The sequence below is a fragment of the Theropithecus gelada genome, chromosome 9 (genome assembly GCF_003255815.1).
Source record: "Theropithecus gelada isolate Dixy chromosome 9, Tgel_1.0, whole genome shotgun sequence".
NCBI lineage: Eukaryota > Metazoa > Chordata > Mammalia > Primates > Cercopithecidae > Theropithecus > Theropithecus gelada.
The window spans coordinates 58,789,063-58,932,350 of record NC_037677.1 but is presented as its reverse complement, the minus strand read 5'-3'; the positions used below and the strand labels follow the sequence as shown (position 1 = coordinate 58,932,350).

At 45.5% G+C, this 143,288-nt stretch overlaps 2 protein-coding genes and 1 pseudogene across 11 annotated transcripts; 1 reads left to right on the top strand and 2 right to left on the bottom strand.

Annotated features, from left to right (window-relative positions):
* Nucleotides 1-31,284: 31,284 nt before the first annotated feature.
* Nucleotides 31,285-31,884, bottom strand: LOC112631049 (annotated as a pseudogene).
* Nucleotides 31,885-36,819: 4,935 nt separating this feature from the next.
* Nucleotides 36,820-51,685, bottom strand: DUSP13 (dual specificity phosphatase 13). 9 transcript variants are annotated; one of them, XM_025397429.1, is made up of 8 exons: nt 51,476-51,662; nt 50,459-50,676; nt 47,762-47,964; nt 45,996-46,199; nt 44,260-44,354; nt 40,080-40,253; nt 37,957-38,177; nt 36,820-37,266 (listed from the first exon to the last, which is right to left on the bottom strand). In XM_025397429.1, the coding sequence occupies exons 1-8, from the start codon at nt 51,622-51,624 to the stop codon at nt 37,064-37,066; spliced, it is 1,467 nt and encodes a 488-aa protein (XP_025253214.1). In that variant the 5' UTR covers nt 51,625-51,662; the 3' UTR covers nt 36,820-37,063. The 9 variants fall into 9 exon arrangements, with proteins under 9 accessions (XP_025253214.1, XP_025253216.1, XP_025253219.1 ...); XM_025397431.1 differs by having other exon boundaries at nt 47,762-47,969; nt 51,476-51,661; XM_025397434.1 differs by lacking the exon at nt 47,762-47,964 and having other exon boundaries at nt 50,459-50,750; nt 51,476-51,685.
* Nucleotides 51,686-54,117: 2,432 nt separating this feature from the next.
* Nucleotides 54,118-125,678, top strand: SAMD8 (sterile alpha motif domain containing 8). Of its 2 annotated transcripts, XM_025397438.1 has the most exons (6): nt 54,118-54,218; nt 93,293-93,885; nt 107,541-107,636; nt 111,834-111,951; nt 119,625-119,775; nt 119,949-125,678. In XM_025397438.1, exons 2-6 carry the CDS (start codon nt 93,308-93,310, stop codon nt 120,251-120,253), a joined length of 1,248 nt encoding a protein of 415 aa, XP_025253223.1. In that variant the 5' UTR covers nt 54,118-54,218; nt 93,293-93,307; the 3' UTR covers nt 120,254-125,678. The 2 variants fall into 2 exon arrangements, with proteins under 2 accessions (XP_025253223.1, XP_025253224.1); XM_025397439.1 differs by having other exon boundaries at nt 54,137-54,274; nt 119,625-125,608.
* Nucleotides 125,679-143,288: the final 17,610 nt, after the last annotated feature.

Sequence of the window (143,288 nt, the reverse complement as noted above, 5' to 3'; positions counted from 1 at the left end):
TGAAATACTTGTTTCAAAAATAATATAGTTAGAAAATATAAATAATACAATATTGGGGCAGGGTATTGATGTAGGTGTGAATGAGATGGGCTGGCTATGAGTGATGGTGATTGGGGCTGGATGATGGTTATAAAGCAGTTGCTGTTTCTCTTTTTTCCTTTTTTAAAATAGAGATGAGGTCTCGCTATGTTGGCCAGACTGGTCTCGAACTCCTGAGCTCAAGTGATCCTCCCACCTTAGCTTCCCGAAGTGCTGGGATTATAGGAGTGAGCCATCACACCTGGCCAGTTACTGTTTCTCTTCAGGTGTGTTTGAAATTCTCCATGATAGAAATTTAAAAGGAAAGCGTTGACACCACTGATTTGGGGAATTCGATTTTCCCAAGTCCATAGCAGATGACTTAAAGGACCACTAGCTAGCCGTGTGTGTCTGTAGGGATTGTGGGAAGCCAGGATTTGTGACTTCCTCCAACAACTTCCTGCTTCCTGGTGGGGTGTGGAGAGGGCAATGGGCAGCAGAAGGGACCCTCCTGTGGAGTCTCTCAAAGTGTGGTCTGAAGACCACCTCTGTCAGAGTCACCTGGCACTGACCAAAAATACAGATTCCCGGGCTGCACCCTGGACCAGGAGTTGGGGCACAGGCATCTGTATTTTAGTGAGCTCCCAAGTGAGTCTGACACTTAGTAAAGTTTGATAATAATTGTCTGAGATGTGGCTAGAGAGCCAGGGCGCTGCAGAGTCAAGGGAAAGGTAGTGAGGGCGCTTATTCAAAATGCCCCCCGCTGTCCCAGTGGGATGGGAGACCTGGTCTTTAGCCCAGAATGCAGCTGCAGGCTGGGAGGAGAGAGGACTTTGGGACTCCTGAGTGTTGCTTCTCTGTGTAGCCTTGGTGTCTGGCACGTAGGAGGTGCTCAGGAGATATGGGTTGGATGAGGAAGTGGCTTAGTGAATGAATGGAATGAGTGACTGAGGGGTGAAGGAATGATTAAGGGCTGTGAGGCCTGTGCTAGGGGCTCAGCAAGAGCTGCTAAGGCAGGCCTGAGCCTCCAGGCTGATTCGGAGGAGGGTGAAGGTGAGGGGACTGCAGGCGCAGGGCGGGCTGCCCTCCTGCCACGGGTGGTCGTTCAGGCCCAAACTATTCTGGGGCCTGTCTTCTGTGTTTCCAGTCAGGAAGGGAGAAATTATTTCAAGGAGTGGCCAGAAATCTTTCTCACAGAAACGAGCCCAGACCCCTCAGTCCCCTAAGAGCATAAGTAGTTATAGCTCTCCTTGCTTCAGGCCCACAGTGTCTAAAGATCTGAAGCTCAGCCCATCCATGGCACCCACTCTTCTTGTTCGAAGTGAGTAGAAGCTGGGCACCATACACCTAAGGGTGGTGATTTAGGCCATCTTGAACTCTGCCTGCGGTTAATGGAAGCTTCAGAAGAGGTGATTTTCAGGAGACACTGGGGTCAATTCCATTCTGAAACCTCCGTCTGCCTCCTTTGATCACTGAAGCTGACCTCACCCTTGATGAGGCTGTTCTTCCTTCATTACACTGTGGAGGGAACCATACCCGTCTCCATCGCTGTGCTGAAAGCCTCGGCTGGATTTCCAGACAGAAGAGGAAGTGGTGCGGTCTACCCTGAAGAGCTTGGCACGCAGAGTGAGCCCTGGGATCTATTATCCTCCAGCATGCAGATTTGATGGGGAAAGAGAACAAAGTGTGGAACCGTCCAGAAACCACAGACCTGTAATCTTTCCAAATCCTGAAGGCGGCCTGTGTGCACCCTCTCTGCATGGCTCCCAACTCTAATTCTCAGAGAGGCCAAGAGCATCTGTTTCCCAGATCACAGCCAACATGGAAGGGAAGACAAATCTGTTCTGTTTGGTTTCCATAGATTCGACCCAGAGATTAACTGCCAAGGTCTCAATGACACACACAATATCAATCACAGGCTAAATGTCATAATGAGAGCTGGGCAGGCTGTCAAGACAGGCCTCCAGGTTCCTGTTACAGCTTCATATTTAAGGATTTGGTCCCAGGAAATCAAATGCTATCTCTGAGACGACTTGGCCTACATGCAACGGCAGCCTGTCTCCTCCTTAAAAGGTGACAAACTCAGGCTCCTTCAGCGAGGGACCAGGCAGATAACATAGAGGAAGGAAGTGGGTTGGGTGTTAAGAAGTAAATTAAACAAACAAAAACCTGACTGTTGGCTTCAGGCAAGAGACGTTAGGGAGTGGTGGGGAGTGTGGCACACCAGGGAGCATATACCTCCATTAAGGGGGCAGCAGCTTGCCATCCCACGTGGGAATGCAAGCCCAGATTTTCTGATATTTTTATGATTCACATAGATTGTTGTGAGAAATCTATTGATTTTTAAATGTAAGCCCCTGTAGTCAATACTATCCTTGTCCCGTTGCAAGGAAAGCATCTACTACAGGTGCCTACAGGTGCCTCCTCAGCTCAAGTCACTGCAGCAGAAGTGGACAGTTCTTTATACACAAAAGCCTTCCTACCTCAGGTGCCTATTTTCCTCTTGAGGGCATTTTCTAGTCCTTGTGCTGGTCAGGCCTGCAGTGTGCGGAAACATCCCCCAGAAGTTATCGCCAATTAGGGGCAGGAGTTGCCCAGTTCCTCAACCTCCCCACTTCCTCAACCCTGAGTGGGCCACTTTTGAAATATGTCCTGCACAGTCTCCCGGAGGCTGGCCCGTGTGTTGGAGCTCTCCAGTTGCCCACAGTGGGACTCTGCTCGTTCACACATCCTTTACTGGTTCTCCTCCCTCCTGGGTGCTCTGCATGCCACACTGTACTCCCAGGAGCACCTCTCAAATAAACAGCATGCACCCAAACTCTCATCTCAGGGTCTGCTTTTAAAGGAAACTAAACCAAGGTACAGCTAATTTAAAAACATTTAAAGGTGAAAGATACAGTATACATATATCAAAACATCACATTGTATCCCATAAATACATACAATTATTATTTGTCAACTAAAAATAAAAATGTAAGGAGAAAAGAAAAAATAAAGATACCATGATAACAGAAGATGCAAAAGGCCGAGCAGTACTTGACCACTAAGGCCTAGAGTGCCATTTCCTTTCGTGAAAGTGACCTTGCCTTTGAAGAGCTATCAGCACAGGGACTCCTCATTAACTCAGACTCTATTTCAGACCTTTTTTTTTTTTTTTTTTTTTTGAGATAGGGTCTCACTTTGTCACCCAGGCTGGAGTGCAGTGGCACAACTCACTGCAACCTCGAACTCCTGGGCTCCTGGGCTCAATATTCTCTTGCCTCAGCCTCCCAAGTAGCTGAGACCACAGGTTGCACCACCACACCTGGCTAATTATTTTAAAAAGTTTTTTGTAGCCGGGCATGGTGGCTCATGCCTGTAATCCCAGCACTTTGGGAGGCCAAGGTGGGTGGATCACAAAGTCAAGAGATTGAGACTATCCTGGCCAACATGGTGAAACCCCATCTCTACTAAAAATACAAAATTTAGCTGGGTGTGGTGGCGCACACCTGTAGTCCCAGTGACTTGGGAGGCTGAGGCAGGAGAATTGCTTAAACCTGGGAGGCAGAGGTTGCAGTGAGCCAAGATGGCGCCACTGCACTCCAGCCTAGTGACAGAGCGAGACTCCCTCTCAAAAACAAACAACAACAACAAAAAAAGTCTTTTGTAGAGACAGGGTCTTACCATGTTGCCCAAACGGGTCTGGAACTCCTAGGCTCAAGTGATCCTCCTGCCTCAGCCTCATGAAGTGCTGCAATTACAAGCATGAGCCATTGCACCTGGCTTATTTCAGAATTTTCTATTGCAAGCCTTGCATTTGATTCAAGGTTTCCTTTGCCCAAGTACGAAAGGCCTTAATCTGAATTTGAAACTGTAATTTGACACCATTATTTTACTTTATGCATAAAAAAACCCAAACGAGCAAAAAACTTTTTATAGTTTTTTTTTTTTTTTTTAAACTAGAAAAAAATACATCAAAATGTCAATACTATGGGTGACTTTTTCTTCTGTTTCCTAATTTGGGATTCTTTTAATAAATAGTGATATTTTATAATAAATAACCACGTGTATATTTTTAAAGTGTGCTGGCCAAACAGAACAGTCTTGGCAGGAAGCTGCTTGTGACTTCTATTTTGCGATTTCCACCCCATCTCACTTGCTCCTGGGACCTGGCACTGTCACTGGCCCTGACAATCACTAGAGACCCTCAGATCTGCATGTTCCATCCTCCTTGAGCTCCGGTGCCCTCTTTGACAAAAATGGAGCTAAAGCTAGAGGGGCAAAGACACTTTTAAAACAAACCAAAAAAAACCCCAAAAAAACCCTCAAGCTGAACTCTTTTACTTGCTAAGGTGGCAGATGGGAGAAGCGGCCTGGAGAGATGCATAATTCATTTCAGTGGGAAAATTAAAATCTCTAAGTAGAACCCTTGAGGCTGCAGAGATTGGCTAGGGAGCCATGCCTAGGAATGAGAGCATGTGTCAGGAAAGAAGGCTTATCTTTTTTCTTTTTTTTTTTTTTGAGACAGAGTCTCGCTCTGTCGCCCAGGCTGGAGCTCGTGGGTTCAAGCAATTCTCCTGCCTCAGCCTCTGGGGTAGCTAGGATTACAGGTGCCTGCCGCCACATCCAGCTAATTTTTGTATTTTTAGTAAAGATGAAGTTTCACCATGTTGGCCAGGCTGGTCTTGAACTTCTGACTTCAAATGATCCACCCACGTTGGTCTCCCAAATTGCTGGGATTACAGGCATGAGCCACCATGCCCGGCCATCTTAACATTTTAAAGTGCCACATACAGGCTTCTTGCTTAACAAAAAGCACAATTTAAGAATTTTTTTATTTTTCCATAGAGACAAGGCCTCACTCAGTTGCCCAGGCTGTGGTGCAGTGGTTCAATCATGGCTCACTGCAGCCTCAATCTCCCAGGTTCAAGGGATCCTCCCACCTCAGCCTCTTGAGGGGCTAGGACTGCAGGCATGTGCCACCACACCCAGCTAATTTACTATTATTATTATTTATTTTATTTTATTTTATTATTTTTTGTAGCAACTGTCTTGCAATGGTGCCCAGGCCTGTCCCCAACTTCTGGCTTCAAGCGATCCTCCCATTTTGGCCTCATGAAGCACTGGGATTACAGGCATAAAGTAAAATAATTACAAAGTGAGCCACTTTGGCCTATTTGAGGATCCCTTTGATGGGAAAAAGATGAGTTCTGCAGCATGGCCCAGAAAGAGGTGCAGTGAAACAAAGAGAACTAAATTGTTCTGCACAATAAAGCAAGAGACTTTGTGTTTTCCAGAACATTCTAGAAGGAGTATGAGGGGTCCCTGCGGCAGGGCTGAGGAAAGGAGCAGTTGGGGCCAGAGACCACCAAGTGAGGAGTTTCTGGGGGAGGAACAGCGACGAGATTACTGAGAATGGGGGTTCCCAACCTTCAATGTGGCAGTGCCCCATAGCCGTGGCAGCCCTCTCACTGGGACCCTAACCCTTCAACAGAATTGTTATACACAACAGGCATGTTCTCGGTGACTCCAAGAAATCAAAGGGAAAGAGGCTGGCGCCGGCGGAGAGAAAAAGCAAAAGTTTGTGAAGCAGCAAATACAGAACCATCCCCTTCTTGTACAAAAATAAATTTCCCCAAAATATTAACACTGGCTACATGCTCGTTTTAGGGTGACGAAATTATATGTGATTTTTGTTTTCTTTTTTTAAAGTAACCATCTTTTCTAAATTTTCTGTGCTAGACATGTTTTACTTGAGCATATGGAGGGAAAAAAACAAAATTCCATGAAAGTTCTATTTTAGAAGTGTTCTGCACGTAGTAGACGCTCGCCCCAAATCCCCAGGCCAAGGCAGGAAGGTGACCCTCGGGACAAGGTCTGATCCTGCTCCTCACATCTCTCCAGTGGCACCGAGTGCCTCCTGTCAAGTGGGAAGCCCCTGAAGGCAGCTCTGTGTCCTCCCCAAGGCTGCCCATGGCAGAGCCAGGCCTCCGTGGTGTCAGAAGGTCATCCTAGCCCCCCATGCCTCCTGAGAAAGCAGGAGGAATCTAGGTTTTGTGGATCTTGAAGCTTATTCAATTTCTTTCTTCTTCTTTTTTTTTTTTTTGAGACAGAGTCTTACTCTGTCACTCAGGCTGGAGTGCAGTGGTGCAATCTCAGCTCACTGCAACCTCTGCCTCCTGGGTTCAAGCAATTCTCCTGCCTCAGCCTCTCTCAAGTAGATGCGACTACAGGCGTATGCCACCATACCTGGCTAATTTTTGTATTTTTAGTAGAGATGGGGTTTCATCATGTTGGCCAGGTTGGTCTCGGACTCCTGACCTCAAGCAATCTGCCTGCCTTGGCCTCCCAAAGTGCTGTGATTACAGGCATGAGCCACTGCACCCGGCCTCAATTTCTTTAAGTAAAAGAAAACCAAATAGGTATAGGGCCTTGGAAGAGGCTGGTACAAGCACACGGTTCTGAAGCTTGGGGTAAATCCACCTCAGAGCAGGGGGGACCTTCCTTCCCCTCTGACTTCAGATGAAGACGGCAGCCCCCTTCCCCACCCCATCCCTTACAGTGTCAGAGCCAGCATCATTGACTCTGCTTAGCTTGGTCTTAGTCTAACTCAGCGGACATTGGGGTGCTCTGGCGGGTCATGAGAAGGAATGGGGAGTGGCATCGTTCTCTAGGCCTGGCCCTGACTCCAAAACTTTACTGTGTATGTCCCTGTGTAGGGTCGGGCTGGGCCAGGCCAGCATGGGAGGGGATTGGAAAGGGGTGTGCTGAGCCAGGCCAGGGAGGTCTCTGCCTTCTAGAGGTTTTTAGCTGAGTAGAACAATTTATAGTGTAAACATTTAAAAAATTCTCCTCTCCCAAGAGTTCAAGACTAGCCTGGGCAAAATTGTGAGACCCTGTCTCTATAAGAAAATATTTTATTTTATTTTTATTTTATTTTGAAACAGAGTCTCACTCTGTCTCCCAGGCTGGAGTACAATGGTGGAATCTAGGCTCACTGCAATCCCTGCCTCCCGGGTTCAAGCAATTCTCCTGCCTCTGCCTCCAGAGTAGCTGGGATTACAGGCGCTCGCTGGCATGCCCAGCTAATTTTTGTATCTTTAGTAGAGACGGGGTTTCACCATGTTGGCTAGGCTGGTCTTGAACTGCTGACCTCAAATGATCCACCCCCGTCAGCTTCCCAAAGTGCTGGCATTATAGGCATGAGCCACTGTGCCCAGCCTTCTACAAGAAAATTTTAAAAAATTATATACATATAACAGAAAAGTTACCACCTTAGCATTTTAAAATACAGTAAAGGCTGGGTGCAGTGGCTCAGGCCTGTAATCCCAGTGCTTTAGGAGGCCGAGGCAGGAGGATTGCTTGATTCCAGCAGTTCAAGACCAGCCTGGACAACATGATGAGACCCCCCTTTCTACAAAAGATTAAAAAAAAAAATAGCTGACCATGGAGGTGCATGCACCTGTGGTCCCAGCTACTTGGGACACTGAGGCAGGAGGACCGCTTTAGCCCAGGAGTTTGAGGCTGCAGTGAGCTATGATCATGCCACTGCACTCCAGCCTGGATGACAGAGTGAGAACCTTCTAAATATGAAAAATCCTCCTCTCCCTTCAAAGGCATTCTGTATCTGTGCCTGTGTGTACATCCATTGCATTTTCATGTTTCTAAAGCATGGAGCTCATGGGGAAAGCTGGTCTGTGTTTAAGTGCCTGTGTACCATGTTTCTTCCACACACCACCCAAGTTGGGCTTGGATATGCTTGGAAAGAAGGGAGAGAGTAAAAACGTTATTGTGGTTGGGTGAATTACTCTATTAGGAGAGTAATACCTACTGCTGGGGTACGTGGGGAGGGGTAGAATTTGGCAGCAGTGTCCATATGTAAATATGTACATATTTTTAACTTGGTACAAGTCAGTGCTTGTCTTTATGCATTTTAGATCTACAAAAATGATCCCAACTAGGGAATAAAATAAGTGGATTTTTTTTTTTTTAATGAAAATTTGGATGTAAAAACCCAGGAATTTTTGTGGCCTATAATTTAATTCCTAATGTATCAGACATATTCCAAGTTTAACAGATTTTTTTTTTCTTTTGGATTCTGGCAAGTATGTTAACAGGAGGCAATTATGTGAATTAATATAAAATCCTTTTATTAAAAATACAGAAGAGCCTTCATTTTAAAAGTAATTTAATGTTCCTTCTCTGATGGTGTTGATGTCATGAACTTGTTTGATTAACTCTTCAAATGGTTTCAAAGCGCTTGGGGTGGTAATTTATGAACTTCTAATTGATTTCCCCAATCTTGGTTTGGCAGAGGCGGGCCTCCCGGAAACCCCGAGGAGGCTGGAGGCCACTCTCAGCTTCCTTCTCAGACAAGGGAGCCGGCCAGGATGGACTTTCCCGAGCGGCCAGGGGAGAGGGAGCTCTGGCACTGGAGACCTAGACCATGACGTCTGACCAGGCCCATTGTGGTTCCTGAATCCTAAGCAGCTGGGCCTTCGCTCCCTCTGAAGATGTGTGGAAACACCACAGGCGGTTTCCCAGGAACCATTTCCCACTGGGCCTCACCTCAGAACAAGCCTTCCTTGTTCGGGGAAGGGCAAGACTCGGGAGGTGCAGCCCTCACCATGGTCCTGCCGCTCCACCACTTCCTGTCCAGGCCACTTATTCGTCACTAGTCCTGTCTCAGATGCTACACAGGAGACGCTTTGGGCCTTGGGAAGGCGAGGGGCTAAGGCTGCCACCTCTTAAATCTGCCACCCACAGAAGCTTGCAGAGAAATCAAGGCCTTGGCTGGACCCAGGGAAATGATCATGTTGCTTTTATTGTGTGAGCAGTGATTATCTACTCTCAAAACCTTCTCGATAGTGGCCAGGCGCGGTGGTTCACACCCCTAATCCCAGCACTGTGGGAGGCTGAGGCAGGCAGATTATTGGAGGTGAGGAGTTCGAGACCGGTCTGGCCAACATGGTGAAACCCTGTCTCTACTAAAAATACAAAAAAAAAAAAAATTGAGCTGGGCGTGGTGGTGTATGTCTGTAATCCCAGCTAGTAGGGAGGCTGAGGTATGAGAATCACTTGAACCCAAGAGGCGGAGGTTGCTGTGAGCCAAGATCACACCACTGCACTCCAGCCTGGGTGACAGAATGAGACCTTGTCTAAAAAAAAAAAAAAAAAGTAAGAAACCTTCTAGACAGGGAATAACTGCCTCCACTTTACAGATGAAAATGAGGGTCAGGGAGGTTAAGAAACAACACACTAAGCTAGTAAGGGGTACAAATGGGATTCAACCCAACAGCCCCACATCCCAACCTACCGCAACAGATACTTCACTATATTCTTGGTCACAAAGTATAAGCTCCTGAGGGCATGCCTGGGCCTCTCAATTCTCTATGCTTCCCTCCCCAGAGTGGAGCCCAGAGTCATGTAAATTTGCAGCAAGTGGCTCTCACGGGCCTTGGAATCTCACTACCTGGGCTTCGGCTTCCTCATCTGTCAAATGGGGATAACATTCACCTCACTGGTTGCTGAATTAAATGAGATCATCTAAGCCCTTGGCACATCCGCATGGGCTCAAAGAGGGTTTCAGGGAGCAGGGACAAGGAGGCAGCCAGGAGGGTGGGTGGGGAATTGCCAGCTGTACTGGGAGTTGTGTTCCCAGCAGAGAATAGGAAAGAGTGGGTGAAGGAGTTTGGCCGGGGCGGAGGTCTTGGTAGGGAGGCTGTGGCGGAGGAGATGGGCTCGTGTGAGCCTGAGCATTGTCCTGTGGATGACAGGGTCCATCGCCTCCTGCGTGACATGCAAGAGAGTAGGAGAAAGGACTCTCCCCAGCTAGTCAGTCTCTGGTCACTGTGTCAGGCTGCTAGGAGATCTGACCCCCTCATTACTGTGGAAGGGGTGGGCCCAGAAACGTGAATGGTCACGAGAAGAGGAAACATTATCTGCTCTGAAATCAGGCCGAACAGGACAAACAGCTGACTCCTGGCCTGGGAACCTGGAGTGGCTGTTTCCAAGCCGGGCCTCCCCGGGAGAGGGGCCCTGGTTGGAGTTTAGGGGTTGAGAGGAGTAGGAGAGTGAGATGCCACCAGGCCTCTACCCCCACTGAGGGGCACCAGGGCAAAGGGGCTGCACCCCCAGACTCTGAGGCACACTGGGTTCTGGCCTCTGCCCCTGTCTAGGCTGCATGACCTTGGGCAGAACACTTAGTATTTGTGTCTTTGTGTCCAATCTGAAATGGTGCTGTGCTGTCCACCCCTCATAGAGCTGTTGCAATTATGAGGAATAAATGATTCCTGCATGTCAGGAAAGCTCTTGGAACAGTGCCAGACACATAGCACAGGAAACACTGCCAGTCCTCGAGGCCACAGTGTCTGGGGAAGGCTTGGTGAAGGCTGCTCATCCTCGCCCTGGGGGACTCAACTGGGCCTCCCTGGGGCTGCTGGAAAATGCTCACAGCCCAGCCCCTGGCCTCAGGGCCTCCCCTAAGCTCCTCATCTACTGTGGGGTTGACAACAGCCATGGGAGTGCCACCTGCAGACAGGAACAGGTTCCCACCCAACCCAGGTGTCAGCCATGACTGAAATGTCCCCAGTAAGGGCTCCAGCTTGTCTGATGCAGAGGACCATTGCCTCTCTCCTCACCCTCAGCACAGATCTGCTTTTGCCCACGAAGATCCTTCAGAGCCAAGTGAGCTCCTGATACCGGAGGGGGGCCGGGAAGTGCTGGATAGAGAAAGGCAGGTCCCTGGCTAGGGCTCCACCCCTACAGACCTAGGTGAGGTCAGGCACTCCTGCCTTCGCATCCAAATGTTGTATTTTCCAAGACCACCCTGGCCCGCCACGCCCCCATCCTGTGCCTATAAAAACCTGAGACACACAAGCGGCTGGACGTCCTGAGGAACACATGGGCAGAAGAAGACACAAGCAGCTGGTTGTCAAGAGCACGCCGGCAGAAGATCATGCCTACAGGCACTGGCAGGCCTGCGGGCCATGACCAGTGAACGATGCGGAGTTTGGCCAGAGCGGTCGGAGGAGAAGAGTCGGCTGCCGAGTGGCCCAACTCCAGGAAAGAACCATCTCCCTTCTGGCTCCCCCATCTGCCGAGAGCTACTTCTACTCAACAAAGCCTTGCACTCTTTCCCCAAGCCTGCCTGTGATCCGATGCTTCCCATACGCCAAGGCAAGAAACCCCGGGATACAGAAATCCCTCTGTCCTTGTGATAAGGAAGGAGGTCTAATTGAGCTGGTTAACACCAGCCGCCTATAGACAGCAAACTTAAAGAGCACCCTGTAACACACGCCCACTGGGGCTTCAGCTGTAAACATTCACCCCTAGACACTGCCATGGGGTCACAGCCCCACAGCCTACCCGTCTATATGATCCTCTAGAGGTCTGAGCAGCTGGGTACTGAACAGGCAAGCCACACCCCCATTGCATGCCCTGTGAGACAAAGGAACCTTTCCCACTTCACTCCCACTGACTCTCCTCAGACCCACCCCATGCCCACCCCAGCCTCCGTGCCCAACGCTCCTTCCTTGTTAAGAACTCAGCTCAGAAGCCCTTCAAGTGTTGTTTGTTAATGTCAGAGTCCTTGGATTTGTGGGTGGGACCAAACGATTTTCTCATGACGAGAACAAGGAGGGACCACAGGCTAAAGGTGGCGGCAGTGGAAAAAACATCCAGTGCCAGGGACCCTCAGGTGCTGGTGGCTGTGAGTGTGGCAACCTCTCCAGACATCCTCCTCGTGCCCCCTCCTCCTGCTCGCTGGAGCATTTTCCACTTTCCCGAACAATCAGAGCCCCCGGGCCCAACTGTTCTTGGGTTCCGGGCCCATGAAGGGACCCCTGGGGTCAAAGCACAAGGGCACCAGGGTCTAACGGGAGAGCCCTGGTCTGAGACGCAGGCCCGTCCTGCTTCCTGCCCACACATGTCTGAGATGCAGGCCCGTCCCACTTCCTGCCCACACAGGTCTGAGACGCAGGACCATCCCGCCTCCTGCCCACATGTGGTGCCACCTACACTCTTGGACTAGTGGCTCTGATCCTTCATGACCCAGCCCCACCCCCCATCTCTACCACGACAGCATCATCCCCAACCCCATCCCCTCACCAGGACTGAGAAATGCTTCCAAACCCGTCACTCTGACCAAATGATGCTTTTGCGTTACCTGGGACACAGGGAGAATTCTCATCCCTGGAGCTTTAAGTACTTTCTTGTCTTTGATGCTGCCCTACACAGGATCCGAGTCACTCCAGGGCCTCGCTCTCTCTTGCCCCTGAGATTTCTCCCCTTTACTGGCTAAATGGACAAACGTAGAACCTCGTTGGAATAAATATGATACAATGCATCCAATGCTTCACAAGGGCTCAATGAGCTTTAATCCACCCCATTATCCTTTAGAAATGGTCATTGAACTGGAAGTTCAGATTTGGAGAAAGGGAAATGGAGAAAATTCCATGGCGTCTCTAGTAAAAGGACAGTAAGAAACCTTTCACACTAGAAGGAGGTCAGCTGTTGCCCACAGCACCAGGAACAGCGTGGAAAAGGGGCTTCTAATCCCCACACCCAGGCCCCCAAAGAACACGTGGGTGAACCCAAGGGGTACCGGCCTCCCCACCCAAGAGCCTTACCTGGGTGCTCAGGGGCCTGGCCAGGTCAGGAGGTTCTGATCCATGGGGCATGTGGCAGCTGCACACCCAGCCACCCCGACTGGCAACAGAGGGCCTATTTTTAGGGTCAGATCTGCTGACGCTGACCTTGCGTGCCGTCCAGTCTAAGAGGAGACCTATGACATCTGCTTGCAAAATGATTTGCCAGTGCGACCTGAAACCCTTGACTTAGGAAGCACTGTACCTGAAGCTCACATGCTTGTCCCTGGTCCAGCCACAGAGGCAGGACATGTGGCCGCCAGGGCAGGGACAGACAGGAATTTTCCAACTTTGTTTTCCTGGAATGGATGAGGCCAGGTGTCTACAGGCCCTGCCCTGAGCCCTGTCCCAGAACAGCTAGAACAGGGGAGGTTTGCCCACTGGCACAGATCCCATGGGAGGGCCAGGGCACCCAGCATGGGAAGAGCTCTCTATTCCAGTCTTTTCTGAGAATTTGTGGAACCATCTCTGGGAGGCCAATGGAATGGATGCCACATCACACAGGGTGATCAATGAAACTCTGAGAAAGACTCTAAGCTTGGGCAGAGTTTGTGCTGTATGGCTTCCAGTGAGACCCCAGCAAGCACCCAACCATGCTGGACTTCAGTGGGGATAATAATTGTAATGCCCTCCTCTTACGTTGCTATGAGGACTGAATGAGATAAAGAATTTAGTGGTATTAGAATATTTAACAGTCTGCAGTGAGCCAAGATTGTGCCCTCCAGTCTGGGTGACAAAGCAAGACCCTCTCTCTCTCTCTCTCTCTCTCTCTATATATATATATATACACACACACACACACACACATATATATATATAAAATGTTAACAGTCATTCCCAGGTCTCTCTTCTTGGCCCTTTCTTCTGTCAACCTCCCTCCTCAACGGCTCCAGCATTCTTTGGGATTCCTGAATGGGATCCCTCCCACCAAGCCCTATCAATGTAGCCCCCCTTTTTAATACTTAGGGGCAAAATCCTGCCCAGTCTCCTCTAATTTTCTAGTAAAATCTTCCCAGGGCTTGCTACAGTTCCTTATAATAAATAACGTGGTACTCCATTCATACCCATCCTTGTCACCCTCTCTGGGGCATGCTTTAGTATGTGAAGGACTGAGAGAAGTAGGGAAGGAGGCACCAGGCTCCCACATCTCTCATTTAACACGATCTTCTTGCACTGAGGTCATTATATTGTCCTCTGCAACTTTATTCAGCAAACCAAATATCTTCCTCACAATTTGCTACATTAGCTACTGTCAGTTTTATTTATAGCGATTATTTCTACTAGTACTATTCATTGCTAAGTGACTTAGCTTTTATTGATTTCTTGGTGTGAGGAAAATTCCCAAGGCAAATACACAGAATCTGAGTGTACAATGAAGTCAGAATGTCAGAGTCCAAATGTCCCTGCTGTCAAGTGATGGAGTCAAAACAGCAAGGTCGAAAGGCCCTTCTGCACTTACCCCAAAAACTAAGGGAGTCAGAGATGCTGGAATTGCCAAGGTAGAGAAGAAAGATTTCTTCTTAGCTGAAAGCCTGGGGGGCAGCCCCAGCCCCAGCCCCAGTCAAGGGCTGAGGAAGCAAGAGGGAGCTCTGAAGATGTAGGTTCAGCAGGGGGCAAAAATAAAATATCTAAAGACATCTGAGCTAGCTAGATGACTGAGAGAGCGAAAGACTATTTCACACCATCTAGGAAACCTTCAATGACTTAATTTACATGAAGTCAAGAGGAGAATTTGGTGGGTTGTTGGATTATCACCTCCAGCAGAGTAGACCCTAAATGTGGTTAACCAGAAGACTGATGGCCCATCCTCTAATCCTTCACACACTAAAATAGGCCAAAAGAGGGTGACAAGGATAGAGAAGGGTTAAAAAAATAATTCATCATTTATTATGGGGAACTGAAGGAAGCCCTGGGAAGGTTTTCTCAGAAAAGAGTGGTGGTGGTGGTAGAGGACACCTGATCAGTCTTTGAGGAGCTAAGGGGAAACACCAACATTCTCTTCACAACCCCAAGGGCAGAACCTGGACCTTGGCAGATACCCCAAGAGCTGCCTGATGAAGCAAACACACCATGCCATCGAGATGGGAGCGAGCCAGGTAAGCATCAGCTGGACTGAGAGATGTGTCCAGTTGTTCCCAGCTCCAACGAGATTTCCCAGGATTCTGTGAAAAAGTAAGCTCCACTCATGCAGGTCAAGTATAATCCTGTAGAAACAACTGTTACTGGTTGGGTGCAGTGGCTCACACCTGTAATCCCAGCACTTTGGGAGTCCGAGGCGGGCAGATCACTTGAGGTCAAGAGTTTGAAACCAGTAGCCGACAGGGGATACTAACATATGAAGTTTGCCATCCTGAACCCAAACTTTTCTGGGTTCAGAAGATCCAGAGGCTCTTAGTGCCCTGTGGATACCTGAATATGTATGGAGGCCGAGTCCAGCTGGATGGAGCCCAGAGGAGAGGCCTCCCTGCCCACCCAGAAGCCAGATCCAATGGCTGTAAGTCTGCCGCTCTCCCAGAGGGCTCTCTCTTCCTTCATATTAAAAAAAACAAAGCAAAGCAAGAGAAACTGAGGCCCATGTTCTGCAGGAAGTCCAAAGCCCTCTCCAACATCTCAGAGGACTGTTTTCCCCCAGGAAAGGAATAGTAGGATGGCTCTCATTTCTCCATAGTCAGTTCTGCTGTGGCCCCTCCACCCTCACTGGCACCCTCTGGCCTCTCACTCCTGCAACCTCATTCCGAGCTTGACACCACTGTCTTCTATTATTCCTCCATCACTCGCCCAGGGGATTGTGTGGGGCAGAGGGATTGCAGCACAGAGCAGGAGACAACTCCACATTCAAGGTTCAACCTCCCCATTCTTTGTAAATTATTGGCTGGGCCGCATCTCCAAGGACTTCCTGTGTACTGCAGTGTTCAGGAAGCTCCTCTCTGTACATGCGATTGTCACAGCCTTCCTTTTTCTTCATTTGTCATCTCTCACCTCCTCTCAAGAGCCGAGTGCCTCAACAGGTTCGAGAGTCCTCCTATTGCCATGCAGAGCAGCTCAGCTCCCTCTTGGTCTCAACCTCCCAGGCAGACTAAGCCTAGGGTGCCTCCATTCTTATCCAACAAGCTGACCCAGGCATTGTCCTGGAGAAGTCCCCTATTCAAGAGGGGAGTTTTTTTTTAGTTTTTTGAGACAGAGTCTTTGTCACTCAGGCTGAAGTGCAGTGGCGCAATCTCGGCTCACTGCAGTCTTGACCTATTGGGTTCAAGCCATCCTCCTCCCACCTTGGCCTCCCAAGTAGCTGGGATTACCAGCACGTGCCACCATGCCCGGCTAATTTTTTATATTTTTAATAGAGATGGGGTTTCACCATGTTGGCCAGGCTGGTCTCGAGCTCCTGACCTCAAGTGATCCACCCACCTTGGCCTCCCAAAGTGCTGGGGTTACAGGTGTGAGCCACCGCGCCAGGCCAAGAGGGGAATTTTTTTAACTCTTCTAAACAGTACCATCATTAGACCCTAGAAATAAGAACCCCTGTCCTTGTGTTTTTTTAGAAGACCCACAGGTTACAAACACAAACACACTGAGATACTGCTACACACCTATTAGAGTGGCTAAAAACAAACAAACAAACAAACAGGAAACTGGCAATACCCCAGTGCTGGTAATAATTTCAGGGCAGGGCATGGTGGCTCACACCTGTAATCCCAAGGTCTTTGGGAGGTTGAGGTGAGAGGATCACTTAAGGCCAGGAGTTTGAGACCAGCCTGGGCAATATAGCAAACCCTGTCCCTACCAAAACAAAACAAAACAAACAAACAAACAAAAATTCTGGATGTGCTGGAACTGTTCTGTAATCTTGCTCATGAAGGTATATACAGAACTATATGCATTTGTCAATAAACCTGCTTACCAAGAAGAGTAGATTTTGTTGTATACACATTTAAAATAAGAATATGTGGCTGAGCGTGGTGGCTTATGCCTGTAATCACAGCACTTTGAGAGGCTGAGGCAGGTGGGTCACCTGAGGTCAGGAGTTCGAGACCAGCTTGGCCAACATGGTGAAACCTCATCTCTACTAAAAAATACAAAAATTATCTGGGCATGGTTGCACGTGCCTATAATTCCAGCTATTTGAGAGGCTGAGGCAAGATAATTGCTTGAACCCGGGAGGCAGAGGTTGCGGTGAGCCAAGATTGCGCCATTGCACTCCAGCCTGGGAGACAGAGAGAGACTCCGTCTCAAAAAAAAAAAAAAAAAAAAAAAAAGAAGAAGAAGAATATGTAGGTGCTTTGTTCTCTTGGGATCTGGCTTTCAGCACTGGCAAAGCGTGACTGTAACTCTACCCACTTTTGTAACTAAAACCATCCACAGGCCACAGAGAATGCTTTTCCCTTTGTCTTGCTCTGTGTCCTCAAAACCAAAGGTAACTAAACCTGAATTGCATGAAGGTTGCTGGGCCGTGCTGCCACTGACCTTGGAGGTGGACACTGCTTTGGAGTACTAGGAGGATTTGAGCTGTGGAACGGCTTCCCGGTGAAGAAAGGGAGCTTATTCTACTTGTCAAGTACATCTACTCAGATAGTATAAAGGAGCTGGTAGTGCTAAGCGTCATAATGTCTCTTTCACTTCACAGTTCTGGGGGCGCTCCAGAATTAGCATGGTATTCTGACAGTTGCAATAGCTGAGAAATATTTTGGTATATTACACAGTTCATAGTGTTTTTGTTGTTGTTCGTTTGTTGTTGTTGTTTTTTTTTTTTTTGGTGAGACAGAGTTTGGCTCCTGTCACCCAGGCTGGAGTGCAATGGCACAATCTTGGCTCACTGCAACCTCTGCCTCCTGGGTTCAAATGATTCTCCTGCCTCAACCTCCCAAATAGCTGGGATTACAGGCACCCACCACCATGTCCAGCTAATTTGTGAGATGGGGTTTCACCATGTTGGCCAAGCTGGTCTCGAACTTCTGACCTCAAGTGATCCACCTGCCTTGGCCTCCCAAAGTGCTGGGATTACAGGCGTGAGCCACTGCACCCGGCCCCTCAGTGTTCTTTAAAGCATATATACATAGGTCTAGATGTAATGAGTGTTAACACATAATGACAATTCTTTACATTGGCTACTAGACTTGTAAATAGTTTCATTTTTATAATATTTTATTTATTTATTTATATTTGTTGAGATAGGGTCTCATTTTATCACCCAGGCTGGAGTGCAATGGTGTGATCATAACTCACTGCAGCCTCGACCTCCCTGGTTCAATCAATCCCTCCACCTCAGCCTCCCAAGTAGCTGGGGCCACATCTGTGCACCACCACGCCCAGCTAAGGCTGGCCTTGAACTCTTGGCCTCAAGCAGCCCTCCCACCTTGGCCTCCCAAAGTGCTGGCATTACAGGCATGAGTCACCACACCCAGCCTATAACAAAATGTTGTGAAATTTAACAAAATTTTCCAAAAAATGAGTTAAGATTTTCAGGTTCATTTAGATCATTTTATCTTAAAACTTCGATAGTCAATGATTATATTTCTTTTTATTTTTAATAGAAACATTGAATATCCTAGAAAGAAAAGAACTCTTCAAAATTATATGAAAATCATTTTCGGTTTTTATTGTTTTTATTTAATTTGTTTTTTTTTTGTTGCTGTTGTTGTTGTTGTTTTTCTTGAGACAGAGTCTTGTTCTATTACTCAGGCTGGAGTGCAGTGGCGCAATCTTAGCTCACTGCAACCGCCGTCACTTGGGCTTAAGCAATTCTCCCACCTCAGCCTTCCGAGTAGCTAGGACTACATCTGTGCAGCACCATGCCAGGCTAATTTTTGTTTGCATCTTTATGTAGAGACGGGGTTTCACCATATTGCCCAGGCTGGTCTCAAACTCCTAAGCCCAAGCAATCCACCCAACTGCTGGGATTACAGGCATGAGCCACCATGCCCAGCCTAATTTGGTTCTGATAAAGAATATGTTCATTCTTTTTTTCACTTTGAATTCAATGAGTCATTTTATTTTTGATCCTTCAGAGCAGCACTGTCCAATAGAAATATAATGCAAGCCGTGTATACAATTTTAAATTTTTTAGTAGGCACATTCAAAAGCGTAAAAAGAGCCAGGCATAGTGGCACATGCCTGTAATCCCAGCTACTTGTGAGGCTGAGGTGGAAGGATCACTAGAACCCAGAGTTCGAGTCCAGCCTGGGCAACATAGTGAGACTCTATCTCCAAAAAAAGAAAAAAAAAAAAAAAAGAAAGAAAGAGAAAGAAAGAAAGAAAGAAAGAAAGAAAGAAAGAAAGAAAGAAAGAAAGAAAGAAAAGAAAACCTAAATTAAACAGGTGAAATTAATTTTAATAATACAAATTAAACAGGTGAAATTATTTTAACAATACATTTTACAAGGCTGAGCATGGTGGCTTACGCTTGTAATCCCAGCACTTTGGGAAGCCGAGGTGGGCAGATCACCTGAGATCAGGAGTTTGAGACCAGCCATGACTAACATGGAGAAATCCCATCTCTATTAAAAATAAAAAATTAGCCAGGCATGGTGACGCATGCCTATAATCTCTGCTATGCGGGAGGCTGAGGCAGGAGAATCACCTGAACCAGGGAGGCAGAGGTTGCAGTGAGCCGAGATCATGCCATTGCTCTCCAGCCTGGGCAAACTCCATCTCAAAAACAAACAAATAAATAAATAATACATTTTGCAAAATCTGTCCCAAATATTATTTCAACATGTAATCAATATGAAAAACTAGATATTTGACATCATTTTTTATTTCACACTGTGTCTTTGAAATCTGTAAGTATTTTATACTTACAGCACATTTCAGTTTGGACCAGCCATCTTTCAAGAGCTTAGCAGCCCCGCAGTGCTGGTGGCCCCCATGCTGGACAGCCCAGGTCTAGATCATTGAGAATGGGACAAGTCAGTGTGGTGATGGGACTATGGGACTATGGAGTGGGGACTTCCATTTGTCCTCCGCCCAGGCCTGACCTACCTTCTTCCCACCAGGAGGACCAATTTCCTCAGGTGTTTACAAACCTTCCCTCCTGCCCGCCTGGGTTGACCACAGTTCCTAAAGTCTAGGTGTGGGTGCCTTTGGAGGTTTCAGTGGCTCTCAAAGGAGTTTGCCGACAGCTGGCCTGGCCACATTTGCTGTGAAGCTGTCACTTTTGACTCTGATGACTGAGCTATGTGAGGACATTGTGTTTGGCGAGAAAGCCTAAGGGCCAAGGATATTTCTCTGAAATCGATACCTCTGTTTCTCTCCCTGGCTGTCAAAACACTGGGAAAGCTGCTGTCAGTCTTCTACTGGGGGGCTCTGAAGCACTTAGGCCCCACAGCAGGGGCTATGGGTAGGGGTCCTCACCAAATTCTGCCTTTCCCAAGGGATGAATGCTTTACTCAAGCCTGTCAGTGATATCAGCAAATCGGTCAACTGTGTCTCTATTAGCACCTCTGTCTGCATGCCAAAACTTGTTTATTTTACAGATAGATGGCTGTTTCCTCTTCACGGCCTGTTAGTGCATCAAAGTGACACTGATGAGGATTGACAGGGTGATTGCTTGTGTGGGGGAGGCAGGAGAGCAGAGGAGTGAAGGACGTGCACTTTCAAACGTAAGGATTTGGGTTCAAATCCTGCCTCTCCCACTTACCTCTGAGCTTTTGCAAATTCCTTAACTTCTCCAAGCTCATCTCTCTTTACGCTGGGCATAACAGGAACAGTAACAGGATCCACCTCTACCGTTATGGTGCAGATTGAATAAGAAAATGCATATAAAGCTCTTGGCTTGTCCTAAGCAACCAATGTGTGCCAGTCACTCCTGTGCTTTTTCTTCCTTTCCCTCAACTCTGGTTCATTCTCTTAGCTCTGATTGGACTAAGAAATCCCTAAAGAGGATTAAATTGACAAACGAATGGGGGCTGAAATCTCCCCGTGGATTCAGCAGTTGACCCAGGTGAGGCCCTACTCTGTGTCCAGGCCCTATTCTAGAAGCAGCCAGCAGGCCAGGGAGGCAGGAAATCGGGACCCGTCCAGGGTGAACTCACAGTTCGGTGAGGAAATGGACTCCTGAGCACAGGCTGGTGGCTCAGTGGATGTGGGCTGTGCTAGGGGTGCACACGGGGAAGGGCTGTCCCATAGAGCCGGGAGATTCCATAAAGACTGCTCGGAAGTGGCCAGTTTGGCACTGGATGGGAGTGTCCTGTGATAATGTGCTGGTCATCCATGAACCCAGTGGGCACTCAACAAGTCAAATACTTGTTGCACAGGAGTGATAGTATTCCAAACTGCCATGGGCCTTTTGTTCAGAGATAGACATTAGCCAATCCGTGATTCTTTGGTTTTTTGTTCGTTTGTTTTTAGAGACAGGGTCTCGCTCTGTTGCCCGGGATAAAGTGCAGTGCTGTGATCAGAGCTCATGGCAGCCCTGAACTCCTGGGCTCAAACAATCCTCCTGCCTTAGCCTCCCCAGGAGCTAGGACTACTGATGTGCACCCCATGCCTGGCTAAGTGGGGTTTTTTTGTTTTGTTTTGTTTTTCGTTTTTTGTTTTTTAATTTTTTGTAGAGACAGGGTCTCACTTTGTGGCCCAGGCTAGTCTTGAACTCCCGGCCTCAAGCAATCATCCCTCTCAGCTTCCCAAAATTATAGGTGTAATTTTCATTACACGTCCTGAGATTACAGGTGCGAGCCACCACACCCAGCCAACCCATGATAGTTTCGTCATGACAGGTACCTTGAGCCAACCCCAGTTAAATTTCAGGGGCTTTATCTTGAAGAGAAAAAAGATGATAATGTATAGGCTGGACTGAGTTCAGTTTTAGGAAGGGGTTGATTTTGATAAATTGTGCAGAGAATCCTGTACTGGTCGGGAACCAGCAAGGAACAGAATTCACCAGGGTTTCTTTAAAACAATAAAATATTAATGAAGGGACTACATATGGAGTGTGAACAGGGTTAAGGGAATAAACAAGGAATGCTGCAGCACCCAGGAAGTAGCAACAGTGGAAAGCCATGGGATACAGATGTGGCTGTGCCCCAGCTTCAATCCAGCAGATAAAGACAACATTCTCGGGGACAGCAGAGCAACAAGGTGGAAGGAAGCTGGGTCCCTGCATGACCTTGTGGAGCCAAGTCACCTTACCAGTCTAGACTGCCCACCTACCTCTGTACAGTGACATGAGGGAGAAATAAGCAGCTGTCTGTGTAAGCCACTGTATTCTGGAGTCTCTGTTACAACAACTGGCCGGTGCCCTTATGCGTTGAAAGGCCAATGCAGCTGGAATAGGGTGAGACAGCGTATGAGTGTTAGCAGATGAGAGCCAAGATCCCATAGGGCCCTGTAGGCCAAGGTAAAGAGTTTGGAATTTATTCTAGGGAGCGATGCTTACACGCTCTGATTTGCATTTGAAAAAGAACATTCTGGTTTGTGGAGAATGGAATACAGCGAACAAAAGTAGAGGCTGGGACACTAGTGAGGAGGTTATTCTAGATGTCCAGGCAAGAGTTGCTAGTTGCCTTGGTCAAGGGTGGTAGCAGCAGAGGTTGTGAGACGTAAATCAGATTCTGGATATGTTTTGATGGTGGATTATAAAGGATTGTCTGATGATTTTGACTTTGAGGGGTTTGTATGTTCAAGAATAAATGAAATAATACACAGTGCTTAACACAGGCCCTAGCACATAACCATTGTTGTTTTAAGAAAGACTTTCTAATCCCGCTGCTGTAGCTTTTCCCACAAGACGCTGGTGGGTTGGGTTAGCAAAGCAACTCACTACTTCGGGGTCTGGACACAAGGTCTGGGACTGTCCCTGAGGCCAGTTTCAGGAGGGAAGGACGTCTTCGGGCATGACCCAGGAACCTGAGAGACCCTCATGGCTGCAGTTGGGCTTGAAACCAGTCAAAAACTCACTCCCTCTACCCATTCCTGTACAGCAAATAGTGACCCATTGCCTATCACGAGCTGAAAAGTACACTAGAATCTGAGTGAAAAGTACCAACAAGAGATGCTGTGCACTGCCCTCATGTTGCTGCTATTCTTTCCACTGGGATATGCAAAGAATGTGAGGTGTCTATTTTTCTTTGGCTCTTCTACCTTTCCCCACATGACCGGCCCCACCCTGCTGGGAACTGATGACATTTAAATTGCTAAATGATAATGCCACCGTCCCTTCGCAGTTAAAAGCTCAAGGGGGGCCGGGCGCGGTGGCTCAAGCTTGTAATCCCAGCACTTTGGGAGGCCGAGACGGGTGGATCACGAGGTCGGGAGATCGAGACCATCCTGGCTAACACGGTGAAACCCCGTCTCTACTAAAAAAATACAAAAAACTAGCCGGGCGAGGTGGCGGGCTCCTGTAGTCCCAGCTACTCCGGAGGCTGAGGCAGGAGAATGGCGTAAACCCGGGAGGCGGAGCTTGCAGTGAGCTGAGATCCGGCCACAGCACTCCAGCCTGGGCGACAGAGCCAGACTCCGTCTCAAAAAAAAAAAAAAAAAAAAAAAAAAAAAAAGCTCAAGGGGGCCGAGTGCTGTGACTCATGTCTGTAACCTCAACACTTTGGGAAGCCAAGGTGGGAGGATCACTTGAGGCCAGGAGTTCAAGACCAATCTGGGCAACATCTCTACAAAAACAAAAAACAAACAAACAAACAAAAAACAAATATAAAAAGCCAGGCCGGGCGCAGTGGCTCACGCCTGTAATCCCAGCACTTTGGGAGGCTGAGATGGGAAGATCACGAGGTCAGGAGATCGAGACCATCCTGGCTAACACGGTGAAACCCCATCTCTACTAAAAATACAAAAAAAATTAGCCAGGCTTGGTGGCGGGCGCCTATAGTCCCAGCTACTCGGGAGGCTGAGGCAGGAGAATGGCGTGAACCCGGGAGGCGGAGCTTGCAGTGAGAAGAGATCGCGCCACTGCACTCCAACCTGGGTGACAGATCGAAACTCCGCCTCAAAAAACAAAACAAAACAAAAAAAACCAGCCAGTTCTAGTGGTGCATGCCTGTAGTCCCAGCTACTCAGAAGACTGAGGTGGGTGGATCACTTGAGCCCAGAAGGTTGAAGTTGCAGTGAGCAGTGAACGCATCACTGCACTCCAGCCTAGGTAGCAATGAGACCCTGTCTTAACAACAGCAACAAACAAACAACACCTCAAGCACTTCAAATTCCCTTCTCCTGCCCAAGATGTATTATGGATGACATCAAGGTTTATTGCAAGAAGCAAGGTGGTAAGAAGGCCTTGATGCTGTGGGCACCTTGAGTCTGACTGTCGCACACCTATGTTGGTGCAAAATGATCTTCTAGAAGCCTGAGTAAAGAGCAAAGTCCCCCTCTTTCAGTGTCTTCCTTGTTCTATATGGCACCCCCACCTACATTTGGGACACTGTCTTAGAGAAGGGAGGTCACCCTTCATAGACCTCTGTCGCTGCCCCTCCTTACCTCCTATCTTCTTCAAGCATCCTCTTTCTTTTCCTTTCTTACCAGAATATCTTCTCCTCTTGGCCTCCTCCTACTGGATGTGGTCTTCCTTTCCCATTTTTCTGAGACAATAATGACAAAATGAGTTCCAGGTAGGGTTGAAAGATTTACAAATAAATGGGTTTTTGTTTTTTGTTTTTCTTTTTTTTTTTTTTTTTTTTTTTTGAGACAGAGTCTCGCGCTGTGTCACCCAGGCTGGAGTGCAGTGGCGCGATCTCGGCTCACTGCAAGCTCCGCCTCTCAGGTTCACGCCATTCTCCTGCCTCAGCCTCCGAGTAGCTGGGACTACAGGCGCCCGCCACCACGCCCGGCTAGTTTTTTGTATTTTTAGTAGAGACGGGGTTTCACCATGTTAGCCAGGATGGTCTCGATCTCCTGACCTCGTGATCCACCCGCCTCGGCCTCCCAAAGTGCTGGGATTACAGGCTTGAGCCACCGCGCCCGGCCATGTTTTTTGTTTTTCGAGATAGGGTCTTGCTCTGTCACCCAGGCTGGAATGCAGTGACATGATTGTGGGCGGCAAGTCACCCAGGTGCCGAGGCAAAAGATCGAGGGCACAAGCTGTTCCAGTATAATAAAATATATAAAATAAAAATAGTTATACTAGATGTCCATAATAGATATGATTATATATGAATACATTAATCATTAGTTTGTAGCAATTACTCTTTATTCCAATATTATAATAATCCTTGCTCTACAATTGTAACCTAGGAAGGGCCAGGCCATACAGGGATAGGAGCTGAGGGGACATAGTGAGAAGTGACCAGAAGACAAGTGTGAGCCTTCTGTCACGCCTGGACAGGGCCACTAGAGGGCTCCTTGGTCTAGTGGTAATGCCAGCATCTGGGAGGATGCCTGTTGCCAAGCAGACGGTGGTCTAGCGGTAGCGTCAGTGTCAAGGAAAAACACCCGCTACTTAGCGGACCGGGAAAGGGAGTCTCCCTCTCCCTGGGGGAGTTTAGAGAAGACTCTACTCCACCTCTTGTGGAAGGCCTGACATCAGGCCCGCCAGCAGTTATCCGGAGGCCTGACCATCTCCCTGTGATGCTGTGCTTCAGTGGTCATGCTCCTAGTCCACCTTCATGTTCCATCCTATACACCTGGCTCTCCCTTTTAGATAACAGTAGCAAATTAGTGAAAGTACTAAAAGTCTCTGATAGGCAGAAATAATGGTGTAAGCTGTCTCTCTCTCTCTCCTCTCTTTCTCTCTGCCTCGGCTGCCAGGCAGGGAGGGGCCCTCTGTCCAGTGGACACGTGGCCCACGTGACCTTACCTATCATTGGAGATGCCCTGCCCCTTTGTCTTGTGTCCAGTGAATGTCAGCGCAGCCTGGCGTTCAGAGCCACTACCGGTCTCTGCGTCTTGGTGGTAGTGGTCCCCCGGGCCCAGCTGTCTTTTCTTTTATCTCTTTGTCTTGTGTCTTTATTTCTACAATCTCTTGTCTCTGCACACGGGGAGAAAAACCCACCAACCCTGTGGGGCTGGACCCTACACATGATCACAGCTGATTGCAGCCTCGACCTCTCAGGCTCAAGCAATCCTCCCACCTCAGCCTCCTGAGTAGCTGGGACTACAGGCATGTGCCACCACACCTGGCTACTTTTTTCCTTTATTTTTTGTAAAGATGGGGGTCTTACTTTGTTGCCCAGGCTGGTCTTGAACTCCTAGTCTCAAGTGATCCTCCCGCCTCGGTCTCCCAAATTGCATGAGCCACTGCACTGGCCTACAAATACATTTTTAATGTAAGTTGTCCCATGCTTCTTTGGGACATATTTATGTTAAAAAATTATCTGTTGCTTATCTGAAACTCGAATTTAACTGGGTGTCCTGTATTTTATCTGGCAACCCTACTTCTAGAGAACTTAATTGTCAGGGAGAGGAATGAAAAGCACAGCCATTCAGTATTTTCAAAATATTATGCTTGATACAGGGCTTACCGCCTTTTGGCCTCTTGGCTGGACAGACTTAGACAGGCTTCAGAAAGAAGATTTCCCTCTACCTTCCCCCCTAGCATGGGCTATTCTCAGTTCCTTAGAGGAGCCCATTATGTCTGTTGTGTGTGAGGAGGGTGGGGTTGGGGGGGAGGATGGAGGAATCAACTCTGGCTTTCTGCCCTTCCTCCCCCAATCACACCAGGCAGAGTTCCCTGGGTTGTGGGTAGCCCCATCCTGTAGGCAAAGCAATTGCTTACCTAGGATTTTATAAGGACATTTTTATTGAGCTATAATTGAAAAAAAATTCCAAGACACTCCAGATTTTTCTCATAAGCCTGCTTCAGGCATGCATGCATGTGTGTGTGTGTGTGTGCGCATGTATGAACATGCATATACTTTGGCCAGACCACACCAGAGTCTTTGTTGAAAAAGTGAGGAGGTTTCATGGAAGGCATTTTACTTTTCTCTCCTTTTCTCTAAATTAAGGATCAGAATAAAGATCAGTAGGGATTCTGGAGAGCCTGCAAGAATCTTTTCATTAAGCAAATACTGTAGTAGTTGGAGAATCTGAGTGTTACGTAGGAGGGCTGCGCTTGTCATGACAGCCTAATATCCTAATGGAAGTTGACAACCATAGTTAGGAAATCTATAATAGAATGCAGAGCCTGTTATCTCTGTGAAACTGCTTGGCAAAAGTTTGTAAATCATATACATATATTTAAAAGAAGGTGAAGTAAAGCCAGATGAGGGTCTTTTAGAAACTGGCTGACTGCAATGGCCCTGTTATGTCCTCCTGCCTCACCCATGCACCTCCCCGCTACTGCTGTTCTGAGAAGCTGCAGGAAAAGACAACCTCTCTTGGGGTCTGTGTGACGAGCCCTCCCACCACCCACTCAGGAATTGGAGATACAGGTCTTCCTTCTGTGCCCTTGGTTGTCTCAGCAGAGGGAGAGATGCTCAAGCTTGTACTGAGCGCCTACTATGTGCCAGGCACTGAGCTGCTTCATTATTTCCACCCTCCCAGCAGGGCTGTGCAAGGCTGTTAATCCTGCTCACTTTGACATTTGAGGAACCTGAGGCTCAGAGGAGTTCAATATCTCCTCAGGCTCACACAGCTGGTCACATGATGGTCGCAGCTCCTGGTCGCAGCTCCTAGTCTCAGGAGAAGTCGCAGTGAAAACCCAAGTCCACCCGCGTCCAAGGCCTGGTTCCTACCTTTCAGTTCCTGCCCCAGGCAGTGGTGCAGCTTGGTGGTGGCGGTGTGCAGGCGGCGGGGTGTATTACGATCTCCTTGCTGAAGACATGTCTCTGCTTTTCAAGAGGGACAACGCTGGATGGAGAGTGAGTGAGATCGGGCCACATACCTCTGTGTGGTGACCATTTCTGGGACAGACCTGGATCCATTGACCTGCCGTCCTCCCAAAGGTGCTCCCTGTCTTCAGGTGGTGCCCATGGTCTGATCAAGTTTCAATAAGTGAATGATGAAGTTCTTTCAGATGCCACAAGGTGGACCCCTACTCAGGTGACCTCAAAGATTCATGAGTAACACACTTAAGAGCAAGGACTCTGCTGGGCAATGGGAGTGCCTCCCGGCATGGCCCGTGGCTCCCTGGCCGGCTCTGCATGGGTTCTCAAGTGCAGACTGCTCTGCCTCCCAGCACTCTAGTTACGGGGACTCGGCTCTCCTCTGCTTTGCCTCTGAGGTTCCTGTGGCTGCAGCTGCCTGCCTCTGGTTCTTGGTGACTTCTTTCTGCTGCCTTCCTGGCTCCTGCTTCCTGATCTCTCTCTGCAGGCCCCTCCCCACCCAACCTGCCATCTCTGACTCCATCTCCCATTCAAACTCTCCCAGAGAGTGCCTCATTGGGTGGGCAATCCCCCATCCTGTCAATGGCAGCTTTTACGTGAAAGGGCTTCACAGGTCTCTGGCTACCTGTGGGTCAGGAGACAGAATGGTTAAGAATAGGTTTGGGGTAAGTAACGGAGACTTGAAAAATGGTGGCTTAAACCAGATAATCATTTCTCTCTCGTTTGGAGGGCAGAGGCGGACCAGGATGAGCAGGGAGCCCCGCACTCACATTCATACTCCAGACAGCACCATGGAGGTTTTTTTTGTTTGTTTTTGTTTTTTGAGACGGAGTCTCCCTCTGTCGCCCAGGCTGGAGTACAGTGGCACCATCTCAGTTTACTGCAACCTCCCCCTCCAGGGTTCAAACAATTCTTCTGCCTCAGACTCCCTAGTAGCTGGGACTACAGGCACCCACTACCATGGCCAGCTAATTTTTGTGCTTTTAGTGAAGACAGGGTTTCATCATGTTGGCCAGGCTGGTCTTGAACTCCTGACCTCAGGTGATCTACCCGCCTCGGCCTAGACTTTCCCTTTTAAAGAGACTTTTCAGAAGTTCCGCACAAGAATTCCACTTACATCTCATCGGCCAGAATGTAGTCACTTGGTCACACCTGCAAGGAGACTGGGAGATGTTCTACTTTAGCTGGGTTCACGGCCACCCAGCTAACACTCAAGGCTCTTTGCCAAAGTAAAGGGGAGAATGAATATTGGGAGGCAAGTAGAAGTCGTTACCCAGCTCCAGACAAAGATTCTTGGCTTGACCAACTTCAGTCAGGCTCCCTAACCTTCTCCTAGGCCCATCTGTGCACTTCCTGGTAAAATCAAGTTTTAGCAACAACCCCGCTAAGTCCGTTTATCAGGAACTCCTCCCTGCCCCTGCTCCCCTGCATATCTGATCATATCTCCTCATCCACCCTTCTTCAGGTGATATCCAGCCATCCTGGCCTGTTTTCAGCAAAAATCCTGTTAGGCTGGTTTAGCCAATAGCCTCTTAGTCCTGATATTTCTTCTTGGTAATTTTCCTTCCACTAATTCTACCCCTCTCATTGTCTATAAATTCCCGCTTGCCCATGCTGTATTCAGAGTTGAGTCCAATCTCGTCTTCCCGCTGCAAAATCCCACTGCCGTGGTCCCCACACCCATCTCGCTGGTCCTGAAGTCTTCCTTTCTGTGCTTTAAAAAGCATCACTAATTTTTTTTTTTTCTTTTAACAGGGCCCATCCTGATGCAGCCATCTCTGGCTGGGACAACAGATCCACCCTGTAAAGAGTTTGTGAGGCCAGGAATCCCTCAGAAAGGGGTGCTGGCACGGTGGGTGCCTTGCACAGGCTGGACAGAGTGCTCATTCATATTCATGTGGCATGGCTGAGAAGGAACCGGAAGAGCCCCTTCATCCCACTCCCAAGCTTCCCCCTTAGCACTGCTGCCTGCAAGTTCATCACTCAAGTGAAGCGATGCCTTCTCCAGCACTCCTTTTAGAGTGTGCCCCTGATCCTGGGCCCCCCCTCACAATCACTATCGAAGTCAGGATGGTCCTAGCAATCACTATCACTAAGCTGCAGCCCACAAGCCTAGTCTGATGGGGTCCTAATCATGGGTCCCAGGAGCCCCATCACAGGCTCAGAGAGTCCAGGAGGCAAAGCCCGAACACCTGCACAGGTGTGAAAGGGGAAGGGTTCTGAGGAGGGAGCGGGAGGGTGGGGGTGGGGGAAGAATGGGCTGATGGAAGGCTCTGAAGTAGCAGCCGGAGTGCAGAAAATCTCAGAGGAGGGGAAATGCTAGCAGCTCCCAAGGAGAGAGACCAGGCTGACCTGACATCATAGGCTCAGGAAGCACAGATGAGGAGATAAATGCAGACACCTGGGGGAATGAGCTGAGAAAAGCAGAGTGATCTGAGGCAAAGGAGAATAATGGTGGCGGTTCCTCCTGCTTGGTAGGGAGGGCAGTACCTGGGGAGGACATCATGGGGTGGGCCAGTTCCCCTTGAGTTTTCCGCAACCAAGTTTCCCCTAAGGCCTCCCTGGCTACAGAGTCCACACTGCAGCTGGCCTCCCCACCCCGGGGCAGAAAGCAGAGGAGTCAGCCGTCAAGGCCTGGCTCTGAGCTAGAGGCCAGCAGAACCCCCAGGAGGCCTTGCCGAGGGCAGGAAGGAGGTCTCCGGACTCTCAGCAGAAGTTTATTGTCCTGGGAGGAAGGTAGGGTAGCTGGAGCTTAGGAAAGAGCTGGGGGTATGGATGAGGAGCAAGGAAAGTTTTTATTTCTGGTAGCCTCTCCACCCTCCCCATCTCAAGGCCTTTGCCACCAATATCCCCCTTGGGCCCCTAACATCTTTCCTGGTCTCCAGTGGGGCTCTATTGCCATCTTCATTCCTCTGGAGACACAGGGCCTCTCATCTGCATGCACTCAGCACGGGAAGATGCATGTGGTCACCCTGTCCCTTCATCACACACATGCTCCTCTGGAGGCTAATGAAGTGGCTACAAGCCAGGGCTACTGGTCAGACCTGGCTCTGCCCCTGTGCTGGTTACCCACTGATGTATAACAAACTACCCCCAAAACTTAGTGACTCCAAACAAGAGCATTCTCTGATACCTCATTTTCGGTCAGTAATTCAGGAGGGTTCAGTAAACAATTTTGCTGTTCCGTGTGGCATTGACAGAGGTCACTCTGTGGTATTTCACTGGCAGATGTGCTGGTCTGGAGTGACCAAGAAAGGGTCACTCAAATGTCTAATGTCTGGGCTCAGTGAGGCTGTCAACCAGTTGGCCTACCCATGACCACTCCAGCATGGCAGAGTGGGGCACAGGCCGGCTTCTCACAGGGTGGCTCAGGATTCCCAGAGAGCATATTGCAAGTGACCCAGGCAGAAGATGCAAAGTGTATTATGACAGCCTCAGAAGCCCCAGAATGCCACTTCCGCTGAATACACCCGGCCAGCAAGTCACTAAGGCCGATCTAGAATGGAGGCTCAGGAAGTGTTTAAGAACACAGGTTCACTGACCGAGTTGGTCATATGATTCTACCCTGCTAGCTAAGTGACCCGAGAAGTTTACTTAAGCTCTTTAAGCCTCAGTTTTCTTATCTGTAGAAAGGGAATAACAACAATATCTACCTCTTAGGGTTTATGAGAGTTTAATTATATATACATATATATAATTTCTAAATTAATACAAATGTAAAAATTATAAATACATATACATTACACGTGTGTATGTGTATGTACATATTTTGGGGTTTTGGTATTTAGTTTTTATTTCATAATCATAAACTTAACTCAACTCTGCAATCCAGCTAGGCATGGAAGGGAACAAGGAAAACACGTAACCCAAAGGGAACTGCAGCGAGAGCGCAAAGACGATAGGATACTGTGAGCAAATGGAGTAGTGGGTGCTCTCCTGAGCTACGGAAAGAATGGTCCAGTAGTGAAGATAAAGCACCAGTCAAACTTATTAGAGCTGTCCACAGTCAGCACTGCTGATCCTCTTGCTGGTCCTGCCATTCCTGGACCCTCCATGGCCTCCACAATATTCATGCCTTCTTTCATCTTGCCAAGGGCCACACACTCGCCATCCAACCACTCAGTCTTGGCAGTGCAGATGAAAAACTGGGAACCGTTTATGTTGGGTCCAGCATTTGCCATGGACAAGATGCCAGGACCTGTCTGCTTTAGGATGAAGTTCTCGTCATCAAATTTCTCCCCGTAGATGGACTCGCCACCAGTGCCATTATGGCGTATGAAGTCACCACTCTGACACATAAACCCTGCAATAATTCTGTGAAAGCAGGAACCCTTGCAACCAAATCCTTTCTTTCCAGTGCTCAGAGCACAAAAGTTTTCTGCTGTCTTTGGAAATTTGTCTGCAAACAACTCGAAGGAGACACAGCCTAAGGGCTCGCAGCGATGTCGAAGAACACGGTGGGGTTGACCGTGGCTGATGGTACAGGGCTCCCGGCAGTGGCGGTGGCATCTGCAAAGCCTGTTTTTGTGTAGAAAGCTCATGATCACCAATATCTGCAGTTTCCTCTTCTTTTTAGGCACCACCCTAGACTATTTCCCGGCTTCCCCTGCATTTAGGTGTGGCCATGTGACTGGTTCTGGCCCATGGAACTTGAGGGGGAGTGGTAGACCTGGCCTCCATTCCTCCATGCTCACTCTCCTAGCCCTCCATCAACCTGTGTTGTGAATAAAAAATAAAGCATGGCCTGGCCAGGCGCAGTGGCTCATGCCTGTCATCCCAGCACTTTGGGAAGCCAAAGCAGGAGGATCACTTGAGCCCAGGAGTTTGGCACCAGTGTGGTAACATAGGGAGGCCCTGTCTCTACAAAAAATCAGCCGCTCATGGTGGCATGTGCCTGTGGTCCCAACTACTCAGGAGGCTGAGGTGGGAGGACCCCTGAGCCCAGAAAGTTGAGGCTGCAGTGAGCTGTGATCGTACCACTACACCCCAGTCTGGGCAACAGAGTGATACGCTATCTCAAAAATAAAAATATTAATCAATAAATAAAAGTATTGTTGAATTTAAGTCAATGAGGTTTTGGGGCTGTCCGAGCCATTGGCCTAGGCTGACTGACTAAGGCACGGGTAGATAATAAAGTTCTCAATCACTGCTAGCTGCTGTTCAGGCCTAATCTCCCTGTTCCTGTGTTCTCACCCATAAAATGGTATTCACACGACCCACCCTACAGGATCGTGAAGAGTGAAAGAAATGATGGAGAGTATGACTCACTGGCTTAGCTTCTCTTCAACACGGTCATTTTATCTAAATACTACCAACTGAGTCATCATTACCTTTCTTCTTAAGCAAGATTATTTGTAATATAGCCTCTTTAAAGTTTTACTTTTATTTATTTATTTTTTGGAGACCGAGTCTCGCTCTGTCACCCAGGCTGAAATACAGTGGCACAATCTTGGCTCACTGCAGCCTCTGCCTCCCAGGTTCAAGCAATTCTTGTGTCTCAGCCTCCCAAGTAGCTGGAACTACAGATATGCGCCACCACGCCCCGCTAATTTTTGTATTTTTAGTAGAGAGAGGGTTTCACCATGTTGGCCAGGCTGGTCTCCAACTCTTGACCTCAAGTGATCCATCTGCCTCAGCCTCCCAAAGTGCTGGGATTACAGGCGTGAGCCACCGCGCCCAGCCCAGAATACTTCCTAAACTCCATTTGACTTGATGGTTTCCAAACCTAAATATAGAGTAGGATGTTCCTAATTTAGAAGTTAGTAGATTTATTTATTTTTAATTTTTAAGGTAATGAAGTATTTTTTAAAATATAAAAAATCATGTAATAAACACCTATATTCCCATAACTCCATAAATATGGTCAAATCTTAACATTTTGCTGTATTTGATATGTGATTTTTTTTTCCTTTCTTTTTTGGAGACAGGGTCCCACTCTGTCACCCAGGCTGGATGCAGTGGTGCAATCACAGCTTGGCTCACTGTAGCCTATACCTCCTGGGCTCTGATTCGTGTGTTTTCAAAAGACATAAAACATTATGGATGAAATCTGGAAAAAAAATTGTTTCTAATGAACTTGGCACAGTGCTGGCATATGCAAAACAGTTGGTAATTGTCAGCTAATTTTTTTATTTTTGAAATAATTTTAGATTTACAGCAGACTTACAAAGATAGCAAGAGACATTTCTTGTATGTCCACTCAGCTTTCTCTGATATTAGCTTCTTACATAACCTTGCTACATTTATCAAAGAAAATAACATTCCTATAACACTATTAACTAAACCACAAACTTTATTCAGATTTCACCAGTTTTTCCACTTACGTCCTTTTTCTGTTCCAGGATCCAATCCAAGGCCAGGTGCGGTGGCTCACTCCTGTAATCTCAGCACTTTGGGAGGCTGAGGCAGGCAGTTCATTTGAGGTCAGGAATTAGAGACCAGCCTGACCAACATGGTGAAACCCTGTCTCTACTAAAAAATAATAATAATAAATAAATAAATAATATGCCGGGCACAGTGGTTCACACCTGTAATCCCAGCACTTTGGGAGGCCAAGGTGGGCGGATCACCTGAGGTCAGGAGTTCAAGACCAGCCCAGCCTACATGGTGAAACCCTGTTCCTATTAAAAATACAAAAAATAGCTGGGCGCAGTGGCTCAAGCCTGTAATCCCAGCACTTCGGGAGACTGAGATGGGCGGATCACGAGGTCAGGAGATCGAGACCATCCTGGCTAACACAGTGAAACCCTGTCTCTACTAAAAAATACAAAAAGCTAGCCATGCGAGGTGGCGGGCGGCTGTAATCCCAGCTACTCGGGAGGCTGAGGCAGAAGAATGGCGTAAACCTGGGAGGCAGAGCTTGCAGTGAGCTGAGATCCGGCCGCTGCACTCCAGCCTGGGCGACAGAGTGAGACTCTGTCTCAAAAAAAAAAAGAAAAAAAATACAAAAAACAGCCAGGCGTGATGGCAGGCACCTGTAATCCCAGATACTCAGAGGCTGAGGCAAGAGAATCACTTGAAGCTGGGAGGTGGAAGTTGCAGTGAGCTGAGATTGTGCCACTGCACTCCAGTCTGGGTGACAGAGTGAGACTCCGTCTCAAAACAAAAGCAAACAAACAAACAAAAAAAAAAACCCCAGGATCCAATCCAGGACACCATCTTGCCTTTAAGTCAGCTAATTTTTACTCATTCATCCATTCATTCAATGCACTGAGAATGCTGCCAGCTTTCAGTCCAAGACTGGCGCGCCAGTACTATGTGCTGTGATGATGATTGATCACAGCTATCATTTATCTATGTATTTTATTATTTTTATAAATGAGATGAGGTCTTGCCATGTTGCCCAAGCTGGTCTCGAACTCTTGGGCTCAGGTGATCCTCCTGCCTTGGCCTCCCAAAGTGCGGGATTACAGGCATGAAGCACTGCACCTGGCCACAGCTGCCATTTCTGGGAACTCACCACATATTGTGCAAAGCACTTTCTATATGCCCCACTTAATCCTTACAGCAATCCTATGTGGTGGCTGTCATTAATCCTATGTTATGGATAGGGAAACTGAGGTATGGAGAGATTAACTGAGATAATCCATCTGACAAAGGGAAGAAGTAGGATTTGAACCCAAAGTGTCTGGCTCTAAAGTCATGCTCCTCACAATACATCACTTCTTTCACAAGGCTGCTCTATACAAGAGGGAGATATGTTATTACAGCCTTCCTTGGGTTAGAGTGGCAGGCAGGAAGTTATCCCAGAGGAGGTGCCAGCCTAGAGCTCGGCCTTGATTTCCTCAGTACTTGGGGAATATTTGGCTTTCCCTCCACCTGCCTCCTCATGGCTTCTTTCAATCTCCCCCTGCAGCCCCAGATTCTGCACCCAATCCACAGAGCCCCAAGAAGGTGACTTGCTGGAACCCAAGCCCCAGGCCCAGAGTCTGGCTCTGTCGCAGCCGCAGTGCATCCACCCCAGCCAGCAGGGGCAGGCTGCCCGTACTCAGATGAGGATGACTGGCTTCTGGAGCCACTATCTTGGGTCCCACTGATGGTGCATGAGTAAGAAACAGCAACAAGCACTGAGTTGTCAGGTGGAGGAGGGACCCAAGGGAGTTGGGAGTGGGGAGGTGGGGCTACTGAACTGGGATGGGCTTTGTCTGCTCTAGAGAATCATAGACTCCATCAACCCCAGGATGAATTGAGAACAGTCTTCCATTCCTAGGGTGGGGAGCCCAGGAGTGTTTGCACCTGCCTGGTGGGGGCTGGGCCCTGTGACTAAGCTGGACACAGCAGCACCAGTCCTCCTGCCGTCCTCCACCTAAGACATATGTCTGCCCTCTGGAAAAGACCCAGAGAGCACCTGAGGCAGCCAACAGCAACGTGGGATTGGGACCAAGTGTTGCAGAGAACTGGGAGAGCAGAAACACTGCAGGAGAGAGGAGGCAGAGGATGGAACCCTGAGAAAACTTGATATTGAAGGGCCAGCCAAAGAAGGCAAGGGGCCAGGTGCAGTGGCTCACACCTGTAATCCCAGCACTTTGGAAGACTGAGGCAGGAAAAATCACTTGAGTCCAGGAGTTCAAGAGCAGCCTGGACAACATAGTGAGACCTCATCTCTACAAAGAAATTTAAAAATTAACTGGGTGTGGTGGCTCACGCCTGTGGTCCCAGCTACTTGGGAGGCTGAGATGAAAGGATTGCTCGAGCTAGGGTGCAGGATTCAAGAGTGCAGTGAGCTGACTGTGCCACTGCACTCCAGCCTGGGCCACAGAGTGAGATCCTATCTCAAAACAACCAGAAACCCCAAATACACACACACAGAAACAGAGGAGACAAGACCTCACTAAGAGCAGCCAGAGAGGTAGAGGAAAGCTGCCTATTTAATCCTTATAAATACCCTGGGTTTTTATGATGTATTTACATGTGAGGAAGCTGGGAGGGGGGGCCTTTCTTTATTGTTTTATTTTATGTTGTGCTAAGATAAGAACCAAGAAACTCAGAGCTGTTTTGTTCCATCATATAACTGTCCTTTGCCTAGTATTTCTGGTATGTCTCCTTCCCAATCCCATCATCCTCTTGTTTAATGCTTTAATTTGTTAGGTATCTAATTTTAAGCAGTCCATTTTTGAAAGCAGAGTGTCAGTGAAAAGACTGACTGGTTTCAAGAGATGCTACTTGTGAATTTTGATATTCAGCCTTGGGTAGGATGGGCATGGAGAGAATGGTGATGCATTGAACTTGGGTCTTTATCAGACAACCTAACTCCTGGGTGAGGGTATGAGGAGGACAAGATGAGGATGAGGTCATCTAATCCTTACACTTGTACCCCCACTCCTTCCTCCTGCACCCAAGGCAGATATCACAAATTATTCCCACCTGTCCTACTCCCCAAGGCTGCCATCCCACTGAATCAGAGTTGGCGAGCCATCTGGAACCTTGTGACCATCCCAAGAGTAAGCCACGGCCCCACAGACCACCAAAAGATCGCCTGTCTTTATGATGATGAATATTTTATTATAGAGATGGACTGAACTCACTTTTGCATAAAGAATCTCTGGATTGGGTCAGGGAAATTCACCTGCTAAGAGGTCACCACCCAGCTATCCCTGCCTCTGCCTCAGCCCCCACTTGCTGTTTACATCTCAGGGTCACTAGGAACTGCAGAGCCTGCTGTCCCCAGGGCCAGGCTGGTGGGGTCAGGCCAAGGGTCAGGGATCCTGGCCGCCTGCCAGATCAGAGCCGCCCTGTCTCCCGCCCCAGTCGGTTGTCCAGAACCTGGAGCTGCCGGAGGAAGCCTGAGTTAGGGCAGATATTGCGGTGGGCCTGCACCGTCTGGATGGCCTCTACCAGTGTCATGTTCTCGTAGATCATGAGGAAGGCCAGGACAAGCGTGGCAGAGCGGCTTATCCCCATGGCACAGTGTACCAGCACGCGGCCTGTGGGGAGAACCAAGCTAACATCAGCTACCTGCCCTTGAACCACCCACCCCTTTGGGAAGAAGAGACACCCATGGCCATCCTCTACAGCATCCTGCAATACTGACACTGTCTACTCTGTCAAATGGGGCAACTGAAGCCCAGAGAGAGAAGGCTGGCTCAAAGTCACATAGCAAGTTAGAGGCGGAGTTTAGGTTAGCAGCTGGGATTTCCTTCTTCAGGTCCAGGTGCTTCCTCAGGCATTCTTTGCAACTCTGGGCCAGGGGAAGGGGGTTTATTGAATTCCTCAGGTCCCTGGGTTTGCATCAGATTATAGGGAGTGTCCACCTACCTCCCCTGAGTTCTGCCATCTAGCCTGCCCCTGCAGCTCTATGCCAAGGACTCATTGTAGAGGAGCCTGCTCAAGAGCTTCGCTGGGTTCTATACCTTCTGTCCAGTGCCTGGCCTCTTATGGAGGGATGTGGTGATGCTGATGACTACACTGGATCTTAGTTATGTCCGTGATTGCTAGCCTCGAGGGTGTCCCTGAAGGCGACACTCACTGAATGGTAGTAGCTATTTGCCCCATGGAGTGGGAGGGTTGCTGAAAGGGGTTGTCTCTCTGGACTCCCACCCACCAGGGCTACTGGAAAAATGGAGAGTCCTAAAGCGCACCCTCTACCCTCCACCATGCCAGACCCAGAAATGCACCTTGGGGAATACTGAGGGCAGCTCGGATGTATCGAGCAACAGGCAGAAAGTAGACACTGAGGTCAAAGAAGGGGTTGTCATCTGCCTCGATGCCATAGTACTCCAGGGACATTCCACGGTAGAACTTGGCACCTGTGTCCACCTGGAACTTGCCCGCAGCGGCATTCACAACGTGGGTGATTCCCAGCTGGGTCAGCTTGCTCTTGTCCCGGGCTGCGTACCTGGAGGGGAGGGCACAAGGGGTTAGGAGGGTGGCGGTAGATCTCACTGTGGCAGCTCTGGCTGGGTTGAAGTCTGCAAACACCCCCGCCCACCACCCACCAAGGGAAGAGACAAGAGGCTGCAAATCGGCCCAGGGTGAAGGGGCTCCTCCAGTTGGAGTTTAAGACTCCTTTTCATGCTGGGTGCGGTGGCTCATTCCTATAAATCCAGCACTTTGGGAGACTGAGGTGGGCGGATCACTTGAGGTCAGGAGTTTGAGACCAGCCTGGCCAACATGGTGACACCCCAACTCTACTAAAAACACAAAAATTAGCCAGGCGTGGTGGTGGGCGCCTGTAGTCCCAGCTGCTCAGAAGGCTGAGTCAGGAGAATCACTTAAACCCAGGAGGCGGAGATTGTAGTGAGCCAAGATTGCGCCACTGCACTCCAGCCTGAGCAACAGAGCTAGACTCCATCTCAAAAAAAAAAAAAGACTCCTTTTCAGGAAGGCACTGTGGCTCATGCCTATAATCCCAACACTTTGGGAGACCAAGGCAAGAGGATTCATCGAGTTCAGGAGTTCGAGACCAGCCTGGGCAACGTGGCAAAACCTTATCTCTACAAACAATACAAAAATATAGCCAGGCATGGTGGCATATGCCAGTAGTCCCAGCTACTTGGGAGGCTGAGGTGGGAGAATCACCTGAGCCTGGGAGGTTGAGGCTGCAGTGAGTGAAGATTGCACTACTATACTCCAGCCTGGGTGGCAGAGTGAGACTCCGCCTCAAAAAAAAGAAAAATTCGCTAGGTGTGGTGGTGCACACCTGTATTCCCAGCTACTTGAGAGGCTGAGGCAGGAGAACTGCTGAGCCTAGGAATTTGAGGTTGCAGTGAATGATGATAATCCCTGCACTCCAGCCTAGGCAACAGAGAGAGACCTTGTCTCTAAATAAATAAATAAAAATTTTAAGATGAAATATTACTAGGATCATTGTTCATAATAGTCAAAAAGTGGAAACAATTCAAATGTCCATATTCAGTAAAATGGATAAACTGTGGCATAATCATATAATGAAATCTCCAGCAGTGAAAATATGAATGAACTGCAGATACACATAACAACGTGGGTGACTCACAAATTTGAGCAAAATATGCCAGGCACAAAACACACACAATATGATTCCACTCATATAATTTTAAACAGCAGGTGAAACTGACTACACTGTTTAGGTATATAGGTGGTAAAACTTTAAAGAAAAACAGGGAAATAATTAATTCAACAGACAGTGATTAACCACAGAGAATAGAAAAGTTATAATGAGAAAGATTCAGTAGGGGCTTCTGGGAGACAAGTAATATCCTTTTTCTTCACTGGGTGATGAAGCTGTTCATACATGCTCTGTGCACATTTCTTTTTTTCTTTTTTTTTCTTTTTTGACACAGAGTCTCGCTCTTATTACCCAGGCTGGAATGCAATGGTGCGATCTCAGCTCACTGCAACCTCCGCCTCTCGGATTCAAGTGATTCTTCTGCCTCAGCCTCCTGAGTAGCTGCGATTACAGGTCTCCACCACCATGCCTGGCTAATTTTTTGTATTTTTAGTAGAGATGAGGTTTCACAATGTTGGCCAGGCTGGTCTCGAACTCCTGACCTCAAGTGATCCACCTGTCTCGGCCTCCCAAAGTGCTGGGATTACAGGTATGAGCCACCGCACCCGGCCCTGTGCCCTTTTCTTATGTGCATTCTAGTTCCACAGTTAAAAGCAGTAATAATATAAAAGGAAAGAAAAATAGGGAAAGAGACGGTGGGAGGCAAGGGTGCCACCTCTGCCCTGGAGGGCTCTGGGAGAGGCTCATGCCCTCATTCCCATGTGAACCTCACACCTTTCTGCCACCCCCACTCCTAATGTGGGTCTTACTCACGCATCTCCCAGGAAGAGGCTGGGCCAGACCTCGTCGATGTGGTTCAGCATGGCAGCCTGACGGACCCACAGCAAACGCTGTAGCGAAGCCAACGTGGGCGGCTGGTAGGGGGATGCCCGGACTGCCCCGTGGATCTTGGGCCTCCGGAGGTCCTGCTTCTGCAGGGAGTCCATCCTGGAACAGAGTGGACACCGCAGTGGCTGGAGGCAGGCTCCTGGAGGGTGGATCCAGCTGATGGGGAAGCCCATGGTGCAGTACCCAGGTGCCACGGGGATGCTGCGGGAAGGGCCTCAGCTATTTCACATGAGGTATTAACAAGCTCAGCTGGGGCTGGGGCCTAGAACCCTTCCCTAGGGAACAAGGGAATCAATCTTTTGTCACTGCTGTGGAGCTGGGCAGACCTCTCTCCTGCCCTCTGCTGAGCTGCAGCTGTATGAAGCTTTGGCCAAGGGGCCCTTGGAGTTCCCTATTTGTGGCACTAGTCAGTGCAGATCTCACCCCTAAGTCAGCTTGGACTTTGTAGGGATGAAAGCTGTGGCTTTCAGGGCACAGATAGCTGTGGCTCTCAGGGCACCCCCCACCCCACCAACCTAGGCAGCTGTCAGGCAAGGCGGAAGTGAAGACCCAGGTGTCCTCCTCATCCCCCACTGTGACCTCTCAAGCCCCCTCACCTGCTACTTCCAGTACTCATCCTCAGACCCCTGTCCCCTCCCACTTTCAGGGACTCGGAGATCAGAGCCCATCTCCAGGTAAGAGGCCAGGGCTGTGAACTGGTATTTGTTAGCATCTCCACATGGAATGAGCTAATGCCTCTTATAAGCCTGATGCCTCTGGCTGGGCACGGTGGCTCATGCCTGTAATCCCTGCACTTTGGGAGGCCGAGGCAGGCAGAACCCCTGAGGTCAGGAGTTCAAGACCAGCCTGGCCAATGTGGCAAAACCCTGTCTCTACCACAAATACAAAAATTAGCCAGGTGTGGTGGTCCACTCCTGTACTCCCAGCTACTCGGGAGGCAAATGCAGGAGAACCTCTTGAACCTGTGAGGCAGAGGTTGCAGTGAGCCGAGATCATACCACTGCACTCCAGCCTGGGCGACAGAGTGAGACTCCGTCTCAACAACAAAAAACCTGATGTCTCACTCGTGGGATGTCGGTTCCTATTTTACCCAGGAGGAAGCTAAAGCTCAGAATGTTTTAAAAGTGACGCCCAAAGCCATACGGCTCATAAGTAGCAAGGCTGGGGTTTTAGTCCATCCCCAAGCCTTTCAGTTACCATCTTCGGGGCCTCCAGGGAGTGGTCACTAACCCCCCTTTTTTCTCAAGGGGGCCTGGTGCTGCTGAACCACACACCTGCCTATAGGCCCCGGGTTTTCCTCCTTACCCCCACGACTCAGGCCAGCGCTGGATATCAGGCCCCACCCGGGTCAGGTGGCTTGTTTCAGGCATCTGCTGGCTGAAGGAGTCAGGGACCCTGCGGAGCTGGATTTTCAGCGGCACCAGAATATGGGCCTGGTGCCGTGTTGGAGAGGGGGACCTGTCTTTGCTAACTGCCCCTGATCCCCTGGACCAGTGACTAGGGAAGGTGCATACTGGGAAGAACATCTTTTCCCTTTGGTAGGCAGTGCCAGAACCAGAAAGAGAAACGGGCACCCAGGAGGCTTCCGGCTTGGCCAGGCTCACCCAGTGGGAGGCTGTCGGGCAAGGCGGAAGTGAAGACCCAGGTGTCCTCCTCATCCCCCACTGTGACCTCTCCAGGCGGCTGAGTGGCCTGCCACCTACCTGGGGCATGGTCTGGGGCCAGGAATGGGGGAGTTGGTGCAGGGGCAGGACTCTGCCTGAGTGGAACAAGGCTGGGCAGGTTCCGCCCAGAACACAAACACTGTGAAGCGGCTAGAATTCCAGGTGCTGGCTGGGGCACCCATGGGGGTGGGGTCTGAGAGCTGACTGAGGCTTTGTGGACTGCGGTGGGCTCTCCAGTCCCTCTAAACGCCCAGGTCTCCTCTCTGCTTGGTATCTCTTTGGGATTGAAGACCCTTGGTTCCATAACCCCCCATGAAGATGGGAGGCTACCTGAAGAGGTGGGAAGAGAACTTCTGAGGCAGTGAGGAGAGCCTGGCTTCCCCGGGACTCTGCCATGACTTTCTGTGGTCACAAGCAAGTCTTTGCCCTGATCTGGACCACAGTTTATCTTCCCCTGCTAGGGATCCTGAACTTAACTTTCAGGATGCTCTGGGCGTCTGACCCGAGAATGACAGAGGAGGGTCTGGATGTGCGGTCACTGCAGGGCAGAGGGCAGTGTAGTGTGGTGGAGTGGGGGAAGCCCTCAGGCCCCAGGGGAGTCAAACAGCCACACTGGTCTGGAGCCATCAGGTAGGGAGATGGGGCTTTGGGAAGTGGGACGGGCACCAGACTCAGGCCTGCGGAGCTTGGCATGGGGTGAGGCTGCCCCCCTGTGGCCAATGGGTGTCTCGCAGCCCAGCCGTGTCAGGGAGCAGGCAGCCAGGCCCCATCCCCAGGAGGCTCCAGAGGGGTGAAGGATTTGGGGGCTGGTAGGCCACAGTGCGTGCCTCTGCCTCCGAGGGGACCTAGGCCCAGGTCTGAAGAACGGGGCTCTCCCCTGGACTTAGCGCTACTCCTGGTTAGGCTCCACCTAATGCCTCGCTCCCGATGCTCAGGGTGTTGCCCCGCCTGGCCACTCTAACCCACTGGGACCCAGCCCAGCCCCTCAGTCAGAGTCAGGCCCAGCCACCCGCCCAGGGACTCGTCCTTTAAGCCCCAGGCCCTCCCAGGGAGGGGAAGTCGGTGGTTGTGGCAGCTCCGCAGGTTTCTGAGACCCGAAACGGTCTTCGGAGGGCCCCGCCTGACATTACCTTCCATGTCTCCTCGGCCCCAGCCAGGTGAGGCACAGGCCCAATGTCCAGCAGGGCCAGGGCCTGACCGGGCTCCCCTCCCACTCCCTGCAGCCCTCCTTCTCTCCCTGGTCTCGTGCTCCTCTTCTCCCTCTTCCTGCCTCCCCCGCTCAGCAGAGCAGCTGCCTCTGTAGGCAGGGCTTTTCCTGGCCTGCTCCTGTGCTGCTGCTGGTTTCAAGTCCATGCACTTGTTTTCTGTCTTTGCATCTCTCCTCCCTGGGTAGCTCCCCCATTTGCCTCTGTCTCCCATCCCCCCCCAGGAAGCTCATGTGCCTTTGCAGCCTCCCATGACACTGCTCTGCGTGCCCATGACATCAGGCAGAGGCACAGGCTTCCTTGGGGCAGGGGGCAGCTCTTTGCCATCCACCTCTCAGCTGCAGCTTCAGATGGTCCCCTGGACTTTCTTCCTGCCCATCCTTTCTGACTCCACTCCAGAGAGGCCAGACAGGAGTGTGGCCACAGGCCACGTGGGGCTGGAGAGCTCAGGGCAGGACCAGTGAGGAGTGTGGGGAAGAAGGCCTGCAGAAGGGTGGTGTGTGGCGCCAGTGGGGAAGAGCTGTGGGTCTCTGCGCTCAGCCTGCGGACCTTGGGGAGGGCAGACCTGGGCAGAATTCTCAGGTCTGGTAGTTGCATCTATGTGGTCTTTACTGAGCCAGTTTCTTCAGTGAGGATGCTGTCAGAATTCCATGTAATAATTAATGTAAAGCACCTCCCACAGGGTCTGTCTCATGGTAGATGCCCAATAAATGGTGCATCTTACTATTATTATCACTACTATAATTACTCTTACCCTTTCTAGCCCCAGCCATATCCTGGGTGGAGGGTAACTTCCCTACGGGACAGTGAGGTTTCTTCTCTGTCTCTGTATTTCTTAATGTTTCTTTCTCTGTCCAGCAATAATTGTTCTATTTAGCACTCATCAAGGATGTGTCAGACAGAGCTAGGCGCTTACATTTTCTCACTGAATCCTCACAGTGCCTTTATGGAACAGGCAATATTATCATCCCCATTTTACAGATGAAGAAACCGAGACTCAGAGAGGTTAAGCAACACATCCAGAGTCACACAGCCAATTGATGTGGGAGTCAGGATTCAAGCCCAGGTCTTTCTGACTTTACTATACTTTGTCTGCACCTTCATCTCTGACCCAGTCAGTTCTCTACCCAACCCAACCCCCACCCTTCCCCACACAGGCACAAGTGTCCTGGCCCTCATTACCCAGCATGCTCAGAGACCACACCCTACCCCCCCAAATTAGGGGCACTCACCCACCTGTGGGAGTATCTGGCCCGGGCTGTGCACTTCTCTGACGGGCAGTTTGTGCTGCCGGCTTTCAGCTGCCTGTCTCCGCACACTTGATGCTGTTTCTATTTTTTGATTTGAGTTTAATTATAAAGCATGCTGTCTACTCCCCTCTTCCAGCCTCCCCTGCCACTCCCAATTTGTCCACTGGTTCCATGGCATGACCAGTGCCAAGCCTAGCCAGGCACCTTTCCCTCCAGGCCCAGGCCTCTGTCCCAGCACTGCTAAGAATCAAGGCAGCTCAGCCCAGGTCTGACTGTGGCATATTGTGTACATGTATGTTGACAGTAGGAGAAGGAAGATCAAATAAGGCATTTTAAAAGGTCTCTTGGCCGGCAAAAGTGGCTAACGTCTATAATCCCGACACTTTGGGAGGCTGAGGTGGGAGGATTGCTTGAGTCCAGGAGTTCGAGACCAGTCTAGGCAATATGGCCAGACCCTGTCTCTACTAAAAATACAAAAAATTAGCCAGTTGGGCCAGTCGCGGTGGCTCATGCCTGTAATCCCAGCACTTTGGGAGGCCAAGGTGGGTGGATCACCTGAGGTTGGGAGTTCGAGAACAGTCTGACCAACATGGAGAAAACCTGTCTCTACTAAAAACAAAATTAGCTGGCATGGTGGCGCATGCCTGTAATCCCAGCTACTCGGGAGCCTGAGGCAGGAGAATCACTTGAACCCAGGAGGCGGGGGTTGCGGTGAGGTGAGATCACGCCATTGCACTTTAGCCTGGGCAACAAGAGCGAGACTCCGTCTCAAAAAATAAAAATAAAAAAAATTAGCTGCTTGTGGTGGCACATGCTTGTAGTCCCATCTATTCGGGAAGCTGAGGTGGGAGAATCACCTGAGCCCAGGAAGTCAAGGCTGCAGTGAGCCCTAATCCCTGACTATGCCACTGCACTCCAGGCTACGCAACTGGAGCGAGACCCTCTCCCTTGGCCTTCAAGGGTATTATGGAAGAAGGGCAGAAAGTTCAAGCTGGAAAGATGTTCTGTGGAGGAGGACAGTGAAGAGACTAGCCAAAAATCACATGTAAACTGGTGGCATTGCCAACAGCAGAACCCAGGTCCAGGGGCCCTCAGTTAGGGGCCAAGGCTGATGGGACAGGTCCAGGATAAAGACCTGGAAGACTCAGGCTGAGGGAAGCGGCGCAAGCCCACACAGAGACACAGGTGTAGAGCAGGTCTGCAGACAGCCCTGGGCTGCAGGCAGAAGCAATGTGTCCAGGGCCACTCCCACCCTCTGCCAAGCTCCTCCCCCAACCCAAAAGGCAGGGATACCCAGGCCCCGCTGTCCCCTGAGGCCAGAGAGATGGTCTTTTAGGTCTCTCCTCTGCTAACTGTGGTCAGCTAGGACCTTCAATTGGGCCCATTAGGAACCTTCTCTGTCATCCACAGACCTTTGTCATACACCCATACCTTGATACTATTCTCCCACTTGCACTCCCAGATGATGGGGACAGGGCACACCCATGCCTGCAGCCACACCTGCGCTGGGGCTCTGAGGTCTGAGCTTCAGGGAGCTAAGGCTCAGCCCCTCCTGGGGCTCCCTGAACCCTGAGGGGAGCTGCTGGAGGCAGCTGTGGCCAACAGCTCTCACAAATACCTGAAACCCCCTTCCTCTCTCCTGCCCTCCCCACTTTCCCAGGGAACCTGGGATCCCTGGCCAAGACGCCTGAGGGCTTGGCTGAGAGGGTAGCCCACTCCCACCTGTGGAGGCCAAAGACAGTGGCGGAGAGGGGGTGCAGGCGCCAGGAGGAGCCGGATGGAGTAGCAGGCTCTAGGGCGGACTCCACGCTGGGCTCCCACCATCTTCTGTGTGTCCGCCTGGGCCAGAGCCTCCAGCAGCACCAGAAGGACCAGTGCCAGGGTGGCAAATTGGCAGAGCCCCATGGCAGGGAGTAAGGACCAGCTCTGGAAGAGAGATGAGCTCTGTGTTACAGGCAGGTGAACCAAGGCCCAGGCTGGCTGGGACTTGTTGAGGCAGGGGTAAGAGCTGTCACCTAAACCTGCTTCTGCCTTAAGCCCTGTGCATAAGGTCAATGAGTGCAGCTGCTGGGAGAGATGAGGAGGTAGATTTGATATCCATGGCTTAGGGACAGAGATGACCTCTCCCCATCGGCCCCTTATCTTTCAGAGTCCCCAGACCCAGAGCTACTGTGTACGGCTGCACAGGCTGCACACTGCATAACTCCTGGGGCCTCCAGTTGCACAGTTTGGTGGATGACACCTCCATGAATTGTGCAATGCTATACCCCTGCCTATCCAACTCCCCCAAAGTCAGTTGCCTGATGGGAAAGATGCTGAGGTCAGAGGTCAGGGAGCCTAAGGCCCCAGGCTGAGGGAGAGGGGTGACTGGGCATGGTCTGAGATCTGCTGCTCTGCCAGGTTCCGGGGTCCTGTCTAGAGGAGAGAGAGCAAGCTGGGAATTTGCCATTGCATGGGAAACATGCCCCCTTCAGACCTTCTACCCATAGAGCTCCATGCCACAGCTTGGCGGCAGGCCAATCTCAAGCCCAGCTATAACCCAAAGTTTCTTATCACGCTCACCCCCAAACTCTAAACTTAGCCCTTGATCCTTCCCTAATTCTCCTCCCCAAGATGCTCATCCTCCAGCCAGCCCGTGGGAAGGGGTCAATGCTGCTGAAGGGCCTCCCTTCTGGTTGGGCTGGCTATGCCTTCAGAGATAGGAACCACTCTTAGGGGTGGGAGACAGGGAGAGAGTTAGGCCCTGCCCTGGGAGGCTTCTGGGAGGAAAAAACTGCTGCTGTTCCAGCTCCCAAGCATGCCCAGGCCAGTCACCCACCCCCAAATGGCAGCCTGTCTGTGGCGTGGGGTGGTGGGGACAGCCAAAGACAGGGTTGAGGCGAGACAGGGAAGGAGTTGTAGGGGAAGCAGAGGTGCAGGCAGGCCCTGCTGGGTGGGGAGCTGCCGTGGAGGCCTGGCCTTAGCTCACTGCTGAGAATTAGCTAAGTCTGGAAGGTTTTCTCTGCGGCATTGTACCTGGGGTCCAGACCTAGGGGGAAGGGGATGTGGATGTTCAGGAGGGTCCAGGCTGGCTATGCAGATGCCTCGGTGAGATGTAGGGGAGCCCCCACAAGCTTTCAGCTGAGGCAGGGCAGGTTGGCCTCAAGACCAGGTAGGAAAGTCTCCCCTCTTCCATTTTACGCTTTCCACGCCCTCACATCCTAGTCCTCCTCTTCTCTTTGGGGTCTGAAGGATCCAAGTAGGGTGGGGGAGATGGGTTGGGGGTCCTACAGGAGAACTGCCTCGGCCGGGCCCTTGGGTGAGACCTTGGGTAGGTGAAGGGAACCTAGCAGTCTGGGGAGAGGGCCAGGCCCCGTTTAATCCTCACTTCCAGCCACATGCAGCCCTGCCAACCAATCCTGCAAGAACCCAATCCTATGTCCGCAGGCCAGGCCCTCACCTGGCCTCTTCCTGCCAACCACATCCAGCTTCGCCCCCCGAGGCCTCACCTGGCCCCTCAGCTCTGGCCGGCACCCCGCAGTTGCTGGTCCAGCCTGCAGAGCTGGTGCAGGAAGCCTCGGTTGGGGAAGACCCATCGGTGCTGCCTCACGGTGATCACCGCCTGGCGCAGGGACAGCCGCTGGTGCAGCATGAGGTAGGCCAGGACTAGCGTGGCGGAGCGGCTCACGCCCACCACACAGTGCACCAGGACCTTGGCTGAGGAAGACATCCTGGTGAAAAACCCTTTCCCACCAGCCGGCCCACCCACGGGCTGGGATGGGAACCCAAGTTCCTTTCCTACCCTGCCTTGGGTATACTTTGTGATCCTGAGCAAGTCACTCAGCCTTTATGAACCTCAGTTTCCTGATCGGTAAAATGGGTAGATCAATACCTGTTCTGCCTGCCTTTGGGATAGGGTCCGAATTTTTTTTTTCTTTTCTTTCTTTCCTTTCTTTTAAATTTATTTTTTATTTTTATTTATTTTTTATTTTTATTTTTATTTTTTTTGAGATGGAGTCTCACTCTGTCGCCCAGGCTGGAGTGCAGTGGGGCGATCTCAACTCACTGCAAGCTCTGCCTCCCAGGTTTATGCCATTCTCCTGCCTCAACCTCCCGAATAGCTGGGACTACAGGCACCTGCCACCAGGCCTGGCTAATTTTTTTGTATGTTTTAGTAGACACAGGGTTTCACCGTGTTAGCCAGGATGGTCTCGATCTCCTGATCTCGTGATCCGCCCGTCTTGGCCTCCCAAAGTGCTGGGATTACAGGCTTGAGCCACCGCGCCCGGCCTTTTTTTTTTTTTTTTTTTTTTTTTGTAGAGACAAGGTCTCACTATGTTGCCCAGGCTGGTCTTGAACACCTGAACTTAAGTGATTCTCCCACCTTGGCCTCCCAAAGTGCTGGGATTACAGCTGTGAGCCACCTCTCCTGGCCTCCTAACCTTTTTAACATAGCTTGTTAAGACCCTTCAAGAGCTGGCCCCTGTCGCCTCATCTTAGACTGTCCCTCCCCCATCTTCAGCTCGAGGAAAAATGGAGGAACTTGCAGTTCCTTGAGGCTGCCATGTTTTCTGACCTCCAGCCTTACCACATGCTATTCCAAATACTTGCAAATTGTTTCCCCTGGTCTCGGTCTGACTAACTTCTACTACTCATCCACCAGGTTTCGGCTAAGACATGGCTTCCTCCACAGGCTTTCTTGACCGCTCAAAGTATTGCTTGAATCACAGAGCAGCTCATCTTTTTTGCATATGACCCATGAATACTTTTGTAGAGGGAAGTCCCCCCATCTTACTGATCCTCTAGGCTCAGCACCCGCGCCGTGTGCTCCCAGAGCCCTCCACACTGGCCCACTCTTATGCGTAGCTCTCACTATACTATTCACAATTTGGCTGTCTTTCCACCAGTTCCAAGAGGACAAGGACCCTGCTTCTTAAAGTCTGGATTCCCAGTATTTATTTAGCTCAGTGCCAGGCACATAGTGGATACTCAGTAAATAGCTGGTGAATGAATGGACAAAGAACAAAAGAATGTCAAAGTGCTTTGGATACTAAAAAGTCATGTGAGCTGTAATCTTGTCATTCTTGTCACATAGATGAGGAAACTGAAGTCCAGAGAGGGACACTGGCTTGCCCAGGGTCACATAGTGAGGGACACAGCTGTCTTCTAGGATGGACACAAAGCCAGGACACCAGCCTCCCTGGACTCCTATGCTGTATCCTGAGTATTTGAGATACATTTCTTTCTAGTTAAAAGTACTTTGAGGGGCGGGTGCGGTGGCTCATGCCTATAATCCCAGCACTTTGGGAGGCTGAGGCAGACAAATCACTTGAGGTCAGGAGTTCGAGACCAGCCTCGCTAACATGGTGAAACCCAGTCTCTGCTAAAATACAAAAATTAGCTGGGTATGATGGCAGATGCCTGTAGTCCCAGCTACTTGGGAGGCTGAGGCACGAGAATTGCTTGAAGCCGGGAGGCAGAGGTTGAACCCAGGAGATGGAGGGGCCAAGATCGTGCCACTGCACTCCAGCCTGGGTAGCACTGAGACTCTGTCTCAGAAAAAAAAAAGGAATAAAAGTAGTACTTTGGGGCAGACATCTAGGTACCAAATGGTGCTTTCCCAAAGCTGAGTGTTGCAGAGAAAGAGCTATTCTGCTGTTTGGGAGAAATGGCTTTCGGCCTTAGGGTTGCTCCTAACTCATGGCATGACCTTGTATTCCAGGCCTCAGTTTCCCCATCTGGGAAGGAATAGGGTTTGATAAAATGCTGGAGCACTAAGCAGAGAACTTTTTTTCGGGGCGGGGGGGGCAGATGGATTTCACCCTTTTGCCCAGGCTAGAGTGAAGTGGCATGATATCGGCTCACTGCAACCTCCCCCTGCCCCGTGTTCAAGCAATTCTCCTGCCTCAGCCTCCCGAGTAGCTGAGATTATAGGTGTGTGCCGCCATGCCCGGCTAATATTTGTATTTTTAGTAGAGATGAGGTTTCACCGTGTTGGCCAGGCTGGTCTTGAACTCCTGACCTCAGATGATCCACCCACCTTGGCCTCCCAAAGTGCTAGGATTACAAGCATGAGCCACTGTGTCCGGCCTAAGCAGAGGATTTTTAAAAACCAGGGATGGGAGGGCACTGATGACTGAGAAGAAATGAGGCATCCTCCCCAGGAATGAGCAAGATGGGATACGGGCTTGGACCCCAAGTCCTACCCCCAGGCGTGTTGAGGGCACGGTGGATGAAGTCAGCCGCGGAGGAGAAGTAGGCACTGATGTCAAAATCAGGGAGGTCGTGGGCTGGCACCCCCAGGTAGCTCACACTGCTGCCGTAGAAGTCAGGGCCGCCCTGACAGTAGAGGCCCCCGTGGGCGGCGTTCAGCACGTGGGTGATGCCCAGCTTCCACAGCTCAAAGCGGTTGTTTGCTGTGGCCCTGGGGAGGGCAGGAAGGGCACTGGATGACAGCCAAGCCATGGGACCAGGAGGGAGGCTTTGCCTGGCCCCCTGCTGCAGAGGGACCGAGCCATCAGGGTCCAAAGAGAATCCAACCCCAGCAAGCTCCAAGTGGGGTCTGACTCCACAGCCCCATACCCACAGCCCCACACTTCCTGGTGGCAGAACTGGTGGTATGCGTGTGTTGGGGGATCTTTAGACCCTCTCTGCTTCCTCAAGGCCTCTGCTCCTGCCTTGGCCAGGACAGGAAGGAAGGGATTGCTTCAGCCCTAGAACCTGGCTGCCCCTCCCTTCTTGCCTCATGTCCTCCCACGCACATCCGTCCTCTACCGGCTACCACCTAATACCTGCTTCTAGCCTACAAATGTTGAGAGGCAACACCTTCTCTGATTCACCTTCAGTCAGGCTTCTCCACCATCTGTATCCAGAGGAGGGAGGCTGGGTCCAGAAATAGGGGGCTCTCTGTCTACCTCATCTCATGCTGCAAATACTATTTCCCAGGCCTATACCTCTACACTTGCCAGTTGTCCTGGAAATGTTTCCCAGGACTCCTGGGAGACTCCCTGCTTTCAGGCAGGCGAAGTCCCTGCTCCCCCTCGTGGCCATACCTGGTCACTGCACTGTCCTTGGCACCCTGGGGTCCTGGAGAAGGTCCCTGGCCTGGGATGGTCAGAGCAGAGCTATTTCTCCTTGTTTCTACCCTCCTGTGTCTGGTAAAGCCACCAAGAACTGCCTCTCCTTGTCCCCACCCCCATGACCCTTGGCCAGCTATCACTCACGCATCTCCTATGAAAAGGTTGGGCCAAACTTCATCCACGCGGCTGCAAGAAGACTTCCCCGCCCTCAGGAGCTCCTCCAGCTCTGGGATGCTGGGGCAAGGCGTGGCTTTGTCCTCTCCCACCAGCTCTGGGAGCGAGGTCTCAGCCATGGGCCAGCCCGCCCACCCCTCTGCCTCTGCGGTCACTCCTCTCTGCCTCTCCAGTGTCATTTCTCCTTCCCAGAGATTGACAGGGACAGGTGGGACAGGAGCAAGTGACTCAGCAAGTCAAAGGGGCCTCTGGAGCAGACAAGACCTTTTCCTCCCTAAGCCTCCCCCCACCCCCAAACTCCGTGAGAACATGGAATCAGAGAGACCTCTGCAAGTCAGCTACCTCCCTGAACCTCAGTTTCTTCATCTGTAAAGTAAGGATAATCACACCTACCTCAGAGAATTTGAGGATTAAATGAAACAAAAGACGTGCTGGGTCTGACACATAGTAGGTACTTAGAAACATCTGTGGAATTAGTAGATGTAGAGCCCTGCCTAAGGCTATTAGGTTATGAGGACTGAGTTAAAGTAGAGATCCAGGGTGCAGAGGAGGTGGCTGGTTCCAAGGATGAATGATAGAACTGAAAGAAGTGTACAGTCTAGGTGGGCCACAAATTGGGTAGGAGCTGGATTGGATGTCTGTTGGACAAGTCTCTGAATTATGGAGGTCAGGGACAGTTTTCTGAGTTGTAGAGTCAGAGAAATACGGAAAAGAGACATGGAGAGCTTCATTTTTAAAGCGTGCCCACAAGATTCATGGGGGAAGGGGGAAAGTGTTTGTTTTTTGTTTGTTTGTTTGTTTTTTTAGACAGGGTCTCCCTCTGTCACCCAGGCTGGAGTACAGTGACATCTTGGCTCACTGCCACCACCACCTCCCGGGTTCAAGTGATTCTCCTGCTTTAGCCTCCTGAGTAGCTGGGATTACAGGCGTGCACCACCATGCCACACTAATTTTTGTGTTTTTAGTAGAGACGGGGTTTGTCAGCCGTGTTGGTCTGACTGCTCTTGAACTCCTACCTCAAGTGATCAGCCTGCCTCGGCCTCCCAAAGTACTGGGATTACAGGTGTGAGCCACCATGCCGGGCCAGTGGGGGAAGGTTTGAACAATGGTCCTGTAATGAACATAGCTGACTTCTCAGAAGAGAAGGCTGAAGAGGGCCTTGTATGTCAAACGGGGAGAAGGGAGGTGAGTGTTGCCCTAGACTTTGAGAGCCAAAGGGGCCAACTGTCATCAGAAACATTTTGAGGGTGGGAGGGAGATTCCTCTGTCTATAAGGGCTTTGGGTCCCAAAATAGAAACTGAGAAAGGTCAACCTGTCCTTCTGCCAGAGCTGGCTATCAGCAAAAGGGATGAGATGTCTCGCCCTCTGTCATGTGACTTCTCAGCAGCCCTGATGGAGCTGGGAAGGGTATGGGCTGCAGTGGGGAGGTTCCCAGCTGTCCTTGGCCTTAAGACCAGTTTGAAGGGAAAGGCCACACCAGGGCATCCCATGGAAGCAGTCTACATTCATGTCCATCCCATTCAGAACCACTGAAGTCAGCCTGGCACTGTGTGGGGAGGCAAGGCCAAGGAGGGGTTCGTGTCCAGGTTACAGTTGGGTCTGGACTTGGTTTATGCCTATGCTAGACCTGGCTTGGGAGGAGACCTTCCCTCAGGGTGGCGCAGCATGGTGGAGTGAGGAAAATATAGGATCAGATGTTAGAGAGATTTGGGTTGGAATATCAGTTTGCAATATGTCAGGTAACGTGTTTCTTTACCTTTCTGTGCTATACGATCCCCCTTGCAGAGTTAGCACAAGGATTTTTATTTTTATTTTTTTTGAAATGGAGTTTCGCACTTGTCGCCCAGGCTGGAGTGCAACGGCGTGATCTCGGCTCATTGCAACCTCCACCTCCCGGGTTCAAGCGATTCTCCTGCCTCAGCCTCCCGAGTAGCTGGGACTACAGGTATGCGCCACCACGCCCGGCTAATTTTTGTATTTTTAGTAGAGATGAAGTCTCACCATGCTGGCCAGGCTGGTCTCGAACTTCTGACTTCAGGTGATCCACCCGCCTCAGCCTCCCAAAGTGCTGGGATTACAGGCGTGAGCTTCTACTCCTGGCCTTAGCACAAGGATTAAATGAGATGTATATATGGCATTTGGCATAGACGCTGTCAAAGAGGAAGTGGGCAATAAATTATAACAATTATCATTGGTGGCTGGCTATTGGAGAAGAGCTGGCTCTCTCCAGAGGAATTAGGATTACCTCCTTCTAGGCCCTAACCCCTTTAACTGATCCCACAGGCCCCGCCCCCGCTCCGCTAGCCCCGCTTCCCACTCTCTCTTTGGCCCTCGGCATGACGCATGCGCCCTCTGGCTCCCGCGCGGCAGCTTCTCGGTTCTCCAGTCGGGCCCATCTGGAGCCTCGCGTCTTTTCCAGTGTGGGCCCCGCCCCCTGCCGGTAGAACCCCGTTCCCGGCCGGTAGGGCCTCGCCTCCCGAAGCAGTTCCGGTTCGGCTGTGAGCAGCTGCCGGCGCGGCGGTGACGGCGGCCGGGACGATGCCTGCGCGCAGCCGCCACCGCCCCCGCCTCCACTCCGGCTCCCCGCCCCGGGCTCCGCCCCCGCCGCTTGAGGCGCTGCACTCCGGCGAGGCGGGCAGGGCCCCGGACTCCGACGGCGGCTCGGACGCCGATTCGGAGGTGGGTCCGGGGAGCCCGACTCGGACCGCGGAGGTGAGCGGGAGCTGAGGCTGAGGAGAGGGGAGCTTGGGGGGCGCCTGCTGCCAAGGGTGAGTAGGGAGTCTGGGATGGAGCCGGGGGTTGCCGAGGGACCGCGACCCGGAGGGGCCCCGGGGAGACGGTTGAGGGAGCCGGGAGAGTCAGCCCTGGAATGGAATCTGAAGGAAATGGAGGTTGTCGAACCGAGGGCCTGAGGCTGAGGGGTAAGTGGAGGCCGAGGAACGAGAGGAAGGGGGCGGGAGGGGGAGGCTTGAAGAGCCCAGAGCTTGGGGGCTTTTGAAAGCTGCGCAGTGGGGGAAGAAGATCGAAGGGGTCCTGCGGGAATGTGGACCCGGAGGAAGAGATGCTCTGGGTTTGGCAGCGGGGGTGAAGAGTCAGAGGAGCAAGACCTGGGCCGGTGTTCCCTTCCCAGGACGAGGGAGGGCGATCGGGGCAGGGACTGGAGCCTCTTACCCGGGTGGGGCTGGTGGTGATGGAGGGCAGGATTTAGGTTTGATTAGAAGGAGGAGGGCTATTGGATGGGAAATTGTCTGGCCTCTAGGGTTGAGGGAGGCATTGAAAAAGAGAAGTGTGGTCAAGAAAGAAAAGGAGCCCTTGGGGATCTAATTTTGGGTTTTGGCATTTTTACAGGTGCCTTTTAAAACATCAAAGATCACTAGGGCAATGTACTTGGATTGTGGGACTTTCTCGTTCGTGCACAGTGGATCCTTTTAAGAATCTTGGGTGGAAGGGGCGGTGTGAATCACTGATTTGCCTAAAGGACTGGGGGAAGTAGTGGAGAGGAAGTGATGTTTGAAGAAGGTAGTGAAAGACGTGATTCTGAACATGATATCATTTGGATTTATTGACAGTAATGATGTCCTCCTTTTTTTCATCGTATTTTTCTTTCGTAAATAAGTTTAAATACCAGACGTGTTAAGATCCTAAAAAAGATTTACTACATTACCTTTAAGTTTTAAAAACTTGAAACAAGACTTTGGATACTCAGATTTTAAAAATTAAACTTGAAACAAGAATTTGGACACTCGGATTTTAAAAGTTAAACATGAAACAAGAATTTGGACGCTCGGATTTTACAGATACTCAACATGTACTGGTTCCACTTCCAAAGTTTTAAGTTGACACATGTATTTGCCACACAGTAAAAATTTGGTCAGTGCAAGTTTCTAGGTTAAGGGGACACAGTGAAGTTGCCACAGTCTAGGCCAATACCAAATCTTCCTCTCACTGACAACCCCAGGATTGGAGTTAGCTCTTGAAAATTGGAGAGATACCTTTGACTGATTTGCAAAACCAATATTGAAATACTATTTTGCAGATATTGTGTGAATAATATTTTTAGTAGAGTGATTTAGGAAAATAAGGACAGAGGATGCTTGTAGTTGGCATTCAACACAACTGGGACAGGTGGGTACACAGATACTTTTTATAGAAGACATAGTTCCAAAACATAATTATGCCAGAAAAAGAATGATTGCAATATTTATATTCACTTTAGTAAAGATAAATTCACTTCCTTTTGTGATTGTTAAGTCATAACATGGCTCTATGAAGTCTTTGTTTGACTTTAGCCACGTCTCATATGTTTTACAACTTTTTATGTGATTATAGGTTTGTAAAGTTGTTGGCCATTTCTTTTCTCTTCTTCCTTTCTTTTTTTTGAGACAGGGATTCACTGTGTTGCCCAGGCTTAAGTGATCCTCCCACCTCAGCTTCCCAGGTAGCTGGGAGTAGCTGGGACTGCAGGCGGGCGCCACCATGGCCTGGCTAATTTTTGTTAGCATCAGGCGTTTTCTAAATGCTTGATTAAATCTAAATAGATATCTACTGTTTAATCTTCATGAGATGATAATTTATTGATTGGCAACAGCTTTTAAATTAGTTTATGTGTATGGGCTATGTGACATACCCTCAGATGCACAGTGGAATAGTCATTGTTTCTTCAAAGGAAATGCGAATTCTTAGCTAAAAGCGCTGTGGTTGTTAAAAGTATTAATTCCCTTTAACTTAATACAATTATCTTCTGTTGAAGTTTACATATTACTGTTTGTTGGTTTTATCTCTAGAGTGAGATCCTCTAGAGACCTTGTCTTCATACTTAGTTCTGAATAAAAGTCATGGCCATGTAAAAATTTGCTGAATTGCAATATAAGAACTCTATTCAGATTACATCTTAATGTTATTGCAAAATTAAAGAGAAACTGTTAGATGGAGTTGTACAGTTAACATATTAGCATGTCTAATAGTTTTTAAAATTTTTGTTTCCCTTTGTCAGTTCTCGCACCCACTGAGTAAAGAAAATCAGTTTTAGGTTGAGCTTACTCCTGTAATCCCAGCACTTTGGGAGGCCCAGGCAGGCAGATCACTTGAGGTCAGGAGTTCAAGAACAGCTTGGCCAACATGGCAAAACCCCATCTCTACTAATAATATAAAAAGAATTAGCCAGGTGTGGTGGCACACACCTGAAGTCCCAGCTACTCAAGATGCTGAAGCAGGAGAATCACTTCAACCCGGGAAGCAGAGGTTATAGTGAGCTGAGATCACGCCATTGCATTCCAGCCTGGGCGACAGAGTGATATGTCTCCAAAAAAAAAAAAAAAAAAAGAAAATCAGTTTCTCTAAGGCAGAAGAAGCCATCATGACTGCGGTGGCAGAACATGCAGACATATTTAGGTAAATCAGTTTTGATTTCAGTAGCATAACCCCCCTTCTGCAAAAGCTTATTCACGTTGCACAGTTGCTTGTAAACATTTTTTTAAATTTTGTTAATCATTAGATCCTCAATACTTCTTCAAAATTTTGCTGTTACTGATTAAGACATTTTCATGGCTTTTCTAAGAACTGAAATTTGAACACTTTTTTTGAGACACTTAAATCACAGACGTTTCCATGAATAGTATTATTATTGTTTTATAAGAATGCCATGTTAACGAGCTATTCTTTCGAGATTTTTACTTCCAGGCCTGATGTAATATATGGTGTTAATTGTTGGGTGTACCTAGCATGCCCGTTAATTTATGGATGGAAGTCTTTCCTGTCTTCACATTCTACCCCCTTCATTTTTCATATGCCAGTGGATTATTAGTGAACTAGGATTGAATTCACTTTTTAATTTTAAAGCTTCTGTAGCTTTGATTCTCTTTGGACATAAAACTGATTTATATGAGATATGAATACAATTCCATATTCTGCTAAATTACTTATGAAGCTCTTTTGAATGATTATGGTATTTGATGAAAAAATACAGTATGAGCTAATCATAATTCTTTTAATGGATTTAGGTTATAGAGGAGGAATGTACCATTTCATTCCCGGATTAAGTGTTTTACTTTTTTGCAGAGATGACAGGGGAGAGCCTTGATTATTTTCACTTCTCTCATGTGTTTGTGTTTGTTTATAAATAAAGTGTTACTTATTTGCAAAATGCTGTATCTTTAATACTTGCTTACATGTGGTTTTGGGAATTCTTTTGGAACCAGTTCTTGTTCTTGTTTTTGTTTTGCTCTAAGGGTATGATGTAACACATTGAGGGGTTAATAGGGCAAGAACAGAGAAAGCCATTTTACAACAGATATCAACAGGGCCGTGATGCTTACTTTAGTTCTTGTGGTTTTCTTGGCCTTGAGAAATCAAGATGTTAACTAAAAATAGGAGAGCATGGGCCAGGCACACTGGGAAAACAGATCAGTGTTTACATGCTACCACTGTTGCTTCCTGGTAACTTGCCATCTGAATGTGTGGGTATGAATTTGTAACAGACCTGTGGTGTGAATATTCCTGCACCCCCTCCTCCAATACACACAGCACCATCATCACAGATCTGAAGCCTAACCTTTTAGCTGAGTTTAGTGACTTCATGTTTCCGTATTGAAATGTTCTATTCCTTCACTGTATTGGGCCCTCACAATATTATAGAATGTAACATACTGTAAGACTATTAACTAAGAAAAATTTGGTTATAATAGTTTTACCACAGGATTTCACCATAAAACAATGTTTTATGATATGTACCTCAGAAAAGAGTGTTGTGGGGCAGGGCAGTTAACTATAATTTGTCTAAAAGTGTTTGTTGTTTTTTTTTTTTTTTTTTTTTTAAAGATAGGATCTCACTCTGTCTCCCAGGCTGGAGTACAGTGGCTTGATCGTGACTTATGCAGCCTGGAACTCCTGGGCTCAAGCAGTCCTCCTGCCTCAGCTTTCTGAGTAGCTGGGACTATAGGCGTGTGTCACTACACCTGGCTAATTTTTTTAATTTTTCTTTTGTAGAGATGGGGCATCAGCTATGTTGACCAGGCTGGTTTAGAACTCCTGGCCTCCCGATCCTCCTACCTCAGCCTTCCATAGTGCTGGGATTACAGGTGTGAGTGTCTTAAATTTTTGTTGTGCATTTAGTTAAGCTTATGAGTTGTGGCAGAGGACAAGAGAGGTAGTAATATAAGTATCTATTATCTTGATAATTGTTCTGTTGTCTTGAAATTCTTGACAAGTAAATTCTAGTTGGAGGTGAGAACCATGGATTCTGCTAATTTAGGGTCTTCCTGTAGGTTAACTGGTGTCACTGAGTTTTTGGAAATACTTGCAAATCTGTTTTTGTTTGGAACTTTGAGATTAAATGGAATTGATGTCAGTTCTGTCAATATAATATTGGCTTGAAAGCCAGAGATTTCCAAAACCATACATTAAAATTTGGCTCCAAATCCAGTCAGTTTTAACAGTATGTAATGGAGTTTGAAATCTTGAGCCAGTTTCTCATTTTCCATTAAATTGATTAGATTTTGGATGTTGCATATTTATTTATTTATTTATTTATTTAGAGATAAGAGTTTCCCTCTGTTGCCGAGGCCGGATGCAGTAGGGCGATGTCAATTCATAGCAACCTTCGCCTCCTGGGTTCAAGCAATTCTCCCACCTCAGCCTCCCCAGTAGCTGGGACTACAGGCGCGTGCCACCATGCCCAGCTTATTTTTTGTATTTTTAGTAGAGATGAGGTCTCACTAAGGCATCCGCCCACCTTGGCCTCCCAAAGTGTTGGGTTTACAGGCGTGAACCACCGCGCCCTGCCAGTGTAGCATATTTAAAAATAAAGATTTTACCAGCTGGGTCGGGTGACTCATGCATGTAATCCCGGCACTGTGGGAAGCTGAGGTAGGTGGATCCCTTGAGCCCAGGAGTTCAAGACCAGCCTGAGCAACATAGTGAGACCTCGTCTCTACTAAAAATACAAAAAATTAGCCAGGCGTGGTGGTGTGCACCTATAGTCCCAGAACTCAGGAGGCTGAGGTGGGAGGATCACCTGAGCCCAGGAGGTCAAAGCTGCAATAAGCTGTGATTGCACCACTGCACCCCAGCCTGGATAAAGAGTGAGGCCCTATCTTTTAAAAAAAAAAAAAAAAAAAAAAAATGGTGGGCGTGATGGCTCACACCTGTAATCCCAGAACTTTGGGAGGCCGAGGTGGGTGGATCACTTGAGGTCAGGAGTTCGAAACCACCCTGGCCAACATGGTGAAACCTTTTCTCTACTAAAAATACAAAAAAATTAGCCAGGCATGGTGGCGCGTGCCTGTAATCCCAGCTACTTGGGAGGCTGAGGTAGGAGAATTGCTTGATCCCGGGAGGCAGAGGTTGCAGTGAGCCGAGATCACACCATTGTTCTCCAGCCTGGGTGACAAGAGTGAAGTGCTATCTCAAAAAACCAAACAAAAAAGTTTTTACCAAATTGATATGTTAAACTGCTAGCCTGGTTAGAATAAAAATTAGAATTTTAGATACTTGGCTTCTTTACTGGTTTGCTGTGTCATTGCAGCCAGGTCAGGAACCCTTTACCAAATTTATCAATAAACTCCTGTCATCATGTAAAAACTTCTGGTATAACTGAGGATATAAAATGGACGGTAGTATCTGTCAGATTCTTACTCATTGAGGGGAGACAGTTCTGGATTTGGTGTAGATAATTAGGTGCAGCCTGATAGTAGAAGTTAGTTTAAAGGCTATTTGGAGCCAGAAAAAGTTTGTGTTTTTTGGTATATATGACAGCTTTTTTTGAGTAAAATTATAAGAGTTCATGGTTAGGGCAGCAAAAAAGTCCCAGAACTGAAGTACAGCCAAGAGAATTATGATGTAACTGAGGAGGGAATTTAATTCTTTTTCATTTAATTCTACTGCTTAGAAGTGGGACATAGTAAAACAGAAAATCACCACTAAAGTGTTTCAGAATGGGTGGTAGAAATTAGTGCAAGGTCTTTGAGACTGTTTTGTAATTATTACAGATTTTATCGATGTTTTGGAAACAATACCCTGTGCTTACTAAGAAAATGCAAAATAGGCCCGGCGCAATGGCTCACGCCTGTAATCCCAACACTTTGGGAGGCTGAGACAGGCGTATCACTTGAGATCAGGAGTTCGAGACCAGCCTGGCCAACATGGTGAAATGCTGTCTCTACTAAAAATACAAAAATTAGCCAGGTGTGATGCTGTACACCTTTAGTCCCAGCTACTGGGGAGGCTGAGGCAAGAGAGTTACTTGAACCTGGGAAGCGGAGGCTGCAGTGAGCTGAGATCATGTCACTGCATTCCAGCCTGGGCAACAGAGCAATACTCTGTCTCAAAAAAGAAAAAGAAAAATATCTTTCGATAAGTATAAAGAGAAACGAGTAGTTTTTGTTTGCTGAATGAAAATGTTTTCATTTATGGTAAAAATTTTAAAATGGGATGGAAAAAGTTGGATAATCCCAAATACTATAAACTACAGTTATTAATCACAAAGTTTGGCCATAAATGCCCAAATTAAACCTTATCCTCCTACATCATAGTTTAGGCTTTTTGCTTTCATAAGAATTGTTTTTATGTTCTGATTTATGGATCTGCGAACGTTAGTCTTTACTATGTGGATATTAGATAAGCTAAATGTATTTGATTTAGCCATATTTTAGCATCAGTGCATCTATAATATATAATTGCCCTAAGGAAAATTTATTAACTCTAACTTTATATAATTTAAAAAATCTCTTCCTCAGTGTTTGTCTAGGGATATGGATCTTAATTTTTTACATTTTCTATATCATTTGGAAACTGTTTAACTTAAATTTTGTAAACTAAATCAGTAATAATTTTTTTTTTTTTTTTTTTGAGACGGAGTTTTGCTCTTGTTGCTGAGGCTGGAGTGCAATGGCGCCATCTCGGCTCACTGCAACCTCCGCCTCCTTGGTTCAAGTGATTCTCCTGCCTCAACCTCCTGAGTAGCTGGGATTACAGGCATGCACCACCATGCAGGGCTAATTTTTTTTTTATTTTTAGTAGAGACAGGGTTTCCCCATGTTGGTCAGGCTGGTCTCAAACTCCTGACCTCAGGTGATCCGCCCGCCTTGGCTTCCGAAAGTGCTGGGATTACAGGCGTGAATCAATAATAATTTATATAAATAGCACATACTGTATTTATTAATCAAGTTTTATCAGTTGTGAATTCCTTTAGGGGCATTTGAATGTAGGGCTTTTAAATACAATCACAGAATTTAGAATAGAGGACAGTTGCTTCAGATGGTTATACTCCAATATTTTTTATTATTTTCTACACGCACACGCACACACACGTGCACACGCGTGAGAAGTGAAACTGCAAGAAAAATTCAGCATGTTTAAGTCACTGTAATCACCATCTGAATATGGACATTGGTTCTGTAAAATTAAGCATATTGTAAAGTTTTCATTTTGTTGATATATCCTCTGTATTTTAAATATTGCCAGCTGGGCACGGTGACTCACGTCTGTGATCCCAGCACTTTGGGAGGCCGAGGTGGGCGGATTGTCTGAGGTCAGGAGTTCGAGACCAGCCTGGTCAACAAAGTGAAACCCCGTCTCTACTAAAAATACAAAAAAATTAGCCTGGCGTGGTGGTGTGTGTCTCTAATTCCAGCTACTTGGGAAGCCGAGGCAAGGGAATCGGTTCAACCCAGGAGGTGGAGGTTGCAGTGAGCCGGATTGTGCCACTGCAGTCTAGCCTGGGTGATGGAGTGAGACACTGTCTCAATAAAAGTAAAGATTGTCCAGTGATAGATTAGAGGCCGTTTTGGTCTCTTGTGTGTTGGTATAATTAAGCCCAGTGGAATAGCTTGTATCTTTCTAGTTTTTAGTGCCTATCACTTTAGGAAGTTTCCCCAGTTCCCAAACTGTACAGAAATGCTTTTAGGTATCAACAGTAATCAGTTACATCACTGACATACTTTTTAAAATGTTGGCGAGTGGTATGCTCCTCTGGAAATATTTATTAATAAATTTTATGTTAAGTCTTTATATGAGCAGTGCATATTGATGTGTAGAACAATGCATTGAGTAACTAGAACTTCTATTTTGTATTATTGTTTCTCAGTTTATGTAGCTTAATTACATTGTTGTTCTGCTGAAAAATAATTTCCATCTTTTTTTTTTTTGAGATGAAATCTCACTCTGTTGCCTAAGCTGGAGTGCAGTGGTACAATCTCAGCTCATTGCAGCCTCCGCCTCCCAGGTTCAAGTGATTTTCCTGCCTCTGCCTCCCAAGTAGCTGGGACTACTGGCATGTACCACCACACCCAGCTAATTTTTGTATTTTTAGTAGAGGTGGGGTTTTACGTTGGCCAGGCTTGTCTTGAACTCTTGACTTCAAGTAATATACCCACTTTGGCCTCCCAAAGTGCTGGGATTATAGGCGGGAGGCACCACGCCCGGCCTATTGAGCAGTTTCTATTTGCTAAGCATTATTATAAGTGCATTATGTGTAGTATTCCATGTAATCTTCACAACAAGCCTATGAAGTAGGAATTCTCCTCATTTTACAGATAAAGACAGTGAGGCCCAAGAAGGTTATGTAACTTCTGCAGGGTCACATAACTGTGAGTGGTAAATCCACAATTTGAACCTAGGCAGTTTAATTCTAGAGCTAGCACTCTTTCTTTCTGCGCTTTGTATCAGACGCTGTTGGCGAATAGCTTATTTATCTGAAACTTACTTAACTTTCTAGTCTTAGTTTCTTCAGCTGTAAATTGAAGAATTGTACTAGATCTCTCAGGTCACTTCCATTTCTAACCTAAGAACTCTGTCATCCTGGTTTACAAAACACAACGTGTTTAATGTTTCAAATTACTTTCTGTTTATAATCTCTGGATCCCTTATGAGATAAAGGTTAAGCTGTTTCCAACATCACACTGTTAATGGGTCGTGGAACTGGATCAGATCTTTTCTTGGACGTCTTGGTTTTGCTGGTTGCCTCATGATTTTACTTTTACTTAGAGTGTATATGCATAAATGGATTAATAATTGAATTTAATTGACTTTCTTCATTTTCTTTTTTTTTTTGTGGCAGAGTCTTACTTTGTCACCCAGGCTGGAGTGCAGTGGTGGGATCTTGGCTCACTGCAACCTCTGCCTCCCAGGTTCAAGCGATTCTCCTGCCTCAGCCTGGAATTACAGGCATCCACCACCATGCCCAGCTAATTTTTGTATTTTTGGTAGAGACAGCATTTCACCATGTTGGCCAGGCTGGTCTTGAACTCCTGACCTCAAGTGATCCACCCTCCTCAGCTTCCCAAAGTGCTGGGATTACAGGAGTGAGCCACCATGCCCGGTGACTTTCTTAATTTTCTCTTTATATCTGTTTAAATGAGATTTGCTTCAAACAGTGAAAAATAATATTGCTTTCATTTTCTTTCTTTTTAAAATCATATCACATCATTTTCTTAAAAAAACCTTTTCTCTCTGGTGGTATTACATTCTTATTGTATAGAATATAGAAATTTTAGAAATTTTTAATGTAGGCAGTGAAAGGGCCCATCCAAGGAGTAAATATTACTAGTTTGATATTTATTTATTTAAAAATATACACATATGGCATATTTGCTATTTTTTAGGACATTGTGCTCCTTTTAAAATTTTTTCAGTTTTTATTTTGAAGTAATTATAGGCCGGGCGCAGTGGCTCATGCCTGTAATCCCAACACTTTGGGAGGCTGAGGCAGGTGGATCGCCTGAGATCAGGCATTCGAGACCAGTTTGGTCAACATGGCAAAACCCTGTCTCTAGGAAAAAAATAGAAAAATTAGCCAAGCGTGGTGGGGGCACCTGTAATCCCAGCTACTTGGGAGGCTGAGGCATGAGAATCACTTGAACCCTGGAGGTAGAGGTTGCAGTGAGCTGTGATTATGCCACTGCACTCCAGCCTGAATGATAGAGGGAGACTCTGTCTCAGGCCAAAAAAAACCACAAATTCTTGGCTGGGCACTGTGGCTCTTGCCTGTAAACCCAGCACTTCAGCACTTTGGGAGGCTGATGCGGATGTATGCTTGAGCCTTGGAGTTTAAGACCAGCCTGGGCAACATAGCGAGACCCCGTCTCTTACCCCTTCCCCAAAAAATCCTCCTCTATTTATATATAATTAATTTTATGTATTGCTGCATTCTGTTTGCTAATGTTTTATTAAGTATTTTTGTATCTATATTCTTGAGGGATATTGGCCCTCCTATTGTAGTGTTCTACAGGCACCATCTTCATAGTGCCAGGTAGAGAAGGGTTGGGTTTTGTACCTTGCTTGCTGGGAAGGAAATGGACACCTCATGCTTGCTTCCCACCCCACCCCACCCCACCCCACCCTGTGCAGGAGGTTGGGGGGTAGAGGAGTTGAGGGTTGTGGGTGGCTTTGTTACCTCTGATTTACCACTGAGTGGTGTTACTCCTAACTCTCCAGCAGGCCCCCTCTCCTCTGGTAGTACCTCGGCAAGGAGCAGGAGGGGTGCCTCATAAGTGCTGTTTGGGTTTGAAGTCCAAGTTCCCCAAATGGTTTCCTCTGACAGCATGTTAACAGAAGGGGAGAGACTTGTTACTGCTAGACAATGATGCCAATCCCAGCTCCCTACTTGGCCTTCTCTGATACCACCCTGGTGTGGAGAGAGTTACGGCCGGATTGTAACCTGACAGGGTTAAAAATCAAGGCTCTCCATTTGGCCTTTCCTCGTGAGGGTGGGAGTGGAAATGGGGCTAGTTTTTTATGTGGTGTTTGGCTGGATTAGAGCGGGTTATTGTCTAAAAGTCTTGTGTCTTGCTAGGCTGTGTCTTTTTCTGGTTCTTTGGTTTTTTTGTTTTGTTTTGTTTTGTTTTGAGGTGTAGTCTCACTCTGTCTCCCAGGCTGGAGTGCAGTGGCATGATCTCTGTTCACTGCAACCTCTGCCTCCAGGGCTCAAGCGAATCTCCAGCCTCAGCCTCAGAGTAGCTACTCAGCCTCAAAGTAGCTGGGACTACAGGCACGCGCCACCACGCCCAGGTAATTTTTTGTATTTTAGTAGAGACGGGGTTTCACCGTATTGCCCAGGGTGGTCTCAAACTTTTCATCTCCGGTGATCCACCCACCTCAGCCTCCCAAAGTGCTGGGGTTACAGGCATGAGCCACCGCACCCAGCCAGTCCTTTGGTTTTTCTTGGAGCTTTTTTTATCTGCACCTTTGATACTTCCAGGTTGCTATCTTCCCTAGTATCCACTTTGGGATATATGTGGCAAAACAAACAAATAAAACACCCAAAGAGCTCACTACTGTGTCGTTCCGTGGGTCCCAATGTGCCTGGCCATTCAGGCTTCCTGTCCATTTTTCAGAGTCGTCTTATGTTTATTTTGTATATAATGTCCATGGAGTAATAGGAAAAAGTATGTCTACTCCATCTTCCTACAAGCAGAAATCCATGTATTTTTTAAAATGCACCTGTCAGTGGCTGGGTGCCGTGACTCATGCCTGTAATCCCAGCACTTTGGGAGGCCAAGACCGGCAGATCACTTGAGGTCAGGAGTTCAAGAGCAGTCTGGCCAACATGGTAAAACCCCGTCTTTACTAAAAATATAAAAATTAGCCGGCGTGATGGTGCATGCCTATAGTTCCAGCTACTCGGGAGGCTGAGGTGGGAGAATTGCTTCAACCCAGGAGCGGAGCTTGCAGTGAGCCGAGATCACACCACCGCACTCCATCCTGGGCGACTGAGCCAGACTCCGTCTCAAAAAACAAACAAACAAAAAACGTACCTGTCAGAAAAATCTAGAGAGTAAAATGGTACACATAGTGAAGAGTAGCTCTTTTCTTCTGTTCCACTTTTTAGAAGCTGTTTCCTTCATTCTGTCTTCGTGTCTGTCATTATATTCCATCCTGCCTCACAAACTGTTTTACACTCTTACAACAATTATTCTTTTTTTTTTTCCTTTCCTTTTTTTTCCCCCCAGGATAGGGTGTCGCTCTGTCACTCAGGCTGGAATGCAGTGGCACAGTCATGGCTCACTGCAGCGTCAACCTCCCAGGCTCAACCCATCTTCCTACCTCAGCTTCCTAAGTAGCTGGGAGTATAATCACATGCCAGCCCACCCAGCTAATTTTTTTTTTTTTTTTTTTTTTACAGAGATGAGGTTTCACCATGTTGCCCAGGCTGGTCTTAAACTCCTGGCTTCAAGTGATCGTCCCGCCTCCAGCTAGCAGAGTGCTGGGATTACAGATATGAGCCACCACACCTGGCCAGTTATTCTTTCTAAAGCACACTCTGATTATGTCATCCTCTTTTTCAGATATCTGCAGAGAATCCCATTGTGTGTAGAATGTTTTTAACTTGACAATTAAAGGTTTCCATGGCTCTCTCAGGTCCTCATTTCCAAGAAGGAACAACTGTTGCGTCTAAAAGGGCTACTGCCATATGCAGCCTATTTGCTGCATGAACTGTGTATAATGTATGCCCAAGGACAAGCCTATTAAGAAATTCATCATTTGAGACTGGGTGCGGTGGTTCACGCCTGTACCAGCACTTTGGGAGGCTGAGACAGGAGGATCGCTTGAGCCCAGGAGTTTGTGACCAGCCTGGACAACATGGCAAAACCCTATTGCTACAAAAAAATAAAGTACAAAAATTAGCCCAGCATTGTGGTGCACACCTGTGGTCCTAGCTACTTGGGAGGCTGAGGTGGGAGGATCACTTGAGCCCAGGAGGCAAAGGTTGCAGCGAGCCAAGATTGTGCCACTGCGCTCCAGCCTGGATGACAGAGTGAGACCCTGTCTCAAAAAAAGGAAAAAAAAAAAAAAAGTTCATTATTTGAAACATAGTCGAGCCCACAGCTATCAGGGATATTTCTGAAACCAGTATCCTGGGCACCTATGTGCTTCCAAAGCTGTAGGTGAAGCTGCATAACTACATGAGTTGTGCCATTCACAGAAAGGTAGTCAGGAATCACTCTTGTGAAGCCTGCGAGGACCAAACGTCCACCTGATTTAGACTTTTGAGTGCTGCCCCATGACCTCCACCAAAGCCCATATAAGGAGCTGACTCCTTAAGGACTGAAGAAAAACTATCTTCTGGAAAAAAATAAAATGGAGATTATACTAAAAACAGAAACAAAAAGGTTCTCATGATCTGGCCCCAGTTTATATTTTCAACTTTTTATCCATTATTCCCCTGTGCCTTTTACGTACTGATGGTTCACCACTGTTTCCTGCCTTCATATTTTGGTCATGCAGTTTCCTCTGCTAGTGTACTTTTATTTATTGATCTATTTATTGATTTTTAAATTTTTGTTATTGTACTTTATTCATCTCTTTCCATATAGTTTCACCCCTCCTTTAAGGCTTAGCTCAAAAGTCACTTCCAAGAACTGTTTTCTGATTTTACCAACTGGAAATAACTTCTCTTTTTCCAACTCCTTTAACTTTCTAATTTTTAGCAAATTAGATAAGCATCCACTTTATTAGTCTTTTGAGGATTGAGTGAACTAAGTATGACTCTCTTTAATATCCCTTTCCAGACTGTAGTATCATTGAGGACAGGATCTGATTCAGATTCATTTGGATAAATGCCACATTGCCTAGTGTAATACCCTTCATATAGTATGTACACAATAAATATATTTAATAGATGAATAAATGTAACATATGAGTGCCTTTGCTTTTTTTTTTTTTTGGAGTACAATGGCATGATCATGGCTCACTGCAGCCATAACCTCCTAGGCTCAAATCATCTTCCCACTTTAGCCTCCTGAGGACCTGGGACTATAGGCACATGCCACCACACTGGCTAATTTTTGTGTGTGTGTGTGGGGATGAGGTCTCCCTGTGTTGCCCAGGCTGATTTCTAACTCCTGGGCTCAAGCAATCCTTTGGCCTTGGCTTCCCAAAATGCTGAGATTATAGGCCTGAGCCACTGGGTTGACCTGACTATATCCTCAGTGCCTTAGTGTCTGGCATCTCTATATAGTAGACACTTAGTAAATGTTTGAGACTGAACAGTGCAAAATTGTGATTCAAAAAGTCTTCATTAAGCCAGGCGCGGTGGCTCACACCTGTAATCCCAGCACTTTGGGAAGCCGAAGCAGGTAGATCACGTGAGGTCAACGGTTCAAGACCAGCCTGGTCAGCCTGGTGAAACCGTGTCTCTACCAAAAGTTACAAAAACTAGCGGAGAGAGGCGGCTTGTGCCTGTAGTTCCAGCTACTCGGGAGGCTGAGACAGGAGAATCGCTTGAACCTGGGAGGCAGAGGTTGCAATAAGCCAAGATCATGCCACTGCACTCCAACCTGGGCACAGGGTGAGACTCTGTCTTTAAAAAAAAAAAAGTCTTCATTATGTAATGTAACTTTGATACATTCTTCTGCTGATAACTAGGAAATATTTAGTATTTTATTTTTGAGATTTAGTTCTTTTTTTTTTTTTTTGAGACGGAGTCTCGCGCTGTGTCACCCAGGCTGGAGTGCAGTGGCGCGATCGCGGCTCACTGCAAGCTCCGCCTCCCAGGTTCAGGCCATTTTCCTGCCTCAGCCTCCGAGTAGCTGGGACTACAGGCGCCCGCCACCACGCCCGGCTAGTTTTTTGTATTTTTAGTAGAGACGGGGTTTCACCATGTTAGCCAGGATGGTCTCGATCTCCTGACCTCGTGATCCGCCCGCCTCGGCCTCCCAAAGTGCTGGGATTACAGGCTTGAGCCACCGCGCCCGGCCGAGATTTAGTTCTTAAAAAAGTACAAGAGCCCTCAGTTCGTGTGAGGCAGTATACTGTCGTGGGTAAGAACATGAACTTTAAAATGAGATTGCCTAGGTTGAACAGTTGTCTGTACTACTTGCTAGTACAAGTTGATCTTAGGGAACTTAACCCAGTTATATTAGTTATCACATCTATAAAATGAGGAAATTAATAGTACCTACTCTATATAGTTGTGAGGATTATTTGGACATATAAATCAAACACTTAGAACAATTCCTCAGACATTGTAAATGCCATAAATGTTAGCTAATTTATTGTTACTTCCTGAAAATGCACTGAACATGGTTCAGAACTTGAGTTTGTGAGTTAGGGTGTATATTCTTTTTAAGGAATAGCGCTCTGCTGACATCACATATCCTCTAGCTATACGTCCTGTCTGCTTCCTACTATTTTAACTAGGTATTGAATGGATAGCTGATAATCCCAGTTACATCACAGACAGTACTCAGCATGTAACAGCTAAATGAACAAGTCCTCTTGAGACATTTTAAGTCAGAAAGGGTTAACTAGTTCATACCAAGGAACAACATGTACTTTTGTTCACTGTATTTCCTTTGAAGGATACAATAACAAACTTTATTTGTTCTGGTTGAATATACTTTCCCATTTAGTGCAGTTAACTCTTCCTAGGTGATAAACCCTTTACGGGTCTTCACAGACAAATTAAAATGGCTATTTAACGTTTCCTGTATTATTATTATTATTATTATTTTTTTTTTTTTGAGACGGAGTTTCACTCTTGTTGCCCAGACTGGAGTGCAATGGCGCGATCTCAGCTCACAGCAACTTCCGCTTCCTCAGCTCAAGCGATTCTCCTGCCTCAGCCTCCCAAGTAGCTGGGGTTACAGGCATGCACCACCATGCCCGGCTAATTTTGTATTTTTTTAGTAGAGACAGGGTTTCTCCATGTTGGTCAGGCTGGTCTCGAACTCCTGACCTCAGGTGATCCACCCGCCTCGGCCTCCCAAAGTGCTGGGATTACAGGCATGAGCCACCACGCCCGGCTCCTGTATTATTTTGAACCGTAAAACTCTTTTAACAGCCCTCTAAAATTAATCTGGTTTTGATTTTTTTTCTTCTTTAATTTTTTATTTTTATTTTTATTTTCTTTGAGACAGAGTCGCTCTGACACCTGGGCTGAAGTGCAGTGGCGTGATCTCAGCTCACTGCAACCTCCGCCTCCCAGGTTTCAAGCGATTTTCCTGCCTCAGCCTCCTGAGTAGCTGGGATTATAGGTGCTTGCTACTATGCCCAGCTGATTTTTGTATTTTTAGTAGAGACAGCATTTCACCATGTTGACCAGTCTGGTCTGAAACTCCTGACCTCAAGTGAGCCACCTGCCTCGGCCTCCAAAAGTGCTGGATTACAGGCATGAACCACCGCACCCACCCTTATGTTTTTTTTAGTTTTAATAGAAACAAGATCTCCCTATGTTACCCAGGCTGGTCTTGAACTTCGCTGAAGCAGTCCTCCCGAATTCGCCTCCCAAAGTGAAAGTGTTAAGATTACAGATGTGAGCCACCACACCCAACTTAGATTTTTTTTTTTTTTTTGAGATGAAGTCTCGCTCTGTCGCCCAAGCTGGAGTGCAGTGGCCGGATCTCAGCTCACTGCAAGCTCTGCCTCCCGGGTTTATGCCATTCTCCTGCCTCAGCCTCCTGAGTAGCTGGGACTACAGGCGCCCGCCACCATGCCCAGCTAGTTTTTTGTATTTTTTAGTAGAGATGGGGTTTCACCGTATTAGCCAGGATGGTCTCGATCTCCTGACCTCGTGATCCGCCCGTCTTGGCCTCCCAATGTGCTGGGATTACAGGCTTGAGCCACCGTGCCTGGCCCAGCTTATTTTTAATAGCAGGTGAATTCTGAAATCTACTTTTGTATAAGATTAAAATAATACATATGGTATTATTCCATTCATATAAAGTACAAATGCAGGGAAAACTAAACTATATTGTTTATGGATACATAACAATATAGTTATGTATAGATGCTTAGGTAGTAAAGCTATAAAGAAAAACAAGGGATTATCAGGAAGATGGGTTTGTGGTTACCATGGGGTGGGCAGCAGGGGGTGGGGAAGGGGATTATTGATTAGAAGTGGTACACAGTGATACTGGGCTGGTGCCTTGGGGTGATTACAAAGTAAAGGAAGTGAATAGTTGGAAGCCTGAGATGAAAAGATTTGTTTTTTTATCCAGCTGTTTGTATTGCATTGTTAATACATGCATATACCTGGTTTTAGTACCTAAGTAGCAAAATTTCAGACACATACTGATGAAAATGGTATTACTTTTTCTGCAAAAGGGTCTTTTAACAAAAGTTGACACTTTCATAATACAGAAGCCCTACCTTCCTCCATACTTCTTTCTGTATTCTGAATCACCTAAAAAAACCATCTCAACTGGATCTTTTTTCCAGTGTGCTTTTCTTCTAATTCTAAAGATGTTCGTTATATCTTCTTTGTACTTCTTCCTTCTCTTCTTCTTCTTCTTTTTTTTTTTTTTAAGACCAAGGTCTTGCTCTGTTGCCCAGGTACAGTAATAACTCACTATAGCCTGGAAGTCCCCAGCTCAAGTGACTCTTTTGGACTTCTGGGTTGGTTGGTTGTTTGTTTTGAGATGGAGTCTCACCCTGTCACCAGGCTGGAGTGCAGTGGCATGATCTCGGCTCACTGCAACCTCCGACTCCCTGGTTCAAGTGATTCTCCTGCCTCAGCCTCCCAAGTAGCTGGGATTACAGGCACGCACTACCATGCCCAGATAATTTTTGTATTTTTAGTAGAGACGGTGTTTCACCATGTTGGCCAGGAGGGTCTCCATCCTCCTGATCGGCCCACTTCAGCCTCCCAAAGTGCTGGAATTACAGGTGTGAGCCACCACGTCCGGCCTAGACTTCTTCAAAGTTAAAATGATTAGCTAGTTTCATTTGGCATCTTCAGATTTGAATGTGTCATCTATGTAGGAAAAAGAAGTTATATAATCTTAGGGATAGTAGAAAATGGTTTGTTTATACAGCCTTAGATACATAACAAAGCCATTAATGTTTTAAGAAACACCCGAAAGCTGTCTGAGTTGTTACACGAATACATGTTATTGGAGATTTATGTTAGGTTTAGCTGTGATCTTAAACCTTGACATCATAGTGTAGTGGTTAAGAGTAGAGGAAGTAAACAACTAGGTAAATCTAGAATACAGGTTATTCCACAAAAGAACTACCCTGAACTCGCCTCCTCCCCACAAAAAGAAACAAGAGCTAGGGCACTGTTCTAGACTAAAAGACACTAACAAGATGTGCTAACCAAGTGTAATGCATGATCCTAAATTGAATCCGTATTTTTGGGGGGAAACAAATGAAATAATATTTGAGGGACAATTAGGGGTGATATTATGGTTAATTTTCTTAGGTGTGGTAATGTGTATTGTACTTATATAGGAAGTTGTCATTATTGTTAGAAGATGAATAACATCTAGATGCTGAAATATTTATGGTGAATGTCATAATGTCTTCATATTAAACAGTTAAGCAATGTCTTCAAAACATGATGAGAATTCTTAAAATAAAACCTATGATCAGGCCGGGCGCGGTGGCTCAAGCCTGTAATCCTAGCACTTTGGGAGGCTGAGATGGGCGGATCGCGAGGTCAGGAGATCGAGACCATCCTGGCTAACACGGTGAAACCCCGTCTCTACTAAAAAATACAAAAAAGTAGCCGGGTGAGGTGGCGGGCGCCTGTAGTCCCAGCTACTCGGGAGGCTGAGGCAGGAGAATGGCATAAACCCGGGAGGCGGAGCTTGCAGTGAGCTGAGATCCGGCCACTGCACCCCAGCCTGGGCGACAGAGCAAGACTCCGTCTCAAAAAAAAAAAAAAAAAACAAACCTATGATCAGCCAGCCGCGGTGGCTCACGCCTGTAATCCCAGCACTTTGGGAGGCCGAGGCAGGCGAATCACCTGAAGTTGGGAGTTCAAGACCAGCCTGACCAGCATGAAGAAACCCCGTCTCTACTAAAAATAACAAAAAAAACAATAGCCGGGCTTCATGGCACACGTGTGTAATCCCAGCTACTTGGGAGGCTGAGGCGGGAGAATTGCTTGAACCCAGGAGGCGGAGGTTGCAGTGAGCCGAGATCATGCCATTGCACTTCACCCTGGCCAAGGAAAACAAAACTCCATCTCAAAAAAAAAAAAAAGAAAAAAAAAACTATGATCATTCTTTAAATCTCTGGTAGGATTTGGTAACTTTATTTTCAACCTATCCTTTAGCTCCAAGGAAAAGCAGCATGAAATGGTAGAAAGAGTACTGAATTTGTTGTCAAAATTGTTGGAGTTTAATTTTAGCATCAATATTAACTCTCTAGGTGACTTTAAATAATTTAAATTATAATAATTTAAATAATTTGTGTAAAGCAACTGTGGCAAAATGTTTGAATCCCAAATTTGAATGCTGGCTTAGACAATTTCAAGTAGGACCTTGGTCACTTCACTTAACTTTTCTGTGCCTTCATTGTCTCATGTGTAAAAGGAAGATAATAGTAATATCTATCTCATAAAACTGTTGTGAGGATTAAATAATACTATAAAGATAGAGTGCTCAGAATAGTGCCTGAGCATTCAACAAATGTAGCGGCTGCTGCTGTTACTGTTTTATATTTATTTTATTATCTATTACTTTGAAGAGCGCTTGGAAGACTCGAGAGGTAGAAAATATAAAACAGAAGTCCAGGCAGGCAGAACCCTCAAAACAACTAGGCAAAGATCAAGTAGGAATTGTTATAATTAGGAAATGAGATCACACATGAAATCACCCTGCAGGGTCTGACCTGTAGTAGGTATTCATAAATGTTAGTTTCCTTCTGTTACCCCTTTTTCTCCCTCCTCATTTTATAGTATTATTTAATCTAAGGCTTGCAGAGCACTATGTGACCATCCAGTGTAATTCTGCTTGTTCTCTACTTCTGGTTTGTATAATATTGAGTGTTTGAGGTGCCTTTCCACACATCTGATTTCATCTATTACATCTTGATTTGATGTTGACTTGTTACCTCTCCTAATTACTACATAATGCAGTTGAATAAAATATAGTTTAAGCATATACACAGAACTGTCTGAAAGAAAAATCACGCTCTAGGGTTGACTGCAAATACATAATAAGAAAAATTGTAGGTTATTTTATATTAAAACATATACTAATTAGAAGCTTAGAATCTGTCTGTAATATCAAAATCTAATAGCCAGAAAACAGAACTTTGATTATTAAAAATAAACGATCAAATTTATCTACAATTTATAAATTTCTGATAAGTAAAGAAATAAGTGAGCCTCCAAAATATGGTAAGAATATTTTTTAAAAATCTATAATAAATCTTTAAATCTCTGTTAGAACTTGGTAGCACTATTTTCAACCCATCCTTTAGCTCCACGGAAAAGCAGCATGAAGTGGTGGAAGGAACACTGAATTCATTGTCCAAATTCTTGGAGTTTAATTTCAACTCCAATATTAACTCTCTAGATGACTTTAAATACTCTAAACGTCTTGGCATCTCAAGCCTCACTGTGCATTAGAATCACATGGGGAGCTTTTTTAAAAATGCAGATACAAAATTTCTGTCTTTTCTGAGAGATTCTGATTCAGTTGTCCTAGGGTGAGGCATGGACATTGATACAAATACATTTTGAAATTTCAGATTATTCTAATGTATAGCCAGGATTGAAAACCTTTGTACATGTAGTTTCCTTAGAAGCCTACGCAAAGGAGTCATCAAAGAGAATTGGCTTTTTATATCCTACACTGTCTCGGAGAGAGAGAGACTGAAACTGGGAGATGAGAACAACCTTTTCTAGACAGGCACTCTCTACTCTGTGGCACTGATGTTACGTTACATCTCACAGGAAGTTGGATTAGATTTGGCCCAAGACGATCTGTTTTTCTTTGCCCTGATTACTTGCTCTACAAGTAGCATTCTGATGATTAAATCAGCCTCCTAGACACTTCAGAATTACAAAAGGATGTGCCTGAGATAACGCTTGAGCATTCCTTTTAGACACTTGAGTGCCTAGAATTGGTGCTCTGATTTATCCATTAGTACCTTGTGAGTTTGCTTTTTAGTCTCTCTTGGTTTGACCAACTCTGGGAAACTGACAGGGTCAAGTTTTGATCTCTAAGGGTGAATACCAGATCCTGATTCCTGGAAAATTTACCAAATTAGTGGCCCTGTGTTATCTCTTGACAGCTGGACATTTTAAATTTATGGATATAAAACTCCCTGAAGCCGTGAAGAGTTTGTAATAAAGTATTTTAATAACAATACAAATAAAGAGAAATATGTAATAAAATCTTTCCTGTATACTCTTAAGATTGAAATAATCAGCTGTCTACAGGCAGATTTTTTTTTGCCAGCTATGGTGGCTCGCAGCTGTAATCCCAGCACTTTGGAAAATAAGAAAACTAACTGGGCTTGGTGGTACACCCCTGTGGTCCCAGCTACTCAGGAGGCTGAGTGGAAAGATCCCTTGGGCCTGGGAGGTCAAGGCTACAGTGAACCGTGATCACACTACTGTACTCTAGCCTGAGCAACAGAGCAAGAGTTTGTCTCAATCAATAAAGAAAGAAAAAGGCAGGTTTTTGTTTTGTTTATAATGATCCTGATTGACTGTTGGTGGAAATGTAAATTAATATAGCCATTATGGAAAACACTGTGAAGGTTCCTCAAAAATTAAAAGAGAGGCTGGGTCTGGTGGCTCCCACCTGTAATCCCAGCACTTTGGGAGGCTGAGGCAGGCAGATTGCTGGAGCTCAGGAGTTCAAGACCAGCCTGGGCAGCATGGCAAAACCCCATCTCTACAAAAAAGTACAAAAATTAGCTAGGCGTGGTGGTGCATGCCTATAGCCCCAGCTACTTGGGAGGCTGAGGTGGGAGGACTGCTTGAGCCTGGCAAGTGGTAGTTGCAGTGGGCCAAGACTGCACCACTTCTCTCCAGCCTGGGTTACACATTGAGACCCTGTCTCAAAAAATAAAATGAAATAGAACTACCGTACGACCCAGCAATCTCTCTATTAGATGTATATCCAAAGGAAATGAAATCAGTATGTCGAAGAGCTGTCTGCACCTCTATGTTTATTGCAGCACTATTCACAGTAGCCAAGGTAAGGAATCAACCTAAGTGTCCATCTACAGGTAAATAGAGAAAATGTGTGTGTGTGTGTGTCTGTGGGCGTGCTCTATATTCATATTCAGCCATAAAACAGAATGAAGTCCTGTTATTTGCAGCAACATGGATCAATCTGGAAGACATTATATTAAGTGAAATTAGCCAGGCACAGAAAGACAAATACTACATGATCTCACTCAAATATGGAATCTAAAAAAACAGTTAATCTTGTAGAAGTAGAAAGTAGGATAGTAGTTATCAGAGGCTAGAGAGAAAGGATAGGAGAGGAGGATGGAGAGAGGTTGGTCAGCAAGTACAAAATTACACTTAGTTCCTTCCTTGTCCCTGCAAAGAACGTGATCTCATTCCTTTTTATGGCTGCATAGTATTCTGTGGTGTATATGTACCACATTTTCTTTATGCAGTCTATCATTGATGGACATTTGGGTTGATGCCATGTCTTTGCTCTTGTGAATAGTGCTGGAATGAACATACGCATGCATGTATCTTTATAATAGAATGATTTTTATTCCTTTGGGTATATACTCAGTAATGGGATTGCTGGGACAAAAGGCATTTAGTAGGAGCTGAACAGTGAGAGCAAATGTACACAGGGAGGGGAACAACACACACTGCGACCTGTCGCGGGAGCGGGGGTGCCGGGAGAGGGAGAGCATCAGGATAAATAGCTAATGCATGCGGAGCTTAATACCTAGGTGATGGGTTGATAGGTGCAGCAAACCATCATGGCACACGTTTACCTATGTAAACAAACCTGCATGTCCTGCTCATGTATCCTGGAATTTAAAATAAAATAACAGGCTAGGCACAATGGCTCATGCCTGTAATCCCAGCACTTTAAGAGGCTGAGGTAGGCGGATCACCTGAGGTCAGGAGATCGAGACCAGCCTGGCCAACATGGTGAAACCTCGTCTCTACTAAAAATACAAAAATTAGCCTAGCTTGGTGGTGGGCGCCTGTAATCCCCGCTACTCGGGACGCTAAGGCAGGAGAATTGCTTGAATCCAGGAGGTGGAGGCTCAGTGAGCCGAGATTGCGCCACTGCACTCCAGCCTGGGCAGCAGAGTGAGACTATTCCCCCCGACCCCCAAAAAAATTATAGTTAGATGAGAAGCGTTAACTGGTTTTCTGTTGTACAGTAGGGTGACTATTACTAATAATAATGTATATTTCAAGGTAGCTAGAAGATTTTGAATGTTATCACCACAAAGAAATGATAGATGTGACTGGTGTGGTGGTTTATGCCTGTAATCTTAACACTTTGGGAGGCCAAGGCAGGAAGATAACTTGAGCCTAGAAGTTTGGGACCAGCCTGGGCAATATAGCAAGACCCTGTGTCTACAAAAAAGTAAAAAAGAAATTAGCCAAGCATGATGGCACATGCCTGTAGTCCCAGCTACTCAGGAGGCTGAGGTGGGAGGATCACATGAGCCCAGGGGTTTGAGGTTTCAGTGAGCTATAATTGTGTCAGTGCTCTCCAGCCTGGGCAAGAGAACAAGACCCTGTCTCTAGGAAAAAAAAAAAGAAAGAAAGAAAGAAAGAAATGATAACTGTTTAAAATGATACATGTGCTAAGTATCTTGATTTGATCATTATACAGTATATACATGTATTAACGTATTACACTGGGCCGGGCATGATGGCTCACTCCTATAATCCCAGCACTTTGGGAGGCTGAGGCGGGCAGATCACCTGGGGTCGGGAGTTCAAGACCAACCTGACCAACATGAAGAAACTCGTCTCTACTAAAAATACAAATTTAGCTGGGCGGTGGTGGTGCATGCCTGTAATCCCAGCTGCTCAGGAGGCTGAGGCAGGAGAATACCTTGAACTGGGGAGGTGGAGGTTGCAGTGAGCCGCGATCTTGTGTCTACACTCCAGCCTGGGCAACAAGAGCAAAACTCCGTCTCAAAAAAAAAAAAAAATTACCCTGTACCCCATAAATATGTACAATTATGTGTCAATTATAAATAAAGTTGTAATTTTAAAAATGATCTTATGGCCGGGCGTGGTGGCTCATGCCTGTAATCCCAGCACTTTGGGAGGCTGAGGTGGGTGGATCACGAGGTCAGGAGATAGAGACCATCCTGGCTAACATGGTGAAACCCCATCTCTACTAAAACTACAAAAAATTACCTGGGTGTGGTGGCAGGCGCCTGTAGTCCCAGCTATTTGGGAGCCTGAGGCAGGAGAATGGTGTGAACCCGTGAGGCGGAGCTTGCAGTGAGCTGAGATCGTGCCACTACACTACAGCCTGGGCGACAGAGCAAGACTCCGTCTCAAAAAAAAAAAAAAAAAAAAGATCTTGTTTAGAAGGACATTGGGGAATTGAATGAATTAATATTTTGATTGCTGCTTTTTTGTTTTTTGCACATTTATTTAATAAATGCTTATTGAGAACCTACCATGTGCTAATCATATAGGCCTTAGTAATCTTGGTTACTCTGACCATCTTTCCTAAAAATAAAACAAAAATAACCTAATAAAAACCCACTAAGCTCTTCTGCTGCACTATGTGCTACTTTTCTTTTCTTTTTTTTTTCTTTTCTTTTTTTTTTTTGGCTAGACACACTCTCATTTTGCCTTTCCTCCCTTTTCGTTTTCTTTCATTCGTAGTGTGGTACTTACCTGCTTTCATGTTCTTACTGCTATTGAACCTACTTAATAGATGAAGTAGCCAGATCAGAGCTTTTGTTTTGTGTAAGTTACTAATAGGTTATTTTACTATTCAAGTCTTTTTCCCCGTCACTAAGTGCTTGGTTGAGAAAAAATAGTTGAATAGCTTTTTGAAATAAAACATGTCATTCATTCCAAAGAATGCAAAAGTACATATAGTTAATGAGAAGAGAGCTGAAAAACAGATCCTGCTTAGTTTCCCAGGAAACTAAGGGAAAAAACCATAAACTTACCTTGCCTTACTTAGAATTGGACCAGAATGTGGACCTTATATGAGACAGCTTGAAACCTTGAACTTTTGGTACTTAGCTTGCTCTGAAAGATGACAATTCAGAGGACTAAAGGGCCTTTGGTAATCAGTCAGGGTTCACTTGCAGGATAGAGAAACTTCTCTGGTCTGGGCTAGGAATGACTTCTACAATATTTAAATTGGCCTGTCAGAGAAATGCTACCTTTGCTACAGTCAGAAGGTTGGTATTAGGAGGCCATCGTGAAACTGCTGAGTTTGAGAACACGGCCGTCTTAATACCAAAAAAAAAAACAAACAGTAAAGAAATAGGCAAAAGACTTCAATAGGTGTTTCTCCAAGCAAAATATACAAATGTCCATTAAGCATATGAAAAGATATTTAACCTGGCTAATCATTACTGAAATCAAATCAAAATCACAATGAAATACTACTTTACATCATAAAAATGGTTACTATTAAGAAAAAAACAGAAAATTACAAGCGTTAGCAAGAATATAGAGAAATTAGAACACTTTGTGCATATTGCTAGTGGGAATGTAAAGTGGTACAGCTGCTGTGGAAAATGATATGGTGACTCCTCAAAAAATTTAACAGAATTACCATACAAGCCAGCAGTTCCACTTCTAGGTGTATACCTGAAGTAAAAGCAGGGACTTGAACAGATATTTGTATACCCATGTTAAGAGCAGTATTATTCACAATAGCCAGAAGATGAATGCAGCTTAAGTGTCCATGGATGGATGAATGTGTAAACAAAATGTGATATACACATAAAGGGGGATATTATTCAGCCTTAGAAAGAAAATTCTGGGCTGGGCCTGTAATCCCAGCACTTTGGGAGGCTGAGGTAGGTGGATCATTTGAGGTCAGGAGTTCCAGACCAGCCTGGCCAACATTGTGAAACCCCTCCTCTACTAAAAATACAAAAAATTAGCTGGGTGTGGTGGTGGGTGCCTGTAGTCCCACCTACTTGGGAGGCTGAGGCAGGAGAATCACTTGAACCCGGGAGGCGGAGCTTGCCGTGAGCTGAGATTGTGCCACTGCACTTGAGCCTGGGCGACAGAGCAAGACTCTGTCTCAAAAAAAAAAAAGGAAAGAAAATTCTGACATACACAACAATACAGAAGATGAACCTTGAAGCCTAAGTGAAATAAGTGAGACACAAAAGAACGAATATTGCATGATTCTACTTATATGAAATATCTAGAATAGGGAAATTCATAGCAACAGAATGTAGGTTAGAGGATACCAGGGGCTGAGCATGAGGGGGATAGTGAGTTATTGCTTAATGGTTGTAGGGTTTTTTTTGGAGTGATGATGAAGTTCTGGAGATGGATAGTGGTAATTGTGGCACAACATAGAATGTATTTAAGGAAACAGAACTGTAACACTTAAAATGGAAAAAATGGTAAATTTTATGTGTAGTTAACCACACACACAGAAAAGAGCATATATCTGTTATGCAGGTATTAGGAAACCACTACTACTTGCCCCACAACCGCAGCTGCTTCATGACCCTTACAGAGTTAGTGACTGAAAACTGGAGAATTATGTGCACATGGCCAACATTTCCTTAATCCTTGTGGATAGCCAAAACTTCAGTAAAACGACTCTCATTCACCATCTGCTTTCCACATCTTGTCTCATGAGCATCTCATGAGCATCTAGTTGACTGAACCTGATTCACATTTGAATCCTAGTTTCAAGGGACCCTGAGGAATAATGATTAGCTTTTCAGACTCCGTAGTAGGAGGAAACAACTAGAGGGAGACTGGAAAGGATACTGAGTGCTACCTCGTCATATCTGCCACAGGCACTGAGTCAGAGGCGATTCATAGATGGCAGCACTCCTTTTAGTCAGGTCGCCATTTCCAATAGTGTTGAGAATGTCCTGCAGCTGATAAGTTGGAGAGGTAGGGTGGGGACAAAGTCATTATCTCTTTTTGCAGTTAAATGGGCTGATTGTACTATGGTATTTGCAGTTTTAATGTGGTAGAAAACATTTGGAGTATTTAAATTATTGTAAAGAGATTTGGGTCGTTCTAATGGTATGCATTAAAGACTCATTGACTAAAGAGTATCTGAGCTAATGTTTAGGAGTACCAAATGTAAGGTTGTTATGTTTATGATAAGCTTTTTTCATTTCATCAAGTATGGAGATAAGAATATAATAGAAAATATACTGAGTTCTTTTGCTCTTAGGCTGCTGAAATCTCTAATCAGTATGAACTAAATTTGTTTGGAGAGAAAAGAAACAAATTTACTAGTAAAGCATTTACTTGCTGAAAATTGCGCTTCTTAAAAACAGTTTTCAAAAATTCTAACCAGAGGTGATGTCACCCAAAAGATATTTCATATTGTCTAGAAGTCAGCTGTTTTTATCTGTTATCTATGACTTAAAACTAAGTTTGAATAATTCCTGTTGATAATCAAATTCTGCAGGAATGACTGTTCTCTCAGCACCTTGATAGGTATTGACCTTTGATGCTTAAGTAATTTTTTCTTTTTTTTTTTTTTTGAGATGGAGTTTCACTGTTGATACCCAGGCTAGAGTGCAATGGTGCAAGCTCAGCTCACTGCCACGTCCGCCTCCCAGGTTCAAACAATTCTCCCGCCTCAGCCTCCAGAGTAGCTGGGATTACAGGCATGCGCCACCATGCCCGACTAATTTTTTTCTTTTTTTTTTTTTTTTTGTATTTTTAGTAGAGACAGGGGTTTCACAACATTGGCCAGGCTGGTCTCGAGCTCCTGACCTCAAGTGATCTGCCCGCCTCGGCCTTCCAGCGTGCTGGGATTATAGGCGTGGATCACTACCCATTAACATTTTGGACAAGTACCAAGCTTTGCATGAAATGCTTTTTAAGGTGGACCACGCTTTAATGGTGTAACAAGAGTTAATATTTAAATCAGATTTGTTGATACAGTTATTCTACTTCTAGAAATTTAACCTAAGGCACTGCAATGCCATTTATAATAATAATAAAATAGTGAAAAATTGCTAACAATGGGGAGATGGATAAATTATTGTATAGTCATACAATGGAATGTTTTAAAACTATCTTTTCAAAAGACATGTAATAGCATTAGACAGGACTCATGCAGTAATGTTAAGCAAAATGATACAGAATTATGTATGATGTGTTTTCTCTTTATAGACAATTTTGCATGTGAGAGAAATATAATAAATTATAAGGAGTGATTCTCTAGGAATTAGTTTTCAAATTTTCTGTTCTTCAATGAGTATATATTGCTTCTATATATTTGGCTTTTTATTATAGAGATACTTAATTATAAAAGATTCAAACCATGCAGCAACTTGCAGACTAAAAACCCTAAAAACTCAGTCCCCAACCTAGAGAAATAGAGACCAGTTCATCAGTTTGTTTTTATATGAATTTTGTTTTTGGTGTCACATCTAAAAGATCTTTACCTAACCCAGGTCACAAAGATTTTCTCCTATGTTTTCTTCTAGAAATTTTCTAGTCTTAGATTTTATGTTAGGTCTATGATCCATTTTCAGTTAATTCTTATATGTGGTAGAAGTATGAATTGAGGTTTTTACATATGGATATCCATTTGTTCCAGCATCATTTAATGAAAAGGGTGTGTTTTCTCCACTGAATTGCCTTTGCACATTTGTAGAAAATCAGATATCTATCTATATATAGGTCTGTTTCTAGACTCTATATTTCTGTTTCCTTGATTTATGTTAATACCACTTTGTCTTGATTTGAGTACTGAGATAGGCAGAATTCCCTGGGTTCAAGCAATTCTCCTGCCTCAGCCCCCTGATTAGCTGGGACTACAGGCAAGCACCACCATGCTTGGCTGTTTTGTGTTTTTAGTAGAGACAGGGTTTTGCCATGTTGACCAGGCTGGTCTCGAACTCCTAACCCCAAGTGATCCACCCACCTCTGCCTCCCAAAGTGCTGGGATTACAGGCATGAGCCACCCCGCCCTGCCAAGATAGGCAGAATTCTAAAATGACCCCTAATGACCTATGCTCTTGTATAATGGGAGGGACCTGTAATCCCACCTAATCGTGGGATATGACTCCCATGGTGACTAAGAAAGGGAGATTATCCTCAGTAGACCTGATCTAATCAGACAAACCCTTAAAAGGGACTGGGCTTTTCCTGGAGAATTAATCCAAGTACAAGGGGAGGGAATTCAACACAGAAGCTGCTGATTTTTGGGAAAAGAGGAAACCATGTAGTAAATAATTCGAGTGGTCAGTAAGCTTATGTAAGCTTATGGTAATTTGTTACAGAGCAATAGAAAACAAATACAGGTAGTTGTATAATGAGCCTTTAAATCAGCTGTTTATGAAATGTATCAATATCTACAAAATTAAAGGCCCGTTGGGATTTTGATTGGAATTGGGTTGAATGTACAGATAAGTTTGGGGAAAATTGTCCTCTTACAGTATTGATTCTTCTGACCTACTCATTTCTCATTTTTAGGTATTTGTCTTAGCAGCGTTTTGTTGTTTTCAGCATGTAGGTCTTGCCTATGTTTTGTCAGATTTATCCCTGAGTATTTTGTATTTTTATGCTATTACAAATGGTATTTTGTACATTTTAATTTTTGGTTATTTGTTGCTAGCATGTGGAAATACAATTGATGGCTGGGTGTGATAGCTCACACTTGTAATCCCACACTTTGGGAGGCTGAAGCAGGTGAATCTCCTGAGCTCAGGAGTTTGAGATGGGTCTGGGCAACATAGCGAAACCCTGTTTCTACCAAACATACTAAAAATTAGCCAAGTGTGGTGCGCATGCACCTGTGGTCCCAGCTACTTGGAAGGCTGAAGTGGGAGAATGGCTTGAGCCTGGAAGGTGGAGGTTGCAGTGAGCTGAGATCATGCCACTGCATTCCAACCTGGGTGACAGAGTGACACCCTGTCTCAAAAAAAAGAAAAAAAGGAAGACAATTCATTTTTGTTCGTTGATATTATACGTAGCAATCTTGCTAAACTGACTTATTCTAGTAACTGTTTTTGGTAGATTCTATTGAATTTTCAACATAAATAATCAAGTTGTCAGCAAATAGAGTTTTATTTCTTCCTTTTAAATCTGTATGCCTTTTACTTCTTTTTTTTTTTTTTTTCCTTGAGATGGAGTCTCCCTGTGTCGCCCAGGCTGGACGGCTCACTGCAAGCTCTACCTCCCGGGTTCACACCATTCTCGTGCCTCAGCCTCAGCCTCCCAAGTAGCTGGGACTACAGGCGCCTGCCACCATGCCCGGCTAATTTTTTGTATTTCTAGTAGAGACGGGGTTTCACCGTGTTAGCCAGGATGGTCTCTATCTCCTGACCTCGTGATCTGCCCGCCTCAGCCTCCCAAAGTGCTGGAATTACAGGTGTGAGCCACCATGCCCGGCCTGCCTTTTACTTCTTTTTCTTATCTTATTACAGTGACTAGAACTTCTGATGTTTCATAGAAGTGGTGAGAGTGACGATCTTGCCTTGCATCTTTTTTTTTTCCTTATACTCGCTTTTTTTTTTTTTTTTTTTTTTTTTTTGAGACGGAGTCTCGCTCTGTCACCCAGGCTGGAGTGCAGTGGCCGGATCTCAGCTCACTGCAAGCTCCGCCTCCCGGGTTCACGCCATTCTCCTGCCTCAGCCTCCCGAGTAGCTGGGACTACAGGCGCCGCCACCTCGCCCGGCTAGTTTTTTGTATTTTTTAGTAGAGACGGGGTTTCACCGTGTTAGCCAGGATGGTCTCGATCTCCTGACCTCGTGATCCGCCCGTCTCGGCCTCCCAAAGTGCTGGGATTACAGGCTTGAGCCACCGCGCCCGGCCTATACTCGCTTTTTAAAAGAATTTTATTTTTATTTTTGTTTTTGAGAAAGAGTCTCACTTTGTTGCCCAGACTGGAGTACAGTGGCGCGATCTCAGCTCACTGCAGTCTCCACCTTCTGGGTTCAAGCAATTCTCCTGCCTCAGCCTTACGAGTACCTGGGATTACAGCCACCCACCACCACACCTGGCTAATTTTTGTATTTTTAGTAGAGATGGGGTTTCACCATGTTAGCCAGGCTGGTCTTGACCTCCTGATCTGAGGTGATCCGCCCATCTCAGCCTCCCAAAGTGCTGGGATTACAAATGTGAGCCAACATGCCCGGCCTTTGTTATTGATTTCTGCCCTCATCATTATTATTTCCTTCTGCTTTGAGTTTAATTTTCTCTTTAGCTTCTTCGTGGCATTATTTTAGCTGATATTAGTGGATTTCCATTTCTCCCAACCTTTGTGCTATTGTTAACGTATGTTTAACATATGTTATAAATCCCACAGTACATTGCTTTTTGTTTAAACTGTAAATTATCTTTTTTTTTTTTTGAGATGAAGTCTTGCTGTTTTTAGTAGAGATGAGGTTTCACCATGTTGGCCAGGATGGTCTCAATCTCTTGACCATGTGATCTGCCCACCTTGGCTTCCCAAAGTGTTGGGATTACAGGCGTGAGCCACCACGCCCGGCCTGAATTATCTCTTCAAGAAACTTAAGGCCAGGTGCGGTGCCTCCCAGCACTTTGGGAGGCCAAGGCAGGCAGATTACCTGAGGTCAGGAGTTCAAGACCATCCTGGCCAACATGGTGAAACCTCGTCTCTACTAAAAATAAAAAAAATTAGCCTGGTGCAGTGGCATCGGCCCAGAATCCCAGCTACTGGGGAGGCTGAGGCAGGAAAATCTCTTGAACCCAGAGACAGAGGTTGCAGTGAGCAGAGATCATGCCACTGCACTCCAGGCTGGGTGATAGAGTGAGACGCTGTCTCAAATAAATAAACAAACAAAAATGATAAGAAAAAATGCATATATTTATGCATGCGGCTACCATTTTGGTGTTCATTTCTTTGTGTAAGTTCATATTTTGGTATGGTAACATTTTCTTTCTGCTTGAAGGACTTTAAATTTTTGTAGTGTATGTCTGCTGGTGATGAAATCAGCTTTTCTGTGTCTGAACAAGTATTTGCCTTTGCTTTTGAAGGATATTTCACTGGGCATACAATTATAGGTTGTTTTTTTTTCAGTACTTTAAAGATATTGTTTCACTGTGTTCTAGCTTGGCTCGTGCCCAGTAAGAAATCTCTTATCATTCTTACCTTTGTTCCTAATGTGTCTGTTTTCTCTTTTGCTTTTAAGATTTTCTCATTGTCACTGTTTTTAAGTAATTTGATTTTGATACACCTTGGTATAGCTTTCTTCTTGTTTCTTATTTTTGGAGTTTGTTGAGCTTCTTGGATACACATGTTTATGGTTTTCACCAGATTTGGAAAATTTTTGGCCATTGTTACTTCAAATATTTTTTTCTGTTCTCTCTTGTCTTTTGGAGGCTGTTTGATGTTGTTCCACCTCTCACTGACGTTCTTTCTTTGGTGTGTGTGTGCGTGGTAAAATATATACAACCAAATGTATAATCTAAACTTTTTTTTTTTTTTGAGTTGGAGTCTCACTCTATCACCCACGCTGGAGTGCAGTTGTACGATCTCAGCTCACTGCAACCTCCACCTCCCAGGTTCAAGCGATTGTCCTGCCTCAGCCTCCGGAGTAGCTGGGATTACAGGCGCCTGCCACCATGCCTGGCTCTTTTTTTGTATTTTTAGTGGAGACGGGGTTTCACGATGTTAGCCAGGATGGTCTCGATCTCTTGACCTCATGATCCACCCACCTCGGCCTCCCAAAGTGCTGGGATTACAGGTGTGAGCCACTGCGCCCGGCCGAAACCATTTTTTATATAGTGCAGTGGCATTAAGTACATTTACTGTGTTGTGCAACCATTATCACCATCCATCTTCAGAACTTTTAAAAAATCTTCCCAAACTGAAATTCTATACCTATTAAAAAATGACTCATTCTCCCTCCTCCTAGTCCCTGACAGCCACCATTCTATTTTCTGTCTCTGTGAATTTCACTACTCTAGTTACCTCATATAAGTGGAATCTTACAGTATTTGTCCTTTTGTGACTGGCTTATTTCATTTAGTATGTCTTTAAGGTTCATCCATGTCATAGCATGTGCCAGAACTTCCTTCCTTTTTAAGGCTGAATAATATTCTCTTTTTTAAAGTTCTCTCCCTTTTTGTGTGTGTGTGTGTGTGTGTGTGTGTGTGTGTGTTTTATTGTGAATAGTTTCTTTTCTTTCTTTTTTTGAGACAGGCTCTTGTTCTGTTGCCCAGGCTGGAGTGCAGTGGCACGCTTTCAGCCCACTGCAGCCTTGAACTCCCGGACTTGGGTGATCTTCTCGCCTGAACCTCTGAGTAGCTGGGACTACAAGCATGGACAACCATGCCTGGCTAATTTTAAAAAATTATTTATAGAGACGAGGTCTCACTATGTTGCCCAGGCAGGTCTTGAACTGATAGGCTTAAGCAATCCTTCCACCTCAGCCTCCCAAAGTGTTGGGATTGCAACCAGGGCCTTTGAATTGTTTCTATTGTTACTTAGTTACATTTATTGCTCTTACCTTCTTCGGTGTCTCATCAGCTGTTAGTCCCATCCAGGGTATTTTTCATCTCAGATAATGTCATTTTATCTCTAGAACTCTATGAGTTGCATTAGTCTTTTTTTAATGTATCTATTTCCTTTTTTGTTGAGATGGTGCGAGGGCAGGGGGCATCTCCCTTTGTTGCTCAGGCTGGTCTTGAACTAGCCACAAGGGATCTTCCTGCCTTGCTTTCCAAAGTGCAGGGATTACAGGCGTGAGCCCCCGCCTGCCCATTGTGTGTCTATTTCTTCATTTAACTTTTTGGACAAATGTATTACACAATTATCATAACTATGTTAATGTCCTTATCTGCCAATTTTATTATCTGTGTAAGTTCTTGATTGATTGATTGTTCTCCTCATTGTAAGTGATACTTTTCTGCTTTTTTGCATGCCTGATAATCTTTGACTAGATGCCAGACATTATGAATTCATTGTTTGACATTATGAATTCATTGTTGTACTCTAGATACTTTGGTATTTCTATTAATATTCTTGAGCTTTTTGTGGGATGCTGTTCAACTACTTGAACACAGTTTGATCCCTTTGAGTCTTCCTTTTAAGATTTGTTAGGATGAACCCAGAGACATGTTTAGTCAAGGGTAGGGTTTCTCAATAGCAGCACCATGACATTTGGGGCCAAATAATTCTTTTTTGGGGGAGGGGATAGTCCTGTGCATTATAGAATGTTTAACAGCATTTCCCCCCCAAAGTTGTAACAACCAAAAATGTCTTCAGACATTGCCAAATGTTCCAGGAAGTGGGGAGGATTGCCCCCAGTTGAGAGTTGCTGCCGTAGGGTTAGTTTTGCCTCACTACCATGGCAAGATCTTTCTGTATACTCTACCCAAAGCTGCTCATGAGACCTTTTTTCAATCTGGCTATTTGGAATAGGCACTTTTCTTGGCCTCATGTGAGTGCTGGGAATTCATTTGGGTGGTCTTTCCTTGGTCTTGGTTAGTTTCCTTACATACATGTGCTGATAGGCATTCAGCTAAATATTCAAGAGAGACCCGCAGATCTCTGGAGTTCTCGTCTGTGTATCTCCTCTTTAGTATTGTGTCCCATAAACACTAGCCATCTTGATCACCCCAAACTCTCAGCTCCATCTCCTCAACTCATTGAGCCTGCCAGACCTCATGTGAGTTTCCCATCCTGTGCCTCTTGTGGCTGGGAAACTCAAGGCCATAACCTGGTGCGGTAGGGTTCACTTTATTTGTTTCCTGGCTCTCAGGGATCTTCCTGATGTCCAGTGTCTTGAAACTTTTTTTTTTTGGAGACGGAGTTTTGCTCTTGTTGCCCAGGCTAGAGTGCAATGGTGCGATCTCAGCTCACCTCAACCTCCGCCTCCCGAGTTCAAGCAATTCTCCTGCCTCAGCCTCCCAAGTAGCTGAGATTACAGGCATCTGCCACCACACCCAGCTAATTTTTTGTACTTTTAGTAGAGACAGGGTTTCTCCATGTTGGCCAGACTGGTCTTGAACTCTCAACCTCAGGTGATCCACCCACCTCAGCCTCCCTAAGTGCTGGGGTTACAGATGTGAGCCACCACACCTGGCTGAAAATTTTTTTCCCCATATATTTTGTTTGTTTTTTGGTTGTTTCAGGTCAGAGGATAAATCTGGTTCTTGTTAGTAAATCTTGGTCAGAAGCACATGTCCTTTAACAGATCATTTATTTGTATTAATTATTGATAAAATCTTAATTCTTAATATCTGTAAACACTTACTAATCTAATTTCCTTATTTTTCAATTTGTATTTATCACTCAAAGTCTCCTGTTCCCTGTAATTCCTTTGGTACACCATAAATATTAAATGGGCCCTAAAGCTTTTCATCATCTTTTCATATACCTCTTTCATGTGGGCTTTCACAGTGTTAGCTAAGTAGTGATTTAGTATGGGCCTCTTAACTATTATATAGTAGCATACAATTAAAGGGCATGCACTGACCTGATAAAGCAGAACAGTGAAATGTGTCATGCTTTTAGGGCATTCCCACAGCAGGCTCAAAGACTTCCAAGAGACTTCCATGTATAACTCATATTTTCTAGCAGCTACAACGTCAGCATCAAAGCCTGTTAGCCTGATTGAGGTTGTAAAGAGCTGGTGAGCTAAGACAGGGGAAAAAACATAAAAGAAGAGAAGAATCATTCTGAACAGAGTATGAGAGGAAACTGTCCTAACGAATAATTCTTCAAGAATGGGAGTGACGTGGAACCCTTTGGTGGTAAGCTGTTAGAGAAAGGGGAATGTTAACAGACTAGAAATAATGTGACTAAAGAAATCTGGCCTTGTTTTTTTTGTTTTTGTTTTTGTTTTTTTTTTGAGACGGAGTCTCCCTCTGTTGCCCAGGCTAGAGTGCAGTGGTGCGATCTCTGCTCACTGCAAACTCCACCTGCCAGGTTGAGGCAGTTCTCTGCCTCAGCCTCCCTAGTAGCTGAGATTACAGGCGCCTGCCACCACGCCCGGCTAATTTTTTTGTATTTTTAGTAGAGACGGGGTTTCACCATCTTGGCCAGGTTGGTCTTGAACTCCTGACCTCATGATCCACCTGCCTCAGCCTCCCAAAGTGCTGGGATAGGTGTGAGCCACTGTGCCTGGCTGGCTTTGTTTTATGTGAAAGAAACTTGTCTCTCAGATTCGCTATGTCATAACTGCTACAGAGATTATAGCATGTGCTTGTTGGATATCCAAGGATGAAGTAATTTAGTCAGAGCATACCTTGGGTAAAAGAAGGTATGTATAGTAGGTAGGGTGAAAGCATCTAGTTATCCATGTGAACGAAAACAGCAAAATCATACTTCTAATGGAATTGTATATGTGATATAATAAGTGATATAAAATAATATAATACATAAATGTGTAAGTTCCATGTGTTAAAGTGAATAAATCATAATTCTTTGACATTTGAGGTGGTGATGATAGGCTATAGCTAAAAAGAGTTAAGAGTTTTTGTTATCCCGTAATGCATAAGAATTAGACAACTTTGTAAAAAATATAGACTCCTTGTAAATAGATGTGATAGTAATTTTCAAAGGTGGGTCGATAATAAAAGTTATTTTGTGAAACAAAATATGACTTAAGCCTTCCAAAAATTAAGATTGCTTTTAGTAATAAAGAAATAAATACTTACTGATTAACTGACATTTCCCTGACATTCATCTATGGGTGGATTTTATCAAGCTTATTGTTTTCTAAATAGTTTTGATGATACAAGTGGTACTCATGTAGTTAAAATGTCTGCCTTTGCCAAGTAACTGTAAGTCTTCGTGGCAAGAGTTTATGTGGGTAGGGAAAGAATTCAGAGCAGTACCAGCTTTTTACTTTTCTTGTTGTAAGGAAGCACAGAAAGTTTTTCATAGCTAACAGTGCATTTATATCACTAAATGCGTTTATATCACAGTGCATTTATATCACTAAATCATTAAATCAAGAATTATTACATTGAGGAAGAGGATGCTGTCCTCATTCATTTGTCCTTCAGGATAGAAGGATATTCATTTGTATTGATGTTTTATTTGGTTTTTCAAGACTCGAAAATAAAGTTTAACCTAACATATATAGAGAAAAGTATAGATCACAATTATATAGCTTAATGAATTTTCACAAAAGGAACAAACCCATATAACTAATATCCAGATTTTTAAAAAAGAACATTTGTATTATGACAGTTTTTTTTTTTTTTTTTTCCAAGCTGGGTAGTAGGCACATAGGTATTCGTTGTATCATTTTATTCTTTTATGCTTTAAAGTTTGCCTACCATTTTAAAAAAATTATCTCAGGAGGAAATACAATCTTCAGAGGTCTGGAAAGTGTCAAAAAACCTACAGGCTTTAATAGTTGAGAAAGTGCTTTTGAGAAATAGTGTTTTTTTCCATGTAGACCTTTGTCTCCTATGTATCTGATATGCTTTATAAACCTGAGGAGGCCCAAGTAACTGAATGTTTTACAATAGAAGAACATAAATAGAGCTGTGTGAAATCAAGGTAGTAAAAATTATTGGTACTTTTTAAAACATAGCACATTATTGGCCTTTTATTCTGCAGTATAAAGTCTGGGTCATCAAATTTGTGAGTACATTGAAATGACAGTTTTAAAATTTAAATTTATTTTAAATTTTAAATAAAATTTAAAAATTTTATTGCTAAAGTCCATGATAGTTTAAGAATAAAATGCCCTATTCAGTTCTATAATGTAATATTCAAAGCCGTAGAAAGAACTGAGTTATTATTGAGATTCAAATATATGTCTAGTTTAAAGGCTTCATATCTGTTATAGAAATCATTTTGTATATAGTAGTTAGAAATACGCTTAATTGGCCAGGCGCGGTGGCTCACGCTTGTAATCCCTGCACTTTGGGAGGCCGAGGCAGGCAGATCACGAGGGCAGGAGATCAATACCATCCTGGCTAACACGGTGAAACCCTGTCTCTACTGAAAATACAAAAAATTCTCCGGGCGTGGTGGCAGGCGCCTGTAGTCCCAGCTACTCCAGAGGCTGAGGCAGGAGAATGGCCTGAACCCGGGAGGCGGAGCTTGCAGTGAGCCGAGATAGCACCATGGCACTCCAGCCTGGGTGACAGAGCAAGGCTCCGTCTCAAAACAAACAAACAAACAAACAAAAAAATATGCTTAATCTAAAACGTTTCCTAGAATTACAGTTATCTACTTTTCTTTTATGTTTATTTCCCCCCAGGTGGGGAGATACATTTTCCATGAACATGGAGATTTCAGAAATTGGATTTTTTTTCTCTCTTTTCTTTGACTTTTAAAAATATAATAAATCTTCCTATATTTCTTGATTTTATGAAAAGTATTAAAATGGGATTTTTCTTAGTTCTCGAGTAGACTTTTTAATTATGACTGATGTAGTGGAAAAGCCGTTTGTAAAATGTCTTTCTGTAGAAGTATTTGGTTATTAAATTTTCTTCTGCTGTTGGAGTCATATGCATAAAATTATCAGTATGTTAATCTATTGAAAACCATTCGTTATTGAATAATTTTTCTTTTACTCTAGAAGCCAACAGGATGGTGTAGCTAAATTACTGTTTCTGGGGGGGGGTGTGTGTGTGTATTTATATATATATAGCTTATTTTTTGTTTTTGAGACAATCTCCCTCTGTTGCCCAGGCTGGAGTGCAGTGGCACAACCATGGTGCACTGCAGCTTTGACCTCCCAGACTCAGGTAATCCTCCCACCTTGGCCTACCAGGTAGCTGAGACTATAGGCGTACCACTATGCCCAGGCTAAATTTTCTTTTTTGGTAGAGATAGGGTCTTGCTATGTTGCCAGGACTGGTCTCAAACTCCTGGGCTTAAGTGATGCTCCCAACTCAGCCTCCCAAAGTGCTGGGGATTATAGGCATGAGCCACTGTGCCTGGCCTGTTTCTGGTGTATTTATGTGTGTTTGTCTTTGAAGAAATTGTTAGGACACACTGAAGCTTTTGTTTTGTTTTCCTGTTTTCTCCTGACAGGCAGTGGAGGAGGAAATGGCAGGTCATAATCAACTCTGCATTCGCCGCTGGACTACCAAGCATGTAGCTGTGTGGCTGAAGGATGAAGGCTTTTTTGAATATGTGGACATTTTATGCAATAAGCACCGACTTGATGGAATCACATTGCTAACATTGACTGAATATGATCTCCGGTCTCCTCCTCTGGAAATCAAAGTCTTAGGGGACATTAAAAGGTTAATGCTCTCGGTCCGAAAATTGCAGAAAATACATATTGATGTTTTAGAAGAGATGGGCTACAACAGTGACAGTCCCATGGGTTCCATGACCCCTTTCATCAGTGCTCTTCAGAGTACAGACTGGCTCTGTAATGGGGAGCTTTCCCATGACTGTGACGGACCCATCACTGACTTGAATTCTGATCAGTACCAGTACATGAATGGTAAAAACAAACATTCTGTTCGAAGATTGGACCCAGAATACTGGAAGACTATACTGAGTTGTATATATGTTTTTATAGTATTTGGATTTACATCTTTCATTATGGTTATAGTCCATGAGCGAGTGCCTGACATGCAGACCTATCCACCACTCCCAGATATATTCTTAGATAGGTAAGTTTTGTTTCTGGTTGCTAAGTTTGTAGGAGGTTGCTATAATTAACAGCAGTGATACTATATTTGTGATAATTATATTGTTTCTTATTGTGGTAGATGTATACTTTCCATTTGCTTTATCTGCTGGTATAAAAAGATATGCTTTGAAGTTACCTTTTTCACTTAAATTAGGCCTTTAACCTAGGTGAGTGAGAAAAACCACTGCTTAACTTTTTAATTTTTCAATTTAATTTAATTTTAATTTAATTTAATTTAATTTTTTATTTTGAGACAATCTCACACTGCACTGTCACCCAGGCTGGAATGCAGTGGCATGACCATGGCTCACTGCAGCCTCAACCTCCCAGGCTCAAGCAATCCTCCCACCTCAGCCTCCCAGGTAACTGGGACTGTAGACATGTGCCACCACGCCCAGCTAATTTTTAAGTTTTTTGTAGAGACAGAGTCCCACCGGGTTGCCCAGGCTGGGTGAACTCCTGGGCTTAAAGGATCCTCCCACCTTGGCCTCTCAAAGTGTTGGGATTACAGGCATGAGCCATCAGGGCCTGAACTGCTTAATTTATTTTTGTGTAGTTATAGCTCCTTGGGTACTTTAGATTTTTTGAGACAAGAGTCTCGCTGTGTCACCCAGGCTGGAGTGCAGTGGTGTGGTCTTGGCTCACTGCAACCTTCACCTCCCTGATTCAAGCCATTCCCCTGTCTCAGCCTCCAGAGTAGCTGGGATTACAGGCGCATGCCACCAATGCCCAGCTAATTTTTTTGTATTTTTAGTAGAGATGGGGTTTCACCATGTTGGCCAGACTGGTCTCGAACTCCTGACTTCAGGAAATCCGCCCACCTCGGCCTCCCGAAGTGCTGGGATTACAGGCGTGAGCCACCGTGGTTGGCCAGGTACTTTAGATTTTAAGAGGGTATCCTGGAATGATGTTTGTAATAAATGGAACTTGGTTGCCTTTTTTTATAATGAAGAATAGGGTTCTACTTTTTCAAAAATATTGGTGGTGTCATATCACCAAATGAATTGGAACTATCACAAAGAGGACAAATGGATTCAGTCATAGCGTGCTGTTTTATTACATACTGAATACATAAAAAATATTGTATATGTGTAACATATGAAAAATAAGAATAGGACAGTAGGCCGGGCATGGTGGCTCATGCCTATAATCCCAGCATGTTGGGAGGCCCAGGTGGGAGGTTTGCTTGAGTCCAGGAGTTCAAGACTAGCCTACAAGTTCAAGACTTGCAACATAGCAAGACCCCCATCTCTCCAAAAACTTAAAAGTTAGCCAGGCATGATGGCACATGCCTGTAGTCCTAACTACTCAGGAGGCCAAGGTGGGAGGATCATTTGAGCCTAAGAGGTCGAGGTTACAGTGAGCTGTAGTTGCACCACTGCACTCCAGCCTGGGCAGCACAGCAAGACCCTGCCTGTCTCCAACAACAACAACAATAATAAAACAGTAAAGAAGTATTCAGAACTATTTTCACATTTTTGATTTTTAAATCTTTTAAAAATTTGGGTATTACTTTCTTGTTTGTTAATTTTTGGTTTTGTTTTTGTTTTTTAGATGGAGTCTTGCTCTGTCACCCAGGCTGGAGTACAATGGCATGATCTCAGCTCACTGCAACCTCCGCCTCCCAGGTTCAAGTGATTCTCCTGCCTCAGCCTCCCAAGTAACTGGGATCACAGGCACCCACCACCACACCTGGCTAATTTTTGTATATTTAGTAGAGACGAGGTTTCACAATGTTGGTCAGGCTGGTCTCGAACTTTTGACCTCAGATGATCTGCCCACCTCAGCCTCCCAAAGTGCTGGGATTACAGGCATGAGCCACCACGCCTGGCTGCTTGTTTGTTTTTTAGAAAACATTTTGCCCTTCTAAAAGTGCTTTTGCTGGGCATTAGGGCTCACACCTGTGATCCCAGCACTTTGAGAGGATGAGGCATGTGGGATCACCTGAGGTCAGGAATTCGAGACCAGCCTTGCCAACGTGGTAAAACCCTGTCTCTACTAAAAATACAAAAACTAGCTGGATGTGGTGGCGGACACCTGTAATCTCAGCTACTCAGGAGGCTGAGGCAGGAGAATTGCTTGAACCCGGGAGGCAGAGGTTGTAGTGAGCCAAGATCGCGCCCTCGCACTCCAAACTTGGTGTCAGAGCGAGAGTCTGTCTCAAAAAAAATACATATGCTGGGCGCGGTGGCTCATGCCTGTAATCCGAGCACTTTGGGAGGCCGAGGCGGGCAGATTATGAGGTCAGGAGATTGAGACCATCCTGGCTAACACAGTGAAACCCCGTCTCTACTAAAAATACAAAAAAATTAGCTGGGCATGGTGGCGGGTGCCTGTAGTCCCAGCTACTCGGGAGGCTGAGGCCAGAGAATGGTGTGAACCCAGTAGGCGGAGTTTGCAGTGAGCCGAGATTGTGCCACTGCACTCCAGCCTGGGCAACAGAGCGAGACTCCATCTCAAAAAAAATACATACATACGTACATAAAGTAAAATAAAACTGCCTTGTAGTATTTGTATTTGAAAATGAAATGAATTTAAAATGTCTGTGTTACCATGCCAGAATAATGTATACATCTCATTTTGCTCCCTGTCAAACCCCAACTAAAACTAGGTTTTTTTTGTTTTTGTTGTTTTGAGACAGAGTCCAGGTTGGAGTGCAGTGACGCAATCTCAGCTCACTGCAACCTCTGCCTCCCGTGTTCAAGCTATTCTCCTGCCTCAGCCTCCCAAGTAGCTGGGATTACAGACATGTGCCACCATGCCCAGCTAGTTTTGTGGTATTTTTAGTAGAGACAGGGTTTCACTGTGTTGACTAGGCTGGTCTCGAACTCCTGACCTAAAATGATCCACCCACCTGGGCCTCCCAAAGTACAGGGATTACAGGCGTGAGCCACCATGCCTGGCGAACTATAGTAAAGAGCTTTTTGTTTTTGTTGTTTAAGTAAGCCCACAAGATGGAGTGGATAAAATAGGAGAAAACAGCCATACATTTTTGGAAGTTGGAAGATGGATGAGTGGCAATTGGCAAACCCAAAATTAACCTAATTATAAAATTTGAGCAATGGGGAAAACTGAGAACCAACCCAGTTTATATTGCAGATTTCTCAAGGATCTGGATACTGGAGGTGAAGGGGTGATACTACAGTAAGGAGAACTTACTGAAAGCTGTTTAAGAAGTTGTTATATCCCTGTATCTCCTCTCCTGTTTTATACAGTTTTTCCAACTGTAAACAGAAGACCCCAAGGAAGTAAGGAAGAAATCATGTGGCTGTCTGGGGAAAATAGTACTTTAGGGAAAGGAAACAGCCGAGTGCAAAAATCTGTACTGGGAGTGTTCCTGGCAGGTTTAAGGAACAACCAGTGAGAGATGAGAAGAGCAGATCTGAGAGGAGACAAGAAGCCAGGTTGTGTAAGGACTTGAGGACCATTGTAAGGACTTCAGCTTTCATTCTAAATGAAAAGGGAAGCCACTGGAAAGTACTGAGGAAAAGAGTTGAGGGATCTAACTTCTATTTTAAAAGGTCATTCTTGTTGTTGTATTGAGAATACCCTGGGAGTGTGGGTGGGGATCTAGGGATCATTTAAGAATTTATTAAATTCATCTAGATAAAGATGTTAGATTGGATGAGAACAGTGGTAGAGGTGGTATGAAAGAGTCAAATTCTATATATATGTTGAAATTAGAACAGAATTTGCTGATGGATTTGATGAATTAAGAGAGAAAAGTCAAATATTTTTCCAAGATGTTTTTGTTTTTTGAGACAGGGTCTCATTGTGTTCTCCAGGCTGGAGTTTAGTGGTGCAGTCACCGTAATCTCAAATTCCTAGGCTCAGGTGATCTCCTTCATCAGCCTCCTGAGTCACTACGACTACGGGTGTGTGCCACCACACCTGCCTGATTTTTAAATCTTTTGTAGAAATGGGGTTTTGCTATGTTGCCTAGGCTGGTCTCAAACTTTTAGCCTCAAGTGATCCTCCCTTCTCTGCCTCCCAAAGCACTGGGACTGTAGGCGTGAGCTACCACCCCCAGCCTATTCCAAGATTTTTAACCTGAGCATCTGTAAAGATGGAGTTGCCATTTACAGAGATGGGAAAACTGTGGAAAGAACTGACCTGGAGGGAAAATTAAGGGTTTGGTTTTCGACATGTCAGGTTTGAGATATGTTTTATAGCAAAATCAGATGTCAAGTAAGAGATAGAAATATGAGCAGAAGTTCAGAGAGATTGAGACAGAAATCTAGGCTAAGATTTGGGAATGGGCGGAGAGAGAGAATAGTATGCCAGAAGCCAAGCCAAAAAAGAAAGTATTTTAAGAAGTTAGGAGGCCAGGCGCGGTGGCTCACATCTGTAATCCCAGCACTTTGGGAGGCCGAGGCGGGCGGATCACAAGGTCAGAAGTTCGAGACCAACCCGGCCAACATAGCGAAACCCTGTCTCTACTAAAAATACAAAAATTAGCTGGGCATGGTGGCGCCCGCCTGTAGTCCCAGCTATTCGGGAGGCTGAGGCAGGAGAATTGCTTGAACATGGGAGGCGGAGGTTGTGGTGAGCTGAGATTGTGCCACTGTACTCCAGCCTGGGTGACAGAGCAAGACTCCATCTCAAAAAAAAAAAAGAAAATAAAGAAGTTAGGAACAATTGGCTGTATCAGATGCAGCTGAGAGGTCAAGTTAGATGAGGATAATTGACCATTGGCTTTAGCAACATGTTGGTCATCAGTGACTATGACAAGAGTTAATAAGGGCAAAATGGGTTATAATGGGTTCAGGAGAGAATGTGAGATGTATTGGAATTTACATGAAAGTACTCCACAAATATGAAACAACATGAGTGCAACAGTATTTGTTGTGACATTAATTGTAATAATTATAAATATTGTAAATCTAAATGCTTACCCATGGGGAGCTGGTTGAATAGACTATCATACATCTATACAGTGGAATACTATTTAATCATAGAAAAGAATGAAGACAATTTCTGTGAACTGATACAAAACGATTTGCAGGAAAAACTCAGCAACAGTAGCACTATGAGCACACAGATCATGGTTTTAAAATACTATTCCCAGGCCAGGTACGGTGGCTGACTCCTGTAATCCCAGTATTTGGGGAGGCCCAGGTGGGAGGATTGCTTGAGCCCAGGAGTTCTAGCCCAGCCTGGACAACATAGTGAGATCCAGTCTCTACAAAAAATTAAAAATTAGCTAGGTGTGATGGTTTATGCCTGCAGTCCCAGCTACTTCAGAGGCTGAGGCAGGAGGATCACTTGAGCCCAAGAGATCAAGGCTGTAGTGAGCTGTGATCATGCCACTGCGCTCCAGCCTGGGCAACAAAGCGACACCTTTTGTTTTTCTCAGTAAGTGAGTAAGTAAACAAATAAATACATACCATTCCTCACTAAAATGAACCAGACCAGAGCTGAGACCAAACAAACAAAAATAGTGGGGTGAGAGGGGAAGCTCTTCAAGAATAATATGAACAAATAAATGTGGACGGCATGATTAGTCTGCCTCCTCGAGTGTATTCAGGCAAGTCATCAGTAGATGATAAAATCTATTATTAGGTGAAAGGCCACTGAGGGGGAGCTTATTCACATGATCTGAAAGTTTCATCTCACATATTACTTAATTACAGAGGGAATGAGGTAGCTTTACAGTGGCAAGATCTGACATGCATCACCTTAACCAAATGATCAAATGTGGCATCACAGTGGGACAAGCAGACATTATGTGCATTGGACGTGATGTCCACAGCATCACCTCTGTATCTTGTCCAAAAATAAAAAACTTTAACCTATATCTAATCACAAAGAAACAATCAGACAAATCCAGAACATGGAATATTCTACAAGACAGCTGATGTGGACTCTTAAAATGTCAGTGTCATGGCAGGCAAAATCCAGGGGGAAATGTAAGGGAAATTGAAGAGACAACCAAGAGAAACATGAACTTTAATTAGATCCTATATCAAGAAAAGAAAAATACTGCTATAAAGGACATTTTTGGGAAAATTAGGAAAATTGGAATATGGACTGCATGTTAAATGATACTAAATCAGTGTTACAATTTCCTAGGTGTGATAGTGTATTGGGTTATAAGGAGGATATCGTTGTTCCTAGAGAAACAAAGGGGAGAAGTGTCATAATGTCTGCAACTTACTTCGGGGAGAAAAAGAGTATGTGTGTGTATGTATGTAGGTATGTATAGAAAGAATGAAAGAAGGCAAATGTGGCAAAATGTTATTTATTGTAAATGATGAGTTTAGGTGAAAAATATAGTGTTGATTCTTTTAACTCGTTTTGTAGGATCAGAATTTTTCAACTTAAAAGAATTAGACAAAGAAATGAGAGAGAGAGAGAAAATGGGAACAGAGAAATTGGAGAAAAAGTCTTTCCTGTAGGGGCAAGTTTTCCTAGAAGGGCAGCAGAGAAATGGAGCTGTAGCTTGGGCAGGAGTGGGGAAGGATCTAGTGTCAAGAGGGCGTTTGTTCGTTTTTGTTTTTTTGATTGGCTATATGATAGCATGTTTGTTGTATTAATAATAAGAATGACTCAATGTGGGGGGGCAATGATGACAGAGGAAAGAGAGGGTACAATGTTAGAACAGTGCCCTTGAGTAGATGAAAAGGAATGGGACCTTGTGGCTGGGAGAGGCTGGCCTTAGGCCCTTGGGCTGTTCCTTCATAACAGAGGGGAAGATAGAAAATAGGAAAACAGGTAGAGAGTTGCCATATGTGATGGTGGAGCACAAGGAAGTGCTCTCCTGATTGTTTTTATTTTCTCTGTGTAAAGACAGTGAGACTGGAGAGGAGGATGGAGGTTTGAGGGGGAAGGATAAGATGTATAAAATTAGCCATCTAGGAGAGTAGGAGAGTGAATAGACTTGTGTAATGCAGTAGCAGCACTTAATGGTCTCCTTGAGGTTAGTAGTCGTATTAGCATTATGTGTTTTTACCAGCCTCATTCAACAACAGATACAGGTATGGAATAGGTGGAAAACTGGATTTAAGCAGGGTTGAGTTTTGCTAGGCAGTACAATGAAGGGAAAAGTGGCAAGGGAGTGGTTATAATGAGGGACCATGGACTGATATGGATGAGGAAAGAAGTAAGGCCGGGCGCAGTGTCTCATGCCTATAATCCCAGCACTTTGGGAGGCTGAGGCAGGTGGATCACCTGAGGTTGGGAGTTCGAGACCAGCCTGACTAACATGAAAAAACCCCATCTCTACTAAAAATTCAAAATTAGCCAACGTGGTGGTGCATGCCTGTAATCCCAGCTACTCGGGAGGCTGAGGCAGGAGAATTGCTTGAATCTGAGAGGCGGAGGTTGTGGTGAGCTGAGATCACATTGTACTCCAGCATGGGCAACAAGAGCGAAACTCTGTCTCAAAAAAAAAGAAAAAAAGAAAAAAAGAAGAAAGTAAAGGATATGCGGTAGATGAAAAAATAGTAAACAAAAAACAAGCAAAAAATAAAAATAAAAAAACAAAGCATAGTAGGAGAGCAGGAAATGGTCCAGTAGAACAATGAGGCTTTTATTATTTTGAAGTATACTGGTTGGGTGCGGTGGCTCATGCCTGTAATCCCAGCACTTTGGGAGGCCGAGGCAAGTGGATCACCTGAGGTCAGGAATTCAAGACCAGCTTGGCCAACATGGCGAAACCCTGTCTCTACTAAAAATACAAAAATTAGCCGGGTGTGGTGGTATGCGCCTGTAATCCCAGCTACTCTGGAGGCTGAGGCAGAAGAATTGCTTGAACCTGGGAGGTGAAGTTTGCAGTGAGCCAAGATCACACCACTGCACTCCAGCCTGGGTGACAGAGCAAGACTCTGTCTCAAAAAAAAAAAAAATAATAAAGTATACAATTAAGTGGTTTTTAGTGTATTTACAAAGTTGTACAGCCATCACCACTAATTCCAGAACATTTTCATCGTCCTGGGAAGAAACTCGTACCTATTAGCAGTCATACGCTGTTGCTTCCTTTCTTCAGACCCTACCAACCACTAATCTACTTTGTTTCTATGAATTTGTCTATTCTGGACATTTCATATAAGTGGAACCATACAATATCGGGTCTTTCTGTGTCACTCAGCACAGCATTTTCAAGATTCATCCATACCGTAGCGTGTATCAGCACTACCTTCCTTCTTATTACCAAATAATATTCCACTGTATGGATGTACCAATTTTGTTTATCCATTTATCAGTTGATAGGTGTTTGTGTTGTTTCTGCTTTTTGGCTATTATTAATAATGCTGCCATGAACATTCATGTGCAAAGTTTTTTTGTTTTTGTTTTTGTTTTTTGAGACAGAGTCTCACTGTTACCCAGGCTGGAGTGCAGTGGTGTGATCTCAACTCACTGCAACCTCCATTTCCTGGGTCAAACGGTTCTCATGCCTCAGCCTCCTGAGTAGCTAGGATTACAGGCGCACACCATCACACCCAGCTAATTTTTGTATTTTTAGCAGAAAAGGGGTTTCACCATGTTGGCCAGGCTGGTCTCGAACTCCTGACCTTAAGACATCTGCCCACCTTGGCCCCCCAAAGTGCTAGGATTACACGTGTGAGCCACCACGCCCAGCAGGACATATATTATCAATTTGCAGTGATGATTTCAAACCAAATTTTGCCTAACTCTTTTTACATGCTATGCCACTCACTGAAACTCCATGGTCTTAAACATCTAAACTTTATTCATAGGAGAATGGTAGCAGATGATGTCAGTGTTCCTTCTATATCCCCTCAGATCTCTTTTCCATTTTCTTGCACATGGATACTCCCAACATCCAACAGATATGTCTGTGTTGGAGGGCTGCTCTTGGGCTGCTGGAGCAACTTTGCCTGCTTGAAGAGAAAGCCAAAAAGTACTTGGAAATTTACTTCCCACCAGCAGCTGTCCTTAACCAGTGACTCACTTCTCTTTGCCCTGGTTGGGACGACATTTAGATTGGACCTACACTGTCCCAAATTCCCGATAAGCCTAAGCCAAAGTTACCCTTTCCTGAGTTCTCCACAGGGCTTTGCTTGATGTCTCACCCTTGCTTTGCTTCCTTGCCTTCTAATCTCAGAACCCACTGCCCTGTGGGTTTTCTTTGAGAACATTTCCCTGTAATTGACTTTCATACTGATGTTTGTTTTAGGGTCTGCTTCTGAAGCTTACTTTATACAAATCCAAGATGTTCAGCACATAGAAACAGAAAATTAGAAGGAAATAGGAATGTTTCTAGAGGCAGGCCCACCTACGGCAGTGAGAAGTGAGAGCTGATAACCATAGTAGCAAGGGAGGAAACAGAAGCACTATAAAAAGGCAAACATAAATAATGGAAAAACGACATCAATCTGGGGCTTAACTGTCCTTCATTTTTCAGTAGTCTCCGAGGTCATTACCATATACAGTGTAATAATCAGTGTTCATAGTGATGACTCTACATTACTAAGGAAAATTTATTTATTTATTTATTTATTTATTTATTTATTTATTTATTTATTTTGAGACGGAGTCTTGCTCTGTCGCCCAGGCTGGAGTGCAGTGGCGCAGTTTCGGCTCACCTCAAGCTCCACCTCCCGGGTTGACGCTATTCTCCTGCCTCAGCCTCCCGAGTAGCTGGCACTACAGGCGCCCGCCACCACGCCCAGCTAATTTTTTTGTGTGTTTTTTAGTAAGAGACGGGGTTTCACTGTGTTAGCCAGGATGATCTCGATCTCCTGACCTCGTGATCTGCCCACCTCAGCCTCCCAAAGTGCTGGGATTACAGGCATAAGCCACCGTGCCCTGCCAAGAAAATTAAATTATATCCAGAAAAAAGGCGTATCCATGTATAATGCATTTTAAAAGCTTAGCTCAAAAATAATACGAGGGATTGAATACACATTTGACAGGTTCCTCACAACAGTCCACTGAAATGACAGTAAAAGAGTGAAGAAACTGTTTAATCCCATGAAAGCAAAAACAGTGCTAATAATGAAAGTTTGGAAAGTGGAACACTAAGTACCTGTTGTGAAGTTGGGGGTGGAAGGTGGCCCTGCCCAAGAGGTAAGTTTATTTGTACTTCAGAGCTCTGATAAAACAAAGTACCAAGCATCACTCAAGCCCAGGTACAGATAGGAGCTAAGTAGGGGAGAATTGGTTAAAAATCTCCTTAAGCCTGGGCAACATGGTGAAACCCTTTCTCTACAAAAAGTACAAAAATTAGCCAGGCATGGTGGAGTGTGCCTGTAGTCCCAGCTACTGGGGAATCTGAGGTGGGAGGATGGCTTGATCCCAGGAGGCGGAGGTTGCAGTTAGTGGAGGTTGCAGTTAGCCAAGATTGCCCCACTGCACTGCAGCCTGGGCAACAGAGTGAGACCCTGTCTCAAAAAAAAAAAAAAAAAAAAAGAAAATCTACTTAAGCTTTTAGACCTGCTCTACTCTGATAGAAGACTAGTGGTCTGTTCTCTAGAGCAGTTGAATGTGAAGCACTGTTGACTGAGGGATACCATGTCCAGATGAGAACAGAGCTGCAGTGTTTTCAAGAGGATTCATTAAAAGTCTATATACCAATCATAGAGACTTCTAGCTCCCTTCCTTAAGTAGCCACACATTTCCCATCTCCCTTCCCACCCAACCCCAGTCTTCCAAGAAGGATAGGATTCCTTTCCTTGGAAAACCTGGAGAAAAACACTGTAAATAACTGGTTGGGATATCCTTATCTAATCAACCAGATCCCTGTGCACTCTGAGTGCGCAGAGAAACCTGAAACTTGACAAAGCTCAGTCTATGCCCACAGAATGTCTCATCATCTCTTTTAGTACTTTACTGTCAAATATGAATGGTCAGTCAAGAAACCAGACGTCTGAGAAAAACATTAACACAAACAGGAAAAAAGAAAGTAAATTGGAAAATACAAAATAGGGAGCAGATGAACACTTAAAAAAAAACTTTCGTGTTTTCAAGAGAAATAAGAGATGTTGCATTCTATGACAGTAATGAGAGGCCCAAAGAAAATTCAGAGAAAAAGAGCTTTTGGGAAAAAAAAAATGAAAGTAGACATTTAAAATCCAGCAGGGGCTGGGCATGGTGGCTCACACCTGTAATCCTTTGGGAGCGCTTTGGGAGGCTGATTTGGCCGGATGACCTGAGGTCAGGCATTTGAGACCAGCCTGGCCAATATGGCAAAACCCCATCTCTGCTAAAAATGCAAAAATTAGCCAGGCGTGGTGGCAGGTGCCTGTAATCCCAGCTACTCGGGAGGCTGAGGCAGGGAGAATTGCTTGAACCCAGGAGGCAGAAGTTGCAGTCAGCCAAGATCACGTCACTACAGTCCAGCCTGGGCAACAGAGCAAGACTCCGTCTCAAAAAAAAAAAAAAAAAAAAATCCAGCAGGATCGGCCAGGCACCATGACTCACACCTATAATCCTAGTCCAAGGCAGGTGGATCACTTGAGGTCAGGAGTTCGAGACCAGCCTAGCCAACATTGTGAAACCCGTTCTCTGCTAACAAAAATTAGCTGTGCATGGTGGTGGGCACCTGTAATCCTGGCTACTTGGGAGGCTGAGGCACAAAAATTGCTTGAACTCAGGAGGCAGAGGTTTCAATGAGCCAAGATTGCATCATTGCACTCTAGCCTGGGCAACAAAGCGAGACTCTGGATACAGGACTGCCCACAAAGGACAATGGGAGAAAGGCCCATTTCTCACGTGAAGTGCTCATTTCAGAGTGCAAACAATCAGGGTTTGAACTCGATGCTTTTTTGTTGTTGTTGTTGTTTTTGAAACAGGGTCTTGCCCTGTCACCCAGGTTGCAGTACAGTGGCGCCATCACGGTTTACTGCAGCCTAGACCACCCAGGGCCCAAGTGATCCTCCCACCTCAGCCGCCTAAGTAGCTGGGACTACAGGCCCGTGAAACTATGCCTGGCTAATTTTTCGTATTTTTTGTATGTGGTCTCACTTTGTTGCCCAGGCTGGTCTCAAACTCCTGAGCTCAAGTGATCCTCCCGTCTCAGCCTTCCAAAGTGCTGAGATTACAGGCATGAGCCACTGCGCCTGGCCCTTCATTTGTTTTTTGTTTTATCTCTTTCTCTCTATCCTCCCTTGTTTTGGAACCCTGTTTTTTTAATCTGTTTTCCATTTGTCCCTTTTTCCTCCTCACAAAACAGCTCCTATGATTACCCACTAATAAAGGACAGGTCACTTTAAGAAAGAAAAAGGAGAGAGGGAGAGAAAAAGAGAGAAAGAGACTGGGCATAGTGGATCACGCCTGTAATCCCAGCACTTTGGGAGGCTGAGGTGGGCCAACTACTTGAACTCAGGAGTTCAGGAGACCAGCCTGGGCAACATGATGAACACCCCCAACTCCCGGGTCTCTACAAAAAATACAAAAATTAGCCAGACGTGGTGCTGTACAACTCGAAGTCCCAGCTACTTGGAAGGCTGAGATGGGAGGATGGCTTGAGCCTGGGAGGCAGAGGTTGTAGTAAGCCGAGGTTTCATCACTGCCTCCAGCCTAGGCGACAGAACCAGACCCTGTATCAAAAAAGAAAAAAAGAAAGACGGAGGAAAGAAGGAAGGGAGGAAGAAAGGAAGGGGAAGGAGACTGAAACAAAGTGAAATAGTCCAAATAGATCATCTCTGGGTGCCAGGAATACTGATGTTTTTTTTTATTTTTTGGACATTTCTACTAAAAACTTTTCTACAATGACCTGTTAATTTTATAACTAGGGAAATAGTTATTTAAAAAAAGAGGCTGGGCGCGGTGGCTCACGCCTGTAATCCCAGCACTTTGGGAGGCCAAGGCAGGCGGATCACAAGGTCAGGAGATTGAGACCATCCTGGCTAACACAGTGAAACCCCGTTTCTACTAAAAATACAAAAAATTAGCCAGGAGCGGTGCGGGCGCCTGTAGTCCCAGCTACTCAGGAGGCTGAGGCAGGAGAATGGCGTGAACCCGGGGGGCGGAGCTTGCAGTGAGTCGAGATCGTGCCACTGCACTCCAGCCTGGGCGACAGAGCGAGACTCCGTCTCAAAAAAAAAAAGAAAACATGGCTGGGCACGGTGGCTCACGCCTGTAATCCCAGCACTTTGATAGGCCAAGGCAGGTAGATCACAAGCTCAGGATTTCAAGACCAGCCTGGCCAAGATGGTTAAACCCCGTCTCTATTAAAAATACAAAAAAATTAGCTGGGTGTGGTGGTGGGCACCTGTAGTCCCAGATACTCAGGAGGCTGAGGCAGAGAACTGCTTGAACCCGGGAGGTGGAGATTGCAGTGAGCCGAGATCACGCCACTGCACTCCAGCCTGGGCCACAGAGCGAGACTCCATCTCAAAGAAAAAAAAATTCCTTTCTTGTACAACTTTTTGTAATTCTCTGGAGCTAATAAATTCTTTTTTTTTTTTCCCCCTCTGGTATTTGCTGTCAGTCACTTCTTTATAGAGAACCCTGACTGGGAATCAGTGGACGAGAAACAGGTTCTGATAGGTGGGGGTACTTTATGACACAGATTTTTTCTTCCAGTTTCTCCAAATATCATCTTCTGAAAGGGATAAAAGTTATATAAAACCAATTTTAAGGTCATTATTAAAAGAGCACCTTACTGAAAAGGGTGGCATCATTCACATATATACTCCTTCAATTCAAAATCATTTTTTTCTGTTGCAGCGTTCCTAGAATCCCATGGGCCTTTGCCATGACGGAAGTATGTGGCATGATTCTGTGCTATATTTGGCTCCTGGTTCTTCTTCTTCACAAGCACAGGTACCTCATTACTCCATTAAAATACTGAAAATATTTTAATTGTTGTATCAATACCATAAAATCTTATCTTTCTCTTTGCATTTCCTTGTTAATTTCCTTCTCTGAGGCCGGGCGCGGTGGCTCAAGCCTGTAATCCCAGCACTTTGGGAGGCCGAGACGGGCGGATCATGAGGTCAGGAGATCGAGACCATACTGGCTAACACAGTGAAACCCCGTCTCTACTAAAAATACAAAAACTTAGCCGGGCGAGGTGGCAGGCGCCTGTAGTCCCAGCTACTCAGGAGGCTGAGGCAGGAGAATGGCGTAAACCCGGGAGGCGGAGCTTGCAGTGAGCTGAGATCCGGCCACTGCACTCCAGCCCGGGCGACAGAGCGAGACTCCGTCTCAAAAAAAAAAAAAAAAAAAAAAAAAAAAAAATTTCCTTCTCTGGTCATTGTGACATAGTTATTAACAAAGGATTTTGAGTTTGATCAGTAAGAGTCAGCCTAAGATAATATCTACATATTTAGTAATAATCCTGAATGCATTTTGCAAGGAAAGATCAGAGATGCCCTCTGCCTGATGATGCTCATCTCTGATCTAAAAAAAGGTAAGAGGCCTGGCGCGGTGGCTCATGCCTGTAATCCCAGCACTTTGGGAGGCCAAGGCGGGTGGATCACCTGGGGTTAGGAGTTTGAGACCAGCCTGACCAACATGGAGAAATCCTGTCTCTACTAAAAATACAAAATTAGCTGGGTGTGGTAGCGTATGCCTGTAATCCCAGCTACTCAGGAGGCTGAGGCAGGAGAATCGCTTGAACCCTTGGGTCGGAGGTTGCAGTGAGCTGAGATCCCGCCATTGCACTCCAGCCTGGGCAAGAAGAGTGAAACTCCATCTCAAAAAAAAAAAAAGAAAGAAAGATAAGAAAACCTTATCTTTCTTTAGAAACTAACTGGAAATGTTACTTTCTGTAGAAGGATAGAAACTCTTCCAAGGACATTCTTTGGTCACATGTTTAGATGGAAGAAATTTTCTCTGCTTGGTGGAGGCCCATTAAAAAAGAGATTATTGGCTGGGTGTAGTGGCTCACGCCTGTAATCCCAGCACTTTGGGAGTCCAAGGCGGTCGGATCACGAGGTCAGGAGATCGAGACCATCCTGGCTAACACGGTAAACCCTGTCTCTACTAAAAATACAAAATTAGCTGGGCATGGTGGCAGGTACTTGTAGTCCCAGCTACTTGGGAGACTGAGACTGGAGAATGGCGTGAACCCGGGAGGCGGAGCTTTGCACTCCACTGCACTCCAGCCTGGGCGACAGAGCGAGACTTCATCTCAACAACAACAAAAAATGATTCACCAGGCACAATGGCACATGCCTGTAACCCTAGCACTTTGAGAGACTGAGGCAAGAGGATTGCTTGAACCCAGGTGTTCGAGACCAGCCTGGGAAACATGGGGAGACCCTGTCTGTACAAAAAATTTAAAGATTAACCAGGTGTGGTGGCACATGCCTATAGTCCCAGCTTCTCAGGAGGCTGAGGTGGGAGGATTGTTTGAGCCCAGGAGGTCAGGGTTGCAGTGAGCTGAGATTGTGCCGCCGTACTCCAGTCTGGGTGACAGAGCCAGACCCTGTCTCCAAAAAAAAAAAAAAGATTATTTTGCACAACATGTACATATATACTTCTTCTTCACATATATACTTCACATACATACTTCTGGTTTACTTCAGATGGTATAGGAAGTTGCTAAATGGGAAAGTGCTTCTTGGTACTTTCACCAAAAAATATAGAGGAAAGAATTTATTTACTTTAATTTTATTTATTTTTACTGCTTCTTGTGGAGCAGGGCTAACTCACAGGCAGTGTACCCAGAGTCAGCAAGGAATAATTTTTTTAATTAAAAAAAGGAGGCCTGGGGGGCTCCTTTCCTAGTTTAATGGGCAGGAAGAATTAGTGGATTTAAGTAAAAAAACAAGGCATTGTAAGCAAAAAATTTAAAGACAAAATTAGTAGATATTGCCTAAGAGCTCCTGAGGGGGTTAAAAAAATTATAGATATGTGAGCTTTTGAGATTGTTTAAAGAAAAAAAATTGTAGCTTCTGCTGTCCATTGTTTTTGGAACACTGGAGAGAGGAACAAGGGTAGTTGCCTGAGATTTTGACCTTTCTCATCACCAGGAAGTGCTTGAGGTAAACCACAGTGATGAGCTTTAGGTCCTAAGTAGCAGTTATTTCAGTGTTCTGAAGGTGGAAAGAAAGGTCGGTGGTTACTATTCTTATCACACTTTTAGGCCACATTGAGCCTCATTCTCTCCCATTTTGTCCTGTTTTGTAGCAATATTTTAAATTCTGGATTGCTTAAAACCAGAGTTGGTTTTAAAATGTGTGTATCATTGCTGCTTTCTGGTTAACTTTGCCTCACAAGATCTCATGAATTTGAATTTATCTACTCTTCAAAACTGGAGTTTACCTTCCAGGAAACCTTGGTAGGTTTAATAAAGCATAGAGGTAACCTGTTAAATCCAAGTGTTAATGTTTACTTAGTCAAAGAAAGTGTTTCTCAAAGTGTTTGTACCACTTTCATTAGAATCACCTGGGTGCTTGTTAAAATGCAGATTCCTAGGCTCCATCCCAGGAGTGCACATAATGCTTGAAACATACCTAGCCTTGTGTTCAGTGCTTTTTCTGAGGGTGGAAGGATCATTTCAAAAATATGTGATACATGGTCCCTGTCCTCAGGAATCTTAGTCTAACAGTACTAGTGTCACAGTACAGTTCATGATTACCCAAGTGACAGTTATTCAGAATTTTTGTTTGATATATACTTGATATAAAAAAATTTTTTTAACTTAGTATTGTATAGCTTAAGAGAAGTTAGAATGAGTATTCGATAGCTACTATCATTAACCAATTTACAATGGGTTTTTTTTTTGTTTTGTTTGAGATAGAGTCTTGCTCTGTCACCTAGGCTAGATAGAGTGCAGTGATATATCATGGCTTACTGCATCCTTGACCTCCTGAGCTCAATCAGTCCTCTTGCCTCAGGCTAGAACTGCAGGTACACACCAACATGCCTGACTAATTTTTTGTAGACACCGTCTTACTGTGTTGCCCAGGCTGGTCTCACGCAATCCTCCTTCCTGCCTTGGTCTCCCAAAGTTCTGGGATTATAGACATGAGCCACTGCACCTAGCCTTCAGTTATTAATGAGCAAAAAATTCCCTAGAATCACAGGTGTTTAACTTTACCTCCTTTTTTTTTGTTTTTTATTTTTATTTTTTGAAGCATGTCTCATTCTGTAACCCAGGCTAAAGTGCAGTGGCACAATCATAGCTCGCTGCAGCCTCCAACTCCGAGACCCAAGCAACTCTCCCGTCTCAGCCTCTCAGGTAGCTGGGATCACAGGTGTGCACCACCACATCCAGCTCATTTTTAAATTATTTGTAGAGATGAGATCTGGCTATGTTGCCCAAGCTGTTGTCAAACAAACTTTTGAACTCAAGCAATCCTCCCACCTTGGCCTCCCAAAGTGCTGCAATTACAAGCACGAGCCACCACCCCCAGCCAACTTTATCTCATAAATAATTTATGAGCAATTTTCAGTAATAGGACTAACACCAGGCTTACTTGTCTTCTGTCTTGTATAACTCTTTTACTTTCTCTTAGCCATATTTTCTTTTTTCCTTTTTTGAGATGGAGTTTCGCTGTTGTTGCCCAGGCTGGAGTGCAATGGCGCAATCTTGGCTCACTGCATCCTCCACCTCCCTGGTTCAAGTGATTCTCCTGCCTCAGCCTCTCAACTAGCTGGGATTACAGGCATGCGCCACCATGCCTGGACTCTTAGCCATATTTTCTTATCATTGAAATGATGCTTTTAGAATCTAATTTAGGTCTGTATTGTTCATTATGGCAAAATTTAAATTAACTAAAATGAAATAAAATTTAAAACTTCAATTCCTCAGTCATACTGGCCACATTTCAAGTCCTTAAGATCCACATGGTATATAAATAGCTTCTTGGCCAGTATATTGAACATTTCCATCATTGTAGAGAATTCTATTGGACAATGATGCTTTTGATGGTCTTTAAGATTTCTGTCCTCTTCAAAGAGTCTAGTGATTTTTCTGTTTGCTCTTCCTTGAAATAAATATTTGATACCTGGGGTTTTTTGGTTTGTTTTCTTCTGATCTTTCCCCGTTTTTGGTTGATCTGTTTACAGGTCAATACTTCTGCGAAGGCTCTGTAGTCTGATGGGAACTGTATTCTTGCTTCGCTGCTTTACCATGTTTGTGACCTCCCTCTCCGTGCCAGGACAACACCTGCAGTGTACTGGAAAGGTAGCCTGCTACCTTCTTTTTCATTCTTGTTCTTGGTGGGTTGATGGCACACTATATGCAATAGGGCTAACATTTTGCTTATAGTATTAAAATGTGCTTTTTAGTATCTGCAATGTCTACAAAAAAATATATAGAAATAATTTGGTAAAAGTCTTAAGCCAGATTCTACCTCCCTATTATTTCTGTTTAAACTTGTTCTATGTTATGGAGCTATAGAAAACAAGTTTCTTTCCGCTGGGCATGGTGACTCATGCCTGTAATCCCAGCACTTTGGGAGGCTGAGGCGGGTGGATCACGAGGTCAGGAGTTCAAGACCAGCCTAGCTAAGATGGTGAAACCCCGTCTCTACTAAAAATACAAAAATTAGCTGGGTGTGGTGGTGGGCGCTTGTAATCCCAGCTACTTGGGAGGCTGAGGCAGAGAATTACTTGAACCCGGGAGGCGGAGGTTGCAGTGAGCCGAGATTGTGCCACTGTACTCCAGCCTGGGCGACAGAGCAAGACTCCATCTCAAAAAAAAGAAAAGAAAAGAAAAGAAATTTATTTTGGCTGGGCGCGGTGGCTCATGCCTGTAATCCCAGCACTTTGGGAGGCCAAGGGGGGTGGATCACGAGGTCAGGATTTTGAGATAGCCTGGCCAAGATGGTGAAACACCATCTGTACTAAAAATACAAAAATTAGCCAGGCTCAGTGGTGGACGCCTGTAATCCCAGCTACTCGGGAGACTGAGGCAGGAGAATTGCTTGAACCTGAGAGGTGGAGGTTGTAGTGAACTGAGATCACGCCACTGCACTGTAGCATGGGCAACATAGCAAGACTCTGTCTAAGAAAGAAAGAGAGATAGAGAGAGAGATAGAAAAGAAAGGAAGAAAGGAAAGAAAGAAAGAAAATTTTCTTTCAATTATCATTTTCCTTTTCCCACCATCCTCAGCATTTTCAAAGTTTCTCATATAGCATGCTCTGGTTCCTTCACTGTCCTCCTCACTCCTTTAAAAATGTTGCCGGCCAGGCGCTGTGTCTACGCCTGTAATCCCAGCACTTTGGGAGGCTGAGGCGGGTGGATCACCTGAGGTCAGGAGTTAAAGACCCAGCCTGGCCAACATGGTGCAATCTACTAAAAACACCAAAAATTACCTGGGCGTGGTGCCAGGCACCTATAATCCCAGGTACTCGGAAGGCTGAGGCATGAGAAACACTTGAACCCAGGAGGCGGAGGTTGCAGTGAGCCAAGATGGCACCATTGTACTCCAGCCTGGGCAACAAGAGTGAATCTGCGTCTCAAAAAAAAAAAAAAAGAAAGAAAAAAAAGTTACAGTTTGACGACATACTCATCACTCTAAACTTTACTCTTTCTGAGATAAACAAATAATGGCTGACTTTTGGTTTTCATTTTATTCTTTGTGGCTCTGTTTTGGTTTACTATAGACATCTCCTGGTTAAACAGAATAAATTATGCAGATGGAGACAAAATAAGACTCTGAAAATCGCCTGTACTTTATGTACAAAATTGGGTAAAATCTATATACAAATTTGCAAATAATTTTGTCCAAATTATATACAAATTTGGACAAAAGAACCCTACTTTTCTAGGCCTCTGTGCTTTAATTCTGTGTTTTCACATATTCAAATAAATGTATGTGTTAACACCTTTGTAGTTATTTTAATGTTGTTTGTAACAGCATTCAAGTTCACTTCTTGTGCTGCAATATCATCGCTGAAATGCCAACAAGGGAAGATTAAGCAGCCAAACGAGATCAAGAGCTAAAAATATACTCCTGAGCTGAAGGGTGACAAAACTTTCTCCTGATATTAGGAAGGCTTAGACTGACCAGTAAGAAAGGGGGAAGGGTTGATATGACACAGGATTTCATGTAAAGGAAATGTTTTATTTTTAAGGTAAAAGCTGTTTTGAGGTCTTTTTTTCTTTTTCCAAAAAGGAAAATAATTTTTTCAAATTATAAAATTATATTTTATTATAAAAATTCAAATTATATAGAAATGTATATATTAAAAAGTAAAAATTTACCTGATTCTTTTTTGCCCCACCCTATAAATAATACAGTTAACAGTTGTGTGTATAGCCACACAGACCATTTTTAAGCATACTTACACACTCGTATAAGTTTTTTGTTTGTTTGTTTGTTTGTTGAGGTGGAATCTTTCCCAGTTGCCCAGGCTGGAGTAGTGTGGTGCAATCTTGGCTCACTGCAACCTCCACCTCCCAGGTTCAAACCATTCTCCTGCCTCAGCCTCCCGAGTAGCTGGGACCACCACACCTGACTGTTTTTTGTATTTTTAGTAGAGAGGGGGTTTCTCCATGTTGGCCAGGCTGGTCTCGAACCCCTGACCTCAGGTGATACATCCACTTTGGCCTCCCAAAGTGTTGGGATTATAGGTGTGAGACAGTGCCTGGTCTTCATGTAAGTTTTTATAGATACTTTTTAAACAAGACAGGATTATATTGCAAACATTGTTCTGTAGCCTAGTTTTCTTTTTCTTTTTCTTTTTTTGAGATGGAGTCTTGCTCTGTCACCCAGGCTGGAGCAGTGGCGCGATCTCTGCTCACTGCAAGCTCTGCCTCCCAGGTTCACACCATTCTCCTGGCTCAGCCTCCTGAGTAGCTGGGACTACAGGCACCAGCCACCACGCCCGGCTAATTTTTTTGTGTTTTTAGAAGAGACAGGGTTTCACCGTGTTAGCCAGGATGGTCTCGATCTCCTGACCTCGTGGTCTGCCCACATTGGCCTCCCAAAGTGCTGTGATTACAGGCGTGAGCCACCGCACCCAGCCTCTTTAGCCTATTTTTCATTTAATAGTATGTTGTTTACTTTTTTCTAAAAGGAACTACATCTTTTTAACAGTAGTCCATTGTGGATACCAGGTTCCAAATGATGTACATTTTGATTGTTTCAAAATTTTACTATTTATAAACAGTGCTATAGTAAACATTCTTGTACATTGTACTTTTGCACTTAGTTATCTCTTAAGATAAATTATTGAAAGTAAAATTACAGAATTAAAGGACACGCACATTGAAAAATATGATATGGGCTGGACGAGGTCGCTCATGCCTGTAATCCCAGCACTTTGGGAGTCAGAGGTGGGCGGATCACTTGAGGCCAGGAGTTCAAGACCAGACTGGCCAACATGATGAAACCCCATCTTTACTAAAAATACAAATAATTAGTTGGGCATGGTGGCAGGCACCTGTAATCCCAGCTACTTGGGAGGCTGAAGCAGGAGAATCGCTTGAACCTGGGAGGCAGAGGTTGCAATGAACTGAGATCACATCACTGCACTCCAGCCTGGGTGACAGGGCGAGACTCCATCTCAAAAAAAAAAAAAAAAAGTGATATATATTGCTAAAATACACACTTGAAAAGATGAGTTTTTCACTACTGCCAACATGTATGCATGTCAGCTTTCTTACCCTCTTGCCAGCACTGCCATTCTGATTGATGAAAGATAATATCTGATGCTTTTATGGTCTTATTTTTTTATATTTTACAACTTTAATTTATTTTGAATTTGTTTCTGTGCATGGTGTGCACAGTTTCTCCAAAATAGTATGCTGTGTACATGGTGTGAAGAGTTTCACCCAAATAGTATTCTAGTTGATTAGGGGAGATTTTATTTTATTTTAGTCATTGGTTTTTTTATTTTTTATTTTTATTTATTTATTTATTTTTTATTTATTTATTTTTTTGAGACGGAGTCTTGCTCTGTTGCCCAGGCTGGAGTGCAGTGGCGCAATCTCGGCTCACTGCAAGCTCCGCCTCCCGGGTTCACGCCATTCTCCTGCCTCAGCCTCCCGAGTAGCTGGGACTACAGGCGCCCGCTGCTGCGCCCGGCTAATTTTTTCTATTTTTAGTAGAGACGGGGTTTCACCATGGTCTCGATCTCCTGACCTTGTGATCCGCCCGCCTCGGCCTCCCAAAGTGCTGGGATTACAGGCGTGAGCCACCGCGCCCGGCTAGTCATTGGTTTTTTAAGACAGATTCTCACTTTGTTGCCCAGGCTGGAGTACAGTGGCATGATCATAGCTCACTGTCAGCCTCAAATTCCTGGTCTCAAGCAATCCTCCTGCCTCAGCCTCCTGAGTAGCTGGGACCACAGGCATACACCACCACACCCCAGCTAAATTTTTTTTTTTTTTTTTTTTGAGATGGAGTCTTTCTCTGTCGCCCAGGCTAGAGTGCAGTGGCGCGATCTCGGCCTACTGCAACCTCTGCCTCCTGGGTTCAAGGGATTCTCCTGTCTCAGCCTCCTAAGTAACTGGGATCACAGGCGCCCGCCACCATACCCGGCTAATTTTTATATTTTCAGTAGAGGCAGAGTTTTACCATCTTGGCCAGGCTGGTCTTGAACTCCTGACCTCATGATCCACCCACCTCAGCCTCCCAAAGTGCTGGGATTACAGGCGTGAGCCACCACGCCTGGCCTGATTTTAATTTTTTTTTCCTAGAGACAGGATTTCACTTTGCTGTCCAGGCTGGTCTTGAACTCCTGACTTCAAGTGTTCTTCCCATCTCAGATTCCCAAAGTGTTGGGATTACAGGCATGAGCCACCGCGCCCAGCCAGGACAGATTTTAAAGAATAAAAATATAGGCTGGGCACAGTGGCTCACGCCTGTAATCCCAGCACTTTGGGAGACCAAGGCGGGTGGATCACGAGGTCAGGAGATCGAGACCATCCTAGCTAACACGGTGAAACCCTGTCTCTACTAAAAATACAAAAAAATTAGCCGGGCATGGTGGCGAGCACCCAGCTACTTGGGAGGCTGAGGCAGGGGAATGGCGTGAACCTAGGAGGCAGCGGAGCTTGCAGTGAGCAGAGATCGCGTCACTGCACTCCAGCCTGGGTGACAGAGCGAGACTCCGTCTCAAAAAAAAGAAAAATATAAGCTTATTACACTGAAAAGAGAAAATTTTCCATAGCTAAGGGATTTAATTGTAGGACAGCCGCTGAGGAGAGGGATATATGTGCATAGGGCTGCAACATATGCTGCAAAAATAAATTAGATACCATCCCTCTATGGTATAAACAGCCCTTTTTCTGTCTCTAATGACTGTTTTTATCAGTTGGTTATATATAGATATTTCTCCTCCAATCTGACCTAAATACTGTTAATTGCTTTGAATTATAATATAACCTACTTACTGACCCGTATTATTTGCAGCAATTGTTATAAATAGAAAGTTAAAGTGATAGTAACTTGAAATCAAATCCCTTACAGTGAATTCCATAAGGTACTTTCATTATAATAAATTAATTGCTTGAAATTGCATTCCCAGAAGTAAGGGGTTTGAGGACAGAACCAAGAACATGTCTATTTTTGAAATTTAGAAACACTTAATGCATATTTCTACACCTTCTCTTAAAATATCCTCTTCATTCTGCTCTGTTGTGTTTCAGTTTTTGTTTTTCTGGAAGAATATATGGGACATTTAAGATGGGAAAGGATGGAGAGGCACCTTTTGACTGGCATCACTAGTTTCCTATCCTTGGTTGAATCATTTTCGTAGCAGTCCCTTCTCTTTATTTACTACGTGATTTTTTACTTTCTCAAGAGTAATATCTCTAAGCCCATGTTCATAGCGATCACGGAAGAACCAAACCCATGTGTATTCTCTTTCTCTCTCTCTAACAGTAAATTCTTCTTCCTCTCTTTCCCTCAAATGAGGCAGAAAGGGAAAGCTGGGTAGTGTATAATCAGCAGGTGAGATTCCTAATGAGATTGTGGTATCTATGAAGTTGTTTATTTTGGTCATATTTGATAGAATCTTGAAGACAGGGCTTTGGAATTGGGCTCCCTGGGTTCACATCCTGCCTATGTTATTTACTAGCTATGTGACCTTTCTAAGCCAGTTTCCTCATCTGTACAATTAAATCACTTCATAGGATTGCTGTGGAAATTAAATGCAATAACACATAATGCACTTAGCAGCACGCCTTGCACATAGTAAATGCACATAAAATTTTAGCACCTTTTTGTACCATTATTATATTATTATTAAATTGTATTATTATTATATTAGTATGCTGGGTTTTTTTGTTTGTTTGTTTTTTTGAGATGGAGTTTTGCTTTTGCTGCCCAGGCTGGAGTACAATGCCACGATCTCCGCTCACCACAACCTCCCCCTCCCGGGTTCAAGAGATTTTCCTGCCTCAGTCTTGAGTAGCTGGGATTACAGGCATGTGCCACCACACCTGGCTAATTTTTGTACTTTTAGTAGAGATGGGTTCCACCATGTTGGTCAGGCTGGTCTCGAACTCCCGACCTCAGGTGATCCATCCGCCTCAGCCTCTCAAAGTGCTGGGATTATAGGCGTGAGCCACCGTCCCCGGCAGTATGCCTTTTTTTTTTTTAAAGTAGTGACTGCCCCTCTTTTGTAAAGCGGCTATCACTCACAGTCTTCCTCAAAATGGATTGCTCTTTTAGGCGTATATGTGGGAGTTGGGATTAGGTTTGGCTGTTGATAACTGGAAATTCAAAGTGGCTATGGTTTAGTAAACACACAATGCTTTATTCTCTCTCAAAAAAGAGTCTGAAGGTAGGTACACCAGGTCTGGTGTGATAATTTTATGAAGTCATCTGAAAAAACCCCATCATTCTTCTGTCTTTCTGGTCTGCTATCACAATACTTGGCTTGTAGCCTCAAAGCCACTTTGTGGTCCAAGATGGTTGCTGGAGTTTCACCTCCAGTTGAATGAGTCTGAGTTGTAGACTAAAAGAAGGGAAGGTAGAAAGTTAGAAAAGACTTCCTCAAAACTGTTGTCTCTTACCTTGATAAGTAGCCTTCCCAGAAACCCTTAACACTTCTACTTAGATCTTATTGTACAGAACTTAGTCATGTGGCCACACCTAGCTACAAGGGAGGTTGGGAAAGGCAATATTGTGGCTGAATTCATTGCTGCCTCAATATATTTGGGATTCTGTTACCAGTGAAGAAGGGGAGAGTGGATGTTGAAAGGTAGACATTGATCTCTGTCTGTCATAGCCTATGTCTTACTGGCAAGAATAGCCAAGCAAATACTACTGTGATATTGGATTAAAAACTTTGAGATGTTTTTGTGTTATAGAGAACTTTTTATTATAAAGGAACTCCTAGTAAAGGAGTTCATGTTACAGTGATTTCATTTATTTACTTATTTTTAATTAATTAATTTTTTTTAGACACACTCTTACTCTGTCACCCAGGCTGGAGTGCAGTGGCGCGATCTCGGCTCCCTGCAACCTCTGCCTCCCAGGTTCAAGTGATTCTCCTGCCTCGGCCTCCTGAGTAGCTGGGATTACAGGCACGCGCCACCATGCCTGGCTAATTTTTGTATTTTTAGTAGAGATGGGATTTCGCCATGTTAGCCAGGCTGATCTTGAACTCCTGATTTCAGGTGATCTGCCCACCTCAGCCTCCCAAAGTGCTGGGATTACAGGCGTGAGCCACTGCACCCAGCCTGATTTCATTTAATTACCAAAATATTTCTGAGTACAGCCAAGCTTTACCCACCCAGTCTTGAAGTCTGCCTGGAATTCATTAGACTGAGGACCTAACTGCTTTGGCTTAGATCTTATTTCTAAGTTATTCAGCATTTGAATTTCAATGGGAATGGATGTTGGGAAGTTCCCACCTCCCTAAGCATTTGAAGCACTAATTCTTAACTTTTCTTTATAGATATATGGCAGTGTATGGGAGAAATTACATCGAGCCTTTGCCATTTGGAGTGGCTTTGGTATGACCCTGACTGGCGTTCACACATGTGGAGATTACATGTTTAGTGGCCACACAGTCGTCCTAACTATGCTGAATTTCTTTGTCACTGAATGTAAGTATCTTTTTAGTGCTTCTATGCATATTAGATAACTAGCTGCAGTGAAGGCTGTGGGGAGGGTGTCAGATCCTGTGAAGAATGGCAAAACAGCCTGATCTGAGAAACATGTGACTGAGCAGCATTGGAAGGAATGTAGCTTTAAAATGATCTTTCTGTCCTTTTCCTAGATACACCAAGAAGCTGGAATTTCTTGCACACTTTATCCTGGGTTCTCAACCTCTTTGGAATCTTCTTCATCTTGGCTGCCCATGAACATTATTCCATTGATGTGTTTATTGCTTTTTATATAACAACAAGACTCTTTTTGTACTACCATACTCTGGCCAATACCAGAGCATATCAGCAGAGTAGGAGAGCAAGGATTTGGTTTCCCATGTTCTCTTTTTTTGAATGCAATGTTAATGGCACAGTTCCTAATGAATATTGTTGGCCATTTTCAAAACCAGCAATAATGAAAAGACTAATTGGATGAAGACTATCTTTCTAATGAATTTGTGACTAAATATATAATAGTTGTTGAAAATGAGTAACTTTGCATTCTCCCCCTAGGTTGTTCCTAGATGCCTGGCTTATGTGTTGACAAAGTAAAGTTTTCTGTTCTGAGCAAAGTTATGATTATAAAAAGCAAGCAAGAACAATCAAGAGTCCTTATGTAGCTGTTTGAACAGAAAGCTTAAGTAGATGTTTTCTGCCCCTTCTCCTTAGGAAGACTTAATGTTGTGATTGAAGTTAGGCTGTACCCTTACCTGTTGAGTATTTGCTTATTGAACTTTAAACAAGTCAACTTGAGCAGTTTGCTGATTGAGGAATTTTCATTGATTTCCAGTAAGGCTCTAGTCAAGAAATAATATGTTTTGAAGCTACTTATTATCTTTAGAAGAAGAAACCCTACCAAGTGATCAGTACTTGTTCTTTGGACTAATCTCTGTGTCAGTTTAAAAATATGCCACGCTGGACATGATCTGTTTTACTGACAGTTTTTGCCTTCTGAACCATCTTTTATGTATACTGAGCATACCAGGATGCCTGAAATAAGAGGAGAATGAAAGAGGCCATAGATGACGTGACAGAGTACTGGCTAGGATGCCATTGGTCTCCTCATTAATGCAAATGTAGAGCTGGCATTTTTCACCAAAGATGCAACAAAAGATGCAGTGCCTGTTTTGTTCTGAGGGTTCAGTGTAACCATCAGTGAGTATTCATGAGGGAAAAATGGCTGCATCCATAAAAATAAATGGACTTAATGTTAGTAGTATAGGTACCCAGAATAACTCTGTGCTATAGTAGATGACAGTCCAATTTTATGCTTTTTTCCAAATAGGAGTGTTTTACCAGATGTTAGATAAAGTTCTTTTGTCGTTAAGTAGGGAGGTATGCATGCAAAGAATTGTTTTCTCCTGAAAAGAAACTTATAGCACGCAAAATACAACTTTTTGGTTTTTGAAATTTATCATTCTTGGCCGTTGGAAGTAAACAGTCTCAGACATACTTGGATATGAAAAAGTTGTGTTGTTTTTTACTTTTAAATATAATGGTGTATATACCTTCTTTGTATTTAGTCTTAATTTGGCAGTCAGGAAGTGATATAACTTAGCTGCTATTTACAACACTAGAAATATAGTACTTTAAGTAATTTCACCTCTGTGATAACATTTGTTACTTTATTTTTAATGATTTTTTACAATAGTTATGACAGTAGGATGGTTATGGAATTGGAATTTAAACCCCAACTAATGAGCTTAGCTGCTGGGAATAATAATTAGGTTTTACATTCCATTTTAAAACAAAAACTTAGAAAAGGTGCTGGCATTCTGAGGCCTAAAATTAGGCCGCTTATCAGAAGCTTACTCCTTTGTTATCTGGGTGAAATATTTTATTTTTGCACTTTGAGTCATATTTCCACCCCTGTATAAGCTACATAGAAGCCCAAATGAATTGGGTAGGAAAGGAAATTATGCAAACAAGTCTCAGCTAGTGCTGAAGGACCCCAATTTGTGTCTGCTGTGAACATTATTTATTTCTCACTTGAGAAATGCTGCGAGGCAGTTCAAGTTTTATGCTTTTAAATCTCACACCTCAGAATCTGATATCTTAAATTGCTGATTCTGTTACATGCTAGGAACAAAATGCCAACATGTAAAGGAGTTGCATAATCATGAAAAGTAAAGGATGTTTCCTGTGCCAGTTAGAGTGGTTTGACCCTTGAGGTCAAAAGATGTGTTACTATTATTTTTTTAGTGACAGAACAGACTGAATTTAGCTAGGGAGGCACTGATGTTGGCTTTTGGGAAAGGGTTCAAAAAAGTCTATGACAACATTAATGTTAAAATGTTAAGCCAAGTGCAGTGGTGCAAGGCTGTAGGGTCCTGGCTTCTGAGGAGGCTGAGGCAGGAGGATTGCTTGAGGCCAGGAGTTAGGCTGGAGTGTGTTGAGGCTATGACTAACTACTGCATTCCAGCCTGGGCAACACAGCAAGACCCATTCTCTTAAGAACATGGCCGGGTACAGTGGCTCACGCCTGTAATCCCAGCACTTTGAAGACCAAGGCAGGCAGATCACTTGAGGTCAGGAGTTTGAGACCAGACTGGCCAATATGACAAAACCTCATCTCCACTAGAACTACAAAAATTAGCTAGGCATGGTGGCACGCACTTGTAATCCCAGCTACTTGGGAGACTGAGGCATGAGAATCGCTTGAACCCAGGTGGAAGTTGCCGTGAGCTGAGATCACTCCACTGCACTCCAGCCTGGATGACAGAGCAAGACTCCATCTCAAAAAAACAAAAAAAAAAACAAGTTAGACTGGACGCAGTGGCTCATGCCTGTAATCCCAGCACTTTGGGAGGCTGAGGCAGGAGGATCACTTGAGCTCAGGTAAACGAGACCAGCCTGGGCAACAAAGTGAGACCTCGTCCCCACAAAAAGTTTTTTAGAAAATTAGCTGGGCATGGTGGTGCATGCCTGTGGTCCCAGCTACATGCGAGGCTAAGGCAGAAGGATCACTTGAGCCCAAGGAAGCTACAGTGAGCTGTAATCATGCCACTGCACTCCAGCCTTGGTGACAGAGTGAGACCCTGTCTCAATCAATCAATAACAAAAAGTTAAATAGCTATTAACCTCGGTCTTCTTTCTTTCATATAAATTCTATTCTAGGACCAAATAGAAAAATCAAATGCAACTAACTTTGCAGAGCTATTGACATTGAGAGTACCTAACAACAGACTGCAATGGGGATTGTAAAATAACTGTTCAGCCTTGCACTTGCTCATATATGTTGTGAGAAAAATGTAAGTTAGGTTTATAACTTACTGTTTTAACTATTATAAGGCAGTGTTTACATAAATTAATCATCTCTTTCTTGGAAAACATTGAGACAAAATTATTTTCAGTTTTACCTAAACATGAAACCTGTATTTTAGTTGCTTTTTGTTTTGTCCAGAAATTTCCAGATTTTTTTCTTCATATTTTTTTTCTGGTTAAAATCTAAACCACAGTGAAGATAGTATTTATGTTTACATTTTATCTGTGAATGTGGCTAGGCAGAGAAGCTACATGGCTTTGGTCTACATATTTTTTGACCTTGTATTTGGTTCTGTAGTTGCAGACTTGTGAGAGGCTTACATCATCATAGAGACTTTAGTATAGAAGGAACCAAAAGGTTTTTGGTTTTGGGATGCAAATTGGAGGTTATGTTGCAAGTCTTCAATGCATTTTCTATGTTCCTGGGAGCAGTGTTGCCTTTTTTAACCTTTTCCTTTTTTTTTTTTTAAAGACCAGGCAGGGTAGTGTTATTGAAGGGTAATTGAAGAGTTGGTAGAGAGTAAGAGGTTTTGAAGGAGACAGGTTTGCTGTTGTCACCAAATAATTTGGGGGGAACCTTTCGTGGCTGTGCTGCAAGAATTCTTTGTGTGGCTATCCTCTCCATAGTTCTGTGACCAGAATTGCTAGGACAAAAATAGAACTTCTAGCTCTATTTATTTGTATCCTTTGAAATCAGAAAGTAGTGAACTTAGCCTTAGAACTGGTCAGTTAAATAATGCAGGCTATGCCGGGTGCGGTGGCTCACGCCTATAATCCCAACACTTTAGGAGGCTGAGGCGGGCAGATCACGAGGTCAGGATATCGAGACCAGCCTGGCCAATATGGTGAAACTCCATCTCTACCAAAAATACAAAAATTAGCCGGGCATGGTGGTGCACGCCCACGCCTGTAGTTCCAGCTACTCGGGACGCTGAGGCAGAAGAATCACTTGAACCCAGGAGGCGGAGGTTGCAGTGAGCTGAGATCGTGCCACTGCACTCCAGCCTGGGCGACAGAGCGAGACTCCGTCTCAAATAAATAAATTAATTAATTTAATTAAATTAAATAATAATGTGGGCTATTCAGAAGAAAAAGTCAGTGACTGAGAGACCAGAACCCATTGGACCAAGAGACCTGCAGGGAATGTAACTCTTTAGTCTGTGAGCAGTGGTCTTTCATGCCCTGTCCCTGCCTGTGTGTTTTTACTAAGAATTCCAGAAATCCTATAATTTGTAAATGGGAAACAGAGAAGCCAGATTCTTTTATAGCTGATAAGAAACAGTCTGTTTTAGAAACATCTGTTTGGAAAGTATTACTCATGTATTCACAAAGTCATATTTATAACACTAATTTGCTTTGACTATGTTCAACAAAAGGCAGTTTCACCATTAATTTCATAGTAAGCTTTTTTAAAGGATTCTAGATCTAAATTGCCTAAGAATGTTAACCACATTCTTGTTTTAAACGCTCTAATTTAATAAATGTAATTATTTGATAGTCTTTTATAGACTTAGGTTTTCTTCATAATAAAGGTAATGATAATATAGTCATTTGCCAGTTCTTTAAGGTATTCAGGCATTTGAGACAAGAAAGCTCTCTTGTAGAATAGTCCAATTGCTTTCTTAAATAGTATTGGTTTCATTTAGACAGTTTCTAAGCCAGCAAAGGTGTCCATTTTAATGCCAACTTGACAGTTTAACCGTTTGTGTTTGTAAGCGGTTTAGCCTGAATTACCCCATACTGCTATAGAGGAAAATTGTTAGTAACATCAAAGGTCGTAATGCTTCAGGTGATGAATAAGAATGGAAAGAGACTGAGTAGGTTGTTTCTTTTCCCTGTCTTTGAGTAACTCTGAATGACTAAAATTAGTATGAAACTAGGTTTTGGACCCCCCCTTCTCACCCCACCTGGATATAATGCCACCAATTTCAAATAACTAAAATGTGACCAATTACTTTGCTTCAAGTTCTGTACAAATATCTCTGAAATCTGTAAGCCATATTTCAGCTATTCTGGTTTCTAGAATACATTCTGTCCTAAATTAACCAAAGAACTTTTTATTCAGTGTAGTTCATATTTCAGCATAAGGAAGGTTTGTGCCTGATATGGGAAGAGAAAGAACACTATGTTAATTTCATTGTTGCTTCAGGTCTCTTTCAATCTGAAGGACTGGGTTGTCTGGAGAATTGAACATAGCCAAGCAATATTATCAGTTAGTAATGTCATCTTAAAAATGTTCGGTTTTACTAAGTTTTATTCAGAGGATCTATGTATTATTAGAAAAATGAAGTATTTCTGATACGGAACAAAGAAAGTGGAAACTGGTACTTAATGGGAGAAGCAAAATTAGCTTGGACTAAAACGGACATGTTTTGTTTTGTGAATTCTACCTAAATGTCTCTCTATCCACAGAGAAACTAGTATTACTTGAAGATGTGAAAGTTCCTGTGGTAGCCATACCTTGAAGCACAGTGTTTGTACATAAGTAAATATCTTGATTCTAAATTAAATCCAGATTTAACTAATATATATTATTTTATATCCTTGTTGTATTAAAATGTTTAAAAACACTAAAAATAAAACATTTGAAAGTTGGATTGCAGTTTCTTATTTAAATGTCTTTGCATTATTAATGGAGCTGGTTAGTTTTTTATATAATGAATTTAGTTTTTGCAAATGATTGGCCAGGTGCAGTGGCTCATGCCTGTAATCCTAGCTCTTTGGGAGGCCAAGGTGGGCTGATCACTTGAGCCTAGGAATTCGAGACCAGGCTGGGCAACATGGCAAAACCCTGTCTCTACAAAAAGTATAAAAATTAGCCAAGCGTGGTGGTGCACATCTGTAGTCTCAGCTGCTTGGGGGACTGAGGTAGAAGGATCACTTGAGCCTGGGAAGTCAAGGCTGCAGTGAGCCGAGATCATGCCACTGCACTCCAGCCTGGGTGACAAAGTGAGACCCTGTCTCCAAAAAACAAGCAAATGACTGAGCTCTGCAACTTTAAATTTGTGGTACTTAGTCCAGAACTGTGGAGTTGTTAAAATGCTAAGCATTGTCACAGGTGCAGGACCATATCTGCTTGACCCACAACTGAACGTGTCTTCCTGATCACTGCTAATATGTAGCCTCTGTAGTGCTGGCCCAGCTAGTCTTTTTGAGAACTCTGGGAAAAATAGTCCAGAAGAGACCACAAGGAGCTTGGTGAAGTACAAAATGCACTGGGTTTAGACTCTGAGGACCTGGGTATGAGTTGTGTTTCTGACACCGACAAAGTTTTTCTTCAAACCTCCGCTTAACCTTATTTAAGTGGAAAAAAGTGCCTACCACATAGGTTGTATTAAGGACCAATTTATGAAAGTACTGTAGCCTTGCTCATGGAGATGTTAAGATGAGGGTGCTGAGGTAAGAGAGTGCCTCAGAGGAGCTCAGTTGCCACCTTTAGCTGGAACTTTGAAGATGCCCAAATGATAGTTTTAAGGCTTCTGGTAGAGTAGCATGACATTTAAATGCTGTATGTTCTTAGTTCATGGGGCTCCTGTGAGAGCCAGAAATACAGAACCACCACGACCTGCTCATATTCCAGCTTTAGGAGCCCCGGGTCACATTATGAAGTGAATGTCTGTATCTAATGGTTTTTTGTTGTTGTTGTTTTTGTTTTGTTTTGAGACAGAGTTTCGCTTTTGTTGCCCAGGCTGGAGTGCAGTGGTGTGATCTCAGCTCACCACAACCTCCACCTCCCAGGTTCAAGCGATTCTTCTGCCTCAGCCTCCCAAGTAGCTGGGATTACAGGCATGCGCCACCACGCCCAGCTAATTTTGTATTTTTAGTAGAGACGGGGTTTCTCCATGTTGGTCAGGTGGGTCTCGAACTCCCAGCCTCAGGTGATCCGCCTGTCTCGGCCTCCCAAAGTGTTGGGATTACAGGAGTGAGCCACTGCGCCTGGCCTACAAACATATTTTTTAAATTTTAAATGTTTACATTATTTTACTCCAATTGTAGCATATACATATATATGTACATATGCACGTGGTTTCATACCTTATTTCACTTAACATGTTCCAATGCCTTCCAGCCAAGGATGAAGGACTCGCCTTAGTTGAATAAGTTGGGTTTATTGTTTGTTATAATGGAGAATACACACCATGGGGAGTTGTGGGGCATCTCAGTGGGAAGATGTTGGAAAGGATAGGATGTGGGCTTGAGTTACGCAGCTTCTGGGGAAGGTTTAACTGAAGTGGGAATCTGTTCTGATTAGATGGGGGTATTTCTATTATTGAATACCTTAATATATCTTAACAAGGCAGGAGGGGCTGGGCGCAGTGGCTCACGCCTGTAATCCCAGCACTTTGGGAGGCCGAGGCAGGTGGATCACGAGGTCAGGAGTTTGAGACCAGCCTGGCCAACACAGTGAAACCCCGTCTCTACTAAAAATACAAAAATTAGCTGGGCGTGGTGGTGCCCACCTATAGACCCAGCTACTCGGGAGGTTAAGGCAGGAGAATTACTTAATCTACACCATTGGCAAAGCAATGTATTACAGAATTTTTTTATGTTTGCCAATTTCATAGATTTTATTTTATTGATTTAGTTTTTTGAGACAGAGTTTCACTCTTGTTGCCCAGGTTGGAGTGCAATGGCGCAGTCTCAGCTCACTGCAACCTCTGCCTCCCAGGTTAAAGTGATTCTCCTGCTTCGGCCTCCCAAGTAGCTGAGATTATAGGCACCTGCCACCACACCCTGCTAATTTTTATATTTTTAGTAGAGACAGGGTTTCACTGTGTTGGCCAGGCTGGTCTCAAACTCCTGACCTCAGGTGACCCACCCGCCTCAACCTCCCAAAGTGCTGGGATTACAGGCATGAGCCACTGCACCTGGCCTAAATTTATAGATTTTAAAATGGTATCTTAATTCCCTAGCTACAAAAGTAATCTTCAAAAGTGTCTTTTTGTTGTTGTTGTTTTTTGTTTTTGAGATGGAGTCTCGCTCTGTCGTCCAGGCTGGAGTGCAGTGGCGCGATCTCGGCTCTCTGCAACCTCTGCCTCCCAGGTTCACGCCATTCTCCTGCCTCAGCCTCCCAAGCAGCTGGGACCACAGGGGCCTGCCACCACACCCGTCTAATTTTTTGTATTTTTAGTAGAGATGGATTTTCACCGTGCTAGCCAGGATGTTCTGGATCTCCTGACCTCGTGATCTGCCCGCATCAGCCTCCCAAAGTGCTGGGATGACAGGCGTGAGCCACCATGCCCAGCCCAAAAGTGTTTTTAAGATGCAGGACACAGTGGCTCATGCCTGTAACCCTAGCATGTTGAGAGGCGGGTGGATTGCCTGAGTTCAGGAGTTTGAGACCAGCCTGGGCAACACAGTGAAACCCCATCTCTACTAAAATAAAAAAATTAGCCAGGGTGGCAGCGTGCGCCTGTAGTCCCAGCTACTCGGGAGGCTGAGGCAGGAGAATTGCTTGAACCCAGGAGGTGGAGGTTGCAGTGAACCGAGATCATACCACTATACTCCAGCCTGGGGGACAGAGTGAGACTCTGTCTCCCAAAAAAAAAAAAAGTTTTTTAAAAATAGTAATATGATAAGGAATTGGTGGAGTGGTGACAACTTGGTTGGTATGTAAAACTTTCTGGAAACTGCCAACTATGACTTATTAAAGATTATATGACTATAGATTAAAGACTATATGACTATAAGATGTTGAGTGGGAAAAGAAAGATGATTTTCAAATTATACTTTTTCATCTTTTTGTGTGTGTGTGGAGATGGGGGTCTCACTATGTTGGCCATGCTGATCTTGAACTCCTGGCCTCAAGCGATCCTCCCACCTCGGCCTTCCAAAATGCTAGGATTATAGGCATGAGCCACTGTGCCCAGCCAGGAAGATGATTTAGCAGATTGAGGAGTGTTTCTCCTGTTTAATTTTTAACATAGTCTTTGGCCATCTCTTGCCATTGAAAAGTAACAATTTTTTCTGATCATTGTCTTCCTTGAGTAGCTGTAGGAGGCTAAGTCCTGTCTGGTCCAAGGGAAAGCCCAAAGGACTCAGCTGCTGTCTGTTTTAAAGTTCTATAAAGAGTAATGTTGATACTGGTCTGCCTGCAGTAGCTATTTTTGGCCCTACCATCACCTGGAAGACATTCCGAAGACCCAGCTTTACCTGTGGAGGGCTTCATTTTAGATGTGTAGGATCTGAGCTATGGAAGATGTTTTGAAATAATATTTATTAAACATTTATTGGGTACCTATTCTATGCCAGGCACTGTTTAAGTGCTAGTGGTTCAGTGGTAAACAAAACAAAGCCCCGGCCTTCAGGAATCTTACTTTCTAGACAATAAACACATATATGAGGAAAAAAAAGTGTTCCTAGCAGTTGTCAACTAGTAATTGACCTGGGTAGAGTGGCATTCTCCTAATGAACATAAGCAATTCTATAGAGTATCGACGTCAGATGAGAACCCTGCCTGGCTGTAATAGATCCTCTTCACTCACAATCATGCCTGAATGGCAATAAAGACACCGTGCAGCCACAAAAATAGCCCCCTCTCCTGATTAATATGGGCAACTATTATTTGTTCCTTCATAAGAATTAAGATTCTGAATTGCCCCAGCTTTCTGAAAGCGCTGAGTCCAGAGCAGCACCCTACTTGGTTGCTTTCCTAAACCTTCCTTAAGAACACCTAACACAAGCCCAAATCCTGTACCAGCCCCACCTAACACTCTTTTTTTTTTTTTTTTTTTTTGAGACGGAGTCTCGCTCTGTCACCCAGGCTGGAGTGCAGTGGCGCCATCTCAGCTCACTGCAAGCTCCGCCTCCTGGGTTCACGCCATTCTCCTGCCTCAGCCTCCCCAGTAGCTGGGACTACAGGCGCCCGCCACCTCACCCGGCTAGTTTTTTGTATTTTTCAGTAGAGACGGGGTTTCACCGTGTTAGCCAGGATGGTCTTGATCTCCTGACCTCGTGATCCGCCCGTCTCGGCCTCCCAAAGTGCTGGGATTACAGGCTTGAGCCACCGCGCCCGGCCCTAACACTCTCTTACTGAGAGTCCCCTCCCTTCTCCAGGTGTTTAGTCTTTCTCGCTGCAGGAAGTTTAATTAAAAACCTACCTTTGGCTGGGTGCGGTGGCTCACACCTATAATCCCAGCACTTTGGGAGGCCGAGGCGGGTGGATCACTTGAGGTCAGAGTTTGCAACCCGCCTGGCCAACACGGTGAAACCCTATCTCTACTAAAAATACAAAAATTAGCCAGGTGTGGTGGCGGGCACCTGTAGTCCCAGCTACTCACGAGGCTGAGGCAGGAGAATCGCTTGAACCTGGGAGGCGGAGGTTGCAGTGAGCCGAGGTCGTGCCACTGCACTCGTCTGGGCGACAGAGCAAAAACTCCATTTCAAAAAGAAAAAAAAGTGACTGAACGTGAACTTAGAGAAGTAACTAGGCTCTAGTCATACAATCCTTGAAGGTCCTGGTGAAAACTTAAGTTTTGCTTCAAGTGACATGGGAAGCCATTGGTGGATTTGGGTTTTGTGCAGAGGAGTGACTCACATTCCCACCTCACATCTCCATTGTAGCTGGAGTGATATGTGTAGGCCAAGGCAGAGAAGGCCTCCTCCACCCAGCTCTTTCTGTGTAGGCCAATTTGCCTGGCCCTGGACCATGTTATCCTTGAAGGATTCATCAAGTGCTTCTGGGTGCTTTATTAGGAGCATGGAAGAATTGAAAGATGTGCAAGGAGACGAAAGCTGCAGCAGAGCCAAAGGAAAATACGGCATGATCTCAGAAGTGCTGCAGTGGGATGAGACAGCCCCGGATAGAATGGCAGCAGAATTTTTAACTTTTCTTTGCTTAAATTTTTTTTTTTTTTTTTTAATGCACAGGCTGACAAACTAGAGTTATGAGAACCTTTTTTTGGTTCAGAAGTCAACCTTTGCAGTTGGTCACCAGCAGAGGGTGCCACAAACCTCCAGCAGCCCTTGTGCCTTTGTCACAGGAAGTCACTGGTTTGAAAAACATAGGTGTGCATCAGAATCACCTAGCTTGTTAAAACACATTGCTAAACCCTACCTTCCACCTAAGTGGGAGGAATTTTTATTTCTGACAGGTTCCCAGGTGATGCTGAGGCTCCCCGTCAGACTGGTTCTTCCTCAGGAAGTGATCAGAACCCCCTGAAGAGCCTTTCACCAACACCCACAGCTTGAAGCAGCATCCCCAAAAGGCATTTCAGAACAGGCTGGAGTGAGGATGCAGGTGTTCCCCAAGCTCCTGAGTTCCCTCCTCCCTCCCCTGGGCTGTTGTGAAAGTACTGAATGCTGTAAATTAGTAAACTCCATACAAATGATCACTGCCAGCATCTTAGCTTTTATTCCTCCCTCCCATCCTTTCATTTTGGTTTCTAATTGTGCATTTTTAGTGTATAGAAGAAGTACAATTTTTTTTTTTTTAAGACAAAGTCTTGCTCTGTCACCAGGCTGCAGTGCAGTGGCGCAATCTCGGCTCGCTGCAACCTCTGCCTCCTGGGTTCAAGTGATTCTTGTGCTTCAGCCTCCCAAGTAGCTGGGACTACAGGCACACACCACCACAGCTGCCTGATTTTTTGTATTTTTAGTAGAGACGGGTTTCACCACGGTGGCCAGGCTGGTCTCAAATTTCTGACTTCAAGTGATTCACCTGCCTTAGCCTCCCAAAATGCTAGGATTACAGTCATGAGCCACCGTGCCCGGCTAAAAATACAATTGATTTTTAATTGCTGGCCTTTTATCCTGTGACAGTGCCAAAGTCATGTAGGAGTTCTTTCATAGATTCATTAGTGTGTTTACATAGTCATAGACAATCCCATCATTTCTGAATAGCAACAGTTTTATCCTTCCCCCTATTCCATCTTGAACTCTGGTTTCTCTGGTGACCAGAACTAGATCTGCCAACCCCATTCTGTCATGATATTTAGGGGCAGATAACATACCACCAGTTCACAAAGCAACTTGACAGTATTCTGAATCCTAGCAAAGACCACTAAGGACAATGAGGGGAAGACATCTGAAATGATCAGGCCGCTGGCCCTGAAATGAGGGAGACCTAGCCTTGATGAAATAGTTAGTTCTCATTGGCCAGAGCTAGTGAGTGGAACCCCTGCCAGCCCACAGTGGGGAAGTGCCTAGCCTGAGCCTCACCTTGAGCACAGTCCTGCTTCTCTGAGCCAGAGTTTCTGAGTGGGTCCAGTGTCTGAGTTGTGGCATCCGAGGGGACTCTGAGGCGAAGCCTTGGGTGGAACAGGGCTTGGCAGAGGTGGAGGTGGCCCTCAGCCCATTTGATAGGTCAGTGGAAATCGGGAGCTGTGCTCTCTTGGAGTGCTCCAAAAGGAAGGCAGGAGACGGGGTTTCTGATCTAGGCAGCAGGGAGAGTGAATTTGCCCTTTCCTGGACAGTAGTGGAATGGGGCAGATGGCATCTGGGGGGGTGGTGGCAGTATAATGTGTTTACACCCTCTCTCCCTATATGCTGCTGGGTGTCTTCATAGAGAGGCAAAGGGAGCATCACCTCCCTTGGCCCAACCTTTGCCAAGCCCCTGTTCCTGCGGACTGGCTTCCAGGGTCAGCTCACCAAGCAGCTCCCATTTACACAGCTTCATCTACCCTCTGCTGCTAAACGTAAAGGTAGCCATTGTCTTCTCAAGGCAAATATCAGCAAGCCTTTGGCCTCCCACTCTGGACTCAACCCCTCACCCTCTGCAATCCTTCCTATTAGGAAAGCCATCTAAAGTAGAAATGGCTGCTAATCTCAACTGCCACACTCTAATGGGGCTTGGCTTTCAAGGGGAAGACCTGGGTTCTGTCTCTTAGTCATGATGTAATGGGACTGTGTGTGAGGTCAGGCAAGTCACCAAACTGCACTGTCTCAATTTCCTCCTTTGATATAATGCATGATAATATTTGGAAGGCAGATAGCATAGTGGTTTAAGGACACAGACTCTGAAGCCAAGTGCCTGTATTCAAATCTTGGCTCCTCCACTTATTAGCTGAATTACCTTGGGCAATTACATAACCTATCTTTCTCTCAGTTTTGAGGTGATTATAGTACTTACCTTCATAGGGTTATTCTGAGGATAACATGCAAAGGATGTAAAGTGTTAAATATTATTATTACAGATGTTAAACATTGCTATTATTACCATATTTTAAGGATATTATAAGGACCTACTGCATTCATATTATAAAAATACTTTGAGGCCAGGCATGGTGGCTCACGCCTATAATCCCAGCACTTTGGGAGTCCGAGGTGGGCGGATCACCTGAGGTCAGGAGTTTGAGACCAGCCTGACCAATATGATGAAATCCCATCTCTACTAAAAATACAAAAATTAAGCCAGGCGCGGTGGCTCATACCTATAATCCCAGCACTTTGGGAGGCCGAGGAAGGTGGATCATCTGAGGTCAGGAGTTCGAGACTAGCCTGGCCAATGTGGTGAAACCCCATCTCTATTAAAAATGAAAAAATTAGCTGGGTGTGGTGGCAGGTGCCTGTAACCCCAGCTACTCGGGAGGCTGAGATAGGAGAATTGTTTGAACCCAGGAGACTGAGGTTGCAGTGAGCCGAGAGCGTGCCACTGCACTCCAGCCTGGGTGACACAGCGAGACTCTGTTTCAAAAAAAATATACAAAAATTAGCTGAGCGTGGTGGCATGTGCCTGTAATCCCAGCTACCCAGGAGGCTGAGACAGGAGAATCGCTTGAACCTGGGAGGCGGAGGTCACAGTGAGCGGAGATCGTGCCATTGCACTCCAGCCTGGGCGGGAAGAGGGAAGCAATATCTTTATAAAAAAAAACAAACAAAAAAAAAAAAAACCCTCTTTTTTTTTTTTTTTTTTTTGAGAGAGATGGAGTCTTTCTCTGTCGCCCAGGCTGGAGTGCAGGGACGCAATCTCGGCTCACTGCAATCTCTGCCTCCCAGGTTCAAGTGATTCTCCTTGCCTCAGCCTCCCAAGTAGCTGGGATTACTAATTTTTGTATTTTTAGTAGAGATGGGGTTTCACCATGTTGGCCAGGCTGGTCTCCAACTCCTGACCTCAGGTGATCTGCCTGCCTCGGCCTCCCAAAGTACTGGGATTATAGGCATGAGCCACTGTGCCTGGCCTAAAAAACCCTTCTCATTGGTCTCCTGTATCTTGAAAAGCCTAGCTCTACTGCATAAAGAAGTCAGAGTGTATTTTTCCAGTATTCTTGGATGGCATCCAGTTCCATAGTTCCATACTGTTTTGAAGTCTTTTTTTTTTTTGAGACGCTCTGTCGCCCAGGCTGGAGTACAGTGGTGCAATCTTGGCTCACTGCAACCTCCGCCTCCTGGGTTCAAACGATTCTTCTGCCTCAGCCTCCCAAGTAGCTGGGACTACAGGTGCGTGCCACCATGCCCAGCTAAATTTTGTATATTTAGTACAGACGGGGTTTCACCATGTTGGCCAGGAGGGTCTCGATCTCTTGACCTTGTGATACGCCCTCCTTGGGCTCCCAAGGTGCTAGGATTACAGGCATGAGCCACCGGGCCCGGCGAAGGCTTTTTTTTCCACCCATACTTGCTATCTATTTAGTCTTTTGGTTTGGAACAAAAGATAAAGAATTCACAAATGCCACTATCTAAACACCTGTTTCAAATAAAGCATCAGTATCCAGCTTGCAAAATAATTTCTTTATAATTAAGCAAACAGCGCCAAAAGACCTACATCATTTGCTTCTTTCTTCCCAGAGAAGTGGGCAGGAATACTGCATCCTAGTGGATTCTCTGTGTTCAATCAAGTCCTGAGTTGAGTTTCATTTTCCTTTCGAGATGACTATAAAATCGCCTGAAGGTCAAGGAAAATGGTCTTCCTATGATAAGGAAGTTTTGCTTTAGTGTAGATGACCACTCCCCTGTGTAAGGTAGGGAGGGATAATGTTCCATTCCTTTCCTCTCCTGCATATCTTCTTTCTTTTCCTGGATGAGATGAAAAAATTACTCTGCCTTTAGTCTAGCAGATGCACTCGGCCCCCCAGAGGACAGCCCACCCTGAGCCCAGAGGCCGGCTGGCCTCAGCACACCTCACTCCACTGTCTTCACGCCTCCCTGAACTCTGTTTACACAAGGCTGGTCTTGGCTCTGAGGCTGCTGGATTTTAAATGCAATCTCACTGGTGACTCACTGGTGCATTGTCATTTGGCTTTGCCTGGAATTGAGTTGAGCAATGCATATGATTATATGATTTTTACTTTTTTTTTTTTTTTTTTTTGAGACGGAGTCTCGCTCTGTAACCCAGGCTGGAATGCAGTGGCACAATCTCTGCTCATTGCCACCTGCACCTCCCGGGCTCAAGTGATTCTCCTGCCTCAGGCTCCCGAGTAGCTGGGACTACAGGCACCCGCCACCACGCCCGGCTAATTTTTTGTATTTTTAGTAGAGACGGGGTTTCACTGTGTTAGCCAGGATGGTCTCGAACTCCTGATCTTGTGATCCGCCTGCCTTGGCCTCCTAAAGTGCTGGGATTACAGGCGTGAGTCACCGTGCCCGGCAATTTTTACATTTTTCAATTGAGAAATCACATTTTTTTTTTTTTTTTTTTTTTTTTTTGAGGCAGGGACTTGCTCTGTCAACCCAGGCTGAAGTACAGTGGTGCAATCATGGCTCACTGCAGCCTCAACTTCCTTGGCTCAAGCAATCTTCCCACCTTGGCCTCCTGAGTAACTGGGGCTACAGGTGCACACCACCACACAGCTAATTTTTTTAAAATTTAATTTAATTTAATTTTTTTTTTTTTGAGATGGTGTCTCGCTCTATCACCTAGGCTGGAGTGCAGTGGTGCAATCTCAGCTCACTGCAACCTCCACCTCCTGGGTTCAATTGACTCTCCTGCCTTAGCCTCCCAAGTAGCTGGGACTACAGACACGCGCCACCAAGCCCAGCTAATTTTTGTATTTGTAGGACAGACACGGTTTCACCATGTTGGCCAGGCTGGTCTCGATCTCCTGACCTCATGATCCACCTTCCTCAGCCTCCCAAAGTGCTGGGATTACAGGCGTGGGCCACCGCGCCCGGCCCACACAGCTAATTTTTAAATATTTTTTGTTGTTGTTGTTAGAGAAAGGGTCTCACTTTGTGGCCCAGTCTGGTCTCAAACTCTTGGGCTCAAGTGATCTCCATGCCTTGGCCCCCCAAAGTGTTGGGATTACAGGCATGAACCACTGCACCCAGCCGGAAATCATACTTTTAGACATCTGCCTGTGGCCAAGACAGAGTAACAGGGATGAGATTTACTCTTTTGCCTCACCAATGCCCCCTAATTTGTCACTGAGGCCCTAAACATGATACTCCAGATGTGATATGGGTCAAGTGCTGAGGACAGCCAACCCGTGCTCTCCCTTGACCTGGACTGGGCGTATATGGGTCATGACATGGCTGGGGATATGGACTAAGCCACAGCTGGGTATCTATGTCTTATTTCATGCGTGTAATTTCGTGAGGAGGTAGAACTTGAGCAGGCACTGTCTTGTATAGGTTCCAATCTGGCCTTACCTGACCTCTCCAGCCTGGTCTTGCTGGGTAACCTTTTCCCCTAATGGCCCATCCATTGTCATTTCAATTCTTGCCATATTGTTTGCAGCTGGCTAAATATGCCTTGCAGTTGTAGTATCATGCCTGAGCACCTTTCCTTCATGTGCTGCCCTTCCTGTCCCTGTCTGCCAAACACACCTTCTTTTGTTTTTGAGATGGAGTCTCGCTCTGTTGCCCAGGCTGGAGTGCAGTTGGCACAATCTTGGCTCACTGCAACCTCCGCCGCCTGGGTTCAAGGGATTCACCTGCCTCAGCCTCCCAAGTAGCTGGGATTACAGGCACCCGCCACTACGCCCAGCTAATTTTTGTATTTATAGTAGAGACAGGGTTTCACCATGTTGACCAGGCTGGTCTCAATCTCCTGACCTTGTGATCTGCCCACCTCAGCCTCCCAAAGTGCTGGGATTACAGGCGTGAGCCACGGTGCCTGGAGCATCCTCTCTTTTTTTAATAGCCCATGGGTGTAACTAAATATACCCTCCTTTTTTTTTTTTTTTTTTTTTTTTGGAGAGAGAATTTCCCTGTGTCACCCAGGCTGGAATGTAGTGGTGCTATCTTGGCTGTTGGCCAGACTGGTCTCGAACTCCTGACCTCAGGTAATCTGCCTGACTCAGCCTCCCAGAGTGCTGGGATTACAAGCGTGAGCCACCATGCCCGGTCTTATAGCCTCTCTTTTTTTTTGAGACTGAGTTTCGCCCTGTTGCCCAGACTGGAGTGCAGTGGCAGGATCTTGGCCTTCTCCCCTATGTCATTTCCATTCTTGCCATATTGTTTGCAGCTGGCTAAATATGCCTTGCAGTTGTAGTATCATGCCTGAGCACCTTTCCTTCATGTGCTGCCCTTCCTGTCCCTGTCTGCCAAACACATCTTTTTTTTTTTGAGATGGAGTCTCGCTCTGTTGCCCAGGCTGGAGTGCAGTTGGCACAATCTTGGCTCACTGCAACCTCCACCGCCTGGGTTCAAGGGATTCTCCTGCCTCAGCCTCCCAAGTAGCTGGGATTACAGGCACCCGCCACCACGCCCAGCTAATTTTTGTATTTATAGTAAAGACGGGGTTTCACCATGTTGGCCAGGCTGGTCTCGAACTCCTAACCTCAGGTGATCTACCTGCCTCAGGCTCCCAAAGTGCAGGGATTACAGGCGTGAGCCACTGCCCCCAGCCGTATCCTCCATTTTTAAGAATCCATTCGCTGGGCGCGGTGGCTCACGCCTGTAATCCCAGCACTTTGGGAGGTGGAGGCGTGCGGATCACGAGGTCAGGAGATCGAGACCATCCTGGCTAACACGGTGAAACCGTGTCTCTATTAAAAATACAAAAAAAATTAGCCAGGCATGGTGGCAGGCGCCTGTAGTCCTAGCTACTCAGGAGGCTGAGGCAGGAGAATGGCGTGAACCCAGGAAGCGGAGGTTGCAGTGAGCCGAGACACCACTGCACTCCAGCCTGGGCAACAGAGGAAGACTCCATCTCAAAAAAAAAAAAAAAAAGAATCCATTCAATGCTGAAGCCTTCACGAAGCTCCCCAGGTGAACTGACTCCTGTAACCTCACTGTCCTCTGTTCATACAGCTATCCTTGTACCTACAGCACTTTACAATACTTGCTCATTGTTCATGTCTGTCTCCCTTTCTAGACTGTGAGATTGTTGACTGTTAATTAGTCCCTAGCACAGTGTCTGACACATTACTAGTTCCTTAACAAACATTCATAGAAAGGAGGGAGAAAGAATGTGTGTCACAAAATATGAAAGACTAGGGCTGGATCCCCAAACCCCCACTGCTGGAAGAATAGCCCATGCAAAAGCTAAGTGTTTCTTTTGAGTGATGGATACAATGATTCTTCTTTTTTTTTTTTTCCTTCCTTTGTTTTTTGAGACAGGATCTCCCTCTGTCATCCAGGCTGGAGTGCAGTGGCATGATCATGGTTCACTGCAGCCTTGACCTCCTGGGTCCAAGTGATCCTTTCACTTCAGCCTCCCAAGTAGCTGGGACCACAGGCACATGGCCACAAAAAATAATTTTGTTTATTTTTTGTAGAAATGAGGTCTCACTATGTTGCCCAGGCTGGTCTCAACTCCTGGCCTCAAGTGATCCTCCCACCTCAGCCTCCCAAAAGAGCTAGGATTACAGGTGTGAACCACCGTACCCAGCTGGTACAATGACTCTTGATTTTATGCTAACAGAGCCATTGAGACATTAGTTGGGACTTCACTAATTTAGAGGGAATGACAAGGTGGATAGTTTTATTTTATACCATTTATAAACACAGGGTTCATTAAACTAAATGTAAACAAGAGCAAGCATTTCAAGTAAACGTAAACACTTGATGAGTAACACTTTCTATATAAACACTGGATAGACTGAATTAGGAAATATTTTAATCTGTTCATTAAAACATATTTCCCTTAAGACCTACACAGAGGAGCAATTTATTAGCATAGTTCCACTAGATTCCTGAAGGTAATAAAACTGAGTTTCTTTAAATATACTTTGATTCAGACAAACCAGCTCTTGTTAGCTGGCCCTAGTCATTCTGAATTAACTATGCTTGAAGTTCTTGGTACTGCAGAGAGCAGAGTGATTCATCGAAATGGTGTATCTTTGTAGCTTGTCTCATAAAATTGCTGGAAACACAGAGAAATTGATGTTGTTTTGGAGGTGATGGTGGCATCCCTGGTATACTTTGGCCTCTATATTTGAATTTCATAAACCCAGTGGCTTTCTACTTGTAGGGCAGCTGTGGCAGCAGCCTCAACTCTCAACAAGAACTCCTCCTACCTTCCCCTCCTCCAACCCCCCAAAAAAGCTACAACCACAAAAGCCCACATCTGTATACATACACATACACATAGAACTTTCCTGTCACATAAGGGTCTTAAATGAAGAAAATCAGAGACTGGTCATGGAGGATCATCCAGTTAGAACAGAAGAAGGATCCTGTGGGGAGGAGACCTTGCTACACACGAGTTCCCCTGCCTATAAGAGCGAGGAGGTGGCCGGGCATGGTGGTTCACACCTGTAATCCCAGCACTTTGGGAGGCCGAGGCGGGTATATCACTTGAGGTCAGGAGTTCGAGACCAGCCTGGCCAACACGGTGAAACCCCGTCTCTACTAAAAACACAAAAATTAGCCTGGTGTGGTGACGGGCACCTGCAATCCCAGCTACTTGGGAGGCTGAGGCAGGAGAATCGCTTGAACCCGGGAGGTGGAGGTTGCAGTGAACCAAGATGATGCCACTGCGCTCCAGCCTGGGCAATAGAGCAAGACTCCATCTCAAAAAAAAGAGCAAGGAGGCCTTTAGGGATGGACTATGCCCCCAAAGTAGGGTCGCAGGAATTTCTTCCAGCTGTGACTTACAGCTGGAAGTAAAATGTCCTGGTGCTATGGTTTCAAGGAACTAATGAGATTTTGGGAAGAGCCGGGGTGAGTGAAAATAACCTCCTCTCCCCTCTGAGAGCAATGTTGGGCTCCTGGGACAAAGTCAAGCCCTTAACTGAGCCTCCCCAGAGGCCAGGTCACAGCTAGACACATAGGCAGAAGATCTAAGAATTCCAGTAGCTTCCTCCTGCAAAGACCCACAACAGGTTAGTTTGGGAGCCACCACTCCTGAGCTGTGGTTTCCCTTGCCAAGTTAGACTCCTTGGGAAAACTCTAATACCAAGGTGGCCTGACATGCTGCACTAATGGAGAAGGCCAGGAAAGCCTGGATTCTGTGTGTCCTCATTGTGCTCCCTCATCAACACACTCTCACCAGCCTTTGGAATTTCCTTCCTTTGGTTTTCTGCCATTTTTTTCTACTTTTGCTTAGCCTGAGTCTGAGGCTTTCACTGCTCAAACCGCCCTTTCAGGTTGTGTTTAACAGGGCTTAACAAGCACGACCAGGCTGGGCGCGGTGGCTCAGCCTGTAATCCCAACATATTGGGAAGCTGAAGTGGGAGGATCCCTTGAAGCCAGACCAAGCAACATGGTGAGACCCTCTTGTTCCTGGACCAAACTGAGGGTTGGGTTGCTATTTCTTGTGGCCCAATAACGAGATGCAGATGAACTAGGGAGGAAGAGAGTTATTTCTGCAACCGGTTACAGGGCAAAGGCCTGGAAATTATCACCAGACCGACTCAAAATTGCAAAGTTTTCCAGAGCTTATATATGTTCTAAACTATATATCTAGGTGTAAGTGTGCACATTGTGACACAGGAAGGAGGGGAGATAAAGTGGGAAGAGCCTCAGATGGCAACACAGTTCTAGGAAAGTTCAGCCAGGACAAAAGGTCATCCTCAAGCCAAAGCTGCCTGTTAGAGGAGTCCCGGGTTTTGCAGGGATGGCCCTGCATGAGTGCAGGTCTTTGGCGGGGAGCAGCCTGCCTGGCATCAGTAGGTCCAGAGCCCAGCAGCTGCAGCAGTCAGCCCTCTGCTCCTCACAGCAGCAGATCTGAACAGTACCTTTCTATGATTGCCACAATGGGCCTGGAAGAACTGGTTAAATTTCAGGGTGGGAATGATACTTAATGGAGCATACTTTTTAGTCTCTCAAGATCCTTCTTTAAAAAACTGGGGCCATATTGCATCCTCTCAGAGACTCATGCTGCACAAAAGTGGGGCTCTGAGAAGTTCCACTTACAGAAATGGGTTAATCTTGGTTTAATCCAAAGTTTCCCCAACCTATGTGATCACAGAGCTCTTTCTGTATATGTAAATTATATTAATGACATGTGTAATTATTCAACAAAGCTGTGCTGGCTTAGAAAGTTAAGTTGAGGCCATGCCGTGGAGAGCTTTAACCTGTATGTTACCTGGCATGTGGGCAGATTCATGGAGAGGTTCTGAAGAGAGGAGCCACGTCCTCAGAGCTGTGTTCATCTTGCAGTGGGGTATAGTGGGGATTGGAGTGAGAGGGTGGCCCTCAAAAGTCCTCAAAGTCATGACTGATCAGTCCTTACAGCCATAACCAGCCCTGATGCTGACTCAGTTTCCAGACATAGGATGTGACTCATTTGAAATCTCATTGCTTTACTTCCCACCAAAGCTCTAGGAGAACTCAAATTGGTGGGAGTGATGGTGGGTCACCCAGTATCAAACTGACCAAACTCCTACAGCCAGAAATAATGGCCCTTTGTCCCTCTGGCCTCCTCATCAGCTTCCCTCTGTACTGAGTGTCTAGGCGGCTGCCGGCCAAATTGCCCATGTGACTTTCCCAGGCTTCAGAATGCTCCCTTTCCCTCCTTCCATTGCCTCCCACACCGGCCCCAGAGACACAGGGCAGTCACACAGTAGATTCAGGCAGCCGTGGAATGTGAGTCACAAGACATTCTCAGTGGTGACCCCGTGAAAGGTCTTGGAGAAGACCCTCCCTGCTGCCCAATTTACCCTCATTGTGGAAGCTCCTGTCCCCACTACAAATTTAAAAGGAAAGAATTTTGAAGGCAACTCTGTCAATGGATGCAAGTCATGACTGGAATAGTCCAAAGCAGTGGACTCTTTAAATGTTCTATAAATATTATTAGTCACCCTCCATGGGAAAGGCTTTGACAATGAGGAGGCAATATAAGTGGTGGCTCAGAGTATGCACCTCACACTCAGAGAGGGATTCTGTCTCCAACTCCTGAAGAACTAGCTATGCATCCCAAGCCAGGCCTGTGCACCCCCATAAGCTTCTGTTTCACACTTAATGGTACCTGTCTCATAGGGTTGTTATGAGAATTAAATAGGCCAGGCATGGTGGCAGGCGCCTGTAATCCCAGCTACTTGGGAGCCTGAGGCAGAAGACTCATTTGAACCCAGGAGTCAGAAGTTGCAATGAGCTGAGATCGTGCCACTGCACCCCAGCCTGGGCAACAGAGCAAGACTCCGTCTCAAGAAAGAAAAAAAAGGTGAGGAGAATTAAATAAAGCACATGAAGTGTTTCGAGCAATGCCTGGAACAGAGGAAGTGCCCTATATGTGTTAGCCATGACTACTTTGATTGTGTTTATCATTCATGACTAGTGTCATTATTAGATATTTGGTGGATGGTGGGGATAGAGTTGAGTAAGAAACAATTCTCGGCCGGGTGCAGGGGCTCACAATTGTAATCCCAGTACTTTCGGGGGACGAGACGGGCAGATCTCCTGAGGTCAGGAGTTTGAGACCAGCCTGAACAACATGGAGAAACCCTGTCTCTACTAAAAATACAAAATTAGCTGAGTGCGCTGGCGCATGCCTGTAATCCCAGCTGCTTGGGAGGCTGAAGCAGGAGAATCACTTGAACCCAGGAGGTGGAGGTTGCGGTGAGTTGAGATCGTGCCATTGCACTCCAGCCTGGGAAACAAGAGTGAAACTCCATCTCAAAAGAGAAAGGAAGGGAGGGAGGAAGGGAGAGGGAGGGAGGGAGGGAGGGAGGGAGGGAGAGGGATGGAGGGAGGGAGGGAGGGAGTGAGGAAGGAAGGAAGGAAGGAAGGAAGGAAGGAAGGAAGGAAGGAAGGAAGGATGGATTATATTAAAGAACTTGATGGGGAGGGCAGAGTTGAGTTTTTTTGGTTGTTGTTGTTGTTTTTTTAATATAAAAAAAAAGTGGGCTGAGCATGGTGGCTCATGCCTGTAATCCCAGCACTTTGAGAGGCCGAGGCAGGAGGATCACTTGAGCCCAGGAGTTCAAGACCAGGCTGGACAATAT

Bases quoted from the DNA above. Each gene is read 5' to 3' on its own strand.
- SAMD8 (XM_025397438.1), top strand. From the start codon at position 93,308: ATGGCAGGTCATAATCAACTCTGCATTCGCCGCTGGACTACCAAGCAT. The intron at 107,637-111,833 runs GTACCTCATTAC...ATCTGTTTACAG, and splicing joins CTTCTTCTTCACAAGCACAG to GTCAATACTTCTGCGAAGGC. The intron at 119,776-119,948 runs GTAAGTATCTTT...TCCTTTTCCTAG, and splicing joins GAATTTCTTTGTCACTGAAT to ATACACCAAGAAGCTGGAAT.
- DUSP13 (XM_025397429.1), bottom strand. From the start codon at position 51,624: ATGGCTGAGACCTCGCTCCCAGAGCTGGTGGGAGAGGACAAAGCCACG. The intron at 38,178-40,079 runs GTGAGTAAGACC...CCTCCCCTCCAG, and splicing joins AGCCTCTTCCTGGGAGATGC to GTACGCAGCCCGGGACAAGA. The intron at 37,267-37,956 runs GTGCATTTCTGG...TTCTCCCCACAG, and splicing joins TGCCCTCAGTATTCCCCAAG to GCCGCGTGCTGGTACACTGT.